General features: G+C 39.1%; 2 protein-coding genes across 3 annotated transcripts; one reads left to right on the top strand and one right to left on the bottom strand.

Moving 5' to 3' along the window:
* Positions 1 to 88872: 88872 nt before the first annotated feature.
* TAC1 (tachykinin precursor 1) lies at positions 88873 to 101514 on the top strand (the record flags this gene model as incomplete). The annotated part of the gene is made up of 6 exons (XM_081345460.1): positions 88873 to 89001; positions 89291 to 89422; positions 93082 to 93178; positions 94850 to 94873; positions 99130 to 99183; positions 101465 to 101514. The coding sequence occupies 6 exons, from the start codon at positions 88873 to 88875 to the stop codon at positions 101512 to 101514; spliced, it is 486 nt and encodes a 161-aa protein (XP_081201586.1).
* Positions 101515 to 122746: 21232 nt separating this feature from the next.
* ASNS (asparagine synthetase (glutamine-hydrolyzing)) lies at positions 122747 to 141739 on the bottom strand. Of its 2 annotated transcripts, none has more exons than XM_081346525.1 (12): positions 141341 to 141739; positions 137997 to 138266; positions 136564 to 136801; positions 134856 to 135041; positions 133791 to 133892; positions 132791 to 132918; positions 131404 to 131530; positions 130032 to 130138; positions 128155 to 128255; positions 124826 to 124907; positions 124287 to 124442; positions 122747 to 123981 (listed from the first exon to the last, which is right to left on the bottom strand). In XM_081346525.1, exons 2-12 carry the CDS (start codon positions 138243 to 138245, stop codon positions 123772 to 123774), a joined length of 1686 nt encoding a protein of 561 aa, XP_081202651.1. In that variant the 5' UTR covers positions 138246 to 138266; positions 141341 to 141739; the 3' UTR covers positions 122747 to 123771. The 2 variants fall into 2 exon arrangements, with proteins under 2 accessions (XP_081202651.1, XP_081202652.1); XM_081346526.1 differs by having other exon boundaries at positions 137997 to 138263.
* Positions 141740 to 144179: the final 2440 nt, after the last annotated feature.

The raw sequence follows: 144179 nt of genomic DNA, 5'->3' as shown, positions 1-144179 counted from the left end.
AGATAAAATTTATTCCAAATTTTGTAGTAACCTGATTGGTCTTTATTTTTAATTTCCAAAGTTAATATATCCATTTCTGCGCATTCCCAAATTTTCCTTATTACCTCGTTTTCTACTGGAATTTCACTCCTTTTCCAATTCTGGGCAAATGACATTCTTGCTGCTGTAATAATGTGAATCATCAGGTACAACTCATCTTTGGGGTATTTCTCTTTTGTTATACCCAATAGGAAAAATTCTGGACTGAACTTAACTTCTTGTCTTAATATTTCTTTTAACCATGTCCAAATCATTTTCCAAAATCTTTGTGACTTGTTACAGGACCACCACGTATGAAAATATGTACCTAATTCTTCGGAGCATTTCCAACATTTGGGAGATACTGTCTTATACATTTTGGCTAAACGTGCTGGAGGAAGATGCCATCAATAGAACATTTTGAATAGGTTTTCTTTGTAAGATGAAGCCAGTGTTATTCTTTTATTTCTGTCCCAGAAATGCACATATTCTTCTACAGAATAAAGTAACAGAGTTGGAAGGGACTTTGGAGGTCTTTTAGTCCAACTCCCTGCTCAGGCAGGAAACTCTATCATTTCAGAAAAATGGTTGTCCAGTCTCCTCTTAAAAACCTCCAGTGTTGGAGCACCCATAACTTCAGTATAGCTCATATTAAGTTTGTACAATGCTAGTGTCATAAACAATTAATTCACTAAGTAAATGAGAGACCTAATAGCAATAGCAACAGCATTTAGACTTATATACCTCTTCACAGTGCTTTATAGCCCTCTCTAAGCAGTTTACAGAGTCAGCATATTGCTCTCAATAATCTGGGTCCTCGTTTTACCAATCTTGGAAGGATTGAAGGCTGAGTCAATCTTAAGCCAGTGAGATCAGACTCACAGTCAGCAGACGTAGCCTGCAATACTGCATTCTAGGCACTGAGACACCACATCTAATAACATCACACCCATTATCATCATAGATAAGATATCATGGTAGGTACAGGAAAAGAGGTGATGGAAATTAAGACAATCAGTATAAGCACTCAAATAATAAGAATTATCATTTGGGTTTCATAGATGCAATTTACCTCACAATAAATCTGAAATAAATTATGACATTTTTATGTCAAAAAACTCTACCATGGTTAGGTAATTATTTGACTGCAAGGAACAATTAAGAAATAGGCTTTTATAAATGGAGACTTTATTTATCAGCCAAAAGACTGTATGGTTGGAAGATGTTACCATGGAACCCATAAGAAAATAATGGGTTAATATTCAAGAAATTCTACCCTTGGAGGAATAACACCAGCATTAGACATATAAAGCATATGTTGATGGTTCAATAGAATCTATTTTTATACTTTCAGACTGAACTGGTGCATTTGTAAATACAGCATCATCCTTTTATTGAGACTAAACCACATCCAAGAGTACATATATTCAGGCTGTGATTGGCATTATTAGCAACCAGGCTCTATGTAACACAAATGCAAAAGTGGTTGCTAGAGAAGCTTTATTTTAGCCTCGCTCAGAATTGCAATTGAGGATAGTAGTGTCTCAGGGCAAATTAATATGCATACCATAAATAATACTGCTAGACCAATACTATACCTGGTGAATGAATATAAGGGGAATAGCTAGCTTTTTTTAAGAGTAAGCATGTTGGCCAGCACACATCAATCAAGTGAACTGGTAAGTGATGCAAAGACTAGTACTATAACGACTGTGGACAACTTCCTTTGACTCCCTTGTGGCTCAAAGAATCCTTGAAGATATAAAATAGCTGTTGTAAAGATTAACCAGATTACCCAGTATAACATAGGATTGTACAGTACATGAAACATTGCAGTTTTACTACTTGACAATCAAATTTGACATTGCAGTCTGGCCAACCAGTCAGGTAACTTTGGGCATCAGTCTGCCAGACTTGGGCCATAGATGGAACAAAGTAAATAAAATCTTTTAGTGAAAAGATTGGTAAATTTGTAAAATAAGTAATGATTACATAATAAATAAATCTGTATTGTTAGCCAGACAATTACAAACTATTTTATAAATGTACATCATAAGATTATTCAACAGTGGAAAAACTGAATTGTATATTGGTTAAACTGTATTTCCTTCCTATATTTTTATACCACAACAGAATTTAGATAGAACATAAATATTTTTCATCTTAATTGGGAAAATAATTATGTTAAAATTATCTCTCTTTAATGGAAAAGAATGTAGGGTTTATAAAGAGCAGGGGGATATATAGTCTTTATATACATCATGAGACTAGAATGCTGTCAGATGGCAGAAAAATTGCTTTCTTGAACCTTTCAGTATGAACAAATGATATTCCATCCATAATACCATTTAGCCTCTTGCTAAATGGTATTATGCTTTTGCAGCGTGTAGTAATGTTTAATAAACAAACATTAAAATGAATGAGGGTAATATTGCACACATCCTCCTTTTTTTCCTATTACTTCAAATATCAAAATTTGCTACTACACAATTCATGTAATTCATGTTCACATAAAACTTATTTCTTAAAAATAAATGTACATGAATGGGACACAAAGACACTATTTATGACAAAATATAAATGAAATTAACCTGTAATAACTTTGCCTTTCTCTTAGAATTGTAAATTGTTTTGTTGCTGAACTAATCAGATTGATAATTGTTGTTGGTTATGAGACTCAGAGGAAAACCTTGATTATACCGAGAAAAGAAGGTATGTGCATGTTTAGTTATAACATGGCAGCTAATGCAGATCAACTTCCACATTTATAAGGAATTTAAAATTTATTATTATTTATAGATAGTATTCTAACTGTATATCTATTACTGTATTACTTTAAATATTAAGCAAATTATTCATAATAACTGTGTCAGGAGATACAACTATATTATTTTGAGTATATTTCAATACACTGCTGGTAACCTCTAATTTGTGGGATCCTGGCAGAAGGATGCTAGCTTGCAAGATAGTCTCCAGACAGAGATCCTAGTTTGCATAGAATAGCAGGAGTATGCTTGAGGCAAAAGCTAGTTTTGATTTTATGTAGTGGCCAAGGAACCAAGTTTAAATTGTCCAGTATTTCCTTCAGAATTATTAAGAAATACTGCAGGTGTCATGGGTATATCAAGTTGCAGTCTAGTCTATATCACTTTTTGTACTAAAAAGCTTTATGTAAAAAAAACCCTTGATTGACCAAAGCTATGATGAATCTCAAGGACCAATATCTGAATTCCTATAAGGTGATGATAATGCTTTTTGGAAGATTGCAACTAGAAGGATAAATAGACATGACTTAGAGAATAAAATAAAATAAAGAAAAATAGAAAATGTCATAACTGAAACTAAGAAAGGGAAAGGATGCAATAGATCTGAATGAAGATGACCTGGTCCTATTGTATGAAAGTTTATGATGAAAGTTTAATTATGAATGAAAGCACTAAATTATGGATCAGAAAGCATGAATCTAAGTTGTGAATATATGTGAAAGTAGGAATCCTTGGGTGAGTGATAGTTGCATTTTGCACACTCCTGAATTATGATAATGTCAATGCTGCAAACATTGATATGTTTTTGCACTGACAGGCAGACTTTTGCTTTAACTCTTTGGCTTTGAATCACTAAAGCGCAGGAGAAATTCAACCCGGATGTTTTGAGAAGATAAGGAATAGCGCGCTTCAGAAGGGAAGTGAAACTTCATGTGTTAAACTAATTGGTGAATGTGATTCATGATGTGTAATTAAGGGAGGTAATTCTATATGATATGATGTGTTAAGGGGAGGAGAATTTAGATTCTGGCATCCATCCATGAGTGCCAATGCTTCGTTCTCATTATTATAGACTTTTTTAGAATAAACAATCATGCAATGTTCTTTGATCTGTCTCATTAGTCAGAACCATGACATCATGCCAGAATCTACTTTCTTTCAAACAACCTGGGAGTCCTGAGCCCCCACCACTGTCTCTAGTAAAGGAGAGAAGCTGGCAAAGATTCAGGGATGAATCTTCATCTTGGGAAGACGAAGCCTGCTTGGAGACAATAACCTGGCTGCTGATGAAACCTCAGAGGAGGGAGTAATAGACGGCTTTCTCTGGGAAAATGAGTTTTTGCAGGACTCCCAGTTGGAGGCAGAACGCAAGCAGTTAGGAGGGCTTATCTGGTCGTCAGGCTGGAACCACTCCAGCGGAGACTACAGATGCCTCGAGACTGCCCTGCCAGAGTCTTCAAAAGCAGAATGGTGGAGAGCTGCTAGACCATCTGCCACTGAGAATTTGGGTGAGTGGAAAATCCTGTCTGCAGACCGGACAGCCTGCCAGCCCCAGGAGTCCCCTGCCAGGCCCTCCAGACCCACAGAGACAGAGGATCCCAGCCTGGGGCCTCTACAGCAATGGGAGTTAGGGAACCCCCACAAGTGAAAGGCCAACAACCTCTGAGCTTGCCACAGCTAATAGAGGCCTTGCAACAGCTGGGGGTGGTGCAGAAACCAGGAGATAAGAAGCTGGTGGGAGGACAACAACAGCAAGGGTGGCAGCAGCAGGGCCCAAACGTTCAACCCTGAACATATAGCAGGACCAGTGGGGCCAGCAGCAGTGGGGGCCCCAACAATAAATGATGGCCCTACCCTTCAGAGCAAACTTCGATGGGAACCCAGAGAAACTGATTTTTTCCCCTAAACCAAGTACACTCTCATTTGAATTGCTGGGCCTATCTCTACCCAGACCCAGGTCCTATGGTTGATGTGATTGCATCCAGCCTAGAGGGAGAAACATCCAAATGGTTAAACAATTTATATAATGAGCAAGCCCCTAAATTGGAGGACCCCCACCTCTTCCTCCTAGGGCTGAGAGAGAGATTTGAGGACCCATCCATTGCCCTCAAAGCAGAAGAACAAATCCACAAGATAAAACAAGCTGCCCTGGAGTATGTGCGGGAGTTTCGCAAAATAGCTGGTTGGATAGCAATGCTACCCAGCCCCTAGCCTGCTCAAAGTAGGCAGGGCCATGTGCTGGCCACTTCCAGGTGATGGTGCATTTCTTCATTCCTCACAAAGGGTGATACCTCCCCAGCATGCGCCCAGGGGGCAGTGCTGATGCGGCAGGGACCAGTTCCTTGCTATTTCCAGACGGCCTTGTGGAGCTAAGACTGAATGTATTTCAGCATAGATGACCATCATGAAATTGTACATTGGCTCCTGGCCAGCCTGGGCCAGGGCCAAGGCAGAGGGGGCCATTCCCTCACTGTTACCAGGGTGGCTTCGCAGGTCACATGAAACCACTTCATGGGCCGGATCTGGCCCCCAGGCCTTGTGTTTGACATGTCTGCTCTAGAGGCAAAGGTACATGTATTTTTCATTAATATAATAGAAAATGTAAATGTTTATTTCAATACGAGGAAGATAGCAGGACAATTTCCAAATTTATTACAATTAATTTTGCAGGGGAAAGTTCCTTGTGCTGCCACCACGTGGCTGTTCTTGGGAAATTACCAATATGCTAATTGGGTCTGCCAGTACCTTCCCCCTTTGTGATGTATTTCCTATCCTGCTCATGATGGTGTACTAGGATCCACCCCTTCTGGGTTGGACTTCCTCCTTCTCCTTGCTCCCTTGTGTTCCATCCTCCATTGTAACATCTGAACACAAGCCATGCGGACAGTAATCCTGTTACTGTCTTTTGACCTTAAAGCTCCGGCTAGATTCACCTGACCACACCTTCTCTGCTGTAACCACCTTCTACATGCAAAATAAAGGTATTTCAGATGAACCAGGTGCTTTATGAGTTCACTGTCTGGAAAGGGCCGTTAAATGTGACTAAATTCGCTTAAACAGACCAACGTGTCTTAACAAGGAATTATATTCGCAATACGACTGCCTGTCCCAGAACAGTCAGAAGTCAGTGTGCCTGCTCCATCATCATCATTATCAAGGTATGATAATAACACAGCTAAACACAGTGACGCACATAGAGCTGTGTTTACAAGAAAGACGGACATCTCGCCTCCTGTACCATCTCCTCCTAAATGGAGGGATTCAGGTGGTGACATCTCACATTCTGCACCATTTCCTCCTCAATGGAGTGATTCAGGTGGTGGGAATGATGATCCTAATCGTCAGTGTCCTATTCATAAAAAACCACACCTTCTCAGGAAATGTTGTCAGCTTAGAGCAATGACTGTACAAGAGTGGAAAGAGGTCCTCCAAAAACTTCGAATATGCTACAGGTGCTGTGCCTCATATGACCATTTTGCTAAAAATTGTAAAGCCTTCATCAAGTGCACAGAATGTGGCAGTGACAACCACGATATGGCTATGCATCCTGCTCCACTTCTAGGCAATACACAGCAACCACCTGTATCCAACCCTGCTTCAAATTATGGCGGGGAGCAGCATGGCGGGGAGCATCAAAGTCACGCTCCAGTCACAAACGTCTCATCTTAACTCCGATCTTCAAGTTAGAGACCTTGTTCTGTTCAACGTCCAATGAGCTCAAGACTCGAAAGACACCAAAACTTTCACCAGACCATCGCAGAACTTCTCCTGCCTTTGCCTCTTGAAGACTGAACTCGCCTTCCTTCTTGAATCTTGCCTTCTAGAAGAAAAGTGCCTTCAACCTGATCCAGACTATTGAAGCCTGAAAAGGCAATTGTTATTGTTGCAATATATATGCATGTTCTTTTATATCTTTCAGGTCTTGAACGCAACAAGCAAAACCTCAGCCTGAAATGGCAGTTTTATTATTGCAATATATATGCATGTTCTTTTATATCTTTCAGGTCTTGAACGCAACAACGCAAAACCTCAGCCTGAAATGGCAGTTTTATTATTGCAATATGTATGGATGTTTATTTTATATATCTCAGGTTTTTATGTCCTATATGGATGCATGTTTACCTCTTATATCTCTCAGGTTTTTATGCCTCATATATCATGTTTATTTTTTGTATATCCCTCAAGTTTACATTTATATGTATGCATGTTTTTTATATATTTTTCTCAGATGTATTACTTATATTTCTTAGGTGTTTTCTGACAACAACAAACCACAAACGTGTTTGCATTTGCATAACTACCGTTATGGGATTTATATAGTGGTATTATGAAATACCAGACGGGGAGTGTGCTGCCACCACGTGGCTGTTCTTGGGAAATTACCAATATGCTAATTGGGTCTGCCAGTACCTTCCCCCTTTGTGATGTATTTCCTATCCTGCTCATGATGCTGTACTAGGATCCACCCCTTCTGGGTTGGACTTCCTCCTTCTCCTTGCTCCCTTGTGTTCCATCCTCCATTGTAACATCTGAACACAAGCCATGCGGACAGTAATCCTGTTACTGTCTTTTGACCTTAAAGCTCCGGCCAGATTCACCTGACCACACCTTCTCTGCTGTAACCACCTTCTACATGCAAAATAAAGGTATTTCAGATGAACCAAGTGCTTTATGAGTTCACTGTCTGGAAAGGGCCGTTAAATGTGACTAAATTCGCTTAAACAAACCAACGTGTCTTAACAAGGAATTATATTCGCAATACGACTGCCTGTCCCAGAACATTCCTACTTATCTTTCAGTATTGCTCCAAGTTATATTATGCATTGAGCCTAAACCCTTTATGATTACCCATAATATCTCCAACTGTAGATTGAGTACATTGTGGGAGATGAAAAGCTTAAACTTAACACTTTATCCATAATTTCAGAAATAAATAGAAAGTCTAGACTCTGTTCAAATGCATGAAATGATTCTTCCCTCTCACTCCACTGCCTTTCTAACTGAAGTCCTTGTCCCCACCAAAATCATTAAATATGGCCTCCATGCCACAAAAATTAACCTTCTCTTATATTAATTCATGCAGAAATATGCATGAAATATATCTGAAATTGTAATATGAGACTACTCCCACATGTGATAAAACAGCTTATAGATAAAAGCTGTTCTTACTGTTTTTTTCCCACAACAAAAAGGCAAGAAGGCAGGCAGAGAACAGAGACTGGCAAGTTGGAAGAGCAAATGAATATCAATCAACCCATTTATATTCAGAACCTAAGCATTCATGTCAGGGTCCAATTAAAATCAAAGCTCAAATGTTAATCAAAAATGCCTAGAAGTCTTTTAACAGTCTCCTATACTATCAAATTTGCAAAGGAAATGTTTAAAAGAAGATTAATACAGCCTCCCCACTTTAGATTCATGAATCACCCAAGTTTGTGAGTGATGAGCAATCTGATGGGAAGAGTGTTCATCCAAGTAAGCAGCAAATTTCTTGCATCTAGGGCAGGATACATTTATTAGAAAGTAAAAACAGAATAAAATCAGATACATAATACTTTCTTGTTAAAAGAAGTGAAAATAATAGCATCATTGGACCTATAAGATCTAACTCCAATATTCTATGAAAATTATATGTCAGGTGGGAGAGAGCACAGAGCTTGCTTTACCTGGCTTGATGAAGGAATTTGAAGCTGAATAATTAGTCTTAATAGCTTGGCTGCAGGAGCACTTGAAAAGCCCTTTCTTTGGGTAGGTCTTTCTGCTACTTTGCCCTTCAGAAAAACAACTGCCAATAATTTTCCTTCCTGCATATGGGTTTTCCAACACACACACACACACACACATACACACACACAGAGACATTGGGAAAGGAGTGAAAACAAGCAAACAAACAAAAACCTTAAAAAAATATCCAAGCCAACACCTTTGATATGTCACCTTTAATTTAAATGTAATTATATTTGATATAGCTAATATTATTATTTTTTTAATCCCATTTATATCCCGCCCTTCTCTGAAGACTCAGGGCGGCTTACAATCTAAGCACAATCAATGTGCTTAGCAATATTATTATTATTCTCTAGTGCTGAATTTTATATTTTCCCTTTCTGTTATATTTAACCTTATGACCTAATAACACTCTTTAGGGATCTCCAGGAAGACTGAATGAAGTGCCAGGACCTCTGGCTGAAGCAAAATCAATTAGCATTCCCAAAGGGAAGGACAATCTTTTCATAGCTGAAATGCTTCCAGAGTCTCCTAATTCAACACATTTCGTTCGTTCTGCATTTTAACTTTTCTTCACCCTTTCTAAATACGCAGAAGTTATTACTTCATGATTCCATCTAACTTTTTTTAGTCTTCAGTGATGCCTTGGAGCATGAATACTTCCTAATGGAATATTATGACAAAAATAATAAATGAGCATCTCCTACCCTGCCCTGAAAGACCGAAGGGGGAAAAAAGACAATAAAGTGCTTTTTAGAAGTCTAAACTTTTAAAGGCATCTTACTTGTGAAACAAAAGAAACTCTGGTGATACATTAGAAAGAGAGGGGGAGACAGAGAGAGAAAGAGAGAGAGAGAGAGAGAGAGAGAGAGAGAGAGAGAGAGAGAGAGAGAGAGAGAGAGAGAGAGAGAGAGAGAGCCAATCTAATTATTTTTAATCATTTCTAAAACATTTTTCTGTAAAATTTATGTAATTATTACCAGTGCAATTGAAAAGATCATGGCCCCTGCTGAGTCCATTAAATGCAAGCTTGAAAATCCATAAATTCATGCATATGTGAGATAGCCTCATCAGAGCTTTGCCACCTTATACTATACATGAATGTATAAATGTTCCCTTTTATTAAAAATATAACAAATCAAAAATTAACTCAAACCTTTCAGAGAAGGCACTCCTATTCACTTTTTAAAACTGGATCAATCCCTTAATAACAATAATTTAGTAAATTATTACATACCACCTGGCTCCAAGCATCTTACTTTAAAAAAAAAATTAAATACAAGGAAACAACACAAAACAATACAATCAAAGAAACAAAGATAGCAAATCAATCCTGGATGGGAATATGAAAAAGAAAAAGGAGCATCTCACCCTTGGGAAGGCCTGAGCAAAGAGCCACTTCTTCAGGGCCTTTTGAAATACTAGTGGGTGGGAACCATTCACATGCGCACTTTCTCTTTGGTCCATCCCCAGTAAGGAGGCGTTGCTGCTTCCTGAGAGCAGGAATGGATGATATCATCCTCCTCCTGCTTTGTAGCCTCACTAGGTAGACTAAACAGGGAAAATGACTAGATAAGCTGATTCTACTTTATCCTAAAGTTATATTAAGAGAATCTTGCAAGTCTGAAGATACAATTCTCCAGTAACTGTGTTCATAATCTGAGAACTTAATATGAGCTTCTGGTTCCACCCACCATGCAGCTGCAGGCTATGCTGTCTCTTTATTTAGGTCATTCGTAAATATTATTACATATTTCTAGCTGATTGCAAAATGCACTCTATATTCATATTTTCAATTTGATGTTTTTCAATCCCTTCAGAGATGATGATCTCCAGTACCTTCTTTCATTCTAGTAGTTGTCTGATTGGCTGCAATGCCTGACATGCCTCCTGTTGCCAAGAGCTGATTACTGGCCTGTGTAGTCATTTTGTCCCAGTCTGTCGGGTGGTTCTCTGCTGGCAGGCAATTGTTGGATTTTTTTTTAATAAACATGTGATTGATCCAGTGATGATCCATTACGTCAATTAACCATCCTCAATCCCTGAAGCTCCATTCAATCTTCACATTTACCTTTGGGCACAATTTCAGTTTCTGTCCTGGCTGAGTGAAATGTGCCGCCCATGGTTTCCCACCCCTGCCCACAGTACAACAAAGTTTTTCTTCTTTCTTTGATTCTGAATTTTTTTTTAAAGTCACAATGTTGAAATATGAAATTGAACTATCTTATCTTCCTAGCTACAAAATTTCCAGTGTAGGGATGAAATTTGTGTGTGTGTATGTGTGTGTGTGTGTGTGTAAAAGAAGAAGCTTTATGATGATTTGCTTAACAACTATTGCAAAATCAGACACTCACATAAGAACCACCTTGCCTAGCAACAGAAATTCTGGTTCCAATTGTAGTTATAAATTGAGGACTGCCTCTATGGCATGTAGCTTTTTTAGATTTTAATGTACAGACTACCTTATGACTTTTAAAGGCTCCAATTAGATAAACTCTATCTCTCTAACTGGAGTTCAGGTGTGCCAATTTCAGGTGTGCCAAGATTTCTTTAAGGGTCTTTTCTTACAGCTAAAAAATTACCAAAAGACAATTACCTAGCTTCAATATTATAGTACCTTGCTTTCATTCATAAATGTTCTGATTATACACCAAACTGGGACATATTTGTGGACATATATTAGGAAAACAGAACAAGTTTTCACTAACAGAAGAATTTCTATTAGAGATGGATTCCATTTATTAGAGGAAATTCCCCAAGAGCTACTTATGAACTGGTTTCAAAGTTATGGCCATTATTCACCTTACAATAGACCACAGAGACACTGCAGCAGGGCCCACTACCGATCTTCACCACCCATCCTATTGGCCTGATCCCAATGCAGCCACTCAGCTACCAAGGGAGCCTAATGCTGGGCAGCAGAAGCTACAGGCATGTGGGAGGTTGTTATGGCCCGTAGGCCTCGGCCTTTCCATCCAGGCACAGAAGGGCCTCCTCCACCCAGGGCACCCATGCTCTGATTAACAACCCATGCATTCATCTAATGCCTACGTAAGAAAGCCTGGGCAGTAATGGGAAGACTCTACTATGGTTGTAAAGTGAAGACTATCTGTATATCTCCTCTGCATAAGCCCAGAATTGGTTCCTATAAGAGGCTACATATTTTGTGCCAATAAATTCTTGGAATTGTAATTTCAATTGGGGAGTATTGTGGTCCCATCAGATTTGTAAAGTAAAATATGAATTAGTGACTTCTTCACAATGTACATTGTACTAGTCCTGAATTATATATTATGTTTCTTTTTACTAAATTTACAGACATTTCTAAAATTCCATTTTCACTTTGTCATTATAGGATAATGAGTGTAGATTAATGAGAAAAAAATGATTTTCGATAACTGTAGAATCAGACTGCAGCATAACAAAATTGACAAAAGTGAGGGGGGGCTGAATACTTTCTGAATGCACTGTAAATGCAGCAAAGATTTAAACATATTCAGCTTCTCTAACAGATTACTTACCCTTTTAACAGGCAACAAATGACTCTGTTGATTCACCTTATAGAGTTCTTCTGGGTAAGACATGAGATGGAATTGCAACTCAGCAATTGCTTTGTATCTATCCAGCAGATTAATGCCTTTGAATGACATTTAAAAAGAGCAGTAGATCCAGAAAGCAAAAAACTAGTTTATCGAATAGTATTCACATAATAAGAACACTCATATTTTACCTGTCCTAAAATAATCATTGTCATTACAGTCATCACTAAAATTGCCTCCATCAAATATGAATTTAAGATGCTAGCTCACAAAGGTCTTACTGAGCTGGATACTCTAATAATCCATTTTGAAGGTCTTCATTCACTATTAAATATTAAGCCTAGGATAATGGCTTATCTTTGGTTGTTCCCCAGCTGTAAAGTGAACTCCTCAGGAAAGTATGTTGAATATTCTCTCTTAAATTTTTAGATATATTTAAGAAAGAATTGTATGCGTTTAGGTTTTTCATAAATGTTAATGCTTGTATCCTAGTATTAATTTGCTTTTGCTACACTTTTGAAAATTTTTAAAAAGAAGATATACACATTGCCTTATAAATCTGTTATAAATTTATTTTTATTTTATTTTAATTCCATTTATATCCCGCCCTTCTCCAAAGACTCAGGGCATCTTACAAGCTTAGCAGTAAGCTAAGCTAATAAATTAAAACAGAAAATATTTCATTATTTATGTTGTTCTCAAAAGTGTCCATTCAGAATCTAGAAAATCCATTAAAATATAGTTTTAAAAGAACACAGCTGTTGTCAAATTTCCATTTCTTCAGAAATGGAAAATAAAATTCAGATCAAGATAAGTAACTTTATTTTTCTCAGATGTGTTATACTTGCATTCATTGTTCCTGGTTGGTTTTATTAATTTCCTACCTATTTTTTAGCAACCCTCTGTGAAAGAAATACATCTCTGTTGTCCAGTAATAAATAAAGACTTAAATATCTAATAATGCAAAGTGAAATATTTTAATTGTTTACCCAAATGAATGTGACATTAAGACTAGTTATTTCCCTACCAGATGGGGTCTGTCCACATTCATCTGAAAGAACAAATTTACTTGTCACCAAACAAAGGGAACATGGATTGCTATTTTTGCTGATGATTAGAGTGCAACAGCATAGTAGACCCATAAGGGAGATGTTATTACACAACTGTATATCCTCAGTAGTTCCAATGAAGAAGGCTAAATAAGATTAGCAGGAGAGGGGAATGGGGAAGGTAAAGGGCAGGGGCTAAAAGTTTATTAAGAATAAGAAAAAAATCTCCATAACATTTGATATCTATCACTGAACATCTGATCTGAATGTTAATTTCCAACATTGACAATTGGCCCTTATGACATGTTTGGTCTCAATACCCCAAAATTATCATATATGATATACTGTACATTTGCAAATCCTCACACTTATCCATCCTATCCTAATACACGTTTCAATTTGGAAATAGGCAATAAATTGTATCCCAGGTTCTTTTTTAAATCTTCAGACTCCCCCAAGATCATGTAGTTAAATCACTAGTAGATTGACAGTTTTCAAAAGAATAATTTTTGTTTTGGAAAAACTCTAAATATAACATCTTCTATATATATAATAAAGGACTGAACATTTTGCTGTCTTTTCTTTGGCGACATCACTACACTGTCCCTTGAAGTCCCTGGCCAGAGAAACATTGCCTTTGATTTGAGGGATTTCTGGCTCAAAATTTATAAAATATAGTCCAGGTGAGAAAAAGAAGGACAATCCACTACAGCTTTTTAAAAAATCATGTCTGTTGAAAATGCAAGGATTCTCTTTGCCATTAGTGTTTTAGATGGCTGTGGAATTCTGGAGGTGGAGGCTATGTTCTTAAAATTGCCAGGTTTGAAAAACACTGATTTTAGTATTGTCATGATAAATTGTAAACTTGTCATAGACAGATATATCCATGTTGGAAATGATAACATCTTTGAAATTTATTTGGGAACACAATTTAGCCTCATAAGAAATCTATACAATTAGACTGCCACTTTCATGTTTTATTATCCCAATAGTTTTTAAAAAACAAAAAAACAAAACAAAACACAAAGCGATACTTTTATTCAGCCTTTCTGCATTTGTATTGAATCCCTACACAAAAATGCCCCAATAACTTCTTTGTTCAACTCTATCCTCATGATGGTATCTTCATTTCATCTAAAACACTGAAGCAGCTTAAAATCATTCTTAGTTGTCCTGTTAAAGCAGAATTGGACAAATTAGATCATCTGTTTCAGAAAAACCAAATAAAGATTGTCATATTTTCTTATCTTTTCTGTCCTTTGTTAGAAGCCAGAGTGATATCATGCACCTTGCTCTCATTGTACAATTGACACTTGTTTATGCAATGAAATTATGCATACATCACCACTGTCCTCCCACTGCTATGGCCCTGTCTGTGAACACAATATGTCCCTTGAATATATAGGGTTTTCATTCCCAGGCACAGTGCAAGCGCTTTAGGCAAGGAATTATGAGCAATCATTTGAGGATGAGGATTTCCATCCTAGGATCCAAAGAAATTTAGAATTGCAAGGAAGCCAGCTACAATCTCAATAGCAGTTCTCCAAGGAGAAAGAGAACAGGAGAGATATTAATGTTTGTGTATAAAATTTTGCAAGTGCTTCTTGTTCCAGAGATGGCTCCTATGAACAGTCAAGCATGTTTTAATTGATAAGTCTTTTCACATTATCAAGAATATTTCATTGTGTCTTGCATGCTCTATAAGCAGGTGTTTCTGAGTTCTGGGATTATCCTAGTTATAATTACATATCATGCAGCAGACATAATGTTGGCAATAGGGTTGGGAAGAGCACAATGAATGGGGAAGAACTTGGCATGATTTACTATCATTTCTCTGCTTCAAAATCATTATGAACAATAATTAATTATTCTTTCTAGGCCAATTTTTTAAAAATGAGATGCTAATATTGGGAAGAAAATGCCACCATTTTAGATCCAATGCCTTACTTGTAGCTGTTCCAAGCTATCAGAGAATTTACCTCCATATAAATAGACTGGCGCAACTGACAGCCTTTGATAAGCTGTCAGCTGAGTTTGTCCAAAACTCCATGCTTAAGTGCCCTGATTTTAAAACATAAAATGCCTTTTCTGCAAAGACAGGTCTTTCTGAGGGCAGGACAGGAAAACAGAATTGGATTGAGAGAATGAGGTTCTTCACAGTGTTCTTGTCTCCTCCTCCAAATCTGAAAACATTTATTTTTCTCTAAGACTTAATAGACAAAGACTGCAATCCACCTGCTAGAGTGAAACTAGGGTTAGATTCTGATCTTTCTTTTTTATATATACTGTAGATATTTTATTGGTTTTTAACAATCTCCAATGCCTGGTGTACAGCGTGCTGTCTTGATTTATATTTTAATAAGAAAAAAAGGACAGTAATAATTAATTAACAGTCAATAATGATTAAATTTGATAAATCCATAATTAATATATTAATTAATAATACATTACTTTGATCTTCCCTTCTCCCATTTGTATTTTCCTTCTTCAGCCTTAGCCAAAATATAATTCTTAATATTTTCAATATATAAATGATTAGGTTTAGGCATTTTATATACTTATACAAATAATAATAATCTCTCTATATAACATTTTTTTCAGCTTATACTATTCTCATAACCATCATCTCATTAGTTCAGCATACTCCTCTTTTATTAATTTTTGTTCGCTTAGATTTCCTTATATTCAATCCAATATGAAATCAGTCATAATTTCTTCATATTAGTCAATTCACTGTCTAAATTTTCACATTTAGGTACATCATCCCAATATTTTATGTCATGCATTATAAAAATACTATATTTTTATCTGTCTTATAGTATCTAGATATAACATTCTTTGAAATCAGTTTATATTTTACTTATATATTAATAAAAGTTACATTAACCTACTATTTTAACATGTAATATATTATAAAACATATTATATTACTTAAATCTCATTATCCTTCTTGTTATAAGGCCCCTTTATGTTCAAACTTCTCTGTTCTTTTAGCCATATTCAAACAAATGTTTATTCACGTAACAGTCCATCTGGTAGGGCGAGTCAAATCTCTTGTATCCGTCTCTGATCTTCTTCTTTTGCCAAGTAATTTTCCAAGTTGATGTAATCCGCTTACCCAACAGTTCCTGTATTTTTACAACTGTTGTTGGGAACACAAAAGATGAAGTAAGTAAGATAAACTCTTTCTGTTCCCCAAACTTTAATAGTTCTCCTAATAATTCCATTTGTTGTATCAGAACCTTGTAGATTTTTTCCTGTTTGTGTCAAATTGTAATTCTTTTCCTTTGTTATTTCATCAATTTGATCATAAGCTTCTAGTTTGTAATCTGCTGTCTGATTTGTTTGTTCCTTTGTTGTTATTTCTTGGGTATTTTTAAATTGTTGATTTAGATTGGAAACATGCTTATTTAAATCCTCAACGTTGTTTCGAATTTTGTCGTGGTTTGTATCTATTGTCATTTGTATTTGTCCTAACATTACATATATTTCCTCTGGGAAAGTATTTATCTTGCCTTGAAGAATTGCTTCTGGAGGCCCTTGATTTTCCATGCTAAGTCATTCAGGGAAAAATATTGAATATGGTATCCTGTCATTTTTTGATACTTATGTGATATCCATGTTATCTCCCCCCTTCAAATAATCTTTCATCAATGTTTTAATTCAAAAGTCAATTTATCAATCAATCAAAATTACAGATACAGTATATTAAGGGACTTTAAATCCTGCAAATTCTCCTCTAAAAGATTAGCCAAAAAGCCAAAGGTTTTTTTTTTCATAAACAGTTCTTAGGTTTAAGCAACAGTCCAGGTTTTGTTTTCTTTCAAACACTTTTTAATCTTATAGCTGGCTCTTCCTTTGTTCCCAGCTGTCTTCAAGGTTATTTGCAATTCAAAGGAACAACTTTTTCTTTGTTTCTGGGCATTCTGCCAATTTCGGACTCCTTATTGTTGGTGTTCTATTCTTTGATTCTCCACTAGATGTCAGCAGTTATTTCTTTTTTCAGTTTTTCTTTCCATCAAAAAGTTATTTTTGTTATATATTTTTATAATTCCATCAAAATTATTATTATTATTATTATTATTATTATTATTATTATTATTATTATTTTATTTATATACCACCCTTCTCCCAAAGGACTCAGGGCGGTGAACAGGGCAAATGTATAAAATACAAAAAATACAAAAGTTAAAAGGAATTAAACATAATGCCCAAGGTAAAAAACAATAAATACAAATATTAAGAACAATAAAAAACCCAAATAAGTTATAATCTTGACAGTTTTTTAGTACCTAGATTTGTCCAGACTGAAATATTTTAAATCAAATTTTAGTATATCTCTTTATGTTAATTTGCCACTTCCATCTGTAAGGGAATGGGGATATAATCCCCTCCCTTCACTTCTGGAGGTTTTCTTGGTTTGGGGATCTTTTCAAGGATTTAAATAGAAGATAGAAGAAAGAATATCAGTACTCTCACCAACTCCAAGCAGGCTGTTCACCGATAGTTAAGTTTGTGCTCTGGGGCTTCGGCTGCAAGCAGCTTGGACTAGACACTGATCTCATGCTAGCCTTTCTCCTGTTGGGTTTGGAGGGCTTTCCCTGGATCAAACAAAGTGATTGCTGTCACTTTGTGATCGACAGGGCACCCCTCCTTCACAATGACCTCTCCGGGGCAACTTTGGACCCAACTTTTGGACCCAACTTTGGAGCCAAGCAGGAAGAAAGTAGCCATGGGGGGCAGAGGTCCGCTTTCACATGGCCATGTGCTGCAGATGCAAAAATTGGAAGTCCAGATTCTGATATTTCTAAATATATTTCATCTCAGCTTATATATCTACATGTATGTTGATCCATTTTTACAGCTGCAAACAATGTTACTACATTTACAAAATCAGACAGATAAAAGAGTGAGCTTGCCATGAGAGAGAAGCTAACAATCACTCAGGGAGGAGTATTAAGTGAAGTACCATAGTTTTCTGAGATCTTGCAGGACCTTGTCCTACATATACCAGCCAGGATATTCTGCATCTTCCTAAACTGACTGATTTCTGAAAAAGATTATTAATCCCTCATCTGTAGTGAATTTCAACCCATACACCAGTCAGATTCTATGCAAGAAATTGAAGAGACAGCCCATTCTTAGGTCTTGAGCCAGCTTAAAGTAGATGCCAATTAACCAACATCTCTTGGACATTTTAGAAGGACATTTTATGTACATTTCTCAGACAAAATCCTGAATGATTTTGATCTGTTAACAATAGTATCCTTCTCTGCTGTTATTTCTCTAGTTATAAATTCTAATAATCCTGCTGTAAATAGAAATACTACATTTCTCTGGGAAGAAATTTCACTGAACAGCATGTGAAAATACTTCAAAACAGAATTCCAAAATGTTTGCTCTCAGTACCTTTACCTGAAATTTTAAAAGCATCTTGTAGATTTATTCATAAAATAACAACGCACAGCCTACCACTCTCTTGAATCTTATCAGTTGAATTTTATTCTTTTAAGGAAAGCTAGCATTCTTTTAACACAATTTTCCCTTTTTAATACAAACAGGGCATTTCTAAGACCACTATTGGGCATCCTTACATATGGACAATGCTGGAAGCCAGAATTTTGTTTCGCAGTGTGCCGGTGTATTCATTTCATAAATTAAAATACAAATCAAAATTAAGAGGGCCAAGGGAGGCTCCCATGAGTAGAGATTATTCCCCTGTATAAGTTTATTATTTGGGTATTTCTTCTTTTATTTAAAATCAATGCAGTGTGGATATTACAGCTTTAATTCTCAGTAGCATTAAAACCATATTGCAAAGGGAAAAAATAGCAAAAGGGAGTTAGATGGAATCATATAAAAAGAAGATTAAAGACTATCTGGAGAAAGCAAATAAAATCCTCAGCAAGCCAGAAAGATCCAGTAGTTCTAGAATAAAAAGTGCTCTCAAAATAAGCAACAATTTACAAATAGTTTTATGTTTTTCAGATATCAAAAAATACTTCTGCCTATTTCATCCCTTGTGTTATTTTCTTTCATACTGGAAAACATTATGGCATAAATAGCTGTAGAGGAGGGAGAAAAACCCTACTCTATGTATAGCTACAATAATAAAGATAAGGTTAACAGAAAACTGCCATGTACTAATGCTGCCTGTTGCAGTGGTACATCTCTACAAGGCTTAAAATATCCAACTCACCACTTATATTTATTCAATATTAGCTCTGTTGTGTAGCTGGTTCTTTGCAGGCATTGAGCGAGACGGAAGGTTCAAAACAGCAACAGGCTTTATTGAAGGTCAGAACATAACAGAAGCAACATAGGAGCTGCTGTGCAGTTATTTATATGGTTGGCTGATAGGCGGCGACCAATAGGTTTAAAACAGTGGTTTCCCGCCAAAGAACAACTTAGCTGGCTGGAGACAACCAGTCTGGGCCGGCCCCGCAACCATTACAAACATACACGTAAACTAAGCACTTAGAAGTTGAACTAAGCAATTAGCAAGCAGTATCACATAAGCAAACACTTACAGCATGTAAAAAGGCCAATACATTACAAGCTCCACCTCCCAGATTGGACCCAGGACACCCTGGGAACATCATAATTTTACAGCATGATTCCTGCATTCCTCAGGAGGCCCAGAGTCACTGCAGACCGGGGTGTAGGGCCAAAAAATGTCACCATTCCTTTTATATTGCTGTAGGAAGGGTCCATTGAATTCCCTCAGTTTTTCTTTTCACCACCACACCCTCAGAAGGTAAAATATAGCATAGAATGAAGGATCTGAATTTCAGTAGGGAGAGATAAGAATTAAGAAATTGGCTAGAGGGATAAGGAAAGGTATTTACTACTGAGAAACTGCCCACCCATCAGTTTCAGTCCAATTTTCCTTTCCAGAATTTTGACCCAGGACAACTAGTAAAGGAACTCTGTTGTAGCCATAGATTAAAGCCATTTAAAAGTGTTGAGTGCTTTCTGACAAAAAGAGTATTGAGTATGTCTACCCTTTAAAATTTAAAGTCAGCAACCTTCATTTCCATAGCTTAATAGAAACAGTCTGAGAAAACTTGTCCATTTCCCAAATGCTCCTGCCCGCCCTGGGAAGCCACAGCTCCTAACTTGGTGTTCATACTGTGTTTCCCCGAAAGTAAGACCTACCCCAAAAATAAGCCTTAGCTTGATTTTTGGGGGTGAGCCTAATATAAGTCCTACCCCAAAACTAAGTCCTAGTTTTGTGGCAAGGCACACCTAAAAATCAAGCTTGGGCAGAGGTGGCAGGGTGGAAATGCCCCACATGCCCTGCACCCACTTACCTGGCAGCCTGGCCTCTCCTTGCCAGCCCACTTCTTCTGAGACATCCCCAGGCTTGCATTTCACAGTAAGGCCTTTCCGGAAGGCCACTGCAGCCAAGAACCGAGCTATGGATTGAATCCATAGCTCGGTTCATGGCTGCATAGACCTTTGGGAAAATCCTCTGACTGAGAAATGCAGGCCAGAGCTCCATTCTCAGCTGCAGAATGAAGTTGCTCCTTCTGGTGCAGAAGAAGTGGGCTGGCTAGGTGGGGCTATCAGTGCTGGAGGTGAGTGGAAAAGACACATACACACCCAAAATAAGACCTGGTTCCTCTTTTAGAAGCAAATAATAATAATAAGACCCAGTCTTATTTTCAGTGAAACGGTAATTTCAGCACAAACCCTGCACTGTCCCTGCACTGTCCACCATCCAGACTGGTGCTGGAACTGAACCAGAGATAAATTGGCTCTGCTATAGAATAGCTCTTGAATATCATAAGCTTATGGAAACCAGAGGGCATTGTCCTGCTCCTGTATTGTTCAACTTCAAGCCATGAATAGTTTGAGTTGAAATATACTGTGGTAGTGAAACCTCATATACCATGTAAGCTGCATTCACTATCATACCTGTGAGATGTTGTTCCCCCCATGCGCACCTAAACAAGTCACTAAGTTTTCTTGGCAAGGCATTTTGGAAGAGGTTTACCATTGCCTTCTTTTTAGGGTTGAGGATACCTTGAACTGGCCCAAGGTCACCCATCTGACTTTATTCCTAATATGCTGGTACCTTAACCAACAGACTGGCTGTCAGTCTGCTACTATAAGGTTATTTTTAATAAGAACGGAGTTATTCTAAATAAATAAACTGCAGATGTTAATAGGACAACATGATTAACTTTTCTGCTTAATAATTTCTCTTTTGCAGTCTCTTTTTCCCCAATAGAGTTAAACTTAAAACATGCAGCTGATTTTTTAAAAAAAACATGATTAAAGCAGGAAATATGTTAATACCATGGTTTTCATATTATCCCAACATATACACATGTTTATCCTATCTTAAGAATAGAGTTTTCAGTTATTTTATTTATTTTTCCAGTCTCCAAGTATTCCTCTTATTCTTGTAAGAGCAATAATTGAAATTACATTCCTTTGCAACCTCACATGAAAAGAGCAATTCTCACATGAAAAGAATGATTATGAGGTAATTTTTTTTCTTCCTGAATTATGTTTTCTTATATTGTTTTCTTCTAAACTATAATGTTCCAAAATGAGTATATATATATATGTATTTGTCTTTAATCACATTAAAAATATGAATCCCTAGCATATCCTTGGTGAGCCTTGGTGGAGCAGTGGGCTAATGCCTCCTTAAGTAACACCAGCTGCCTGCAATTAGTGCAGGTTCGCGTCCCACCAGGCTCAAGGTTGACTCAGCCTTCCATCCTTCCGAGGTAGGTAAAATGAGGACCCAGATTGTTGGGGGCAATTAAGCTGACTTTGTAATAATGCCGCTTGGGGGTGTGTGTGAAAGCCCTAATAAGCAGGCATATACATAGAATGAAGGCTACTGCTAAGCTTGTAAGCCGCCCTGAGTCTTCGGAGAAGGGCGGGATATAAATGGAATTAAAATTAAATTAAAAAATTAAATATCCATGTTATGAAAGAAATAGTCGAACACCGGGATAAATAAACCAACTGTTTAATGAACTTAGCTTTTGTTGGCTAGCTGCCAACATCGTCAGAGTAAAATGCTGGAGGTTTGGAAGCTTGCTTTTTGTTTTTGTGCTCTGCTCATTGATCGAGTTACCGGTCTACCCACACCAATTGGCCATATTACTTCTAGTTGTCTCACATCCATCCATGTGTTCCTGGATTCGGGAATCGTCGCCTCTCTCATTGTCACTCTCCTTGCCTGTCTCGTCCATGTTGAATGCACGTTACCATAGGCTGGTCCCCTAATGCCTCTTGTTCTATGGTTAGCCCCCCCCTGCTGTATATGTGCCTGGCCCCTAGTCTTTGATTCTTGCACAGGACACATTGGGAATTTTTCCCCATCAGCAGTCGCAGTTCTTTGTTGTCGCATGGGTCCGTGGTTCAGACCTTGCATTGGAGGTGCTCATTGCACTCATTGTAAGTTGTTACATTGTTCCTCCCACTTCCTTAGTGCCTGATAGGCAGGCAGTAAATCTATGTGGCAATTAATCAAGTGTCCGTCTGATAGCCAAGCCTCCTTCAGCAGTCAGCCGCCCTTGGTGGTATCCTGGGCAATGGTCTCTGCCCCAGCAAGATCAAACATGTGGTTATTGCTACCCACACCTGTGATTTCTGTTCTCGCCACCTGATGGCCAGCTCATGTCCGTGAATCTTGGTTCTGAGCCATTTAGTCATCTCCCCAATGTAGTTGCAGTAACAGTCCTTACATTTCATTTCATTTCATTTCATTCATATATCACCAATGATCTTTCTTCGTTGGGAAGCGGTTCCTTGGAGTGCATTATTCTGGCATGTAGGGTTTGTCTTGGTTTGTAGGCAATACTGATGTTATATGGAGCTAATATCCGCACTGTTGTCTCTGACACGCCATTGATATATGGCAGTGTTGTCCATGCCATAGGCATGCCTATATTTTGAGTCCCATGGGACTCATATGGTCTGCTATATCGTCTGATGAAGTCCACTGGATAGCCATTCCACCTGCAGACATGATATATGTGACTCTTCTCCTAAGCTCTTGCCCTGTCAGTGTTGCAGTGAATATTGACACGCTTAAACAGTGTCCTGATACAGCTGATTTTATGCAACACAGGGTGGTTGCTCCTGTAATGTGAAATTCTACTGGTGTGTGTGGGTTTGCAGTGGATGGTGGTATGGAGGGTGCAGTCTGACTGGCGGCTGACAAGCACATCCAGAAATGCAAGTGTGCCAAATGGATGTCTGGTAGACTGAATTTATTTCCCTCATTAACCTGGTGCTGTCTTGCCTCTTGACGACCAGAAATGTGTCATCCACGTATCTTTCCCAAAACTTGGGGCAATGCATGGACATTATTTTGGCTTCAAGTTGCTACAGGACCACCTCTGCGATAATTCCTGAAATCAGGAAACCCATCGGTGTGCCTTTCACTTGTTCATAGATAGTACCCTGGAACATGAAGTATGTTCTAAGGCACAGGTTTATGAGTTGAATGAGGTCTTCGGTGCGGAGTGAGTCCAGGAACACATGGATGGATACAAGACAACTAGAAGTAATACAGCCCATCAGGGCGGGTAGACTGATAACTCGCTCAATGAGCAGAGTGCAAAAACAACCAGTCTTATAAGCAAGCTTCCAAACCTCAGGCATTTTACTCTGATGACGTTGGCAGTTAGTCGACGAAAGCTAAGTTCATTAAACAGTTGGTTTATATTTATCCTGGTGTTTGACTATTTCTTTACATATATTACATATGTGTGTGTGTGTGTGTGTGCATGTGTGTGTATACTCAAAATATAATTATTAACCTTTGAAAATTCTCAATAGAAAAAAGCATTGAATAATTTGACCCTAGTCATAACATTATTCTCGTGCCTTCCTTGGCAACTACTAACCTTGGCAATGACTAATAATGTGGTTCAGTGGGTTAGGACGCTGAGCTTGTCGATCTAATGGTCGGCAGTTTGGCGGGTCGAATCTCGAGTGCCGCGTAACAGAGTGAGCGCCTGTTACTTGTCCCAGCTTCTGCCAACCTAGCAGTTCAAAAGCACGTAAAAATGCAAGTAGAAAAATAGGGACCACTACGGTGGGAAGGTAACAGCATTCCGTGCGCCTTTGGTGTCTAGTCATGCCGGCCACATGACCACGGAGACGTCCCCGGACAAGCGCTGGCTCTTCGGCTTTGAAACGGAGAAGAGCACCGGCCCCTAGAGTCGGAAACGACTAGCACGCATGTGCGGGGGAACCTTTACCTTTTTACCTATAGTGTATTTTTGCTTTTTGTATTTATTAACTGAATGCAAAAATAACTAACACTCCCCAAATGAGAAATTATTCAGCAGACTAAATTATAAAGAAAGAAAACTTTAAAAAGAAAAACATTTGGGTATATATTCCCAGATACATACAGTATATAAACATTCTGCATGAGAATTTCAATATAGTGGTTTTATTTCATTTTAATATTTAAAGTGATTAAATATGTATAATCATAAAGTGATTAATTTGCACAATATTTTTAATATACTTTGTAAAAGAGGAAACAGCAAGGACTATTGCAGAAAGCACAGAGAAATATTTATATTCTGAATAGTTTTATGCTGGATAAACAATATAGTATGCAATATAAATAATTGTGCAAGTTCTTCTTAAGCAATAGTCACAACCTGTATTTGATAGAGAAATATAGTTTGTTATAAAAATACTTTGCTAGACAAATTGTTTCTCCACTTTCCAGTCAAGATGTCAATCATTTATAAGAGAGATTGCATAAAAACAGAGTATCTCATTCAGTAAAAGACTCAGATTTCTACTAAAGGATTTTGTTTATTTGCTTTTAAAAATGCAACTTTTTCTTGTGAATAAAATTATGCTTCTTTACCCTTACATTCAGGGTATGTAATTAAGTATAGTACCCCTCTGCATTATGCTGAGCCAATACAATGAGCTCTGAAATTAACGGTTCCTTTTTTCAGTACTCATTTGATCCATATAAGAAAAAAGTGTATTAGGCTAGTTGTATTTAAGTAATGGATATTAGGGGAACTGGGTATAGAAAGCATAAAACATAGATAATTATGTAAGTTGCAAACAGGGGACATAAATTAGTGGTAATTATACAAGTGGGGTATAAACATGGCTGTTTTAAGGAAATATAGGTAAAATTCTACATGGGATGTAGATTAAATGTAAAATACCTGAAATGTAATAACTTGTGGGAATATTTGTAGCACTAATGCAAACCATCACATACCATCACATTTTTGGCAAAACTATGATAAGAGACCACATTAGAGCTGTTGTAGATCAGGAATACTATGAGATATTAAAATGATGACTGTATTCAGAAAAAAAGATTAAGAGTAGTCAAATTAAGAATTGCCAGTGGGAGTGCTGAATTTAGATAAATTATAGAAAATATGTACATTTTTAAAGTGTCCAATCTTCAGAAAACATAATTGGCTCAATGCATGTTTTGTAATAGCAATGTGGAGGTGGGAAAACCTGCATTTTTCTGCTACTTCTCATTTGTTCTGATGAATAAGAATATAAATTTAATGAGTCTGAAGTGGCCAAGGAGTTTGCATGAACATTCCCTCTTTCATAGGCAATCACTTTGAAATTGTTCTGAACTTAGTTATTTCCTTTGTATCACACAATTAGGTAATTTTAACAGTGCCAACAGTGTAGTATTTGCCCCCTGTTTATATATAGTTGCTTCTAGTGTTGGGGAGAGTGCAGTTTTATCTGATAGAATCTTGATTATAGCATTTTTTTTCTTTTATAGTTCCTGGATTAGGGCATTGTTTCCTGTTTTATTGTTTGTCTGGTGTTAATCTCGCTGCGGAAGAGGAATTGCATTGGTCTTTTTATTGTATCTTTTGAATAGTGTGTAAATATGTTTTATTTCTATGTGTTTATTGATAGCTGATTTATCTGAATAACAAGCTTGCAGGAATTCCTGTTTTTTGTTTATAAATATTTAATTAATTTTCTAGTTTTACAATCAAATACTTAATAGACAATGTGTTTTGTGGTAATTCAGTGGTATATATTAACTTCTTCACTCTAGATCCAATATTATACCACCAAATGTTTCCTCTCTTCTTCCAGTAGTACCTGTTTTCCCACACTAGGCAAATACAATTATTATTGTTATTAATAAATATACAATTGAATATCAACATCTTTGTTACATTTTTCTCATAATATCAATGTCAGCTTTAGATAACTTTTCTAACCAAAACGTATCCTAATTGCATTTGCACTTAATATCCATATGTTCAATCAGTATCCTGTTTTTGCTTATTTTTAAAAAATAATAATTTCCCATCAGTGTTCAGAATGTCTCTGTTGTTTATAATTTCAAAGTAAGTTGTATTTTGGTAACCAAATGCTTTCCTTATTAAAACTTCTTAGCATTTTCCTGTTTCCCTTCTCATACCAAAACCTAATATTCTAATTACAAATCTTATCTTTTTAGTTGTTATGTATGGGGATAATAAAATATAGTAGCAGTTCATTGTGACCATCAGGTGGTGCTGTACTATAACTAGATTGGCTGGTAAGCGCTTGGCGGGAAAACCCAAATAAGGGATTGGCTGTCAGTGCACCTGGCCAAGTATATAAGGGGGTACAGGTAACCCCTTTGTTCGCTTCGGTACTACCACCAATAAAGAGCTGCCATGCTGATTCCTTTGTCTGTTGTCTGACCATGGGGCCAAGAAGCCACTACATAATACTAGTTATAATAGTACTTCTATTTCTAGCAATTATCTATTCTCCACCATATACAAACATGTAGTTAGTATTATAATATCCCATCTAATGAATCAAAACTATTAATGGATCAGTCTTACTCTAGCTTTCTTCCTTTGCCAACTAACTTTCCAAGCAAGTGCATTTGAATCACCAAGTAATTTTTTTCTTTGTTTTTGTGTATACTGTTTGGAATAAGAAAGACTATTTCATTAAAGTATTTTTGGAAGAACGAACCCACTGATATTCATTAAACAGCCTCCTTCCTTCTCCAATTGCCCAAAGTTCTCCTAACAGCTCTATCTTCCATTCAATCAGTTCTTCCTTTTCCTCAAGTGTGTCCTGAATTCTTGATTGGTAGGATGACTTTTTTATTTCTGATATTATCGCTCTGTCTTCTAGTTCTTCAGTTGTCTGAATCTGTTGTTTAGTTCCTTACTTTAGGTCCTCCATCTTTGGATCTGGTTCCTCTAGTTTTCCTTTTATTTTCTGGGTTGCTACTCCCTTCTTTGCAGTCATGTTCTGGGTTTGTAAATTTAGATTAGAAAATTGTTCTTTTATGTTCTTTGTGTTATTTCTAGTCTCATCACGAGCTAAAGCAATAGTCTCTTGAATTGATTTCAACATGGAAAGAATTTCTTTCTGATCTTCATCTATATTTTGTTGGTGATATATCAAACTGAAGACTTTGGGGACAGGTGTTAGAGATGGTTTTTTACTATTTAAAGATGAGTATGGGACATCCATTTCAATTTTTTTGTAGGTGGTCTTTATAATAAAAATGTTCATCAATCAAAGATTTGTAATCCAAAATATTCCATCATCTCAAGCAATGAAGTGTGTTTCTCCTGCAGGGAAATAGTTCCACAACACAGCTTTGAAAGTCAGTTAATATTTATATTTGTAGTTCAGGCAGGCCAGTTTCAAAATAGTTCATCTCTGCCACACCAATAAGCAGCCCAAAAGTTTTTTCCTCCTTTTCGCAGCTGCAGTCTTTAAAGGTGAAAGTTTCCAAGGACAGACAGCAAGAGTTATCTAAATCTGGGCTTCAAGCAATGTTTCTTTTAGGCTTAACAAATTATAGTGCTGTAATTTGCCACTAGATGTCATTAGCGCCATTTTCCAGCTTTTAAAATCCAAACTTATATTACAAGCTTTACAAATCTTTTTTTTTTTCAAAAAAGTCTCAAAAACACTTTTACTCCCCAAATTTCAAAACCATATATGTGTATTAATTCCAAATTAATCTTGTAATTTTCTCTGTTTCCCCCAAGTAATTAGTTCACCGCTTTTCCTGAAGGTATGGGGTGGAATTCCCCTTCCCTCTCTCATCAGGGAGGGTGCTTTGGGCAGTTTTTTTCCAGGAAGAAGTCTTAGAGTCATAAAGAGAGGATAGAGTCTCACCCAGTTTCATCCATGTTGATGAAAGATTGCTTGTTAGCACTTATTGTCTTACATTGTCAGCAGCTTCTGACTAGCTACACGAATGTAGTCAGTCTTTCCCTCCCCAGTTTGGAGGGATTTCTCAGATCAAAAAGAAGGGCCACTGCCCTCCCGCGATCAACAAGGGTCTCCTCCTTGCTTGTTGCCTCAACAGGGTGACTTTTGACCCTTTCCAGGGTCCCCATCAGGGCGAAATCAAATGCAAAAGATGGGGCCCCATCTTCCTGCACCCGTTCTACCATGACAGCAAAACAGGAAGCCAGGAATTCCTGTTTTTTTTTTCATTTAGCTTGATTGAGGAGGCTAACAATTTTCCAGTGAAAGTATGGTTAAGTCTTTCCATGGGTTGTAAAATTAAAGTTTCCATCATGTCTTCTTACTGCTAATTAGTGTTCATAAATGTGTTCCGTTAGCCTTCTACCTCTCTGCCTTACATAGTGACTTTTATAGTCCTTCTATATGTTGTAGATATAGCGATTATTCCTGATTTTTCTTCTTGGGCTACTGGGTTTTTAGTTTACTTAAGAAAGTTTTGTTTTGTTTTTTTAACACTGGAAATAACTGATCAGGCATAACTGGGTATTCATGGACATGGTAGGTTAACTGTTTGATATCTGAGTGTAAATATACCCAAAAGAACCTTCAAAATCATGTCATTAGGCTCTGTCCTTAACCTTTGTGGAAGCATATTTAATAAACTGCTTACATAGAGGAGGTACTATATAATCTTCCAGATATTGTTGAATTATAACATACATCTTCCTTCATGATTGGCCATGTTTGTTGTGAAAGTTATGTATAATTTAGCAACATCTGCTAAGTGAAGATCCTTGGCTTAGACTATTAATTAGGGCAGGAGAAGGATTTCATCGAGGTTGAATAGGCCCCTCATATAATGTGATAAACTGGAGGAGTAAATGAGGAAATGCAAAAAGACCAGAACTATCAGAACGTCTCCTGGAGAAAATCTATGTGGTCACTACTTAATGGCACATAATGAATTAATCCATCAAATAACTTATATTGCTACTGCTTGAATCCATCTCTATAGCTGCAGGCTTATGTTCTGAGACAGTACTTCCATGGCTGGGCTGGAGCATTATAGATGCAAGTATTGTACTGTGTGAATCATAATTTAGGATATGTGTCAGGCCTTGTTCATAGAGTTTTTAAAAGCTGGTTGAGAGTTCCCTGGGGACAGCTGCCAAGATTAAAAAAATGTTTAGCAATTCCAATCAGCATGCAGGATATGTGGGCCTCTTTGAGTCAAAGCCTAAGAGCAGGATTGATTGAAAGATGATTAAGAAGTACCAGCCAAATCATCATCTGATTTATTTGATGGGCAGGTTAAAATGAAATGTCCCAGTGTAATGAGCTCAATGTTCTGCCAACAAAATTCCAGGCATCCTGGAAAGTTATTGCATGCAAATGCTGGCGCAAGTTAAGGAGTAGTTCAAGGATATGTTGAAAAAGAAGGAGGTAGGAGTAGTGAAGTAACTAGATATCTCCATAAGTCATGCAAGCTGGAATTGCTGTAGTTCAGCAACATCTGGAAAGATACACGTTCCGAGATACATTTCAGCAGATACAGCTTTCTTCTACCACTACTTAATATTAGTGTACCAAGGTGCAGTCTTCATTACAAGCATGTTGTATCTACTTTAAGACATTATTCTCTGTTTTCAAATAATCAAGTTGGTCTCCTGATCCTTATTTCAAATTTAGCATTAGAGCAATACTGCAAGCCCATGAAATAATAACTATTCCCATAATCATCCAGTAAGATTGGTGACTTAGTGGAGATAGGAATCTGGGTTCAGCAAGTTTTGTGGGGGTGGGATCAGAATCAGCAAGATGGTAGATGTAGTATCATGATATCAACACTGTACACATGGTTCAAAGGGGACAAGGCTTGCATACAGCACATCATCTGTCATCTTGCTGATTTTAACCATCCCATTCTCTTTCAGATCCTGCTTTCTGGATTTATTTCTGCCCACTACCCACATAGACTACTTTTTATCTGATTTTTCCAGATATAAGAAATCAGGATCCAGGATAGAATTCAAAATTACTACAAGTTTTATTTCATGCTACCTATACACAATATCTGAACTACTAATGGTCAAGACTAATTGGTGCCAGATAAGAGTCAATGGCCTTAAAAGGGAGGTGAGTGGACTTTGGACTCTGATGGAGGCATACAAATTGCAAATTGATGATGCATTATTTGATTCTGCCCTCAGGCTTAGCCTGGTCATCTCCTAGTCAAAGGGAATTTCTCTACTTTAGGGGCCTGTTCTCCTTTTTCTTGGATTTTTGCAGTAGCATTTGCATTACATCTATGTGGACAAAGGATTCCCACATCTTCTTTCCAGGGACAATGATTTGGAATATATCACAGCTAACTAGGACGCTGTTTTTTTAGGTAAAGATATGACAAATTTGATCATAAATGCAATAAAAGTCAAATGCACTAGCTAAGGGGACAGAAAAACTATGAATTGTATATGGAAAAAATATCAGTATTGCCAGACAAAGATTACAAATAATTTATTTTACAAAAAGTTTAAAAGAGCTAATACTGCAATGCACGCAAATATTAGCAATTCAGTATGAGATTGTATGCTATTTATATTTGCTCTATTTGCATGCAGAACATTGCCAGTAGAGGACAAACTTGAAAGCAGATGGCCAGCCTGCTGGGTTATGTAAACAGCTTTGATGAGTTTATTTTCCTAATTGATTTTACTAATTTTTAAAAAATATTTCTCTCACATGTATATAATACCAAATACAAATTTTTGTTGATGATGTTTCTGGTCTTATGATGTTTTGGAGCACATTGATATAATTTTATTGACAACAGAGTTTAAGATAATTAAGAAAGGTTATATGATAGAGGCACTGACAGCTACAGTAAAAAGAAAACAACTGCAGAGAAATCACTGCTTAAGAGGGAGACAGATCTGGTTTTGATTCTGTGCTGAGGTGGAAAGATGCACCTCCTACGGCCTGCTTTACTGTGTCAGGACTGCACAGCAAACATCCATGAAAGGAAACATCTCTAACTGGGACAGTTTCATTGGAATCACTCCTAATACAAATAGATATAGATATTTAAAGGCAAGGTGTAGAAATTTAGTAAAATCTGAAAGGGAACCTGAAGAAAACCAAGCTTTTTGCTATGAACAGAATCCACATGAAAACATGCATAGTACATACATTCTGCTGCAGTGTTAATTAACCTTGGCACCTTGAAAACCTGTGTGAAAATATGTGGATTCTCCAGCATGATACATGGAGAAACCACAAATGGGTTAACTCAGTCTTCCTGCCCAATTAGATTAAGTCTGTCAAACTTGCCACCCTCTCCTGGGCCAGGATACCTCCCAGTCACAACTTAGTCTGTGCCCAGAATAGACGTGATAATTTTGGCTCCCAGTTTGCAAAATAAATTCATTGAGCAGGCTATATGGTTCTTTACTTTCCATTCATGAATTCTCCATTTCCCTCTCTGCACTGGGATCAGCGCAGCTCCTAACCACTCAGCGGATTTTCCTCTCCTTTTGGAGCTTCAAACTCCAGGAAGCATTTGGCTTCCCAGCCACTGCAGAAGGCCCTCTCCACAGGCCTCAGCCTACATTCCTTTTTCATCTCTCTAGCTGTGCTGGGATCAGCACAGCGCCATAATGGGTAAAGGTGTCCTTCTTACTCTGTAGTCTTCAGGAAGCCCCAGGCCGCCATCCCTTGTTGTGGCGCGTGCGTTGCAGGAGCCATTTTGGAAGCCGCATGGGGAGGTTTTCTTTGGAAATCCTCTGCTGCCTTTCAAGCATGCCTGTAACAGCTTTCCTTACCGGCTCTCCCTATCATCAGCCTAACCCTCCTGAGAGCTTTCCTCAGTAGCGGCCGCCATTTTAGGTGCCGCTATCACTCCAGGTGTGGCTTGTCTCTGCCAGCCACAGGGGGGTGGAGTTCATTCTTCTTTCAGCTAGAGGAATTAAAGCATATTGCCACCCACTGCTTGACTTCATAGGTAAAGCAGGCTCAGGGGTTCTTTTATACTTCTTCTCTTCCAGCCACTGCAGAAGGCTCTGGGACCAGAGCTCTTCTTTTGACCATGACATCAAGGCCGTAGAGCGATAATATTGCAGGCCACACATTTGAGGTTACAGTGGCCATCAGTTCCGGCTGTTCCTACAACATCAGGTCCAATCATCTTTACCTTGCCTCCCTACTACTTCCTATTATCTGGACAAGCCTCTCAGAAGTGGATGGTCAATTACAGGAGGCAACAGTTATAGCCCTAGGACCCAGCCTAGGTGTTTCCTCATCCACTCCAACAGACAATGTGTGCTGGCCGTGCCATTCTTGGCCTTGCCGCCACTAACTAGGACTAGTGAGCTGGCCATTATCACTGAAGTGATCTTGCTGCCACTAAGTGAGCTACATGTGAGCTGGCTGTTATCACTGAGATGATCTTGCCACCACAGTAGACCTGTCCAGTGCACCAAAGGTGCTTTCAACTGGTATTACGGCCATCAGAAACATTGCAGGTGTGCCAGTGTCCATTAAGTTGGTCCTGCAGCCACCATTGCCCTAGAGTACTTGCTGATCCCTGTGAGGTGGCATGCAGCTGCAGGTCAGTACTCTGCTCCTCTACTTGAGATCCCTCTCAGCATACCACTGAGATATCTCCCATTGTGATGGCAGACAACATGGCACCTCAGTCTTCACATGGTGTCCCCAACACTTCTGGGCAGCCAAAGCTGAAGTCCTCCACCTTGGAGGCCGCTGGGAAACTCAAGGCCAAGGCCAAGGCCATTTCTGGCAAAAGGCCCTCCAAAGTGGCAGAGAAAGAAGCCAGCAGGAGACACCAGGCCTTAGAGAAACAGTTTTCCAAAGCCCAGAGACAAGGCACGATGGGTTCTGACCATGTCTCCTCTTCTCTCACAGAGGACTCAGGATTTGGCCCACAACTCACTCCTCCCACCTCATCTGCCCAAAGGGCCTGGTTTCCGGAAGGGGACCCTGGCCTATCCTACTTTCCCAGGGCTGAACAGGAGGAGATGATTCCCTTCACCCAGGGACCCAACCTTTGACTGGCTCCTCCTATCCCCAGAGTAACACAGTCAAGACCTGAGGCCACCTTTATGCCCACAGCAGCTGGTCTTCGACCCTCAGAAGCGCAGGGAGTGTGGTCACCAGAGCAATTACAGGCCCTGATCTCCCAGGCAGTCACCCAGGGGTTGGCCTCAACATGCCAACAAAGGTCTGAACCTGATTCGGTGGCCTCAATGACCCTGTCTTATCTCTCCCACTCAGGAGCTCCAGACTTTTCCAATCTTATTTTTCCTGCCCGGTCTCCTCGCAGCAGAGTATCGTTCTCTGAGGAGTACGACCCAATGGACCTGCTGCTCTCAGAAGATGAGGATCTTGCTCCAGACCCTCCTCCCTTTGTGGGCCTATTCAATCCAGTGCTCTTCAAATCATTGTTCCATAAGGCCAGCGCTACTGCTAATATTGGTCCTGACCAAGTTCCCCAACCTGATCCATCTACCAGCCAAGACACAAGTCCAGTATTTTCTGAGCCTATTGTCACTGAACACCACATCCCCTGTCCCCCTCTCTTTCTCAACACAGTGTAGAAACAATGGGGAATGCCTGGCACCTTTACCTCACTGGGAGGGATGGACAAGAGACTGTTTAACGTGGCCCTGGCCTTGTCGGAAGTGCTAGAGGTTCCTACTGTGGTTGAACCTCTAACCCCACTTTCTCTTCGTCCACAGTGTCAGGGGATATGGCTGAAACCTTGAAGGTGGAGGACAGAAAATCTGAACCCTTCTTCCGCAGGACACACCAAGCTTCAGCATGGGCGGTAAGGGCAGCCACATCCACCTCCTTCTTTGCCAGAACCTCCCTTCTCTGGCTCTGCCAACTTCAGGCCAGAGTACCCCTGGAAGAAGTCTGAATGCACTAGGACTTAGGCAAGTTAGTGGCTGTTTTGGAGTACATGGCGGATGTGTCACTACATGCCGCCAGATTCTTGTCTCGAGCCATAGCCTCCAATGTCACTCCTCGCAGGCTCAAATACTGGTGAGCGGATGTTAAATCTAAGTGGTCCTTGGCTGCCCCGTACTGTGGTGGTCAGCTGTTTGGAGAGGACTTGACACCTTATTTGGTGGAAAACAAGGACAAACGTAAGGTGATGTCTCACCTCCTTAGATGGGCAGATAGATGGCCTACCCAGTATGCCTGTGGACAGTCTTTCCAATCAGGGTCAGGATCGGAGTTTGTTCTGCCCTCCCACTCCTTTCCTCCCAGGTCAGACCATCAGGTTGACTGATCTGGGACCAGAGATAGACCCAATTTCAGGCCAAATGGCCCTTTCAACGTACAGGGGGCCATCCCTTCAGAAGATCCAAATGACTTCAGGGAGCCCCCCCCAATTGGTGGCAGATTGACTGCTCAAAAATGGGAGACCATTTCCTGGGTCCTCAACACAATCAGGTGCAGCCTATCTCTAGAATTTATATCCAACCCCCCAGAGCGCTTCATTTATTGTCCACTGTCAAAAAATCCAGTCAGGAGGGCTCTCATGACAGAGCTATTTGGCACCTCTTGGAAATAAGGGCCATAAAACCAGTACCAGCTGGACAGCTAGGAAGGGGGTTCTATTCCATCCTCTTCGTCGTTCTGAAGGCTTCGGGAGGATGGAGGGCAATTCTAAAGGGGCTAAACTCTTATCTTGCATACAAGAAATTCAAAATGCAAATGCTACAGTCCATCTTGGCCAGCATCAGGAGGGGAGACTTCCTGACGTCTATCAAGCTCACGGAAGCATACCTCCATATCCCCATCCTCCCCGACCATCGGAAGTTCTTCAGGTTCTGTTACACAAACCACCATTATCAATACAGAGCCTTACCATTCGGTCTCTCATCATCTCCAAGAGTATTTACAAAGATCTTGGCAGCACTGGCCGCAGACTTGAGGTCAGTTCCAGTATGCATTCAGTGCTACCTGGATGACATCCTCACCCAGTCCCTTTCTGTTCAGACGGCTCAATCGGACCTGGCCTTGTCTATCAAGACCCTCCAAGACCACGGGTTCTCGGTGAACTTTCAAAAGAGCCAGACAGTTCCCTCAACCTGCCTTCTTCACCTGGGCATGGTCATAGACACAAAACTATGCAGAGTCTATCTATCTCGGGAATGTCAGGATAGCATCCAAGCCCTGGTCCTCCAGGTCCAAAGGGAGCATATAGTTACACTGGCCATTCTCTCTTAATTGTTAGGGAAGATAGTTTCCTGCATGGCGATAGTGCCATGGGCTAGACTACACTCCAGGAACCTGCAGTGGTTTTTGCTCCCATTTCAGAGACTGGGCACCAGCTCCTCCAATGAAAGGGTAAGGGTTCTTTCTCAGACCCTAAGATCCCTCCAGTGGTGGACCTTCCCAGCGGTAGCCAGAGGCTCATTATTCAAGGAGCCCATTTGGCTCACCCTAACTATGGATGCCAGTTTTTTTGGCTAGGGAACACACCTAGGGTCACAGCTGGCTCAGGGCCAGTGGTCCCAGTGAGACCTGAAGGACAACATAAACTGGTTGGAGCTCAGAGCCATACATCTGGCCCTATGCCACTTCCGCAACAGGGTGGCAAGACAACATGTCCTGGTCCTCACGGACAACGTGGCGGCAAAAGCCCATGTGAACCGGCAAGGGGGTACCCATTCCAGGTCCCTTATGGCCGAGGACCAGTTGTTGGGATCCTGGGCAGAGACCAACCTCTCCTTCCTCAGGGCTGAGCACATCTCGGGAGAGGAAAGCAGCAGGCAGATTTTCTGAGCAGGTCGACAGTGGATCACTCCGAGTGGCGCTTGCATCCCGATCTCTTCGGGGAGATATCGGAGAGGTTTGGTCATTTGTTCGCTTCTCCAGTGAACTCCCAGCTTCTGAGGGTTTTTCCCCGGTTCGCCTCTCCAGGGGCAGAGAGAATGGATGCCCTCCGCAGACCATGGCCTGGGGGCTTGCTATATACATTCCCGCCTCTCCCTCTGATTCCGGCGGTCATCCACAAGATACTGCAAGAACAGGCAGAGGTGATATTTGTTGCATCACACTGGCCAAGACACTGGCAGCTCTCTCTATCAGAGAGGACTTATGCATCTTTCATGATGACAGGGTGGTCCTTTGATTGGATCCCTCCTTTATTCCAAAAGTCAGTACCTTGTTTCACAGGATGCAAGAGGTAATTTTGCCAGATTTTTGTCCTCATCCATCTCATGACTTGGAATGTCAGTGGCATGCCCTGGACATTTTCAGGGCCTTACACCACTACTTTAAGCAGACAGTGTCCTTTTGCAAGTCAGAAGCCCTCTTTGTTTCCTTTCAACCTTCTACTATGGGGCAGAAGGTTTCTGCCTCCAGTATAGACAGGTGGATCAGGACTTGTATTGCAGGGGTGTACCAATCACATTCACTGTCATTTCCAAGTCATATCACTGCTCACTCCACTCACAGTGCTGCAACTTCCACGGCATGGGCTACACAGGTGTCCATTGGGGACATTTGTACGGCGGCGACATGGTCTTCACCTTCCCCCTTCGTGAGGCATTATAAACTGGATAGGTTTGCCTCCGCAGATGCCTCATTCAGTCGGAGAGTGCTACAACAAGTAGTGCCACAGGGTGGGACACAGGCCCAGACTGATTCCCTCCCATAGGGACAGGGCAGCTTTGGTATGTCCTATTCATGGATTCTCCATCTATCATGCTGGAGAATGGGCATTGTCTTGCCTGAACGCCTTTACTCAGCATGTGATGGAGAATCCACACCCACCCTTTAGTGTCCATCAGGTCCTGTGTCAGAAGTATGGGAGCCAACACATCGGACTGTCGTCAATAGCTTCACCTTAGTCGTGACTAGGAGGTATCCTGGCCCAGGAGAGGCGTGGAAAGTTTGACAGACTTAGTCTAATTGGGCAGGAAGACAGAGTTAACCCCTCTGTGGATTCTCCATCATCATGCTGAGAAAAGGCGTTCAGGTAAGACAACGCCCCTTTCAACTCTCAGAATTCCCCAGTCAGTTGAGAAACACCATTTGACTGTAACATAGAACTCGATCCTTCCAAACTCCCTTTTATCCTAGGATTTAGCCATGCCCAACATAAATGGTCCTAATGGACTGGGTGTCACAGGCTGTTGCTGACTGATATCTGTATGCGTACACATATCTGTTTTGATTTGCTGATGATTCCAAAAAAGAGGTGGGCACAAAGCATGAGGCCATTGGCAGGCAACTGGAACAGCCTACAAAGAAGCTGTGGAAATCTTATGAAGGACATGGCTCCTTTCATGTTTTAAGAAAGGACGCCTCTCTTGTCCCAATGTTCACATTACTGAATAGATACCCATCTCCCAACAACTCTGGACAGTTTGCAATTGTTAAAACATTTAAAACTAAAGAAAAATAGGAAAATACACACATACAGAGAAATAGCACATGATGGGGAAAAACAATAGCAAAGAAAATAAAGCAGTTAGGGGAACAGAGAGGAACATAGGGCATAAGTCATCCTCTCCAAAGGCCTGGGTGAAGAACCAGGTCTCTAAGACTCTTCAAAACACTAGCATGCTGGACCATTCTAATTTGGGGATGGGGGTCGGATCACATTCCAGAGGGCAGGAACTGTTACAGAGAAGGCCATATATCTGATAGGAGGGATAGTTTAATCAATGAAACTCTGATTGGGTTGACTCAGCGATTAAACTGATTGGGTACATGCTCTGAGCCTCTCAGTAACAAACCCTATGTTACATAAGACTTATAGTCAGTGACTGGACACTGAATTGCATCTGGAAACCAGTGTACCTCACAAACCAAGTGTTACATGGCCATACTAAGGCATGATCATCATTACCCACACTGCTACATTTTGCACTACGTGAAATTTTTTGTGGTGTGTTGCAGTAGTCAAGCTGCGAGGTGAAGAAGGCATGAGTGACTAAGAGAGTTCCTTCTCCAATCAATTTTTACAGCCCTATTTAACCTAATTGAAGAGACCAAAATAGTGAAGGATATTTACATTTTTGTTAATATGCCACATCTTGCATTTGTTTTAAAAATTCTAATTAGAAACAAAATGAAGGCAGTTAACAATATATTGCAAGTTTTATTTTCAACCATAAGGTTTTTTTCAATTCAGTCCTAAAAGACAATGAATACATGAACCCAAAGCAAATCCCTATATATGTTTTGTGGACTTCATTTAGAGCAAAAATGTGAGTTCTACTAATAATGATTCTGTTCTATGGGTAAAATATGGATTTCATTACCCTTATTTTTTCCAAGCTCAAAAAATACTTTTAAAACAGGATATATTGGAAAAAATAGACAAAAATGCTCATTTTAGAGAAAGCATGACATACAAAAGCATATATTAGAGGCATTAAAAGTAGCATTTATTAAAAAAAGATGTATACAAAACTGTACTTGTATGCAAAACTTTCAGCATTGCATGGTTGTTCCAAGAAATCCTTAAATAAAAAGGATTTCTTTATAATTCTGCATGATATAAAGTTAAATGCAATGTCTTTCTACAGATCTGAATATATACTTTCTATTTATATGCAGTTGTTTATATATTAAAAGTAAGAAAACATTGAAGATGGCAGGATACAATATTGAATATCCAATTGAATCTCTGCTAGTTTCTTTTAAAATTATTAATATGTCTCCAAAAGATATTGCCTTGTTAGGCCTATTATTAGCCAGATGAACAATATTTTGACCCTTCTAACTTCTCAAAGTGTGATTGTAGTTGTGACTTGCTTAGATCAGGCCACTGATTGTAGTTGTGACTACAACTACAATCAGTGGCCTGATCTAAGCAAGTGTCTAAGCATTTGAAAATGAAAATTATTCACTTCTAGCAACCAAAAAAAGGTTACAAAAATCCTATTTCAACTATGGGAAACATTCTTAAAAAATTGAAGACACACAGAACTGTTGAAATAAAGGCAAGATCTAGAAGACCAAGGAAACTCTTTAGCAGAACTGCTTGAAAATCATATATGTATATTCTTTGATTTACTATCATTTTTAGTGACTCAAAGTTACAATGACACTGAAAAAATATTTTATGATTCTCTTTCACAATTATGACCATTGCAACATCCCCATGGTCACATGGTCAAAATTCAAATGCTTTGCAGTTGGCATGTATTTATGATGGCTACAGTGATCCAGGGTCATATGATCACCTTTTGCAATATTCTGACAAGCAAAGGTTATATTAGTAACCGTGTTAATATAACAACTGCAGTGATTTTACTTAACAACTGTGGGAAGAAAAGTGGTAAAATGGGGCAAAACTCAATAACTATCTTGCTTAGCAGTGAAAAGGTTGGATTGAACTGTGGTTGTAAAACAAGGACAATCTGTATGTTTACCAGAAATAAAAGAAACTCACTTAGAAGGAAAATTTCAAATTATAATGCATTTTCTTCTGCCTTCTATGCTACATTGAGTCAAACATATTGACAAGGTAATTATTTAGAAGCTAACCAGCTTGTATAATGTAAGATGAATGATGCAATGTTAGGAATGATTCAGCAGGGGTCTGTATCCCTTTAAAAGCTTGATTAAAAAAGGGAAGGCCTTGCTGGAGTCTTCCTCTCTCATCCGTTTTCTGCTGTAATTGCTGTGTACTGGAGTTTGCTGTTTCACCGCATGTATGTATCTTTTTTCTAGTGTATATTTGTAGATAGTATAATATAAAACCACCATTTAATACAAATCATTGTTTACTGTATTTACTCCTGGGTTATCTCAGCACAATAAGACTGTGTGTGCTCTGACATATATTTATTATTTTATATTTAGAAATATTAGTTTTTACCTTTAAAAAATGCAAAAAAACAGAATAGCAGAATTGGAAGAGATTTTTGAGGTCTTCTAGTCCAACCACTTGTTCAAGAAGGCAATCATATTATTCTAGACAAATGGGTGTCCAATATCTTTTAAAAATCTCCAGTGATGAAGCATCCACAACTTCTGGAGGCAAGCTATTCCACTAATTAATTGTTCTCACTGTCAGAAAATTTCTCCTTAGTTCTAGGTTGGTTCTCTCCTTTATTAATTTCCGTCCATTGCTTCTTGTCTTTTCTTCAAGTCTTTGGGGAATAGGTTGACCCTCCTCTTCTTTGTGACAGCCCCTTAGATATTGGAACACTGCTATCACATCACCCTAGTTCTTCTTTTCATTAAAATATACATGCCCAATACTTGCAACCATTCTTCATATGTTTTAGTCTCCAGCCCCCTAATCAACTTTGTTGCTTTCTCTACATTCTTTTTAATAATCTCAACATCTTTTTTGTATCATGTTGACCAAAACTGGATGCAATATTGCAAGTGTGGTCTTACCAAGGCATTATAAAGTGGCACTAATGCAGCCTAGGACTGCTTCGGCTTTTTTGGCAGCTGCAGCACACTGTTATTATTATTATTATTATTATTAATTTTATTTGTATACCGCCCTTCTCCCGAAGGACTCAGGGCGGTGAACAGGGCAATACATATTAAAAAAAAACAAGATACAAAAATTAAAAACGATTAAACAAAATGCCCACGAATAAGTTAAAACACATTAAAAAGTAGGTTAAAACCCAACCCCATCCCATCAGGCCAGGCCAGCTTGTTCAAAAAGGTAGGTTTTGAGATCGCGCCGGAAGGAGCGGAGGTCAGGCGCCATCCGGAGCTCGACCGGAAGATGGTTCCATAAATCTGGCACGCCCACAGAGAACGCCCTCCCCCTGGGGGCCACCAGTCGACATTCTTTGACCGGTGGCACCCTGAGGAGGCCCTCTCTGTGGGAGCGTACTGTGTGGAAGGAAGTTGACGCCGGCCGCAGGTGCTCCCCAAGGTATTCCGGACCCATGCCATGTAGGGCTTTGTAGGTCATTACCAACACCTTGAATCTCACCCGGAAGACAACTGGAAACCAATGCAGCTCGCGGAGCAGAGGTGTAACATGGGAGTGTCGGGAAACTCCCAACACAACTCTCACGGCTGCATTCTGTACCAGCTGGAGCCTCCGAGTGGTCTTCAAGGGTAGCCCCATGTAGAGAGTGTTGCAGTAGTCCAGACGAGAGGTCACGAGGGCGTGAGTGACCGTACGTAAGGCATCCCGGTCTAGATAGGGCCGCAACTGGCGCACCAGGTGAACCTGGGCGAAGGCCCCCCTAGTCACAGCTACTATATGGTCTTCTAGAGAAAGCTGTGAATCTAGGAGGACTCCCAAGTTGCGAGCCCTATCTATGGGGGGTAATAACTCACCCCCCATAGAGAGAGATGGAATATCCTGAATATCCCGAGATGCCAGTCACTCGGTCTTGTCAGGGTTGTGTCGAAGCCTGTTCCTCCCCATCCAGACCCGAACCGCCTCCAGGCAGCGGGACATCATGTCGAGGGCATCACTGGGGTGGTTTGGGGTCGAAATGAAAAGCTGGGTATCATCAGCATACTGATGATACCCAACTCCAAAACCACGAATGATCTCACCCAGCAGTTTCATATAGATGTTGAACAGGAGAGGCGAGAGGACCGACCCCTGAGGGACTCCACAAGCGAGAGGCCTCGAGGCCTCTGCCCCCCTGCCAACACTGACTGCGAGCGTCCCAGGAGATAGGAGGAGAACCACTGAAGGACCGTGCCTCCCACTCCCAATCCCCTGAGACGCCGCAGCAAGATACCATGGTCGATGGTATCGAAAGCCGCTGAGAGGTCTAATAGGACTAGGACAGAGGAATATCCCCTGTCCCGAGCCCTCCAGAGATCATTCACCAGAGCGACCAATGCCGTCTCCGTGCTGTACCCGGGCCTGAAGCCCGATTGGTATGGGTCTAGATCACAGGTCGGCAACCTGCGGCTCCGGAGCCGCATGCGGCTCTTTGAGCCGTCTCTTGCGGCTCCCAGCCGCCCGGTGCGCGCGCACCTCTTCCAACGGGCAGTGGTGCGCGCACACCTCTCCAAATGGAGAGTGGCACCGCCCGTTTGGAGAGGTGCACGCGCACCTCCCCGAATGGGCAGAGGTGCGCGCGCACCTCCCCAAACCTTTGGAGAGGTGCGCGCGTACCTCCGCGCGAATGGGCAGCGGTGCCGCTCTTTGAGGAAGCTGCCGCGGCCCGTCTGTGAAGCTGCCGAAAGCGGCAGCTTAGCAGACGGGCCGCGGCAGCTTCCTCAAAGAGCGGCGCCCCTGCCCATTCCGAGAGGTGCGCGCGCACCTCTCCGAACGACCGGAGTTGCGCGCGCACCTCCCCAAACCTTTGGGGAGGTGCGCGCGCACCTCCGCGTGAATGGGCAGCGGTGCCGCTCTTTGAGGAAGCTGCCGCTTTCGGCAGCTTCCTCAAAGAGCGGCGCCGCTGCCCCTTCGCACGGAGGTACGCGCGCACCTCCCCAAAGGTTTGGGGAGGTGCGCGCGCAACTCCGGTCGTTCGGAGAGGTGCGCGCGCACCTCTCGGAATGGGCAGGGGCGCCTCTCTTTTTGAGGAAGCTGCCACGGCCCGTCTGCGAAGCTGCCGAAAGCGGCAGCTTCACAGACGGGCCGCGGCAGCTTCCTCAAAGAGCGGCACCGCTGCCCATTCGCGCGGAGGTATGCGCGCACCTCCGGTCGTTCGGAGAGGTGCGCGCGCACCTCTCGGAATGGGCAGGGGCGCCGCTCTTTGAGGAAGCTGCCACGGCCCATCTGCAAAGCTGCCGGCAGCTTTGCAGACGGGCCGTCGCCGTCGGGCAACCGGGAACCGGTTCCATCTCATTTTTAAAAAAATGGCAGCCGCATGCGTCCACGCACGCGCAAAAAACCTTTTTGCGCATGCGCGTGCATGGACACACGCACGCGGCTCCCTCTTTTTTTAATTTGTGATGGAACCGGTTCCCAGTGGCTCTTTTTCTTTTTTAGGTTGCCGACCCCTGGTCTAGATAATCCGCTTCATCCAGAACCAGAGGGAGCTGATGCGCCACCACACTCTCAACAACCTTCGCAAGAAAGCGAAGGTTGGAGACCGGATGAAAGTTAACACAGCTGGGTCCAAGGCAGGCTTCTTGAGGAGAGGTCTCACCACCGCCTCCTTCAAGGCGGTGGGGAAGCTACCCTCACTCAAAGAGGCAGATATAACCGCCTGGAACCAGCCTCGTGTCCCCTCCCGGGCTGCATAAACCAGCCAGGAAGGGCACAGGTCCAATAAACATGTGGTGGAGCTCACCCTCCCCATAATCCTGTCCACTTCCTCCGGAGTTACAGGATCGAACTCCTCCCAGATCACATTGACAAGATCACCCATGTCCTGATCGTCCGACTCTGCCCAGTCGGAGTCCAAACCGGTCCGAATCCGAGCGATATTGTCCAACAGATGTTGACTAAACTCCTCAGCATGCCCCTGCAAGGGTTCCTCACTCACCTCCTGATTGAGGAGGGAGCGGGTCACCCTAAACAGGGCGGCCGGGCGATTATCTGTGGACGTATTAAGGGTAGCGAAGTAATTAGACCTCGCCACCCTTATCGCTGTGAGATAAGACCTAGTATGGGTTCTTAGTCGCAATTGGTCGGATTCAGATCGGCTGGACCTCCAACCGCTCTCTAGGCCCGTCTCCGACGCTTCATCTCCCGGAGCTCTGCGGAGAACCATGGAGCCCACTGGGATCTGCGCCGGGTCAGGGGCCACAAGGGTACAACTCGGTCAAGTGCCTCCGTGGCCGTCCTTTCCCAGGCTTCCACTAAGGCATCTGCCGAGCTGTGAGCAGAGGAGGCAGGTGGGGACCCCAGCGCTGCCTGGAACCTCTCAGGGTCCATTAAGCGCCTGGGGTGGAACCATCTAGTTGGCTCAACACACCCACGGTGGGGAGTGGCAAAACGGAAGACCAGCCGCAGGAGATGATGATCGGTCCATGACAGGGGCATAACAATTGGGGAGCCCCCACCAAGATCATCTAACCACCGTCCAGATAGAAAAACCAAATCCAGGGTGTGACCTCCCACATGAGTCGGTCCATGAATTACTTGCATCAGGTCCATGGCCATCATGGAAGCCATGAACTCCCGAGCTAACTCAGATGATCCTCCCAGGGATGGTAGATTGAAGTCACCCAAAACCATGAGTTGGCTCATATATAATGTTGGCTCATATATAATGATTATCCACTAGGAGTCCTAGGTGCCTCTTGCAATTACTGCTGTTGAGTCAGGTATCACCTATTCTATATCTGAGCCTAAGTGGAAAACCTTATTTTCTCACATTTCATTTTGTTAGATAGGGCCCAGCATCCTTCTGGATTTTAAGCCTATCTTTTGGGATATTGGAAAATTTGAGGATCCTGCCTGTACTTCTGGTAGTTCTCGATCCACATACTGCTGGAGTCTAGTTTGTAGGATTTTAAGCATAATTTTACAAGCATGTGAAATGAGTGCAATGGTGCGATAGTTTGAACATTTTTTGGCACTGCCTTTCTTTGGAATTGGAATGTAAACTGATCTTTGCAATCCTGTGGCCACTGTTGAGTTTTCCAAATTTGCTGGCAAATTGAGTGTAGCACTTTGACTGCATCGTCTTTTAAGATTTTGAATAGCTCACCTGGAATACTGTCACCTCCACTAGCTTTGTTGTTGCTCAGCTTTTCTAAGGCCCACTTCACTTCACATTCAAGGATGTCTGGCTCGAGGTCAGTGACCACCTCATTGTGGTTATCAGGGACATTAAGCTCATTCTTGTATAGTTCTTCTGTGTAATTTTGCCACCTCTTCTTAATCTCTTCTGCCTCTGTTAGGTCCCATTTATCATGCCCATTTTTGCATGAAACATTCCCTTCATCTCTCCAATTTTCTTGAAGAGATCTCTGGTCTTCCCTATTATATTGTTTTCTTCTATTTCTTTGCACTGTTCATTTAAGGAGGCATTCTTATCTCTTCTAGCTATTCTCTGGAATTCTGCATTCAATTGGGTGTATCTTTCTTTTTCTCCCTTGCCTTTCGCTTCCCTCCTTTCCTCAGCTATTTGCAAAGCTTCCTCAGACAGCCATTTTGCTTTCTTGCATTTTTTTTCTTTGGGATGATTTTAGTTGCAGCCTCTTGTACAATGTTGTGAACCTCCATCCATAGTTCTTCAGGCACTCTGTCTATCAGATCTAATTCCTTAAATCTATTTGTCACCTCTATTGTATATTCAACAGGGATATGATTTAATTCATACTTGAGTGGCCTAGTGCTTTTCCCTACTTTCTTAAGTATAAGCCTAAACTTTGCAATGAGAAGCTCCTGGTCTGAGCCACAGTCAGCTCCTCCTGTTTTTACTGACTGTATAGAGCTTCTCCATCTTTGGCTGCAGAGCACATAGTCAATCTGATTTCTGTGTTGACCGTCTGGTGATGTCCATATGTAGAGCCGTCTCTGGAGTTGTTGGAAAAGAGTGCATGCTATGACCATTGTATTCTCTTGACAAAATTCTATCAGCCTGTGCCCTGCTTCATTTTGTACTATTGTAGCTATTTCATAAGTTAAACTTGTGTATTGCTTTAAGACTTGTGTATTGTTTTAGTTTAAAATTGGTGGGAGGGAAGAGTAGGAATGCACTTTGAAGGCCATTTGTCTCTCTAGAGAAGATAAGACTTTGGTGGTTCTTCTAATGGAAAGGAAGCTGATTCTTTAAATTAATTGGAGAATATGATTAATGACAAAGTTAGAAAGGTGGAGAATTGTGTTTTAATATATTGTGCAAGGGGGTGGAGATTTCAGATTCCAGCTTCCTTCGAGCAAGCATTTGCAGGTGTATTAGGCTAATAAAGGACTTTTAAGGTAAACAATGCCTCAGAGTCACTTGAAAAGCCCATACGTCAGAAACCTGACACAGGGCTTCATAGAACCAGTCAATTTCATCCTCTTCAGCACCGGTGGTTGGGGCATAGACTTGGACTGCTGTGATATTGAATAGTTTGCCTTGGATTCGAACTGAGATCATTCTGTCATTTTGGGGATTGTATCCCAGTATTGCTTTTCCTACTCTTTTATTGACTATGAAGGCTACTCCATTTCTTATGAGGGATTCTTGCCTGCAGTAATATATCTGATGGTCATCTGAATTAAATTCACCCATTCCTGTCCATTTTAGTTCACTGATTCCTAAGATGTCGATGTTCAGTCTTGTCATCTCTTGTTTGACCACATCCAGCTTTCCTTGATTCATGGATCTTACATTCCAGGTTCCTATGGAGAAAAATCTTTACAGCATCGGACTTTCCTTTCACCACCAGACACATCCACAGCTGACCGTCCTTTCAGCTTTGGCCCAGTCACTTCATTCTTTCTGGCGCTACTAGTACTAGCCCTTTGCTCTTCCCCAGTAGCATATTGGACGCCTTCCAACCTGAGGGGCTCATCTTCCAGCATCATATCTTTTTGCCTTTTGGTACTGTGCATAGGGTTTTAATGGCAAAGATACTGGAGTGGGTTGCCATTTCCTTCTCCAGTGGATCATGTTTTGTCAGAACTCTCTGCTATGACCTGTCCGTCTTGAGTGGCCCTGCACGGCAAAGCTCATAGCTTCATTGAATTACACAAGCCCCTTCGCCACGACAAGGCAGTAATCCATGAAGGGGAATCATGGTCATATAGCAGCCTTAAATGCAGGCCAGTTACAAAGAGCCCAAAGTTTGAACATGTGATTGAGGAGGTCATTGGAACTTTGAAACCAGATTTTAAGTTGCTCTTGGGGGATCTGTCATAATTTCAAACAGTGCTAAGCTACATTTGTAAGTTGAGAACTACCTGTACATTATTCCAGAATTATAGCCCTATTCTGGTTACAGCATTATATGCATTTGTGTTTCTATAGCAGATAGTTATATTTACAATTGTTACTCTTCTGAATTTGTTTCTTTTCAGCAAGCCCCGTTTAGAGACATGATGGTTCAGTGCAGTGGTGGATTCAAATATGTGAACAACTGGTTCTCTGTGTGGATGCCACTTCTAGAAGTCCATTCTGGGCCTGGACAACAACAAAAAAATAACTAGCTGTTCTGCCAAAGTCTTGCGAACTGGCTGAATCGCACCATTAGTTCAGTGGCTTAACAATGCTGGAGATAGTTTCTGTTGCAGCAGTTTGAGTCCTAGCACTGCATGTTGGGATGAGCTCCCATTACTCACCTCAGCTTCTGTCCACCTAAAAGTTCAAACACATGTATGGTGGTGGCGCAGTTGTTAGAATGCAGTATTGCAGGCTAATGCTGCTGACTGCCAGAGGTTTGATCCTCACCGGCTCAAGGTTGGCTCAGCCTTCCATCCTTTGAATGTCAGTAAAATGAGGAGCCAGATTGTTGGGGGCAATATGCTAACTCTGTAAATCACTTAGAGAGGGCTGTGAAGCATTGTGAAGTGGTATATAAGTCTAAGTGCTATTGCTATTTGAGTAAATAAAATAGGTACATAGAAAAACAATGAAATCCTATGAGAAATCAGTGGAAAACCTGTAACTCTTCTGTACCACTGATGGAAGAAATTTGCCTGGAATGACTAGAATCTCTATAACTTATACAGTGCAATTCCCATTGATTTACAGAGAATTAAATGGAATGTCCAAGGAATAATTACTTTGAAATCGTCCTTTATTCTCTGCCTTCCATCTCAATTCAGTTTTCAAATGAAAACACTCCAAAAACAAAGTATTGGTTTTACTAGAGATCTATTAAAATCACCAGGACAGTTTCATAATATTTAATTGACGACCCATTAATTTTATTAATTTACCTTAATATAACTATTTTTTTATCTGAGCCATGTGTTTCAAGCCATTGCTATGCTGCTTAATTAGAATGAAAACATCACTGGGATGTTGTGTGAACAATCCCCTAGTTCATTGCAATAAAGGGTAAAATTAGAGAACAAAAATATAATTTACATTTGTTATCATTGTATTTGGTGGCTTTCCATAGTGATAAAGTTTTTTTATAGCACAGCATCCAAAAGGATTCCCTAAAGCATGATTGCAAGGCTGTGAATTATGTAATTTCCTATATTTTATTCATCCTTGTGAGCATTCAATTTGTCACAAAATGCAGTGTGTAGTTTATTGTAGCTGAAGTTTGCTAGTCTGAGAGATTCATTCAGAATGGCCTAATCATATGGGATATTTTTTCAGAAAATAAAAGTAACATTTCCTTGTGTGGCAGTTTGTCATTTTCTTTCTGAAAATTGCCATCCATTTTGATGTAAAAGCATCTCACTGTAATTAACTGAAAGTTAAACAAGAGGATTGGGCTGTTGACTAAAGACAGCATCCAAAAGGAAAATAATATTCGGTGATGAGAGCTTCTAATGGTAGCCCACTAAAGCCTCATAAAAGGAGTCATTTAAAAATTAGAAAATGAAAGCAGAGACCCATGAGGAACTTATAACAAGGAAAATAAACTGAGAAAAGAGAAGAAGGTTTTTCTCTTTTTCTCTTTCATCTCAGTGTTCTCCAACATTATTCACTCTGTCTCCTGTCACATAGCACACTGAACCTAGTTTTTACCTGGACCATGTGATCAGAAGGCATTTATTATTATTTAGCATATGTCAATTTTCCACTACACTATAGTGCAGACATGTCAAACACAAGGCCCGGGGGCCAGATCCGGCCCGCAAAGTGGTTTCATGTGGCCCGTGAAGCCATCCTGGAAACAGTGAGGGAACGGCCCCCACTGCCTTGGCCCTGGCCCAGAGACCCTTTTTCTGCCAGAGACCCTCAGATCTGTCACACTCCTGCCCAGGCCCCCATAGGCACCCTTGATGCGAATGATGTAGAGCTGGCCATGCCCGCCCAGTAGGCCATACGCACTCTAGCCACGCCCACCCAGGCCACACCCACCCGCCCCCTTGAGGGCCACCGCAATGCTGATGTGGCCCTCAATGAAATTGAGCTTGACACCCCTGCTATAGTGCTATTACAAAGTTCTTTGTTTGGATTGCCAGTCCATTCTGTTCACACTCATGTGCTATCCAGAGTGGATATAGTGGGTGGACTAGCTCCACACTCATAAGACTTGAAGGTGTTCTGCAGTGTCACCCAGGACTTTTCCTTCCATTAATGTCATCTTGCATTTGGACACTGCATTCTGGCAGGTTCGGCTCTGGTTGAATTCATACTGCCACTCGAAGCACTGTTTTTTCCCATTGAAGTGGTACCTATTTATCTACTTGTATTGCATGCTTTTGAACTGCTAGGTTGGTAAAAGCTGAGGCAAGTGATGGGTACTCACCCCATCACACAGTGCTAGAGCTTGAACTGCCAGAATATAGACCTTCTCCAGCATCATTAAGTCACTGAGTCAATGCACTTCTCATCAGAAATCACTGCATCATGTTAACATAGAAAAAGGCCACCTGAATAAATCAATATATAGATCATATAATATTTAACTAATGTTCTTTCAATAGCTAAATCATGGATAAATCCTTCAAGAATAACTTGTGTCACACAAGCATAGCACATTTCTCACAAGAATGTATTGTTTATACAGATAGTCCTTGACTTATGAGCAATATTGAGTCCAAAATTTCTGTTGCTAAGCAAGGCACTTATTAAATGAACTTTGCCTCATTTTATGAACTTTTTTGCAACACTTGTTAAGTGAATAATGTGGTTGTTAAGCAAACTGGCTTGACCCATTGACTTTGCTTGTCAGAATCTGGCTGGGAAGGTCACCAATGATGAGCACATGACCCCAGGTGAGTGCACCTGTCATAAATACATGATAGTTGTCAAGTACTCAAATTTTGATCACATGATCCTGGGGAATGCTGCGATGGTCATAGTGTAAAAATTGATAATAAGTTTCAGTGTTGTTAAAACTTCAAACAGTTATTAAATGAATATTGTTGGTCCAGAACTAGTTGTATATGGTCTCACATTTGTGCAGTTTCCAAATCATAAATCTGCACTCATACATTGGCTTGTATATCATGCTTGTGCCTGTATATACATCTACATGCATGTATATCTATACACACATATATAGACATCTGTCTATATATCAATAGATAGATATGGATATATAAATATAGATAAATGGAGATTTATCGACCTATCAATCTCCATCTCTCTTTCTCTCTCCCCCCATCCCTATCCCTATCCCAATAACAACAAAAATAACAATAACAATAGAGTTGGAAGGGACCTTGGAGGTCTTCTAGTCCAACCCCTTGCTCAGGCAGGAAACCCTATACCACTTCTGACAAATTGTACAATCTCTTCTTAAAAACTTCCAGTGTTGGAGCATCACAATTTCTGGAGGCAGGTTGTTCCACTGATTAATTGTTTTAATTGTCAGGAATTTTTTCCTTAGTTCTAGGTTGCTTCTCTCTTTGATTAGTTTCCATCCATTGCTTCTTGTCTTTCCTTCAGGTGCTTTGGAAAATAGCTTGACTCCCTCTTCTTTGTGGCAACCCCTGAGATCATGCCACCCCTCGCCCTTGTCTTCATTAAACTAGACATACCCAATTCCAGCAACTATTCCTCATATGTTTTAGTCTCCAGATGTCTAATCATCTTTGTTGCTCTTCTCTGTACTCTTTCTATAGTCTCAACATCTTTTTTACATCGTGGTGACCAAAACTGGATGCAGTATTCCAAGTATGGCCTTATCAAGGCATTGTAAAGTGATATTAAAACTTCATATGATCTTGATTCTATTTCTCTGTTAATGCAGCCTAACACTGTGTTGGCTTTTTTGGCAGCTGCAGCACACTGCTGTCTCATATTTAAGTGATTGTCCACTAGGACTCCAAGATCCCTCTCACAGTTACTACTATTGAGCAAAGTACCACCTATACTGTACCTGTGTATTTGGTTTTCCTTGCCTAAATGTAGAACCTTAGTTTTTTCACCATTGAATTTCATTTTGTTAGATAGCACCCAATGTTCACACCTCCACCCACAGACCACACCCCTTCTGGCAGTTTAAAAAAGAAGAAAAAACAGCCACTACCACACACTTCTCCCAGAAGAACGAAGCTGAAGCCACCAGCCTGAGGATGACGGATGGGATTTCGTCGAAATGTTGCCCTGATACCTCCAAATCTACGTGGGGAAAAACCCGAATGACCAAAGATCTACATATATATATATATATATATATATATATATATATATATATATATATATATATATATATATATATATATATATATATATATATATATATATATATATACAACAATCAAGTGATTAATTAATTTGCTATTTAATTATTTCAATTCTATTAATTTATCCAATTATAGCAATCAACAATCACAGCAATATTGTTATTTCACGAATATAGCAAGCAGTCAGTCTATATATTTATATTTATGTGTGTCTTTTTATCTATATTTATATATCACCTTTATATTCCTGTCCCATCAAAGTCACTTTCCTTTTTGATTATAAATTTCCAACTCTGGATTTGTAGCTCCTTTTGTATCTTCTTCTTCAGCCAATGGCGAGCAATTATCTCACTATCCGAACTCCAGTCCTAAAGTCGCTGTGTCACTTTCTCCATCTTGGATCCGTTATACTCCCGTGGCTTATAAATCAAAAGTTCAAAGTCTGTCAAAACTATTCATTTTCCTTCTGCTTATAGTCCACACTCGTTTTCTCAAAAGTTCAGTCTCCAAGACTCAAAAACTTATCTTTTCCTGTTACCTTTCTATCCGTTCGCCTGATCCCATGGCTAGTTTATGATCTTCTAACTTCCTGGCTTCCTCTTCTTGTCGGTTTTGCCTACCGCCCTATCTCTTGTCGCTTCTCTCTCCGCTCACTCCCTCTCAGTAAGACACCCTCTTCTAGCCAATGTCTATTTCAAAATTGCTCCCTTTCACTTTTTAAATGTAAAATCTTGGAATTACTTTTCATCAGATCCAATACACTGTTGTTCCAATAAGTCGATGCTAGTTCCATCCCTCTGTCAGATCTTTGTGTCGGCCATTACTGGCCTCCTTCTCCCCAGTCCGCTTGCATCGGGTTTTTCTCCAAATATCCAACACGAGCCACCGCTCATGTAGGTTCTCTGGGATGCCCACAACTTAGGCTGTCCCTCCAGGACCTCCTATGGCTCCGAGGAGCACCCACAGACACTGGGTGAGAGGCTGTGCGATACAGACAAGCCCATTCACACAGCTGCCCGCTCTGACAGCTGGCTCCGCCCCCCCCCCCCAAGATGCTTTTTTCAAAAGGCATCTGGACTTTCTTGGTTTTTTCCTTGAAAAACTGAATTGAAGAAACTTCTTGGATTAGAAGTGAAATGTTTTCAAGGAAAATAACTAAGAAAGTTCACTTGCCTTTTGAAAACTGGGACTAATAAAGATAATAACAATAATCAATATCTCTTTCCAAGTTCTCCTTGACTTACAAGCATTTGTTTAAGGACAATTCAAAGTTATGAATTGAAAAAAGTGATTTATGATACACCCTCAGTTACAATCATTGTACCACTTCTGTGGTGCAAATTTCCAACAAGCAAAGTCAATTGGAGAAACCAGATTTGCTTAACAATCATGTGATGTTAACAACTATGCTGATTCACTGAACAACTGTGGTAAAAAATGACCATAAAAATGATAACTTCTTTAATGACTACATTGCTTAGTGACTGAAATTCCAGTCCCAATTGTGGTTGTAAGTCAGGAACTCTCTATAGTGGTCCAATTGGTCTAAGATTGATTTCATTTTTTTAAATAATTTTTAATCTATAAATGCAGGTTATTATATTTAAATGACAATATTAATTTAAAATACACAAAACACCTTTACACAAACAAGAAGAAATTAAGGATGACACAATGAGCAGCATCTCTCCTAATGGGACCTTTGTGTGTTGATATTGAAAACATGATGCTGCTCTTATTTGCTTTTCTCCATGTGATTTCCAGCCTTATGGTATTAAATGGGAATAGGTGGGATTGGACTAGTGTTGGACTCCACCCTGAGGATAAACTTGAACTTCCCCATTTATAAATATTGATTAAACACAACTCACTGTTCTTAGATACTCCATTACTGGAGCTTCCCAGAAGTAGAGCCAATTATAATCTGAGATTCTGGCAACCTGTCCGAAAAATAGGAGAGAGCATATTTTCTGACCCCTTTGAGATTAACTTTGCTGCTATTTACTGCTTACAATTCATTTTCTCTATGTACATTTAAATATAAGGAAACTAAAAGTAGAAATTTCAAAATAATGTTTACATGCAGTCTGAATGATTATTCTTTCTTGCAGAATAATGCTCTTTTATTTTTAGACGGGAAGATCAAAAAGTTTCCTGTAGCAAGTCACTATTCCTTTCATCTGTAACCAGGGATAGATGAGTACCATAAACAAAAGGTAAGGTATTATTTTTTTAAAAAAAACAGAGGTGTTTATTGGTAGAAAAATATTTCTTTACCAAATCTTATAAAAAAATGTGAAATACCTTCCCCATAATCCTCATGTATTATGTCCCTTCTGACATATTTCTCCACTAGCTATTTATTATTCTCTTTATGCCGAATAATAAGGGAACACTTGATACCATCAATTTAAAAAACTTCTTTATAAAAAAAATACCCTGCTTGTTTAAAACAAGAGCTTGCATTTTAGAGTTGGCTGCAAACAGAATTAAGGACCAATGTGCTCAGCAGGACTTAATCTTACGAAATAACGTGTAGGATTGCAGTCATGGCCCATAAATCTAAGTGTGAAATTTGATTAGTGGACTGTTTGCTTACTGTAAATGTCTGTGTTTTATGAGGAAGTTATTAACCAGGGTGAAAGTTCACTTGAATAAAAATTGCAGGGGGTGGTAAGGAAATATAACTATATTATCCTGCTGTGATTATGAATTTGTCTTGGTGATAGGGCTACATGAACATAACAGTATTTTTTTATAACTCATTGCTATGTTACTGGAAAATATTTATGATCTAGATCAAATGAGCACAAATTAAATGAACTTGATTCAAACACTACTTTTGCAAGGGCAAAAATATTCCTTTCACTTTATCAAAGTTATTTCTCCCTCTTTGCTATGTTTCCCCCCCCCAAAAAAAAATAGTTTCTGTTTCCACCTCCAAAATCAAGATTAAAATTTTCTAACATTCTAAGCTCTCTCTTTTTTTGGCTTGAAAATGTCCCAGAATCAGATTTAAGCATCTCTTATGTGCTTTTCAGATTTATGCTGTAACATTCATTAAGAAGGTTTCTAGTCCTAGTTCCTTTTTCTTATTTTTTTCATGAATATTCAGCTTCAATGAAATGCCATACAATTAAATTACAGTTTTCAATTGCAACTGAATTGGAACTAGAAAACTGAGATTTATTCTATCTGTAAAAACATTTTTAGTACCTTAATGAAAGAATTAGAGCACATTTCCATAGTTTGGATGCTCAAAGAAAATGTGGTGTTTAACCCAGCCATGCCATTTGAGCTAATATCTAGCAAAGGAAGGAAGGAAGGAAGGAAGGAAGGAAGGAAGGAAGGAAGGAAGGAAGGAAGGAAGGAAGGAAGGAAGGAAGGAAGGAAGGAAGGAAGGAAGGAAGGAAGGGAATGAAAGGCACAAGGAATGTTTCTTATTCATGCATCGTGACTGTTTCCTTAAGTATAACTCAGATGGATAATTAATATCCCAACTCAATACAGTTGCAAACAGCTTCAACTAACAGTGTATTCTCAGAATTTGTGAGATGGGAGAGTCACAATAGAACTAGTATTTCCATACCATGAAAAGCAATTAATTTAACAAGAAGTAGATTTACCACTATTTATATATAGGAAGCTATATATATAAAAATAAAGAATTCTACAAATATTTCAGAGAATGGGCGAAGAGATGCATACAGTATCTTCTGGAGAACTTTACAATTTTCCTTCTAAAAAAAACATGCGGTAGAGACTTCTGCTTTTGGCTCCACATTAATTTAAACAATTCTGTGTTTAGGATTTCCTTTTAATTTTAAAAAAGAGATTTAAACATTTATAAATACTATGAAAAACTTCCCCCTTAGGAAATGATAAAATTATCATTTCACTGTTGCCTCACCATAAAACTGCACTGTTGCCTTGATGTCTCTGTGTGGGCACTTGATTATTTCCTAGATGAAATAATAAATTATTTCCTCTAAGTACAGAGGAAAAGATTAAAAAATGTTAGCCCCAGGCCATCAAATTCCCAAAACTTTGATTTTCACCTCATTCCTTTCTAAAGAGGAATAAAGTCATATCAGAACAGATTCTCAAGGCTGCATTTATGAACATAAAACTAAAAATCCTATAACCAGACGACTTTCTTCTGCTAAACAATATTAAATGTTAAAGACCCAAAAGGTGCTCAGGAATTCATTTGTGTGGAATTTTAAATCTCTGGGTTTTCTCTTCAGAGTCTAATTTTAGGAGAACATTGTGATAGCTTGAAAAGAATTATTTTTATTTATTTATTTATTTATTTATTTTTATTACATTTATATCCCGCCCTTCTCCGAAGACTCAGGGCGGCTTACAAGCTTAGCAGTAGCCTTCATTCTATGTATATGCCTGCTTGTTAGGGCTTTCACACACACCCCCAAGCGGCATTATTACAAAGTCAGCTTAATTGCCCCCAACAATCTGGGTCCTCATTTTACCTACCTCGGAAGGATGGAAGGCTGAGTCAACCTTGAGCCTGGTGGGATGCGAACCTGCACTAATTGCAGGCAGCTGGTGTTACTTAAGGAGGCATTAGCCCACTGCTCCACCAAGGCTCTTTATTTGATAAGGAGAAAATGTCAGATCAGAAACTTTTTTTTTTTGCAAAATGCACCAGGTCTTTGTAACTACCACTCCTAAAATAATAAAAAATTACATCCATAATATAAGGCAATAGTTATTTCCTGACCTCTCCTACTTAGCAATATTCATCTTTCCACAAAATCATTTTAAAAGCTTTTTAAAACCATACAGCAATGCTTGATTTCCTTTTGTTGAAATAATGACGCTGAAAGTTCTTGTTATTCTATCTTTATTTACTGAACACACCAAGCCTTTTTCATCTAATATAATGCATGTAGCTAAAAAAGCACTATAAATACACAGGAAGAACATTGGGGTTATTATTTGGGAAAATTGGCCCATCCACTTGAAAACAGACTTAAGAATACATAAGGAAAAATTATGGTATTATTTACTACTCAGACAAGAACACATGTATAATGCCTTCTTAGTGAATGAATCAAGTTTTCAAGAGGGCAGGCTATAACAATAACAGGAGACTTCAAGTGTGGGTAGGAAAACCCAGTTCATCAGCTAGGACTGAGAATACCAATAAATTTCTGATCTTTCTACTGATATTTAACTTTTCAGAAGATTAAAATAGTCTGAGCTAATCAGCTGTCCTGGACCTAATCATGATCAATATAGAACAGTGATCCCCAACCTTTCTAGCTCCACAACCCAGAGCAAGGGTTAGGGACCCCTAATGTAGAAGTACTGGTCAATAGACTGAAGATTTGAGGTATATTGTTGGGTATTGAGCATGTTATGTTGGAATTCAAAATAAATGGGAAATGGCAGGAAGCTGAGAAAATTGGTCATATCCTTTGGACTTCAGGTGACATCTTGATCAGTATACAATGGCATAAAATCCTACCAGATATATCAAAACCAGATTGGAAATACTAAAAAAAATGAAATACTGAAAACAAAGATACAAATGATTACAATTAGAAGAAAAATGAAGACCTAAATAAATTAATAGCAGATTGAGAAGTAAAAAGGAGATGCATAAGAAATAGAATGTTGATATAGTGTACCTTGATGTCAGTGTTGCATATGACAATCTCTCCTATTATCATGGAGAGTAGCCTGAATAGTTTTCCTATAATGTATTTACAAGAGAGGCTTGTTAAAATTTTGAAGAATTTTGTCAGACAGGACAAAGATCAAATAAAAGAAAACAAGTTCTATAATATTATTTGGACAAAAGATCAAGATTGTTAGAAGTTAAGCAAAGAATATAAAGTTGGTTTATTTAATTAAGGATAATATATATGTTGAATACATGGACTTTTGCTGATATCAGGACTGAAAGTTTTAAGGATATGGACAAAGATGGAATATGGGAAAAAGAGATCATTTGTCATATTTTAAAAGAAGCTAATAAACTACTGAAATTGTTTATATTTGTTCTGATGAAGACAAGTCATCTTGTGTTTTTTTTCTTTACTACAGTATATTCTTATCTTTCATTTCTTGCCTATTTTTCTTTCTTTTCCTCCCTTTTTCATTTTTGCAACTTCTGCTTTTACTTATATTTTACTTATATTCACTCCCCCCCTTTGCATTAGATTTTACTATTATAATTATAATCTTTAATAAAATTGCTATAGAAAATTAAAGGGTCCTTAGTTGTACATGAAGTTGAAATCTCATTTTCAGGCTAGTGTTATTCAACAATATTTACAACTAGTTCAGTAATGTAAAGGTGGTGATGGGGATGGGGATGATGATGATGACATTGATTCAGTAGAGTATGACTCTTGGCAATTCTATGGGCTGGGTCTTTCCACATTTGTCCAAATCTGCCAGGTTTTTCCTGAAGTCATAAATTCAGCCTAAGATTAAAAATAGACAGCATCCAGAGGACTAGTAAGAGAGAATATGAATCCACATTAAAACCAAGTCAATAGCAGAACTCACTGAAATGACAAAACTAATGAATTAGATTAGAGAAAAGAAAATGTCTACATTTATTGGTACTGGAAATGGCTTGGATGTTTTCACTGGAAACTTGTGAAGAAAAAATAAACTTCTTTTTTTATTGAAAAGTTTTACAATACATTTTTAACAAAGCAAAACCCCTCCCCACTCCCTCCCCTCTCCCCAACCCTCCTCAACACCTCCCTCCCTTCCCCCTCCCCCCTCCCCGACTTCCCAGAGCTCAATACAGGGTATAAAAATACAAACAATCATAATCTACCTTATGCAAACAACAATAAACTATTAAATCTATCGCACTTTAACTCTTATAAACTAACTACAAGCAATATAAATATCACATCAATACTTATTCAAATGCTAAGTGAAACTTTTTAGTCCCATATTTATTCTGGATATAATCAATCCATCTTCTCCACTCCACGATATATCTCTGTTGCGACTGGTCTTTCAAATACGCTGAGATCTTTGCCATTTCCGCCAGGTTGGAAACTTTTAAAGTCCATTCTTCTATAGTCGGCAGTTCTTCCTTCTTCCAATATTGCCCTACTAAAAGTCTTGCTGCCGTAATTAAATTCAAGATCAACTTAGTGTCCACAACAGTAGTATCCGTAATCATGCCCAGTAAAAACAGTTGCGGACAAAACCTTTTCTTAAATACCTTTTGCATATTCCACCAAATTTTAATCCAAAAAGCTTTAACCTTTTTACAGGTCCACCATACATGAAAATAAACTTCTGATTTATGGTTTTGATGATAGGATAGATTATAACTTGGTACAATATAACTTTAGAAAGAGAACTCAATTTATAATTGTAGTTATGATTTCTGTAAAGAGGTTTGAAAGCCATTCCTTTATATCTTTTTTCTTTCTTTTCTATTTTTCTGCTATTGTTTTCCTTTTTCCCTTTTTATTTTCCCTTTTCTTTTTTCCTTTCTTGCTCTACTTTAATTTACATTAGTTTTGTGCCTGTGCATGTGTGTATGTGTATTTTTTTAGAGACAGCTTTAGTACATATACTGTGAACCATCCCTTGTGATCATTTCCTAATATTGGAATCATTTATAACTTACAAAGTCAAGATGCTTTTCAAAGGTGTACAGTAAGCTTAGATTTCAATACTTTCAGAACACTGATTGCATCTCCACCCCAAACTGCAGAGAAGTCAGCTTATGGCACATGAAATACGTATCAAATGGAATTTAAATCAATCTGATGCCACCTTTCAAAGATGAACTATAATTTAGAGTTGGATGTGATTAAAAAAATATATTGAAAGATCTACAGGCCAGTTTCTCAAATCTTAGATCAAAACTCTAAAACCTAATTTAGCAGTATTTACTGTTTGTATCTCATAAAGCTATATAACATACACACATTTTAATATTTAAATAAAATATAGCACTTTTAACATCTCTACCACATATATATGTTTGAATGCATAAGATGGCTGGAATTCACCCAAGTAAAGTAAAGTAGGGTTATTTTTTTCTTGGATAACTGTGTATTTAGATAGGCAATTTCTCCCATGACTTGCTGAAGATATTTGCACAGAAAGGTGACACATATTAAACTGTATCCTGTGGGTCTGTCACTATTTAATGCCATGTTTCTTTAGATTGAATGACAGAAATATGATTGTATCAGTAGGATCCTGGAATTTCTTGTCATTGTAATTGCTTGAAGAATGCTATCCTAGAATGGACGTGCCTCCTTTTCATCTTTGGCTAGGATTTTTAAATACCTTTCAAATGTCCATTTTCCTACCCCTTTAATTTTAAATTCTTGACCCTATCTGATTGATTCACTAGCAGCAGCCAGATTATATAAGCAATAGCAGTGGCTTTTCCTGCTATTCCTCATTGACAGCTTTACAATTTTATAATGCCAACTTCATAACATAGAGGTTAGGAGTGGGAGTCCTAGTATGGAACAATCTTTTTCTAAATGTAGATCACAGACCGACATTTAGAGATTATGAGGCCGATCACCAGAGATCATATTCTTCACACTTCTTGCAAGTTTAATGTAGCACAAAAAGCAAAATAGTATGAAGGTGTATAGCTTTGTATGAAGCCTGGATGTTGTTTTTTTTTTATTTTTGAAACACACCATACTTACCTTTCAAAGAAGAAATAATCACCTCTGGATATACAAAGCTCCTGTGCAAAGTTTAGATTCTCATTCTGTAGATAGAATTAAATCAGAGAAAAGAGAAGAGCAAATAGGTGGAATGAAAAAAAACATTGCAAGAGACGGAATAATTTATAAACTAGACTAGGTGGGAAAGATAGGCTGTGATTGTCAGTGAAGTTATATATGCTGGGAGACAGTGAGTAAAAAAAAACATAGTCTGCCAATATGTTGAAAGCTGCAGCAGTTCAAGAGAATTTGCTTTAAGGCAAGAAAATACTTTTTTCTTTCACTTGGTTTCAATGAATAAGAGTGGCTAACTTCAAAATGAAACTCAGATTTCAAGAATTATGCCAATTAAGCATGATCAACACCCAACGTATTTTAGTTCTAGACACCTGGCACCACTTGGAAAACAGAAAAAGATGCTATGAAATTGTGGGCTCTCCACTAGATCTGCACAGTAATAATAGTTTTTTCAAATCAAGACAAATTGATCATTGTCCCTAAAATAGAATAATAAGTTTTGAATAATATCTAATGCCAAATTTGATTATTATATTCATCAATTGATGATACAGGTACCAGAATGAACCCTTTCCCTGATGCAAGCAGAAAATATGACAATTTGATGCATCATTGTGTCATATTATGTAAGACAACTTACCAGTAAGATACTGTGACATGACTTTTAAAATATTAAATAAATCTTATTCTTGATTTACTTGTTCATTTTCATTTCAAAGAGAATATTCTTCAGTTATAATATTCACTACCATAAATAATTTCAGCTTGAATGAATGATGATATCTCATTTCCAAAAGCATGCCAGAATACAGGATGATTTAAAAACATAAATTTAGAAGATTTAGACAATTTGAATAATAATCACTTCCTATTATCAATCACAGGGACGCGGTGGCTCAGTGGGTTAGGACGCTGAGCTTGTCGATCGGAAGGTCGGCAGTTTGGCGGGTCAAATCCCGAGTGCCGCGTAACAGAGTGAGCGCCTGTTCCTCGTCCCAGCTTCTGCCAACCTAGCAGTTCGAAAGCACGTAAAAATGCAAGTAGAAAAATAGGGACCACTACAGTGGGAAGGTAACAGTGTTCCGTGTGCCTTTGGCATCTAGTCATGCCGGCCACATGACCACGGAGATGTCCTCGGACAAGCTCTGGCTCTTCGGCTTTGAAACGGAGATGAGCACCGGCCCCTAGAGTCGGATACGACTAGCACGCATGTGCGGGGGAACCTTTACCTTTTACCTATTATCAATCACATCTTCAGATTAAAAAAAACAAAAGAATATTTCACTGATTTTAATATTTAAGATATTTTACTCATCTTTCTGTTGTTCTCACAATTTTCAGAGCATTTTTCAGTCGTCTAAAAAAATTAATTAAAGACTAAGTTTCATCAGTTCTGTTTGCTGCTGCAATCGAATTCATTCATAAATGAGGTTGAGAATTAGGTTTATTCACTTTCTGTATCCCATCTTCTTATTTCTTGACATTAAACATAAGTAATGAAATTCTGTGTTAATCTTGTTTTTCTGGTCATGCTCCACTGATGAGAACTTGACCCCATTTAGGAGATTCTGAGAAAATCGGGCCTCTCAAGGCACTCTATTTTCTTCGCTGTTTCAGTTTCCTGAGACACAGAGATGTACATGCATGACCCACACAAGTCATGAAAAGGGGGCAGAAATGGCTGGTGAAATGAAAACTGTGTCATTTAAGTGTTCCATTAAGAGAAAAAGAAAGTAGAAATGCCCCAAATGATAGAAAATAGGTAATGAAAATATGGAAGAACTGCAGACCATTTCTAGTCTTTTAGATGTGGCAGATGCCTGAAACGCAAAGAAAGGATTGACAACATGATTTGTTTTTGATTAGGTCACTAAACAGATAATTATTTAGTTGCTGTACCAGAACAAAAGGCAGAATAAGACTTTTTCTACCCATGGTTTTCTGTTGGACTTGCTTGTTCATAGAATTGCTACAAATAAGACAGTACTGTCCATTGCTATGAAGGAACTATTAAATCATGCCCATAATGAACAAAAGAAGTCAGCTACATACAATTGTGTTTGGGATTTGTTTGTGTGATAATTTGTTGTCTATAAATAAAACATGATAGAATAGCACACTGAGGGTTGTCCGTGGGGTTGCGATGGGTCGGACACGACTTGGCAACTAACAACAACAAATATTGCTGGTAGCTTGTTCTTAAGACTAGAACACAATTTGCATTGATTCCCAAAAAAGTATGGAAGTATATCTATAAAGTTGGATTGCTCGTTATGTAAAGGAACTTCTTTTTTACAGGTTTTACTTTGAGTTTTAGCAAACTGAAGCCACAGACTGTGATATTTAAACAGTGGAGGAAAAAGACAACTGTGCTTTGATAAAATTGATACTATTTGAAGTCCTCCTAACCTTCTATATGTAAGTCAAAAATCAACATTTATTCACCTGCGATATAAAGGTAGCTGGATGAATAGAAACTTCCATAAACTCAGGATTATGAATCTGCAAACATTTCAGATGCTCTTTTGAGATGCAGTTTGATTAATTTATCAAAAGGTGAAAGTTCTTGTCTTTCTAGAATTAATTCGTAGACTTTGTTTGCCCTTAGTTACATCTGTATGTCTGTCTTCTTGCTTGCTTATCATCTATCTATCTATCTATCTATCTATCTATCTATCTATCTATCTATCTATCCATCTATCTTTCCATTCATCCATCTTCATTCCATAATTACTATCTTTAACAGTAAAAAATAAACCATGAGAGAATAAGAATATAATGTTGCTGAAATAATATCAGCATGCACCAAATAAAAATCTGGGCCAGCTAGCTTATTGCTGGAAGAGATTCTGAAGGATCGATTCTTGATAGCCTCTTGATACCCTCTTCAAGCTGCAATTCAAACTTTGATTATTTTAATGTAATAATTGAATCTGTACCTAAAAAAAATAAAAGAGAGGAAGAGACATTACGTTGGTTAGTTCTTCTTCGTTATAAGCACTCAGGATCAAGAGGCACCTCATAGTTAAGAAGTAGCATGAATGCAAAATGTACTGTTAGACAAATCAATAAATATGTCTTTTATCTTGCATGAATGGAAAATAAATCAATAAATGTCTCAACCTCTCTGCTAGAATAATACCAGTTCCCCATTGGCATATTATGGTATCTGCCTCTGATCCTGACTGCTGATGATAAACATTGCAGCAAGTTAACATAAAAACCTTGCACTGCCTGAGAATAGTTGAGGTTTGGGGCAGGTTGAAAATAATTCAAATCCAATAGATAATATTGAATTGATAGTAACAGTCTAAATTTTCTTTAAGTTTTGTTACTTTTCATACTCCAAAGAAAATAAGGCATTGGGTGAAAATCTATATGAAAGTAATATAGAATTTATATAACTTTTATTGTTTTATCAATGTATAAAATACAAAGAAAAATAAATATAGGAAATTAAGGGAAGAAAAAAGAAAGGGGGAAAGAAGATACGAGGTACAAGGGAAGAAAGAAAAAGGCATTGACTTCCAACTCTTTTTAGTACAGTATAAGATAACATTACAACCTCAACTTTTTACATTTACAAATTAGTATATAACTAGCCACTTCTATAACAACAAATCTAATTGGAAAAATGAAAGTTAAAGTTTCATCTTTTTTTCTTTACAAGCACAAAATCCAGAAATAATATTCATATAAAAACATAAATATATTCTCCTCTCTGAATAGAACAACCAATTTAACCATTACTGCTTTATCTTCCTTGCTGTTAAAATATATATTTCTATTTGCACTTAATAATCTTTATAAACTATTACCATTTATATTAGCAAAATTCACTTTATTTTTTATATTCTTTAATCTTAATGGGAAAATGTTTTCATCCATTTTAAAACATTAAGGTTTTCTTTAAAAACATTTCTAAAATTAAAACATTCTAATGCATCTTTCTTTAAACTTCCTCTTAGTATATATACTTTAAAATTCACTTTCAGATCAATAAAATTCCAACTAACTCCAATTAACATTAAATTTAGATAACTCCCTCCAAGTTACTCTCATAGAATAATTTTTCTTCTTGTATACATTCTTTTTACAGGTCTAGCTTATTTAAGCTAATACGTCTTTATCTTTAACTTTCTTTTAACATATTTTCAAATACACTTTCAATAATATTTTACAAACTTTAGGAATAACAACAACAATAACAATAATGTTGGAAGGGACCTTGGAGGTCATCTAGTCCAACACCTTGCTCAGGCAGGAAATCCTATACAATTTCAGACAATTGGCTGGGCAGTCTCTTCTTAAAAACATCTAGTGTTAGAGCATTCACAGCTTCTGAAGGCAGGTTGTTCCACTTATTAATTGGTTAGTTTCCATGTGTTGCTTCTTGTCCTGCCTTCAGGCACTTTGGAGAATAGCTTGACTCCCTCTTCTTTGTGGTAGCCCCTGAGATATTGGAACACTGCTATCATGTCCCCCCTCATCCTTCTCTTCATTAAACTAGACATACCCAATTGCAGCAACTGTTCCTTATATGCTTTAGCCTCCAGTCCTCTAATCATCTTTGTTGCTCTTCTCTGTACTCTTTCTAAAGTCTCAACATCTTTTTTTATATTATGGTGACCAAATCTGGATGCAGTATTCCAAGTGTGGTCTTACCAATGTTTAAGAATTACTTAAACATTATATATAATGAAAAAATACATTTTCAAACTCTAGATTAAGACTTTCTTTCAATTATAAATATCAAACTGATGAAAATCCATCCTAATTCCATTTGACTCATTAAATTTAAGTTACTGCTTCCAGCTTGTCTTGATGGATTAAAATCCTTTTCTTTTCTGGAATGTTTGTCAGGTAATTATCTTTTTCTTGAGGATTTCTCAACCTTGTTAATATCCACGAGGAAAAAAATCCCAATTTATCCTGTTAAATGTTGCAAATTTTCTTGGAGCACTTCTTTCAATTCTGTTGGGAGTGTTTTATTTAAGCTAGCATAATAAAAATTGGTGTCAGGTTTACATTCCAAAATTACAGTTGACTCCTCTGCATTGTCAGCTACTTGTGAAATTGCCTCAATGGTTTGGTGATTTTCTACACATATTTGCATCTCTGAAGTAGTTTGAGTAGTCTTTTTAACAACTTTGGAGCATAGCTGATCCATAAATTGATGTATTTTATTTAAAGTTTGTTAAATTTATCTCTAATAATTTGCTCCACCATTTTGCTAACTGCCTCTTTAGTCAAAAAGTAGCTTTTTTGTAAGTCATTTAAGAATTACTGATCAATCAGAAATCATAAAAATTGGAAAGCAAATCAGACCAAGATACAAATTACTAAAAACAATAAACTAAAACCCAATTTTCTGCCCTTATATTTCCTCATCAAAAAATTTTCAAAAGATAATTCACTCTTCCTTATTTTAGCATGCCTTAGCAGCCTTCTTCCTTGTTGTTTAACAAGAAGAAATCCCCCAAAATGGCACAGATCTTCAAAAAGGAATAACAAACTATAGCTAAAGAGTGTCTCTTTTAGCTTAATAAAGTTTAATAGTTCTTCAAAATTATTAAGAAATGAAAGGACGTATTGTCTATTTGAAAAATAAAATGGTTGCTTCTTCAATCACAAACTGATTGCAGGTCCACCCCATAGCTTTCGGCACACAAGCTACTTCGAAGTGCAGCTTCTGAAGCTACTTGCAGACCTGCTGTTGTATTGGAGGTTCTTGAGGAATAACTTCTAATTCTTTCTCAAACCCAGGAGAGTCATATAAATTAAAGGAATGCCGGTTCTTTCTGTTGATAGTTGAAGAAGCTACATTACAAGGAAAAATACTCAGGGATTGTTTCCTGGCTGTGAATTCATTTGGCCATCTTCACCGAAAGTGAAGGTAGTATAGAATTTATACTATACTGATAATAAAATGGTATGATGTACTAAGCCCATTGGAAAGAAGTTGAGTTTAAGCCAATAAAAGCCATGCTCTGTCTTCAGCCCTAATTAGCCTGTATTCAGATACACCCTAAAAGAATTTTGTCTGAACCCTTTCTAGATTATTAAAGCTATAATGAGAACCATTTTAAGAATATATGGCATTTAGAATAGAACTTTACCCTCAAAACATTGATTGCCACTGAAATTTAATATCTATCTTTTGCCAGTGACAATATTTTTGGGTCCTCTATGAACTTATTGCATAAAAAATGATTTCCAAGCATTTTTAACTGGAGACCTAGCCTAATGTTCCCATCTATTTGTTTTGGAGCAATTGGGCTTTGGAACAAAAATTACCACTTTAGTCCTATTATAGTTAATGCATAGGTACTCCTTTCTGAATTAGCTAATCAAGACTCAGACACTCTTCTCATCCATTTAAAGATATGGGACAAGAGTACTTGGTGATCAGCATAAAGTAAGATAGCACTAAGTTTGCATTGGGGTTAAAATTCCAGCCTGTCAAGACAATCCACCAATGAATTAATGTTAAATTTAAGAAATTATATATATCATGATGACATTATTTCATTCATCATATGATCCTTCATAAGTTAGGGTCTTTCTGTCTTACTCACTCACCCACATGGATACACCAACACCAAGGTAACCCTAATAGACAGGGCTTTTTTTCTCATAGAACGCTCAGAACGGAGTTCCGGCACCTTTTTTAGATGGAACCTTGTAGGATAGGCAAGGTGGGTTGTATGACATGTGTGAGTTCCGGCACCTTTTTCATTTACAAAAAAAGCACTGCTAATAGATATGCTTTATTTGACCTCAATACAGTGTGACTGTATATAAAAGAAGATGGCTAAAAGAGAGAGAGAAAATTGAATCCACCACAATTTAAAAACAGGACAATTATTGCAGCCATATCCCGAGTGCCGCGTAACAAAGTGAGCGCCTGTTACTCATCCCAGCTTCTGCCAACCTAGCAGTTCGAAAGCACGTAAAAAATGCAAGTAGGAAAATAGGGACCACTACGGTGGGAAGGTAACAGCGTTCCGTGCGCCTTTGGCGTCCAGTCATGCCGGCCACATGACCACAGAGACGTCCTCGGACAAGCGCTGGCTCTTCGGCTTTGAAACAGAGATGAGCACCGGCCCCTAGAGTTGGAAACGACTAGCATGCATGTGCGGAGGAACCTTTACCTTTACTAATGAATAAGATAGCCAGTTTCTTAGCAGACATTTCCTTATTATATCTTTCTTTCTCTTTGTGTGTTTGTGTGCATGTGTGTGTTTTCTTAGTTTTGTTTTTAGTATGTTTTATTACTTAAAACTGTTTTGATATTAATACGTAAAGGGTAAAGGTTCCCCCGCACATGGGTGCTAGTCGTTTCCGACTCTAGGGGCCGGTGCTCATCTCCGTTTCAAAGCTGAAGAGCCAGCGCTTGTCTGAGGATGTCTCCGTGGTCATGTGGCCAGCATGACTAGACGCCAAAGGCACACTGAATGCTGTTACCTTCCCACCGTAGTGGTCCCTATTTTTCTACTTGCATTTTTACGTGCTTTCAAATTGCTAGGTTGGCAGAAGCTGGGACGAGTAACAGGCGCTCACTCTGCCACGCAGCACTAGGGATTTGACCCGCCAAACTGCCGACCTTCTGATCGACAAGCTCAGCGTTCTAACCCACTGAGCCACTGCGTCCCTTTGATATTAATAAGAAACACTTAAAAATAAAACAGATAAATAAAGATTTCAGGATCATATGCACAATTCCTCTAAAGATAGAATATTGGGAACAAAGAATAATAATCACCAGTTGTCAAGAGAATCCTGCTGCTTCTGAGTTAGATGGATTTTTGTATGATGATCAGAATAACCAAAGCACTTCTTAGATTCTTATGATTAAACAACAATACTAAAATTAACTATACTATAATTTTCATTATTAAAATACCATTTTGATATTTGATGATTGAGACACTGTGCTACTATAAAAACAATAAAGTTACACTGTAATTTTTCATTATTTCAGGTTTTATAAGGAAAAGATGTTTATCTAAGAAAAATTCTGAAAGGTGAATGAGAAAGCTACGTAAATTATAATAAAAAGGAATAAAATAAGAAAATAAGAAACATGCACTACGGCCATAGGCCTAAGATTTTCTTCTTTGATGTGATTTGTGATATAAGGTCCATATAAGTATTTACTATGAATATTTAGTATATAAAATCCTCATCTCATGAAAAGAACAACTTCATTTTATCAGCTTCTTACATTGTAGGACTCAGGGCTAGAATGTGAAAAAAATGAAGAAGTCAGTAAGAACCTCCTTCCATTTTAAAGTAAAAAAGTTTTAAATAAATGCCCCAACTATAGTTGGTTACCAAAGCTGAGTTTGACTTGATCAGGACATTCATATAAATCTCATTGTGTAAGTGTAAGATCCTATAGGACACACCTGATTAAAAAAGACTATTCAAAAGAAATCTTGAAATTATATTTTCTTTCAGTGGAAAGAATAAACATTATGGGATTTTTTTTATAGACAATGCTATTTTAAAGCCCTCTGTTTGATGTCAGAATATTATAGCATATTATAATTCATGTACGTTAATATATAAATGGTGTATACTGAAATAAGTCATACTTTATTAATAGCATACAGTAGCAATACCACACATCAACAATTGTCATTTAAATCCAACAATCCTCCCAGTGTTATACAGATGCTACTTTTGGTTTCTTTTTCCTTAGTATCAAAATCTATGTGACTGGCCATTTTAATACCCTCATAATGCTTCTAGGTTTGGCAGAGTGAGAGGATACTGTAGGCAAAAGATAAGGAATTTCCAACAACAACATCGAGTTGTGCCTTTGCGGCCTCTGAGCCAGCGCAGATTCTGGGTGGCCCCCTGGTTTACTGAGGGGCTCTGAGAGATGAAGCACCGGAAAAGATGCCTAGAGAGCTGTTGGAGGTCCAGCAGATCCGAATCTGATCGAACATGGCTAAGAACTTATCTTAAGTCTTACCTAGTGGCAATGGAAGCGGCAAAGCGTGCTTACTTTTCCGCTCTCATTGCGTCTGCAGATAACCACCCAGCCGCCCTGTTTAGAGTGACCCGCTTGCTGCTCAACCAGCGAGCGAGGGATGACCCCTTGCATGGTAGGGCTGAGGAATTTGTACAGTATCTGCAGGACAAAATCGCTCAGATCCAGACTGGTTTGGACTCCGACTGGGCGGAATCCAGTGGAGTGGAGAGGGCAGGTCTTGGTGATACTATTTGGGGTGAGTTTGACCCTGTGTCTTTGGATGATGTGGACAGGATTATGTGTAGACTGAGCGCTACAACTTGTCTATTGGACCCATGTCCCTCCTGGCTGGTTTCGGCCACCAGGGAGGTAACAGGGGGCTGGCTCCAGGCAGTTGTCAACGCTTCATTGATGGAGGTTGTCTTCCCCTCCGCCTTAAAAAAGGTGGTGGTGAGGCCCCTTCTCAAGAAGCCTGCTCTGGACCCGGCCTCCTTGAATAACTATCGTCCTGTCTCCAAACTTCGCTTTGTAGTGAAGGTTGTTGAGAGTGTTGTGGTGTGTCAGCTTCTGCAATTCCTGGATGAAGCGGACTATCCGGACCCAGACCAGTCCGGTTTCAGACCTGGTTACAGCACAGAAACGGCATTGGTCGCACTGGTAGATGATCTCTGGCAGGCCCGGGACAGGGGTTGCTCCTCTGTCCTGGTCCTACTTGACCTCTCAGCGGCTTTTGATACCATCGACCATGGTATCCTGCTGCGACGGCTCGAGGGGTTGGGAGTGGGAGGCACTGTTTTACAGTGCTTCTCCTCCTACCTCTTGGTTCGTTCGCAGTTCATATTGGCAGGGGGGCAGAGATCTACCCAGAGGCCCCTTTCTTGTGGGGTACCTCAGGGGTCGGTTCTCTCCCCCCTCCTGTTTAACATCTATATGAAGCTGCTGGGTGAGATCATCCATGGCTTTGGGGTGAGGTATCACTAATATGCCAATGATACCCAGTTGTTTATCTCCACCCCAAGCCAACCCAGTGATGCCCTTGACATGATGTCCTGGTGCCTGGGGGTGGTGCGGGTCTGGATGGGAAGGAACAGGCTCAGGGTGAACCCCTCCAAGACCGAGTGGCTGTGGATACCGGCATCTCGTATTGTCCAACATGTTCCATCTCTTTTGATAGGGGGAGCTATTGCCCTCCTCAGAAAGGGCCCACAACTTGGGTGGCCTCCTGGATTCACGGCTTAATTTGGAGGATCATCTAACTGCTGTGACCAGGGGGGCCTTTGCACAGGTTCACCTGGTGTACCAGTTGTGCCCCTTTTTGGACCGAGTTGCCCTATGCACGGTCACCCATGCCCTTGTCACTTCTTTCCTGGATTACTGCAATGCTCTCTACATGGGGCTGCCCTTGAGCTGCACCCGGAAGCTTCAACTGGTGCAAAATGTGGCCGCGCAGGTGCTTATGAGAGTATCTTGATACTCCCATGTTACACCACTCCTGCGCGAGCTGCATTGGCTTCCAGTTGCCCTCCAGATGCGATTCAAGGTGCTGGTAATTACCTTTAAAGCCCTACATGACTTAGACCCGGGGTACTTGCGAGACCACCTGCTGCCAATGTCAATCTCCCATCGTCCGGTTCGCTCCCACAGAGTCGGCCTCCTTAGGGTTCTGTCAGCCAGGCAATGCCGGCTGGCGACTCCCAGGGGGAGAGCCTTCTCTGTGGGCGTGCCGGCCCTCTGGAATGAACTGCCTCGGGAGCTGCGGACAGCCCCTGACCTTTGATCCTTCTGCCGTGACCTGAAGACATGGTTGTTTCCAACAAGTGGGCCTGGACTGATCATGGTTTTTAAATTTGGTTTTTATTGGCTTAAATTGTCCTCTATTTCTTTATTTATTGTTTAATTCTTTTTTAATATTTATATTCTATGTTTTTTAATTTTTATTATTGTGAGCCACCCTGAGTCCTTAGGGAGAAGGGTGGCATATAAATTTAATAAACAAACAAACAAACAAACAAACACTAAATCTTGTTTTCCACTACATCAATCTACTACTGATAGAACAAGATATGGCAAAATGTCCATCATACCAAGGAGATCCAACAACTCATGTTTTTTAGTGGGCATGTATTTAATTACTTTTTAACTTTTGTAATTCTGTGTTTTTATTCTTGCCCTGTACACCGCCCTGAGTCCTTCGGGAGAAGGGCGGTATAGAAATATTAATAAATTAAATTAAATTAAATTAATGCTGAGAATGTTGTTATATAGGAAAAGATGCAGTTACTTTAAGGAGTTACTAACAGGTACATAAGTACCTGCACTTGCTCTGAACCATCTTTTTCCTCTCCAAAATGTCACATGGCCCTGTGATATATTTTTCCAGAAGAGCAAGACCTATATCCGTGGTGGCGAACCTATGGCACGTGTGCCACAGGAGGCATGCAGAGCCTTCCCTGTGGGAACATGCGCCATTGCCACAGACAGAGGGATGCAGGGCCGGGCTCCTCCCCTCCTCCTCTCCACATATGCGGAGTCTGGAAATAGCTGCGAGAGCTGGGCAGGGTGAGGGAACCTATAAAAGGAGCAGTTTTGGCGGGACAGTGAGTGACAGGCCTTTGGAAGTGACCAGTGGTGAGGCTTCAAATCATTTAATAACCAGTTTTCTGCCTCACCTTCCCTCTGTGTTGGTCAGGCTGCTCGGGGGGTTGGTGGGGTGGGTGCAGGAGGGTGGAGGTCATCAGGTCCTGGCTGGGGAAGGTGAGCAGGTCTGGCTAGAAGGGGCAGGAGGGCTGGGACACCTCCACAGAGGAAAGCCACCTCCCCACTGGCCGAGCCCCTCATCCACACTGTGGTCATGTAGAATTGCATAGAAGGGGCATCAGGCAGAGGGCTGTGGGTGTGGCCAGCAGGGGGCAATCAGAGCTATCATCTTCCTTCCGGAGATTGGCATGGGCAAAGACAGCCTTGGGATGGCTGGAAAGGAGCCCTCACCTGGTGCAGGCCCTGTCTCCACTGTGGCTATGACGAGGGCAGAGACTGCTGTTCCTCCTGCTGCTCCAAGCCACTTGACTGACTAACCACATGGAAGCAGGAGGTGGTGGCGGTGATCCCTGCATCACCAAACCTGGCTGGCAGCAGATCTGGAAGCGAAGTGCATGCAGGACAATGTGGGGCAGCAGCAGCAAAGGGTGGCCACATCCCGGGGAGGTTTCCATCAAAGGGCTGCACTCCACCCACGCCACTGCCTCCACCATCGCAAATATGGTGACATAGCTTCACTTCCAGGTCTGCTGCCAGCCAGGCTTGGCAATGCAGGGATCACTGCCACCTCCTCTTGCTTCCCTGTGTGGTTAGCCGGTCAAGGGGCTCAAAACAGCAGGAGAAGCAGCAGCTGCCCCCATCAGAGCCACTGTGTTTACAGGGCCCGCACCTGGTGATGGCTCCTTTCCAGCCATCCTGGGGCCATTTCTGCCCTTGCCGATGGGGCTGCCATGATGCAGGCTGTGGCTGCTGACAGACACTGTTGCCCCCATGCACTCACTGGCCTCTGTGTGGAGGCCAATGGTGTCAGGCAGCAGCTGCTCCGGCCCCTGCCTCGCCTTGCCCCATGGCAATTGGCACACCCGCCCTGCCTTGCCTTGCCTCACCCCACAGGACAAGCCTCTGGCTCACCGCCCCACCAGCCAGAGACCCCCTGGATCTCCCCCCTGCCCAGCCCACACACACATTCCTCTCCACAAGCATCATCAAGGTGGCCACAACCACCTAGTCAGCCAGGACCACTGCAGCAATGCCCACCCAGTCGGCCACACCCATCCAGCACCTGGCAATAAATAAATAGGTTTTGGGTTGCAGTTTGGGCACTTGGTCTCTAAAAGGTTCGCCATTATTGACCTACAGGGAGTGCAGAATTATTAGGCAAGTTGTATTTTTGAGGATTAATTTTATTATTGAACAACAACCATGTTCTCAATGAACCCAAAAAACTCATTAATATCAAAGCTGAATATTTTTGGAAGTAGTTTTTAGTTTGTTTTTAGTTATAGCTATTTTAGGGGGATATCTGTGTGTGCAGGTGACTATTACTGTGCATAATTATTAGGCAACTTAACAAAAAACAAATATATACCCATTTTAATTATTTATTTTTACCAGTGAAACCAATATAACATCTCAACATTCACAAATATACATTTCTGACATTCAAAAACATAACAAAAACAAATCAGTGACCAATATAGCCACCTTTCTTTGCAAGGACACTCAAAAGCCTGCCATCCATGGATTCTGTCAGTGTTTTGATCTGTTCACCATCAACATTGCGTGCAGCAGCAACCACAGCTTCCCAGACACTGTTCAGAGAGGTGTACTGTTTTCCCTCCTTGTAAATCTCACATTTGATGATGGACCACAGGTTCTCAATGGGGTTCAGATCAGGTGAACAAGGAGGCCATGTCATTAGATTTCCTTCTTTTATACCCTTTCTTGCCAGCCACGCTGTGGAGTACTTGGACACGTGTGATGGAGCATTGTCCTGCATGAAAATCATGTTTTTCTTGAAGGATGCAGACTTCTTCCTGTACCACTGCTTGAAGAAGGTGTCTTCCAGAAACTGGCAGTAGGACTGGGAGTTGAGCTTGACTCCATCCTCAACCCGAAAAGGCCCCACAAGCTCATCTTTGATGATACCAGCCCAAACCAGTACTCCACCTCCACCTTGCTGGCGTCTGAGTCGGACTGGAGCTCTCTGCCCTTTACCAATCCAGCCACGGGCCCATCCATCTGGCCCATCAAGACTCACTCTCATTTCATCAGTCCATAAAACCTTAGAAAAATCAGTCTTGAGATATTTCTTGGCCCAGTCTTGACGTTTCAGCTTGTGTGTCTTGTTCAGTGGTGGTCGTCTTTCAGCCTTTCTTACCTTGGCCATGTCTCTGAGTATTGCACACCTTGTGCTTTTGGGCACTCCAGTGATGTTGCAGCTCTGAAATATGGCCAAACTGGTGGCAAGTGGCATCTTGGCAGCTGCACGCTTGACTTTTCTCAGTTCATGGGCAGTTATTTTGCGCCTTGGTTTCTCCACACGCTTCTTGCGACCCTGTTGACTATTTTGAATGAAACGCTTGATTGTTCGATGATCACGCTTCAGAAGCTTTGCAATTTTAAGAGTGCTGCATCCCTCTGCAAGATATCTCACTATTTTTGACTTTTCTGAGCCTGTCAAGTCCTTCTTTTGACCCATTTTGCCAAAGGAAAGGAAGTTGCCTAATAATTATGCACACCTGATACAGGGTGTTGATGTCATTAGACCACACCCCTTCTCATTACAGAGATGCACATAACCTAATATGCTTAATTGGTAGTAGGCTTTCGAGCCTATACAGCTTGGAGTAAGACAACATGCATAAAGAGGATGATGTGGTCAAAATACTCATTTGCCTAATAATTCTGCACTCCCTGTATATCTTCTTTCTGAGTCCATCAAACCCAGTTCTCCATTAATATAACAGTAAAGAAGCTTTTTAAAAATATTTTATTTCTTTAATAAACTTAATTCACTATATTTAATAAATATTTTTATTTTAATAAGTAAATTTCAATCTATTTCTTGATGCACATCATTAATAGTCTTGTTGCCAGTACAGAAAGAATGACAAATATTTCAAACATTGTAATGGTGCCACCCAAACCATATCAATAATGATAGTGTCCTTGTTTGATGTAGTTGATGCCTGAATGCAAGATTTTCTTCTGTGATGCAGAACATGCATCCTAGAAGCCATACCTAAAAGTTACTTAAATAATGGTATGATATGAAGAAGTTGCCAAATAATGTTCAAATTATCAGGTGTTCAAATCAAACGTCAAGCAATGCAATTGTGTTCAGGTTTGCTCAGAAATAAATCATAGTGAGCTCAGGGAGGCTTACTAGACACAGGTGCATAGGATTGAAGCCTTAAATAAAATGATGGAGAACTGCAGGCTAATTTGATGCTTCTTTACTCAGAAATTATGTTTCAATCGAGGTTATTTCCAGGTCAGTATAAGAAAGTTTTACCATTATACCAGTACACTGTTAATTATCATGTTGTACTCTCCTTGGGATTAGAAGATAAGGATCACTTTTTCCTTGTTTTCTGTGTATCGCTATGTATTTTTATTTATGTATTGGTGGAAGTATCTGAAGATATGAACATTTAGTTGTGTAACAGTTTATAGGTTAACCTACATAGAGTTCTTAAAAGTTGGTTTGAGGTTTCCACATTTTCCACAAATGATAAGGAAACTTCTGGACTTCTTTAATTTGCATAGACGACCAGGGTATTCACACATGTCATGATGTTATTATAGAAATGGTGCAAATTATATAATTTGCCTCTAATAGATATCTTCTATTCTAATAAATATCTCTGTGCTTTTTTTTGTAACCATATTTTTTCCACTTAATAGTTTATATTCAAGAAAGCAATCTAGTCTCTTTCTCTTACTCCTGGTTTATATAACTATTCCAATGGGAGAAAAAAAATCCCAAAATAAAATGTTTGCATTCCTTTAAAACAATTTGTTTAAACATTCTTATGTAATTAATTGCTTGGATTACTATGTAGGATTATACTATGGCAACTAAATTTAGCTTGGAAGATAAATAAAAAGAAGCATCTAATTGGAACTGCAGGATAATATTTTTAATTATATATAAATCTAAAGCAAATTAGGTTTTGTCCTGTCCCTGTATATTTTCATTAGGAGTTGGAAAAAGATGCTAGCCCATTTCCTTGAGATATATTTCATGCAGTAACAATTTGGGATTGATGTCTTTACCATTTTGATTTACCTTTTTTGGTCAAATATGATTATGTGAACAAGGACAATCCTGATAGTAAGAAGAGAAGAAAGTACTTACTTGACTGGTCTCTTATTTTTGTGTGAGCTAATTGTTGCATTTTGGAACCCCACCCCTGAAGACACATCAGAATGATGTATAATATCTAATGCGATGGCCATAAGTATGTCATATTTGCACTATCGTGCTTTATGTCAATTATAATTACTGTATATGTCAAATGAGATGGTCATAAGTATATCAAATTTGCACTATCATGCTTTATGTCAATTATAACATTATATATATTATAACTATATAACATTGTATTGTAGTATTATGACCTGAGATAGCTCCAATTTCCATAGCATCCTTAGGCAGAAATGGAAGATTATGAGCAGCTATGGCTGACTGGGGCTAATTCAGTCAATATATCCATGGAGGTTAACTTTCTAAAGGAAACAAAGAATAAATAAATAAATAAATTCAGGAGTCCAGTTGAAAAGCTTCTATATGTGTCAAGGATAAGTGGACACTGCCACAGCCCAGAGAATACCACAGTTTAAAAAGCATGTACTTAACCCACAACAACTGGAGTGCAATGAAGAAGCTGAGCAGATATCTCAATGGCACTATTGATGTAAAGCTGCCAGTAGTCAGGATCCCTGAACTAATTGAAAACATGGATGTAGGTTGGGTCAAAGATATTAGCAGTCTAAAAATGGGCACCTGCATTTTAATGTGGTACAGCAATCAGTTGGACTAACAGAAAGTAGGCTGTCATCTTCCACTGAGCTGACTACATTTCAGCTAGTGAAGTCAGTCATGTGAACTTACAAATTTGGAGACTATAGTGCATCTTTAACATGCAAAGCAGTTATCTCTTGATCAGTCAGTGAGTACAATCCCTCCAATTTCTTGTGAATTTATTTGCTTTCCATTTACTATTATGATATAATCCTTTAAACTATATCAAAAACAACAAGGAAATATTTATTTTTAAGATAAAAATATTGGAGCACTTGATAGAAAGTTGAATAGATATCAACCCAAGTTGTGCCTGAAAACATCTTTTTCAAATTTCAGTTCAGGAAGAGCATTATAGAAGAGAAATGGCAGATGAAGAATCTCAGTTCAGGAAGCATACTGTGATGGTCCCTTACACGCTAGCTTGGACAACAAGGAGTAGCTGGTTTGGGGAACCTCTGAGAGGGATGATGGGTAACACCAGGGGGACATGGAAAGTTCTGTGGCAGAATCAGAGCATCAAGATGAAACTGTGGTGGGAACATTGGGAGAATCCAAGAGAGAGCACCCAGATGCTCAGCTGCAGCTGAAGAGGTCAGACAAGGAGTTGCCATCCCCTTCCTAACCCAGGTCACACAGGTCACAAAGAGCTGAGCAGAAATAGGTACATTGGAAGTCTGTGAGGCTACTCACAAACAGGCAGTCTCATCTCTCTTAATGAGGTGCAATGATGGATGTCTACTTATCTCAGGTCTTGAAATCTGGTGGTATCAGATGCAACCATTCATAATCCATCCATCCAGGAATACTCATCACTCGTTGCCTTGAACTCAGTGAAACTGTTGCCACTCTTATGTCTTGCATACATTGAAGTCATGTTGCCTTCATTGTGCCTTGAACCCATAGAAATCAAGTTGCCTTCCCTGTGCCTGAGTCCATAGAGTCATGGTTGCTTTTGTTGAGCCTTGCTATCAGCAGTTATTGTCATCCTGCTTGGAGTTCTCCCTGCCTGAAGTCCCTTGACTCCTCTTGCTGTTGTCCTACCCAGAGTTCTTAGTTCACCTTGCTGGAGTTGCCTTTGTGCCTTAATTGCAGAAAATATTGTGGCTTGTCTTGCTTTCACTGCTTTATTATGTCCAGTTGCCATTTCCTGGAGAAGTTGCTTGAAACTGATTTTAATCACGGAGACACCAAATTAGGACCTATAGAATGACTATGGGGTTGGTTGTGTGCAATAAACATGCTTAACCCTTCTTGTGCTGTTTGTGCGTGTTTGTATGTGCACATGCTTGCATGCATGTGTGTGGACTCAGATAAGACACATATTAAGAGAAATGGTAGATAAAGAATAATTAGCTGATGTACGAGGACCTATTTGGAAAATTATCAAGAGGAATTTAAAACCAAATCAAGAGAACAATTAATAGGAGGAAACAGTTGTCAATGGGTCTTTCACTTGCACTCTTCTGAATGATTTGAAATAGATAAAAAGACTTATTGTATGGAACACAGTAAGTCAAAGATCTGAAATACAATTGTGTACTGATGATGAACGTGTAATTACTAAAATGTACAAAGAATTGTTGAAATTTAAAAAGGAGGAAGAACAGATTAAAGATAAAATGGGCTAAAATTGTAGTTATAGAGATGGATCAATGAGAAAATATGTGGTTAAAAGGATTGAAATTTACATTGTGTTATGATCTCAAAGAGAATTTTTACAAAATGAAGTATCATTGGCATATAACACCACAGAAATTATCTAGACTGTATAAAGGCACTTCAGATGTATAATTGGAATTATGAACAACACAAAGGGACATTATTATACTAGATGGACATGAAAAAAGCTACATACTCTGATGCAGATAATTTTAAAGATTAATATTCAATTGAAGCAAAAACTTTCTTTTAGGACTAATGGAAAAGCAGTTGGGGGAAAAAGCCATGGAAGTTATTTCAATGTATGATCATACAATCTCTGTTATGCATAGGGATGGAAAGATTCAACACTACCCACCATAAAAGGATGGTTGGTGGAAATTGACAGATTTTGCTGAAATGAATAAATTAACTTCTCTGATTAGAGAAAACATATTATCTACATTTATTGGTGACTAGAGATCTCTTATGGCCTTTTTGTGTGAAAATGAAAAAAAATGAATAGATGACATGATTTTGATGATTAGACAGGATAAATGATAGAAAGAAGAGTAACACGGTGTAAATTTAGAGAAAGAAGTTAAAATATATTTACAATTTATGTGGTGTGAAGAATATTGGAAGCCACTTTATAATTTTTTTTTATTTTTTCTAGTTTTATTATTTTTTTCTTTTCGTCTACTTTTAGCTTTCTCTTTCTGATTTCTTTCTTTTTCTTTTTCCCTGCTTTTAGTTTTTATGGTAGTTTTTAATCTACTGGTTCTAAAGTTTTAATAAACATTATTTAAGAAAAAATAATCATTGGAGCAGTTCTGTTGTGCAAACTGAGTACCAATTGCCACCATCCTTATTTGCACTAGTTGTACACTTCCTTTGAGTAATCCATTTCTCTTTCCTACAACGCATTGTTTTTAGGCTTAGCTCCATCTTCTCCTGCTTTTTCTTATCTTGGCTTTCCCTCCTTTTCTTGAGAGAAGAAACCTGCATCTCTCTTTCTCTACCTGCATCTTTGAAATCCTGGTCCGAGCTTTTGTGGACAAAGGCCTGCAAGTATGATCTGCTTTTCCTGATAAATTAGGATTTTTCTCTATCTTTGTTTAATGAAAGAGTATTTCCACTGAAGATTCCTTTTTATATATTGGGGAGTATTTCTGATTAAACTCAGACTTTTCTGAGGGATTATTGCCCACTTCAGCACAATATTTATTTGGATAGACATCAAAGGAAAGCAACTATATCAGGGGTGTCAAACTCAATTTCATTGAGGGCCGCATCAGCATTGCGGTTGCCCTCAAGGGGCCGGGTGGGCGTGGCCTACTGGGTGGGCGTGGCCTACTGGGTGGGCGTGGCTAGAGTGCATATGGCCTACTGGGTGGGCATGGCCAGCTCTACATCGTTTGCGTCAAGGGTGCCTATGGGGGCCTGGGCAGGAGTGGGACAGATCTGAGGGTCTCTGGCAGGAGGAGGGTCTCTGGGCCAGGGCCAAGGCAGTGGGGGCCGTTCCCTCACTGTTTCCAGGATGGCTTCGCGGGCCACATGAAACCACTTTGTGGGCCGGATCCGGCCCCCGGGCCTTGTGTTTGACATGTCTGAACTATATGATCATCTTGCTGTTCCATTCTGCTATTTTTAAGTAGCTCCCTTAGATCAAAGTTTTTATAAATACAGAATAAGAGAGTTAGAAGAGACCTTGGAGGTCTATTAGTCCAACCCACTATTCAAGTACCAATACCATTCCAGACAAATCTGTTGCAATCCTATCTGTTCTTGAAAATATCCAGTGATGGAGCATCCATAACTTCTGGAGGCAGGCAGTTCCACTGATTAATTGTTCTAACTATCTAACTTAATTCTAGGTTGGATCGCTCTTTGATGATCTTCCATATGTTCCTTCTTGTCCTGCCTTCAGGTGCTTTGAAGAATAGGTTGACCACCTCTTCTCTGTGATAGCCCATCAAATAGTGGAAGAGTGCTATCATGTCACCTTATCAATCCTAGTCCTTATCATTGTTGGACTAGATATACCCAGTTCCTATAATGGTTCATCGAAACATTTAACCTCCAATCACCTAATCATCTCTGTTGCTCTTCTCTGCACTCTTTCTAGAGTCTTGACATCTTTTTGTATCATGATAACCAGAAATGAATATTCTGGTCTTACCAGTGTAGTATAAAGCAGTACTAAAATGTCACATGATGTTGATACTGTCCCTCTGTTGATGCAGCCTTGGCTTTTTTTGGCAGTACCAGCTCACTGCTTGCTCACACTTACTGGCTTACATGATCTGAGATGCCTGGGTCATTGTGCATTCTTAAACAACACATTCTTTCCATTAGTCACACCACAGAACCTATAGTCTGATATGTTTTCTTTAATTTACCCCAAATCTTTTTCACATCTCTTAGTTCCCTGACATGGATAAATACAGTGCTACTTACATATCCATCCATACATACATAGGATTTCCAATTTTGTGCGTCCCAAGCTCTCCAAGTATATTTGTATTTCAAGAACTTGTCATAATCCAAGGATTTTAAAGATGTTTAAAAGAGGTCTGAGGCCCATTGCTTCTGCAGCTGCTTACCAAAGATTTTAAAAAATCCACAAAAAATCTAGCTGGGAATCTTGCCTGTCTACCCCTTCATTGCCAAATCTGTGTCCAAGCTTGGAAATTAATTTGTGTTCATTGGGTTCATTCTGTGTACAGCTGTTAAGGAATACTTGAAAACAAAAAAGCTCACTTCATTCTAAACCACATTTTGAAGAAAAGGAATCAAACAGAGTGATAAGTGGTTCCTTTCCTTTAAAAAAAGACAAATTTAATTACAAATAATTACATCAAATTACAAATTATATCACTCCTTTGCATTCTTCCAACAAAGTACACCCCACAGCAAAACAAAAGTTCCACATTGCCTGTTATTTGTCTTATTGAGGCAAAAGTTTATTACCCTACAGAACTAGCATCAATTTTGCTTTCTGATAAAATGTCCAGCAACTTATATTACAGCCTTCCAGTTTTTATACCCTGACCATCCACATAAAAGTCCAACCTTTTGCAGTAATTTTGCTTCAGTTTGATATTTGCGGACACCAATCATTTCAAATGATGCTTTTATTCCTTTTAGTAAGGAGATAGTTTTGCTAAGAGTAGAAAAGCTTTTTGCTTTGGGGAAAAGTTTTAATTGTAGAATGTTGTGGTCAAGTAATAAAGGCAGTGGGGAATCGGTTCGATTGGATTGGATTAATGTAATTTATTTGATACAAGATTACCATTCCAAATAGCTTCAATTAGTGCATCTGAAAACAATGTTAAGAGGGATATTATTGCATTCTTCATTTTAAGATATTTTATATCTTGTTCATTTATTTTATTCTAATATATAAAATACATTGAAATATTAACAATGTATATTGCACTTTACTTAGATCACTTCTCAAAAAGTGATCACATAATCCTGGGAACTGCAACTATCATAAACATAAACAAATCAAAAGAAATTTTGATCATGTCACATGTAGATGCTACAATAGTTGTAAGTATAAAAACCAATCATATGTCACTTTTTTCAGTGCTATTGTAACTTTGAACAATCACTAAAGCAACAGTTAAAGTCTAGCTGCACTGGAGATAAACTAAGCGAACACTGGGATGAAATGAGAAAAACTAAAACAGTTTTTATTGTTAAAAGATCAAGCTTTCGTTGGCTAACTGCCAACGTTGTCAGGATGGAAACACTGGGGTGGGGAGATCGCATTTATACTGTTGGTGTCTGCACTCCACTCATGGAGCGCGTCACCAGTCTGTTTGTTGAGGCTGGCCATATTCCTTTGAGTTGTTGCGCATCCGTTTTTGGGGGATGTAGTTGTCTCTGGGTGTCTGTTGTCAAAAGTGGATTGCTGACAGTTCCATGTGTTATAGCCATAGCTCTAGTCATTGACTGTGTTCTTATACCAGAGGTTCTAAATAGTTGTTTCTCTTCTTCCCTGCGTTCTACAATGCAGGGTGGTTGTATGTTTGTGCGATCTTGATTTTGATACAATGAGGCACTCTGTAAGTGCTTGTGCTGTTTGCCTCCATATCGTGCATGTCGTTCCTCTTCCCAATTCCTTAGTGCCTGGTATGCAGAGGAGAGGTCTATTTGCCGGTTGATAGAGGAGTGGTTTGAAAACCAAGCTTCCTTAAACAAGCAGCCGCCTTTAGTGTTGTCACTGGCAATTGCCTCAGTCCCTGTTAGATTAAAGACGTGGTTATGTGTAGCCATGTGTGCCCACACCTGTGAATGTTGTTCTTGTCTTCTAATAGCGAGCTTGTGTTTGTGCACTCTAGTCCTCAGTCGTTTTGCCATCTCCCCAATGTAATTGCAATTGCAATTTTGGCATGACATCTTGTACACAACCAAGGATTTTTCTTCATTGGGGAGTGGATCTTTAGGGTGCATGACACAAGCTCGTAAAGTCCGATCAGGTCTGTGGGCAACACCGACCTTGTGAGGGGCTAGTATGCATGTTGTGGCCTCAGATACACCATGGATATAAGGCAGTGTTATCCATGATGTTAAGGCATTTTCACATTGATGGCAGGTAGGTTCACCTGGCCTGCTGTATTGTCTAATGAAGTTAGGTGGATACCCGTTGTTTCTGCAGACACTATAAAGGTGGCGTCTTTCTTCCCTTTTTGCTTTATTCATGCTGCAATGTGTGTCTATACGTCTAAAGAGGGTCCTAATACAGCTGGCCTTATGGGTTGTGGGGTGCTTACTTTTGTAATGAAGTATCCTGTCTGTATGGGTGGATTTACCTCCCCCTGCGTACCAGGCACTAAGGAATTGGGAAGAGGAACAACGTGCGTGATATGGAGGCAATGTATATATATAACAAAGAAGACTAGAAATTCTCTCCCAGCCCCAGCATGATTTCATTGTTATTATCCATTCACATCACAAGTTTTGCCACTTGTAGTTAACCAGAACAGAAACAAGTCCTGTCATCTTGTTTTTCTGCTGTGAACACATTACTTTATGATTTTCTATGCTCTGTTAGTAGCATTTTTTATAATATGCTACACTAGCTGCAAGGTATATAAAATCTGTTACTTTTTTCACCATCCATTTCACCAAAAATAAAATCTGGGGACTAACAATAGAAAGAACCAGGATAGCACTTACTAGCCATTTCAAGCTGATATGAGCACATCCCATCTCCTTCAGTCCATGGTCAGCCTCATCTGTTGTCTTTCTGGAGCTGTTTCCCTAAATAGCTGAATACAGTAGTGCTATGTTGCTGGTCTATCAAAATTGTGAAATAACACTAGACGGCATAGACAGCATAACTATAAGTGCATAAATCTGAAATACTGAACAATAGTATGATGGGATACCTCTCCTATTGCATCCTAACAGAATGAGGAACCTCAAAGTTAGCATTTGTTGTCTGTATAAAGGAAAGAAAAAGGAAGGAAGAGCGAGCCCATGTCAAATAATTTTATTTGTTTGTGATTTACCTCTCTTCGTGATTCTTTGCTGCTGCTGCTGTTGTTACTGTTTTAATCTTATTCCGTTCATGTCTCAACAAAATAAAATATAGGAGAAAGACACATGAAAGATCTTAGAGAAAATCCTGCAACAATTTGGCAGACATGCTTTTCCTGCCAGCTAGTGACAAGATGAGGAAAAGCAATAAATCTAGAAGAAAAGAAGTAATTGCTCTAATATCACATGGTGTGCAGACAACACCAGCACAGTACTATTCAGCAATGAGTCAGAACACAGCAAAGACTGAACAGGTATTCACAATGACAGTAGTAAATTTAATGCTGTTTTTTTTCTGCCAAAAGGATGGGTGGATAGCACTTCAGTGCAGAAAGTAAGCCAGAGTAAAACAGAATGAAAAAGTTGGAATGGGCTACCAAGTCCAAATCCCCATTTAGTGCTAAAAACCAATGGTTTTCACCCAGGCTATTTACTTGGTCAGCCTGTGTTTTATGTTCCTATACTTTAAAATAGTTTCATGATTACATTTTTCTTTTTGCCATATTTTACAAAAAAAAAACCTTTACTGCTTGATCTTCTTTCTGTACCACACTAGCAGCTATTTGATGAAAAAGAAGAGGCCTACAAATTTTAAAATTAAGATTAAATCATAAATGGAAAGTATTTAATCATAAAAAGAAGATCACCTCTTAGTGTTATTGTGGGGAAAATAGGAAGGAGTGTTAGCTATGCTTGTTGCCTTGAGTTATTTATAAGAATAATAAAGGCAATGTAGAAAGAAACCAAATAAAAATTTTATATGAAAATTAAAGAGAAAAGAGGCATACTTGTTGTACGCTAACAGGGTATAAATAGTTTTAGTAAGATAGTGCCATTTAACTGTTTCATCAAAGCAAATGTGGAATAGGAACATAAAAAGCTGCTTTATGCTGACTTACAACCTTGATCCAACTGATTCCTCTCTGGAAGTAGCATCTTCCAGCAACTCTTCAAGATTTCAGGCAGCTTCTCCAGCATAAAATGCAAGAATGGAATCTGTTGCATTCAAAGCCCAAATGGTCTTTTCCTTGCAGCAAAAGGTGTTACAGCGTCACCTAGGTAGCCAGTGATAATTGTATCATTTGACACTGATAAATCCCAATGAGTAAAGAAATGCTCCTTAGGAGACCCAGGTAAACCCACTCCACTGGACATGTGTAATATCCTATACATGGGCAAATATCTTCATAAAGCTGCTAATACCAATAAATGATAGGAAATTATAGCTTATTTTCAATGAAACACTTCATAGGCACAAAGAGTAAATATGTAAGAAAGAATCTCTCAAACCTCACCTGTCAACGAAAAACTAAAAATCCTAAAACAAATAAAATTATTATAATAGAACTGATTCTGTGAGTAAGCATATAAAAAAGGGAAACTGGTTGAGATTATTTTCCCTTTGACTTAGAAGATGTGTATTTCCTAATTAGACTACTTTGTTGGTATAATCAATTTTTTGCTGCTAATCATATCCAGATGTATCAAGTGTAAATTACTGTCAATACCATTTTTTTAATTAGCTGTAAAAAAAGCAAGAGCGATCTACAAATACTAAAGGAGAGAAGGCCAACTCAGTTTTCCTCAAACTATCAGAAAATCTTTTGAACATGTGCTTCTAATGAGTAATTCACAGATTAAATCAAATTAATTTCTTTTCTGTCTATCACCAAAGGTGATGATGAAAGGTGTGAGGCACAAATATGCAGTTTTGCAAACTAACCACAATTTCCTGAGTCTGAGTGCCCATTAACTGTCAAGGAAATGGCTCACTCAGAAATGATAACAGCTTTTTATGTATTTGATTATGAGTGTGAAGATAAAAGTTTAAGCTTCCTGTAAAGACTTTTTTCTCTTCTTGTGTGATATAAGAGAATTTTAGATAAACCAACTGCCACTACACTATGCTATCAAATGTTGAGGTATCAATTGGCAGCTCTAGACGTAAGTCCATTAGGAACATGGATAGCTAATCTAATACCCTGCAATATCTACCTTTGACAGCACTTATCCTTGTCTTTGTTCATATGATCTACTATTTTACTCCTAAACACAGCTAGGGAAAGAATGGAAAAGAAATAACTTGCTGGGTTGGAAAAGGACTAGGTCCTATTTTTATGTCCCAAAATAAGTTCCATTTTGATAACCATGGGCTCAGAAATCCTTCCATCCACCTGTATGAAAATCATAATATTTTATATATTGTTGAATTCCAGTTCCTATTGTTGAATCTCAATGAACAGGACAATAAGTGTTTAGCATTCTTTGGAGAATCACTGATTTAAAGTCCCCGTTCATTATATAAATAGTTATGGACATTTACCTGAAATTTTTCCCTAGATAGTTCTAATAATGAAGCTTGGAATGATTATCTCTGTGTTTCATTTGATTTGAAATCAAATATCTGTGATGCTTTTGTAATCAATTGCAAGTCATATTCATACTAAAATTGCAAAAAATAAGAGAAAAGAAAACATAAATTAAAGAAGTATTATCTATATGTAAGCCACTTATGAATTTCTAGAGGCAGGTGGCTGATTTCTGTGAAAACAGGATGCTAGGTTTGTTAGTTTCTAAAAAGGGATTCAATATACTTCCAGTTCCAGTGTTATAGAAAACTCCTTATTACAATAGTCCTTATCTCTCTAAAGCAGGGGTGTCAAACTGCCAGCCTATGGGCTGGAAGCATCACGCCAAAACTGTGCCCACCCCATTGCTGGCAATAGGGAAAAAGTTGTGATATGTCGCGATACGTCACATGACATTGCGAGTTTGACACCCCTGCTCCAAAGAGTTGAAATTGACATTTTGCAATATGGTCAAGTGTTGCTCTTTGACCTAATGAACAATTTTATTCAATTCAAACCATGTCCTAGCACATCAACAGTACAATTGTATATATATTTAATTAAAGTAAATGAAATTGGGTTTCACAGTATTAACCAGTATTACTTCTTTGTTTTTGATGGTGGTATGTCTTCAGTACAGAAGAGAGTTCTTCATCCTATTTCATTTGGGGTACTTTTTCTCATCCGTGTGTAATATTCTGAAAAATACACTGTAGGAAATTCATTGTATTGTTGTACCTCTTTAGTTTCTAGTTATTCAAGTTTATATATTGACAGCTATCTTACTTAAAATACATGAACTCCAAACTTCTTCCTCAGAGTTGTTAGAAAAGAAATATCTGAATACCAGTTACATACTGATGCAATTGGATGATGCATACAAAAAATTACTTACAACATTCATCATTTAGGCAAGCTCATTTTCTATCTTTTCTTCTCAAATTTCAGCAAATATTCCATTGCTACTAGTAGCTTAGTATCCAAAATTGTTCTCCCTTCCTTTGTGGTGTAGAGTATTTTTCTATTAGTTGCTTTAGAACCTTTCTCTATGTGCATCAAATCATAGCCATGACAACTTATTTTTCTTACTTGTCTCTAGGATGTCTTCATTTTCTCTCCACCCTGTGGAAACTCATCCTTCCTTCTGCCAGTATTAAAACAGTCTTCTCATTCTGACTCCATCCAAGATCAGCTCCAAAATGTACCACATTTGTTAAGCTTTGTAATTTGGAAGGTGATCTGATGATTGCAGTAAGTGGGAACAGAAACAACAGAGCCAGGAATGGGGTCAGCATATATTATGATGATATAGTTTTCTGCCAAGTCAAAATGGATGCATGATACTGCAGCTTAGATGTGGAGAAAAGCTCCCATCATCTTCTAGAACAGGGGTGTCAAACTGCCAGCCTGCGGGCCAGACGCGTCACGACGAAACCGCACCCACCCCATTGCTGGCAATGGGGAAAAAGCTGTGATACGTCGCGCGATGTCACATGACGTCGCGAGTTTGACATGCCTGTTCTAGAACCACCCAACCAACAGTGTGCCTATATAACTTTACCTTAACAATCATAAAATGACTGCAGAAATGGTGATTGTTGTAGGGTGGAAATGGCCACTGAATTATAGCAAAAACCACAGTCTTTGTAGATTAATTTATTTTTCTTGTACACCCCAAATTTTATAGTTATCCACGAGGTTGATCCACTGTCTAGCAAATGAATGATTTTGCCTGTAGCTATGAAGTCTTGACTAAACCTAGTCAAGACTTCATAGCTACATTTTGAGATGTAACCTGGGGTTACATCTCAAAATGACAGCAGACCTGACATTCAAAATATTATATCAAAGTTGGTATAGATGAATCACTGGATCTCCTTTCATGATTCATCCCAGGGCTATAGGTACTCCAGTGGTCTTTGTGAGCTGGGAGATGCTGCCTGCAGGGGAAAATAAAGTTTTCACTTGGGGGCTTGTCCCAGTTTGCTGATAAAGAGATGAGGGGGAAAAATATTATTCATGGGGAGAGCACCTCTAAAGGACGTCTCATTCATTCAAGAACAGCCTGGTGGCAACTGCATACTGAACACATATGATCCTAATCTGGTGTGAGGGGAAGGGGGGCTGGTCAGGTGATTTACATGACAAATACCTGTAAGTCATTAGATTTAAGCCCTCCCCATCCTCTGGACTATAAAGCAGAGCAGATTCTTAGCGTGGCACTTGGTATTCCACCAACCAGCTACTGGGTCACCTTTCTCCGTAGCAGTAAGTGCTCGTGGTTCGTTGGCGCTGCCTGCCTGCCTGCCTGCCTGGATGTTGCTTTAATTCAATTTTATACATCCAGATAGATTACGGGGCGGGTGCTATGGGCCACGTAGATGTCTCCTTTGCCTCTCTGGTCTTCTCTAGCGGGACGGGGGGAGAACCTTCGCACCCATCCTTCACTTTTCCCCTTCTGTCGCTCCCTCTCTTACCACAGCTTCGGAGAACTTTGGAACAGGCGCAAAAGCGAGAAAGGCGCTCTCTCGCTTCTCTCGACGGCATCCCCGCCGCTGCTCTGCTAGGATTCTTCGGCTGCCCTTCGGCTGGAGAAGCTGGAAATGAAGAAAGTCGTGCTGCTTTTGGTCATGCTCTTCCTATCATCCGCGCGAGCCGTGGGGGAAGATCTGGACGACCAGCACGAGCTGAGCTACTGGGCGGATTGGTCCGACGGAGGCGAGCAGAACCAGGTGAGACAAAGCGACGAGTCTCCGCTCCACTTTGGGGGAGCTTCGCAACTTTAGGTTGCTCTTGAAAAACGGGCGAGCGCGAGGACTGCTGGATGGCGGGATGGGGCACACGGGGGCAAGGGAGCAGAGACCAGAGTGGGTTAGAGCTGACCGTGTGAACGCGCATTCCTGAAGCCGCCAGCTTTTGGCAGGTACGCCAAGGAATGTTGGCCGCTCCTGTTCCGCCGAGGCGAAGTCGGGGCGAATTATCCGCTCTATTCCGCCTCTCTGCATCCTCCTTTCGGCCCAGGCGAGTGCGCCGGATTGTGTTGACGGAGCACCAAGTTCTCCTTTCAAAACTGATGTCGCCGGTGAAAAAGAGCGATTGCTTCCTGGTATCGCTCGTTCCCGGGCGCTTTCTAGCAGTTGTTGCGTTCTTAGTGTGAGTAAACGCACAGGAGTTTTTAATCTTACTTCTTAATGTGCAATGACTGTCCTGCTTAGGATGGCATACCAGGCGGTCATTATTTTATTCTCATCACAGCAATCCCGGGGGGTAGGCTGGTTTTAGGGATAATCAGAATCTGGCCGCCCACGGATATGTTGTATCCACCAGGTCCTATCCTTGTGTCCATAGAACACGATTAATTTCAAATTGCTCTTTACCTCATTAAGCAGCAGAGGGTTACTTTTAAAGAGGACATAAGTACGTTTAGAGTATCATTATGAAAATGGATTTAGGAGCCAGATTGTGAAATATGCATATGACAGAGCAGAGTGTGGATAGCAAACTTCAGAGTTATTTGAACTCAAGCAAAACAAGATTTTTTTTTAAACTCTGGAACTGAAAGCCTGGGACTTTGGGAGGAGGTGGGCATGTTGGAGAAAAAAAATAAACAACTTCAAGTAGTCAATCATCAGAGTAACATGCTTTAAATGGTCCTCTACCTGTAGAAGCAAAGTCTTTTGTGGTTTGAAGGAAGCCAAGCAATACATATCACCATCAGAAAAAATGGTCCTCAACCAGAGTTGAGAATCTAAAATTATCCAATGTAGCATGACACTGATACATAACCGGATTGTGTTCCTATTTGAGAAAAGGTAGCATGAACCATCTTATCTGATCACAAGTCTCCTTCATCACTTTTCTTTACTGGCATCATCTTTTCTGAATTGCTTCTTCTGCAAAATGTAGGGAATGTCTACAACTGGCAGCTTAGCTAAATGGAAAGATATATTGAACTTTAGGGAAAGATATATCCCAGCTTCTGCCAACCTAGCAGTTGGAAAGCATGTAAAAATGCAAGTAGAAAAATAGGGACCACTACAGTGGGAAGGTAACAGCGTTCCGTGTGCCTTTGGCGTCTAGTCATGCCGGCCACATGACCACAGAGACGTCCTCGGACAAGCGCTGGCTCTTCGGCTTTGAAACAGAGCCCCTAGAGTTGGAAACGACTAGCATGCATGTGCGGGGGAACCTTTACCTTTACCTATATTAAATTCCATTATATTACTTACTTGTCCTTGTTTTCAGGAGAACAATAAAATTCTAAACAAATTTGCCTGCAAGATAGGTTAAAACCCCAAGCCTCTTCTTTTCATCTCTTCATGAGATTTCCTTTCCAGACCTGTACAACCAATACCATCAATTTCCCTTCCTTATAATGTTGGATGATTGTCAGAAGCTGATATGGAACCTTCTTTGGATGACACTGTATATGTCAAATCTTCAGTCAGTATACTGATCATTCCTTTAACCATAGTCTGCAATCTACAATTAGATAACTAATGATACTATATATACTTATATATACTTATGTGATCAGACTGCTGTGGTTTGTTCAATAAACTGTAGCTGACAATTTCTGAAGCAATACTTTTTCTGACATTTGCAGTAGATTTGCAGAAAGTGTTTAAATAACCTAAAATAACCCAATATCAGTGGGAAAAAATTTCCTTGCTACCATCTTCTAAGTCAACACCTGACAGAGAATCTCATGGTTTATTTATAAAAATAAAATCCTCAGGGACGACTCACACTCTGGTCAGCACTTCTTCACTCTCCTACCATTGGGTAGGAGATATAGAAGCATAGCCAGCCGCACCAACAGGCTGAAGAACAGTTTCTACCCATGGGCTGCCAAACTCCTGAATGGAAAATAACTCCATGTCAACACAGTATGATAGACTTGCGGGGCCAGCGCACTGTGCAATAAGCTCACATGGTGCAATAAGATTGTGCATTTGTTAGGATTCACTGGGTTAGGGATTTTCTTTTCTTTTGTCTTCACTGTGAATTGTGTTGGGGGGATGCATGAAAGGAGGCTCAGCCAATCTCATTGTACGCATGTTGTACTTTGACAATAAAGGTTAATTTGATTTGATTTCAAAAACAAATCCATAATTTACAGGTGATTAAACAAGTTCGTTATCTAGATACAAAAAATTAAGAATGAAAACAGATCACATTCTGAACCCACTATACTTCTTTTTAAAACTTTACTCAACCAGTCTATCAATTTGGAACCAAATCTTGACAATTTCCAGCTCTTAATTTTAAATGCCCTCTTGTGGCCTACATGTGCCTAAATGCAAAAAGCTTTTGATCCTAGATTAACATTTACATCAATTTGGTCATTTGAATTTAGAGGGGGGAAAAACCACTTTCCTTTGAGATCAGCTTGTGATGGCTTTTGAATGTATAAGACCAGAGAAAAGAAAAAGAAAACTCATAATTGATTGATTGATACCATCGACCATGGTATCTTACTGCGGCGTCTTCGGGGGTTGGGAGTGGGAGGCACCGTCTTACGGTGGTTCTCCTCCTACCTCCTGGGACGTTCGCAGTCGGTGTTGGCAGGAGGGCAGAGGTCGGCCTCGAGGCCTCTTGTTTGTGGAGTTCCTCAGGGGTCGGTCCTCTCGCCTCTCCTGTTCAACATCTATATGAAGCCGCTGGGTGAGATCATTCGTGGTTTTGGGGTTGGGTATCATCAATATGCTGATGATACCCAGCTTTTTATTTCTACCCCAAACCACTCCAGTGATGCCCTCAATGTGATGTCCCGTGCCTGGAGGCGGTCTGGGTCTGGATGGGGAGGAACAGGCTTCGGCTCAACCCTGACAAGACTGAGTGGCTGTGTGTGCCGGCGTCTCGGGAAATTCAGAATATTCCATCGTTAATTATGGGGGGGTGAGATATTACCCCCCGTAGATAGGGCTTGCAACTTGAGTGTCCTCCTAGATTCACAGCTCTCCTTGGAAGATCATATAGGAGCTGTGACTAGGGGGGCCTTCGCCCAGGTTCGCCTGGTGCGTCAGTTGCGGCCCTATCTAGACCGGGATGCCTTGTGCACAGTCACTCATGCACTCGTGACCTCCCGTTTGGACTACTGCAATGCTCTCTACATGGGGCTGCCCTTGAGGACTACTCAGAGGCTTCAGCTGGTGCAGAATGCAGCCACGCAAGTGGTGGTAGGGGCTTCCCGATACTCCCATGTAACACCTCTACTCCGTGAGCTGCATTGGCTTCCGGTTGCCCTCCGGGTAAGATTCAAGGTGCTGGTTATGACCTATAAAGCCCTAAATGGCATGGGTCCGGGTTACTTACGGAAGCACCTGCTGCCGGCATCAACTTCCCTTCGTCCAGTGCACTCCCACAGAGAGGGCCTCCTTAGGGTGCCGTCAGTCAAAGAGTGTTGACTGGCAGCCCCTAGGGGGAGGGCGTTCTCTGTAGGTGCGCCAGACCTTTGGAACCATTTACCAGTAAAGCTCCGGATGGCTCCCGACCTTCGCTCCTTCTGACGTGACCTAAAAACATATTTATTTGAACAAGCCAGCCTGGTCTGATGGGTTTAGGGGTATTTTAACGCTATTGTATTAATTTATTGAATTGGGCTGTAGTATTTAATATTGTTTAATTTTTATATATTGCATTTTATTGTATTGCCCTGTACACCGCCCTGAGTCCTATTTAAATAAATAAATAAATAAAATAATATGCAATCCTTCTAGGTTAAGTGTTTTTTGGTGTTGTTCAATGGGTGTCACAGTTTTATAAGTGAAGCTGAGCAGTTAAGTAGTCTTTTTATATTTCTGCTTTAGGAAAAGTTGCCTTTCCCTTTTGAACACTTTCTTCAGAGAATTGCCAGAAGACCCAGACCTCAACAATTCTATGGCTTAATGGGCAAACGGGATGCTGGTGAGAACCACTTCCTTTTCTTTTTTTTATGCTGTAATTTAGGTATGGCTAAAATTGATTCAAATTACAAATATTTAATAAAAGAAAACATTTATTCCCTTAATTTATTATTTATAATTAGTAAATTTATTATACATTTATTATTTATAAACATTTATTATTTAAAATATTTCTTTTGAATCCATTAAAAATGTTTCAGTAATATTCTTAACACCATGAATAGTATTTTACATATATTTAGTAGATACTGTAGAAAAACTCATGTGTAAAACAAGAATCCTTTCTTTCTATAAATAAATCATGAGTTTTGAAAGAAATGAAATTAAAATCCTGAATAAAATTAGGATTGGAGGTGTTTTTTTCTTCCTCGTGTTTGCCAGATTAGACAGACTGCAGCGAATCTATAGTTACTCTCCATACATCCATTTATCTTGTCCATCATGCTTCCTTTTGCCCTTTCTGATTTAAAGTTCTAGCCTTATAAAAATTGTCAGGAGATTGTTGGACTGGAAGGAATTTTCAATACTAGATTTTCCCTTCAATGTCTGTTTTTTGTTTGTTTTATGCTTAGAACTAGATGAATCTAACAGTTCTTGAAGCAGTCTACCATAGTCTATAGTAGTGTTTTGCACTAGGTGTGTGGACCAATACGCAAAATTCTCATTAATGGCCATATTGGCTGTGGAATGCTGGAATTGGAAGTCCACACATCCAGAAAAAGCCAAAGTTGGGAAAACCAAGTCTGCTAATCATCTGTCCAAGGATATTAGATATACACATTGGCTGGGCTCAAATATTGTGTTTAGCCATGTTATTGAAAAAGCTGCTTTACAATTTGATTTACACAACATGCTAAGCCACAAAAGGAAGTAAATCAAACTGTGGATTGAACTCAGAAAAACTAGTTTAGTTTTTCCATACTTGACCCAGGTCCTTAAGCATATCACAGCATAGAGTTTTCATCCCAAGTCTATCTGGAGTTCTGGAGAGGGTATCAGGGAAGTTTTCGTATCAAGAAGATACTTTTTTTGTTAAATGCTTCTTTCTGAATAATATTGCAGCTTTTAAAAAAAATGCACATGACAGTTTGAAATAAAAGACCAGAATGTATGGGAGACAGTCTTCATAATTTATTCTGTATTTAAAATATAATTCTATTGAAGATTAGGAATAATGTTTTATCTTTATGAGAAAGATCTGCATCTATGCTTTTAAAAGAAAACCATAAGCAGCTGCTGGCTACTTTTTCTAAAAATAAGTAGGAAAATATAGTTATATATTGAATGGTATATCTTTATATATGTTGTTTGTCTTTAAAAATATGCTGTATAAAAATACTTGAATACACTTTTCAAAACTAGGAAATCTCATGATTTATTTCATTGCTTTGAAATAACATGCATCAAATGGAATATCCTTCACAGAAAGAAAAATAAATGAGAATCATATAAAAGCATGTCCCATTTTATAATAGAGCATATACAGAAAACTCTCCTGGGATATTGGGCCTAGACTAAAAAGTGTTTTGCATCCATGAATTATTCAGAAAACAATTAAGGCATTAATTGCTATGCATCGATAATGTGGTTCTTTGAAATGTGTTCCTTCTTTTTATGACAATAATAAATAATGATATGCACTTGCTAATTATTTTGTTTTTTTTATTTCCAGGATATAGCCCTGTCTCACACAAAAGTAAGTTGGAATTGGTTTTATTTATGAATTTATATCCTGCCTTTCTTATTTTCATAAATACCTCAAGGAGATGAACACACACACAACATTCCTGACCCTTGTGAGGTGGGTTGGGCTGATAGAGAGTGACTTTCCTCTCATTTTCCTGTGCACCATTTATCAATTATTTCAATATGAGAAACATTCAGAATTGCAAGTATATATTTGAGTCTAGGGAAATTGTACCAAATCCAGCATTTCCAGTGAACTCACAGAAATGTTGGCATATATTCAAGGGCCCTGCATGAACAAGATATGTTCCAAATAATTATAACAGAATTGTCCATTCTTACCTTGTACTTTAGAAGAGGGTCATTTCAGAATAGGATGATTCATGAATACCATTTTTCCAGTCTAGCCTAATCCTGTGCATACCTACTTGAAAATGACACTGACAAAGTAGGCTTGCAAATACACATTTATAGCAATCACACTTTTAATTAAGATCAACGGTGCTTTTTCAGCAGTAAACCTCAGCAAGAAGTGGGACCAAAGTTTTCTATCCACGTGTCTAGCTCTCTCATTGGCTGTTTTAAAACATCCCTTAATGGCTGATTCACTGATTTTGAGCTGACCCTTGTGTATATTTTATAACTGTTTAAATTTTTATTTATGGTGGAATAATTTTTTAATGCTGCTATTGTGCTGTATATTTTACATACCTAGTTTCTGATCTTTAGTCATTTAGTGCAATTAACCATAGCATTACTTTGTTGGAATGACTTCAGCAGGATTCGGATTATGTTCCTTTTTTATTCTCCAGGAAATATTCCATTAAATTCAAGAGGCTAATATCTAAGCAGAAATATATAGTCACTTGTCTGTGATGGTATAGGTTCTCCTGCTTAAAGAGGAGGCTGGACTAGAAGACCTCCAAGGTCCCTTTCAGCTCTATTCTATTATTATTACTTATTAAACTCACAATATCCCTTGTTAACATTTAGCACAACCAGTAGCATTTACTTTCAATACAGCTTAAGTTTATAACTTTAATTTGACACAATTTGACAGTTAGTCAGAAAATGACAACTTTTAAAGCAATTTGGAAAAGTAAAACCAACATTTTTATTAGTGAAAGTTATTAATCAGCCTAAATAAGAAAAGTTTGGATGAATCAAGAATATCTCCAAAATTATTAACTGTCCACTGAAGGAATAGCTCATTTATACAAATTATTTCATTACTAAATGGAAGTGAGCTACCAGAATGACTGTTGATTACATAAAACATATCAGCAGAGTAATACTGATTAGGATATGTAAATATAGAAACAGAAGCTATAGAGAGAAATGACTTTTTGGTAACAGTCCATACCATATGGACAAATAGTGACAGGGGAAAATTTTTCAGCTTTAGCTTCTTTTTGATGTGTCAGTTTAAAGTAATCATCTTAGACAGAAACGGTCTTCATTTTGGGGACAGCCTACAATATAAAAAAAAAACAGGGAAGATTAATAGGATATATAATATGGAATTGCTAGGTCATGTTCTTTGAGGATGGTACCTCCTGGAAAGAAATAGAAAACAGGCTATATGATGGGTTTCCCCAGAAAGCTTGTTTGCATCCTTCCCTGAACTTCTAGGTTCTGTTTGTTGAATATATAAGTTATTACTTCTCAGTTTGCACATTGTTCTTAACAAGCAAAAGGTATGTGAATAAATCAGTTATGTATATCGTGTAAATAGCAATAGCATTTACATTTATATACTGTAGTGCTTTATAACCCCTCTCTAAGTAGTTTACAGAGTCAGCATATTGCCCCCAAACAATCTGAGTCCTCATTTTACTGACCTCAGAAGGATAGAAGGTTGAATCAACCATAGGCCAATCAGGATCAAACTCCTGGCTGTGGACAGATTCTGCAAAGCTACATTTTAACCACTGCACCACCATGCATAGATACTCTAAAGGGAAAAGAAAATGGATCCATTCAAGGCTATTCAATCTTCTATTGTTGTACCTATTTGTACCTCAGATAAGTCTCACTGATTCCTCATGCCTAAATCTTCTAGGGATAAGATTCTTTAAACAAAGCAAGGCTTACTTCTCAGCAAGATCATGCAGGCTGCACTATGAAATTTCAGTTTTATAACCACAGGGTACTATTTTATTATGAAACAATAAATCTGAGATTTTTCTCAAAGGACACTTTGTTGGTACAGTAAAGCTGCCACTTTACCAATTTAACATAAATTAATTCCAGTGTGGTTTCAATCCTTCTGCCATGCCCTGATCATGATATCAAAGTTCAGTAGCAAATCACCCACCAAACTGATTTGATTTAATATAGATTTCTATGGGAACCAAACTTTCTTGGAAAAACTTTTACAAATCTTTAAAAATACTACCTGTTTAATTCCACCTGGTATCATAGCTTTATCCCATTTCATAACTATTTTACTTACTGAAGTCCTTAGGGATGGAAAAAAACATTAAAAGAAAATGTACTCCATAGCTGCTAAAAAGCTGTCTGAAAGTTATTAAAGAAATGCCCCACTGAGAACATTGAGACTTATTCCCAAGTAAGTTTACAAATAGTAAACCTGTCTAAATGTCCCTTAACATATTGTCTCTGATCTCAGACCTGGTATTAGGGTGTATGTGGCGCTTGTGTCATCTTTTTTATAAATGATGAGAATGCTGTTTTACTCCAGGAAATCATCTTGTTTTAATTGTGTTTCTTATGTATGGGATGTATTGTAAGCTGCCCAGAATATTTTTAGGGTTGGTGAACCTTAACAATTCCAAACAGATAAGAAAGAGGTGGGATAGATGGCAGAAAGACAGACGGTCATTTTATTGATTCTTGTATAGTGTATATATTAAATGTACAGCACATTCATTGCAAGCCAGCTCAGGAAAATAGTTGATTTTTTTATCACCAGAAAAGAGAATTACAGAGATCTGTTAAGCAAGCTGATTTTTATTCCTTTCTTAAAACTGCTAAAGCTTTAGCCAAAACCCAGAAGCTTACATTAGAGGAAGATTAAAATAGCATATATTTTATTTTATTTTGCTGGGTTTTACAAAACATAAACTATTCTATCAAAGATTTGAAAATGTCTTTGGGGTTCCTGATTAAGTGTTGAATTAAATCTTGGGGGATCAAATCTGTTTGAATTACAGTTATTTCATCCAAAGCTTCTGTCCACTTATTCCACTATATTTATTGGCTGCTGTTAAAATTATGATCTGGTAAAGAAAAAAATCTCACAGTGCTTACAGATATTTCATATGTACATGGCATTCCAGACCATGAAAGCCTGGCCATTTATTTTGCATTGATCAATAATTTGAAGAGCTTCGGGGAAAAACTTTCCAAAGAGTAATTTGCAATAGGTTCAGATCATACCAAAGCAATTTTAAAATAGCTCAGTCTTTGTCAAAGAAAGTATTTATTCATTGCATTAATATTTTTTTGAAAAATGTTAACTGGGTACACAATAAAGAAATAATTATTACAGAAACAGAGAATTACACCACTGTAGAAGCAGAAGTAGACCCTATATATATAAAGGCTACATGCTGTACTTCTAGTCTGGAAACTTTCATAGTTTGAGTGGCAAGACTGATGTCAGAGCCCAGAGATATCACAGCAAAATCCAGTCAAGTTCAATCCTTTATTTCCTTACATTTACTGGACAGAAATCTTGGCAACCCAAAGCTATAACCTTCTAACCTGAGAAATTCTAGGTTCTGGCTACCCTGAATCTCTTCCCCGCTTCTACATCCAGCTTGGGAATGTGCAGTACCTTGATCCAGGCCTCTCTCTGGGAAATCTGTGTGTTGACAAATCTGTCCCTCTTTGCTCCTCCATGCCCAGGTCTGTAAACAAATAACCAAAAGCTCAAAGAGTGCCAGTGATTCCACATTCCAAAGTATGTTGAAGGAACTGCCTAGAAGCTATGGAAAGAGCTCACTTTTGGAAGTCATTTTTTATTATTAATCAGTCCTATTTTAAATGAATTAAGATGGGCAATTATTTCGTAAAGATCAGATTCTTCAGAAATAAGATTTTTTAAAATCTTTATTTGTACTAAAATTTCCCATAACTAAGGGTCAGATTTATTTAGCCTTGGGTTCAACTATATTTAGAGTCTGTTTTTACTGTGTATTTCAGTGTGAAAATGCATTCCCATTCCAAATTGGTTTTTTCCCCCAGAAAGAAATCTTTCAAATGTACTGTAATTAAACACCCCAAAAATATATTTTTCAGGATATAAAACAGACTCATTTGTTGGACTCATGGGCAAAAGATCTTTAAATTCTGGTATGTATAAACTACAAAATGAAAGCTAAATAAAAACCTACTTATCTAATCTTAATTTTTTAATTTTTAATTTTAATTTTGTAACATTTTGAATATACAGCCTTTTTTACAATATTTAAGACAAATGTAGATAACCTGAGTTCTCCAGAAGTTGCCAGGACTCACTTTTTATAAAAGTAGCATGAACAGTAAGGATGGTCTTTGGAATCAAAAATCTTTGAGAAAATACAGGTTCCTCTAGGAAATAAGGAGGCTGAACATTTTTCACCTTCCATCACTGTTCCTTCCTCCATGAATTGCTTTCTTCTTTACAGGCACAATGGTTATCCATTTACTTTTCTTGTATGATCCTCTCTGCCTCCAGTATCAATACACCTGTATAAAATCAAATCAAATTTTGTGTTATGCAGCATCAATTCCTAGTTTATTATGATTTCATTTATATATTTAAAATCTGTTTGTCTATCCAGGGAGTGTGTATTTTTGGTAACTTAATTTTTAAAAACCTTTTTTAAAACTACTGAAATATTTTAAAAGAAACAGTTTCTCTTATTTCTCTAAATAGATGACCGAGCTATATCATCTAATGGTTTTGCAATGCTTTAATGTGTATCCAGTAAACTATTTTCTGAAATTATAATTGTCAAGTGCTTTAAATTTCAATCTAGCAGTATTTAGAGCTGCAATATATCAAGGTCATATCTTACTTAGTTTTACAAATTACTATGAATCATGAACAATTAAGGGAATAATTTATCTGAGAAAGATATCCATTAAATGCTCTTGCATTTGTAAATACCAATTAACAGAGCTGAGTCGGAGCTGAAATTCAATTTGTATTGTGATCATATGTTTGAAAATATAAAATAATAAACGATGGGTTTTTAAAACTTATCTTTTCAAAATTGCTATAGAAAATAACATAGTTAGATCCCACTAAAGAATATAAGTTCTCACAGCACTATTACTGTGAACAATATTCTGCAGCTTCACTGTATTAACCAATATTTTAAATCAACATCCTGTACAAAGCCAATTGATGTATTTAACCAAGGTTCTTTATTGTACAAATTGCCCTAGTAAACCAAGTTTCAGTTAATTATGTGAACACAGTATGACCTAGATTGTGGCCTAGCTTTCAGGTTGTATGCCAGTATAGATATCAAAACATCTAAACTGCCATTACAAAGGAGCCTTGGAGACTAAATTTCTGAATATTTGAATCTCAAAAATTACATTGTAGAAATTGCTATCGTACAGATATCTGTATACAAATTCATCAGAATCAATGGGGATTATTTTCAGGAACATATCTATACACTAATGTTTTGCCAAAGGCAGGGGAATACATTCATACTTTATTTAACATGTGAATGTGTTTACAGTTTCAGTTACTAACAAATGCATCAGATAATACTACTGAATGTATTCAGTACGTTCATGTAAGCTTATTCAACTTAAAAATCTAAACTAGAAATGCATTATACTGGGAATTGAAAAAGTGTCTGTAAAAGTGATAAAATAATTACATCATAAAATGTCCCTTCCTTTATTTATAGTTATGGAGGCCAGAAGCATTTATGAAAACCAATAAAATGGAAGATCTAGCACTTGCCTCTCTAATTACCAGTATACTAACATAACCTTCCCCAGGCCAACATCTTCCAGATATATAAATATGAACTCCCAAAATTCTCAAGCTAGCATAGCCATTCTGAGAACTTTGGGAGCTAAATCCACACATTTAGAAATTATTCAGGTTGAGGAAGACTCTGCTAAATCAACAGTAATTACAGCTGTAAGGCAACTCTATGTTTTATTGTAAGTACTCTTCAACCTCCTGTTCACTGCAGGACATATAGTAGATGGTGAACAATACATTTGCCAGATGTCCTCAAATGAAAATTTGAGTGACACCTGATGATGCAAATAGTTCTTCAAACTTCCTCTTGTCATTCTGAGTGATAAAATTTTAAGAAAACTTCAGTTTTGTTTTCCTGAATGACATTGAAATGTTTTCATGATCAAAGACTTCCTAACTCAACACAATCAGAAGCTCTGCAGCAGGGTTAAATTACATGCCAATATTGGGGGGGGGGCTGTGAATCAAATTCATGTAACACTCGGAATTAGGAAGCAGCACTCCAGTTAAGGTCTGATTGGCACAGCTTACAATGGAAATTCATCACACTGAACCTTACTTTTGAGACAAGCTGATCAAGATATGTAATCATTTATTCATTACATTCAATTAATCTGCACTGTCTTGTTTCCCTGTTAGGATCTTCTGAATGGAGTGCCCTGCAAATGTTTGAAAGAAGACGCAAATGAGACAGTTTTTCCATTGTCCATTGAAATGTTCAAGTAGCCAGCTTAGTGTAATGAAAAATAGCCATTGTAAGGAATATTTATCTATTTATTTTTAAGATGAAATTTTCAATTACAATGATTTTTGTGGCATTATATAGACATGGCAAGCTTTACAGTAATATTTCTGAATGGAATATAGAAATCAGTGATGTTTCACAAGAAAACACATTATTCATTGTGTGAAAAAAATGTTCAACTTTAAAAAAAAGTGGTAAGAAATAATGTTAGTCTAGCATCTGCTAAACCACTGAATTGATTTGTGATCGCAACAACAAAAAAGAAACGAAAAGTCCTGTAATTTTTGCCCACATCAGATAAAAGTAACACTCTATTCTGAGGGATTGGGAACACATATTCTGTGTATGGATATCATTATTTAAAACAGGAGCACCAAATCACAAAATTTTTAAAAAGCAAAAGTAAGGATTGTGAATTTTATTAGAGAATGATTATTTGAGTATTATCTGTCAGTCAATCTTGCCAGAATTTCTAGCACTGGCATTTGTAATTTTGCAATTAGCAAGTTGAGGAAAGCTGGTCAAGCAGATTAAGAATGGTTCATGTTTGGTTACTATCTGGCCTAATCCATAAGCAAATCTGGTTGGGCATGTGGTAGGTTATAAGCAGTTTCTGAACTTTCTAAATTTCTAAAATTAATACAGTAAGACTTTAATATACACAACTAAAGACAAAGCAGCTGCAGAATTTTCTACCTTCCATGGGTTTCCTTGCTTGTTAAGTGTATAGCAGAAGCCCTGCCCCAAGAAAACACACTACAGTAGTAAAGCGATGGTGGGGATGAGAATCATAAGAATAAACTGCAGCATTTGAACACCATATACACCCCAATTGTATAGTCATATAATGACTAGATTTCAAAGCTCCAAATGACTAAACAGAGTTGGGAAGTCCTTTCTTTATTGCCCTCTAAAGCTCAATCTGGATTTTTGCAGCTAAAATTGGCTGATATGTAGCCTGGTCGTCTCTAATGTAATGGCAATCAGGTGAAGGAAATGCATCAATTTTAGGATTCTGCTATGTGAACAAACCAATATGAATTACAGAGAGTTTCTTACCACTTTTGGAACATATACAGTAAATCTTTACATCTTGCTTAGCCATGGTAGATCTTGTATGATTCACAGCTTCCCATGTTGTACCAAGTCAATCAACTGAGAGTAAGCAAATCATAATATGTGATATTACCTTTATATGAATGCACATTGAATATGAGCAGTGAACACTTTTTCAATCCTGAATCTACTGCCAGTCAATTACTACAGTGAACCAGAAGTTCTAGTATGATGAGAAATACAGTCTGAATTTCCTATTTTTTTGTGAAGGAATGGAGCCCTTCACAATAAGCAACTTTATAACATATTCTAACTTCCTCTTCGAAAACAGAGAAACCTGAAGTTGCATTTTGCAAGCAACTCAGTTTTATCGCTTGCTATTTTGATCCTACAAAAAGTCATATCCAGGTTTAGGGGTGAGCAATCTTAAAATGCTATTCTTTTAAAAAGTTTATATGCTTTATTTGGATTGCTATAAACTGTAGCATATACAGTAGTTTAGCTAAAAGCTAATAAAAAAGAACTTATCAATTAACCATTTGCATTTGTGTATCTTTGTCCCAGAAATGTCAATCTTTTATTTCTCTCTTAAAAATGCAACAGATTCCTAATCATGAAATCTGATCTAAACAACACAACAAATTTAATAAAAACTATAATTAAAAGGTAAGTAAGAATCTAACAAAAAAAGAAATAGGCAGCCCATTTTACAATTATTTTCATCTATAACTAGACATGTATTTCCTTAGAAAGTTAAGGAAATTAAAGCACACTTACATCATTTAGTTGTCTTAATATTATTTCTAAGCTATTCTTTTTTTTCCATGGAAAGCTGACTTATACAAACCCAATTCATTGCATACATTTGAGATTTCTATCTCCCCCACTACCTCTTATTCTGTTCTTGGCTTTCAGAGATTTCCCTATTCTCTTCAAAGTGAATTGTGTTTACTTAATCGATTTAACTAAAACCAACCCACGCAATGTAAGGCTAAAATGAATGGGGCAGTTTTATAGTTCAATGTGCCCAACAATGATTTCTTTAGTTCAGAGGAAGAAAACCTTGAATGGCTAGAGATTGGCGTTAAAGTTGCTTGGAAAGAAAAGACATGCAGTGTGGTGAATAAAATCCACCTGAGCTATGGGCAGAGCTATATTTTCCTTTTCTTTCCTTGAAGTTTAAGAAGTGGGGAGGGTCTTTACAAACTTAGCATAACTGCAGGTTTTATGTTTATTGTTTTCCTCAAAACTGTGGGAAACCAAACAACTGTGGTTGGAAGAGGCTTATTGTTGTGACTCAGGGCCAGCCTGTGGGTCCGGCAGCCGGCTCAGATGTCTCGGATGACTCAGATGAGGGGGAGGAGGAGGGTGTGGAAGACGAACTGGTTGATGATGGCTTGGAGGCTTCGCAGAGCCCCCAGCCGGGGCCCTCTTCTCAGCTGCGTGAGCCCGATAGTGCGGAGGATGATGACCCACAGCTGGCCCTGTTCAAGGACGCCCGACGCAGGAGGCAGTCGAGCAGGACCAAACAGAGAAAGGCTGTGGGACTCCTCGGAAGGAGGCACAGGGAGGCCACGCCCTGAACTCTAAATAAAAGGAGTGTTTGGGGAAGGGCTGGTTGCTGAAAGCAACCCTTCCGTTTGAGGATTCAAGTTCCAGTGTTTTTGTTTCTTGTTCTGTTGTTTGTGTAATAAATCTTGGCAGACGCTTTGCAGCCTCAGACGCTCTCCAGTCTCTACTGTTTGAACAGGGGTTTGCCTTATTGCAAGGCCGGTAGCAGGCTGGTTCAGAACACTTATGTAGCCAGAAAGAAGTTTGGGGACAGTAGGTAACCCTAGAACTAGATTTCTCACTTCTCCCTTAGTTGATCTCTTTGGTCAGCTAGGCCTTTTCCTCTTTCCCGCTCCTCCAGCACACCAAATTAGCATCCCAAAGGTGCTTCTTCGAGGGGCAACTGGACCTTCTTTGTTTTCTTTCAAGACATTTCACTTCTCATCCAAGAAGCTTCTTCAGTTTTAACTGAATGATGGAGAATGTTTCACTTGTCATCAGTTCTTGGATAAGAAGTGAACCGTCTTCAAATAAAAACAAACAAAGTCCAGTTGTCTCTTGAAAAAGCATCATGACCTGAATGACTGAGAATCTCCATAGACCCCAAACTGCCATCTTCTTCTACTATCTGCATAATCTCCTACTCACTGTCCCCATTCCTTCTTATCAAGAGTGCACCATCTGAAGCTCCAGGTTAAATGCAGTGACATTGTTTTCAATGGGCAAAACTTTTCGGATGATAATTTCCATCTGCATTATCCCATTTTCAGGAGGAAAAATCTTGGCTTGCAAGCTGAAAGCAGCTCTTCTTCCATGCTCACAGAGGGGGCCAAGTTCTTCTCCCACTTGACACCCAATCCTCCCCATCATCACTTGCCTCTTCTGTATGGTTCTTGCAGTTCTGAATACCTCTTCTTCATCTCCATACAGGTAGTCCCCACGGTACGAATCTAATGGAGCCTGGCCATTAGGCTCCTAAGTTAAAAAAAACTCATCAAATGAATTAGACACAATTTTACACATTTTTAAAATCAAATTCATTAATTAAATCAAATGGATTGTTAAATGAACGAAGATCTGACTTACTATTTCCTCCAATAGTTGCCATGTTAACTGAATTGGGAGGATTTACCATCAGCCGCCGATCAGCTGTTTCTGGTGAGCTGGCTCAGGAACTAAATTGCCTCCAAGAAGGGTTTGCAAGCCATCACAGTTATTTAAAAAAAAAAAAACAACTGCTGCTAGCCAGAGGGAGGAGGGCGTTGCTTTAATAAAAACCACTAGCTTAAGAGTTTCCAGCCAGTCACCCAGAGTGAGATGTGGGAGGGATTTGCAGAACTCTTAGCTTGCAATAGTAACAGAGATGGAAGGGAGATCAGCTAGTGTAACCCACTGTTCTCACAAGAGAGGATTTGTTATAAATGCCTATCCTAGTCTCTTCTTAAAAGCTTCCAGTGACGGGGCACCCACAACTTCTGGAGGCAATTTAAATTTAAAACCTACAAACTACTGTAATATATGCTAATTTCCAAAATAAAAGGTCAATAGTTTGCAAAGAAAGGGTTCGCAAAGTACAGTACTTAAAAAGCAGAGCAGTTCCCAAACTGCTTACAAACTAACAGTTTGCAAGTAGTTTGGGAACTGCTCTGCTTTTTAAGTACTGTACTTTGCAAACTATTGTGTTTGCAAACTATAGAATAACAAAAAAATATTTTAATATACTTACAGAAGTAATTGTAGCACTCAAGCAGGGGTGTCAAACTCGCAACATCACGTGACATGTCATGACGTATCGCAACTTTTTTTCCATTGCCGGCAATGGGGTGGGTGTGGTTTTGCCATGACGCATCCGGCCCGTGGGTTGGCAGTTTGACACCCCTGCAGTAGGAGATTGCAGCAAAAGCAAAAACTGATGCCAGCTCGGTTCTTGTTTTGACTTGTAACCAGGGACAAAAAAACAACCTTCCAGCTTCTCATAGCTCCAAATGGCCCAGGCAAGTCACAGAGACAAAAATGGCCACTGCTGCAGTAGAGACTGAAATCAAGTCACATGGCTACAGTTTTGGTCACAGTTTTGAATTTCTAATGTAAGCACCCTTTCTGAATTAATTCATTTTTGTGAAAACTCGCTCGTACCTGGGGGATTAATAGTAGTTGGGCCTACTATTTTAACTTAAGAAAAAGAAGAGGTAGAAGTAGACCAGTTCTGATGTGCATCACCTCTATAATGCATAGAGGCAGGGCAAGAGAACAGCAGGCTATCTGCATTTTAAATCCCATTGAATGACAGCTAGAGTTCCACTCCTGAATAGGAAGAGAGCCACTTGGTTATCACAGCAATAAAGCAGCGGTCCCCAACCTTTCTGGCTTGGTGGCCCACCTGGGTGGGAGGAGATGGAATTGTTCCTTGCGAGTAGCAGGGGGCCATTTGTGGAAGTGGTGGGCACATGAGTGCAAGTGGCCACTGCTTGTATGAGGAGAGCTTTGCATGTGACTGCAAGATGGGCACCACTCGCATGAGTGGAGCTTCACACACAAGTGCAAGCTGTCTCCTTGCATGAGGGGAGCTTTGCACACAAGCATGTGCTCACTTGCCACCTGCACAGCCCAGTTCCAAAGAGGTCAAAGCCCAGTAGTGGACCATGACCCGGGGTTGGGGGACCCTGCTCTAAAGGACTTTCAGCATTGCAAGCTCCTCAAAGAATCCAAGTACATTTTATGACTATAAAAGCTGCTCTGCCACCCTGGAAATAGTATACCTTCAGGCCTGTCTTTTCCAACTGACTTCCCCCAGTCTGACTGTTAAACATTATCATTTAACAATGGTTCACGTGAACAAGATCAAATCAGTTAGAATCCTCCCTTCTCTCCTTCAACCACCTGCAACCTCCCCCACTCAATGTTTTTTTCTAAAGTCTGCCAGCTAAAACACAGCCAGCTTATAACTCTTCCTCTCTTCCTCCCCTCTCATTCTTTCCTATCTATCTATCTATCTATCTATCTGTCTGTCTATCTGTCTGTCTGTCTATCATCTATCTATCTATCTATCTATCTATCCATTTATCTCTCTGCCTATCTAATTTATGTAGCCTCAATCTGGGGAAAAATTATGTATGGAATAAAAACTTTGTAAATTTTATTTCTTTGTTTATTCATTTATCTGTAAAATTTACTAGCACCCATCTTTCCACACAGTAACTCTGGGTTGCCTACAATACTACAATATATATAAATTAAGATAAAACTGTATAATTTAGAATAATAAATTATAATACTATAAAAAAATTAATAATACTATAAAATCAACCTAGCTAAAAAGATGGGGGGATATGATGAGGGTGAAGGGGGTTTGATCCGTTGTTAATCTATCAGCCACCTGCAACATGAAGTCTCTTTGTTGAAGTCCCAAGCCAGCTAGCAGGAACCACAATATAACAAAGATGTTGAGATTCTAAAAAGAGTGCAGAGAAGAATAACAAAAATGATAGAGGCCTGAAGGCTGAAACATATGAAGTATGAATGGTTGCAGGAATGTCTAGTTGAATGAAGAGAAGGACTAGGGGTGACACGATAGCAGTGTTCCAATATCTAAGCTGCTACCATAAAGAAAAGGGGCTCAACCTATTCTCTAAAGCACCTGAAGGCAGTAATGGATGGAAACAAGAAGAGAATCAACCTAGAACTAAGGAGAAATTTCCTGACAGAACAATTAATCGGTGGAACAACTTGCCTCCAAAAGCTGTAGGTATTCCAGTACTGGAGGTTTTAAGAAGAGATTAGAGAATCATTTGTCTGAAATGGTATAGGATTCCCTGCTTAAGCAGGGGGTTGAACTTGAAAACCTCCAAGGTCCCTTCCAACTCTATTATTCTGTCATTCTGTTAAGCTCTTACAGAAAGTCAGGATGGTTGGAGCTGATGTCACTTTGAGGATGGCGGGGAAGTAAGATGTTTCACAGAGCAAGTGCAACAGAAGACCAGCACTTCTCCTGGATCCCACCAGCTGAAATACAGGTTATCCCCAAGTTACTAGCATTCCCTTAATGAATGTTCAAAGTTACATGATAAGCACCTCCTAGTGTTTATGAAAAAGTCCCGAAATTACAAATGCAGTGGCATTACAACATTTACTCTGACTATTCCCTCCCTCCCCCCCACCCCTAGGCACTAGGCCTTGGATACTCACCTTGTGAAGATTTTGGGCTGCTTCAATAGAGAGTCTGGAGAGGAGACAGATCTTCACAAGGTAGGAAGTAGGAAGGTTGGAGGGAAAGAGGAGGAGAAGGGAGAAACGGGAGGGGAGTGGTGAGGGAAAGAGGAGAGGAGAGGAAGAAGAGGGAAGTAGGAAAGAAAGGAGAAAGGGAGAAAGAAAGTAGAGAAGAGGGAAGAGAGAGAAGGAGGGTGGATACAGTGAAAGGGGAAATGGACGAGCAGCATCCAAACTTACGTGTATGTATTTATGTATGGCGATATATAATACCTACAGCATTACTGATTTAACAAATGTTAAATACTTGAAAAAATGTTTATATTTCATTGGTTAGTTTGTGGTATATTAAAGGAACTGTGAAAAATAAAATAAATAAATAAATAAATAAAAAAGATCTTCCCAAGGTAGGTAACCACGTGCGGCAGGATTGGGCGGGGGAGCAATTGTGGGGACTCAAGGGGAAGGAGCATGAGGTATCATGAGGCATCATCAGTGGGGGAGGGGGCTTGAGTGGTCTGAAGCAGATGGCCTGTTCCATCACTAGGTCCCCCATGGCCTTCCCCACCCTGAGATATCTCAGGTTCACTTAATGAACTGCTCATTCGTCCACGCATAAAATTAGCAAATGAATGGGTGAAAGCTGGGAGTGAATCACATTCAATGTATGAGATTCAGTCCTACAAATCCAGGTTTCATATGTAATAGGTAGGCTCCATTACATTCATAACTTGAGGACTACCTGTATCCTGACTGATGGCGCCTGCAGCATGACTCTTCTATCAGCATGGGTCGGGTGGGCCAATCCCAATGAGATAAGACGGTAGCCTGGACTCATGCCATGCAGGGCTTTGAAGATAATTACCAATACCTTGAATTGCACCCAGAAGCAAACCAGCAGCTAGTGCAGCTCAGGGAGCAGTGGTCATATTTATCCCAACTAAGTCTATTACTCAAAATATGTATATTTTTAGGACATTATAATCCATAATTATGCTTAACAATAAAGAAATTCAAATCAAGCCTGAGTGGACAATTATTTTGAAATAAATATGCTAGTTTGATCTCTGTACAATAAAGAGGTTTACAGTTCCATAGTAGAATTTTCTGATTGATTATGCTGTTTTTTATTTTTTTATTTTGTAGGCTTAAGTCCTGTCCTGGCATTTCTTTCATTTTTCTAAGAAATAAAAAAAATCTAAAAATCCCAATTAAAAGTAGCATTTCATATCTCTTTCAAACTGTTAATACTTGCAATTTTATTCCTCCCGAAACTCAGCTGCATTGGATTCAATTTAAGCTGCTAAATGCTTTGTTACACAAAAACACAGACCAGCTTCAGGGAAGAAATAGTGAAACACTAATTATCTCATTTCTTTCCCCAAGCATTGCATCAGAGCAGAAAACAGTGATAACAGCATGTGATGTGATGATAGGTCCCACTGTCTCCTGTTACAATTTGAACCTTTACATTTGAGCATTAATCTTTAAAATATTCAGCATTGTAGCAGGTTATTTTAAAACAAATTTGGAATTATATAGTTTTAAATTATTCATTCTTGCAAAATATCTTTGCAATTTTAAAAAATAAAAAATGATTTTAATCAATTTCCCACATTTATGATACTTTGTTCCACTATTTTTAGGAGCATTTTAATTTCGTATTCATTTTTATGCTACAGACAATTGCTAATGCTACAAGACCTGAGCTGCACTTACAACAGTTCATTTAGTGACTGTTAAAAGTTACAATGGCACTTCTGACCATTTTTCACACTTATGACCATTGCGGCATCCCCATGATCATGTGATCAAAATTCAGACACTTGGCAACTGACTTATATTTGTGATAATTGCAGTGTCCTTTTGCACCTTAAGGCAAACAAAGTTAGTGGGGAATCTAGATTCACTTAACAATTGTTACTAATTTAACAACTGCAGTGATTCACTTAACAACTATGACAAGAAAGGTTGTAAAATGGGGCAAAATTTGCTTCACAAATGTCTCACTTAACAGCAGAAATTTTGGGCACAGTTGTGGTTGTAAGTCAAAGACTACCTGAACTGGATGGCAGGATAGAGATACAGAAAAAAAAAATCAATATTTTGCTATCTAGTGGTTGTCTAAATGTTTGCAGACCAGTAATTTTTCTGAATAAAAAACATTTGAGACCTTCAAATTGTTAATAAAAATTCCTTCCTAATGGATAACATCTCTCTTTCCTTTTTTTCAAACAATGCTTTGCAAATGGGGGAGCTGGAAAGCTTGATGCTCCATTCCATTTTGGCCTCCACTATCATCTAGGGCAAGGGTGTCACTCACAACGTCACATGACGTGGTGTGATGTATCACAACTTTTTTGCCATTGCCGGCAATGGAGTGGGCGCAGTTTTGCTATGATGTATTGTAACATCAATTCCAGATGGGTCAATTCCCATCAGGAGGTATGCACCAAAAAAAAAAAAGAAGAATGCAGGCTTTTGAAGAGGTGCAAGATATTTCTGATTCCAGAACCGGGGCAAGGCTAATCAATTCAGAAGCCAAATGGTATAAATTAAATGAATGAACCACAAGAGGTTTCACTCATATCACCCCCTGGCTTCTGCAGTTTTGTTCACATGACATGGTCAATGCTTCTTAATTAAAATATGCAAGCATGTATGTATGTATGTGTGTGTGTGTGTGTGTGTGTGTGTGTGTGTGTGTGTGTTAAGTGTTTGTTAAGTATTTAGAATACCTTGCTAGGCCCCAAACACGGGACAAATCTAATTCCTGTTTCAGCGTAACCCAAGGCCATCCACAGGCAGTAGTTACAGCAATGACAGCTCATATTTGTGTAAATTATTTTTTGGATTACTAACAAAGAATTAAAGGGAGACTGATATGACCATTTCAAACTTATTTGTTCTCATCAGTCAGCCATACCCTTCTGAGATTCAAACTTGGGCCGATTGCACATTAGGCAATTTTTCTAACCTTTAGGCCACTGGCTCTTTCTCGCTTTGTTAGCTGAGAAGCAAGGGAGATATGTGTTAAGTGTTTGTTAAGCATTTAGAATACCTTGCTAGGCCCCAAACACGGGACAAATCTTATTTCCTGTTTCAGCCTATATATGGACGCGGTGGCTCAGTGGGTTAGGACGCTGAGCTTGTTGATCAGAAGGTCGGCAGTTTGGTGGGTCGAATCCCGAGTGCCGCATAACAGAGTGAGCGCCTGTTACTCTTCCCAGCTTCTGCCAACCTAGCAGTTCAAAAGCACGTAAAAATGCAAGTAGAAAAATAGGGACCACTACGGTGGGAAGGTAACAGTGTTCTGTGCGCCTTTGGCATCTAGTCATGCCGGCCACATGACCACGGAGACGTCCTCGGACAAGCGCTGGCTCTTCGGCTTTGAAACAGAGATGAGCACCAGCCCCTAGAGTCGGAAACGACTAGCACGAATGTTCAGGGGAACCTATATACATGTCACGACAGGAGGTTTGTGAACATGGATTCTTAAACCTCGTCTAGGCAGGGCTGCTTCCAGTTTTAGGGACAACTGCAGAGTGGTGGGTATGCATACGCTTGGAATTCTAATCTAGCCAGGCAGCTAGGTCCTGTGTTTGCACATTGTTAATAAGTGCACATAAAACCAATCAAATTAAGGCACACTGTCATTTCTTTATCAGCCTTCTGTGAATGGCTTGAGACTTTCTAAAGGGTAATTTGGCAGGGTTGTTTCCTCACTTCCTCTTCCTTAGAAAAATGCAGCCATAACTAATAGGTCCAAAACAATGTGGTTCCCCAGGGCATGGGGTCGGAGAGAGAAAAGAGGATAAAAGCAGGCTCTTAAAAACTTCCATTTCTTGTTGCCCTCAGTGTCACACTATCTGATGGGGTGGGGGAGGGGAGCCCTTTGCTTCTTTCAAAGTACAAAGCTATTTTACAAGATAGTGACTCAGCTGTTACTTAAGGGATTTCCAATGTATTTTCTATCAGTTATTACAGCCATAAAGCAAATGGTACAATGAATAAGCACCAATGTTACTTTGTGGTGTATCATTTATCTTCTACTGTGTTTGCATATCACTCAGAGTCTTTTGTGATAGGTGGGTAAAATATAAACAAAAGAAAATAAACTAGATTTTTAAAAATAATAATAATAAGTTAGCATGAGTTGCTCTTTTTTTGTATTGCTATGCAAACATTATTTAAGTAACAGGTTGAAACTTTGCTCTTTCCTTTCATTCTTTTTCCAGCTTCCTGCTTTTCTTCATCAGCCTTTTCAGTAATTCTAAGCAATGCACAGAAAATGCAGTTAGTAAAGCAATGGATTTTAAGCTTTACCATACCTTCAAATTTTAAATTATTTTTTCTTAATGAGCAACCAATGCAGTAATCAGAAGATCTCGTGCTTTTTTTTTTTTGCAAAATGCTTGTAGCAGAAAGCACAAATTGATGCCATCATTTTGTTCATATTGTTAACCGAAATCTATTTTTCTCTTAAAAACAGAATATTTATAATATTGTATTTCGAATTCTCAGTGCTGACCCTATAACCTAATTCATCAGAATAAAATATTAGTTAAAACATTTCTTTTTTAAAAAATTGACAATGAAGAAAGTAGTCTAGAAAATATAGGACGTAAGTAACATTGTACTGAGACAAGCAAAATATCTAGAACAGTTACTGCCACCTGCAGATGAAAATAAGGAAGTAAACAGAAATCATGTATACATACGTACACATATACACACACATACTGAAATACCATAATGGCTACCTGCATTGTACCATTTCTTGGAAACAAAATATAAGGTTTAGTACAAGTTGAGCAGAATTATTTTAAGTTTATACTGTGTATGTATGTATGTATGTATGTGTGTGTATGTATATATATATATATATATATATATATATATATATATATATATATATATATATATATATATATATATATATAGGTAAAGGTTCCCCCGCACATGTGTGCTAGTCGTTTCCGACTCTAGGGGCCGGTGCTCATCTCCGTTTCAAAGCCGAAGAGCCAGCGCTTGTCCGAGGACGTCTCCGTGGTCATGTGGCCGGCATGACTAGACGCCAAAGGCGCACGGAAGGCTGTTACCTTCCCACCGGAGTGGTCCCTATTTTTCTACTTGCATTTTTACGTGCTTTCGAACTGCTAGGTTGGCAGAAGCTGGGACGAGTAACAGGCGCTCACTCTGCTACGCGGCACTCGGGATTCGACCCGCCAAACTGCCGACCTTCTGATCGACAAGCTCAGCGTCCTAACCCACTGAGCCACCGCGTCCCTATTATATATATATATATATATATATATATATATATATATATATATATATATATACATACATACACATACATATATATAAATTAACAAACTTAGCGAACACTAGGATGGAATAAGAAAAACTAAAACAGTTTTTATTGTTAAAAGATCAAGTTTTCATTGGCTAACTGCCAACGTCATCAGGATGGAAACGCTGGGGTGGGGAGATCGCGTTTATACTGCTGATATCTGCACTCCGCTCATGGAGCGTGTCACCGGTCTGTTTGTTGAGGCCAGCCGTATTCCTTTGAGTTATTGTGCATCCATTTTTGGGGGATGTAGTTGTCTCTGAGTGTCTGTTGTCAAAAGTGGATTGCTGACAGTTCAGTGTGTTATAGCCATAGCTCTAGTCATTGACCGTGTTCTTATATATACCAGTGGTTCTAAATAGTTGTTTCTCTTCTTCCCTGGGTTCTACAATGCAGGGTGGTTGTATGTTTGTGCAATCTTGATTTTGATACAATGATGTGCTCTGTAAGTGCTTGTGCTGTTTGCCTCCATTTTGCGCATGTTGTTCCTCTTCCCAATTCCTTAGTGCCTGGTATGCAGGGGGGAGGTCTATGTGCTGGTTGATAGAGGAGTGGTTGTGCCTGGAATTTGCATTTTTAATCTCATCAAGGAATATATATATATATATATATATATATATATATATATATATATATATATATATATATATATATGTATATGTATATGTATACACACACACACACACACACACACACACACACATAATTTATAAAATCTAAAAATCGACTGTTTTAGCTTTTGCTGATCCAGGAAATTGGGCGGCATAACTTCAGCAAGGTATGCTTCACTACAATCACTGCGTATCATCAACAGGAAAGCCTGCAAAAGAAGCTATGTCCAGGTAATCCTTGACTGGCATCACAATTGAGCCCATTTCCACTGTTACCGTATTTTCCGGCGTATAAGACGACTGGGCATATAAGACGACCCCCTACATTTCCTGTTAAATTATAGGGTTTGGGCTATACTCGCCGTATAAGACTACCCCTCTTCCAACGCACACCAAATAAAAATTAAAAAACATCAGATTTGATTTTAATATGGTAATTTTAATTCAAATGCTTATGACATGCAGGTACTTAGTAGGAAAACTGTCACTTATAAACATAAGGCTGTTTGTCATCAAACATGTAAACATAGAACAGTGCAAGTGGATTAAACTTAATAATAATAATAATAATAATAATTAATAATAATAATAATAATAATAATAATAATAATAATAAGAAGAAGAAGAAGAAGAAGAAGAAGAAGAAGAAGAAGAAGAAGAAGAAGAAGAAGAAGAAGAAGAAGAAGAAGAAGAAGAAGAAGAAGAAGAAGAAGAAGTAGTTGGAAGGGACCTTGGAGGTCATCTAGTCCAACCCCCTGCTAAGGCAGGAAACCCTATACCATTTCAGACAAGTGGCTGGCAAGTCTCTTCTTAAAAACTTCCAGTGTTGGAGCATTCACCACTTCCACTGGTTAATTGTTCTAACTGTCAGGAAGTTTCTCCTTAGTTCTAGGTTGCTTCTCTCCTTGACTAGTTTCCATCCATTGCTTCTTGTCCTGCTTTCAGGTGCTTTGGAGAATAGCTTGGCTCCCTCTTCTTTGTGGCAGCCCCTGAGATATTGGATCACTACTATCATGTCACCCCTCACCCTTCTCTTCGTTAAACTACACATACCCAATTCCAGCAACCATTTCCTATTTTCCTAATTCACTTTTTCACTTTTCCTAATTCACTCTGAAGCTTTCCCTGCGCAGAGCCTTAAGTAACACCAGCTGTCTGTAATTAGTGCAGGTTCTCATCCCACCAGGCTCAAGGTTGAGTCAGACTTACATCCTTCCGAGGTAGGTAAAATGAGGACTCAGATTGTTGGGAGCAATAAGCTGACTTTGTAATAATGCTGCTTGTGGGGGGGGGGGTGAAAGCTCTAATAAGCAGGCATATACATAGAATGAAGGCTATTGCTAAGCACATTGATTTGCGCTTTAAATTGTAAGCCGCCCTGAGTCTTCGGAGAAGGGCGGGATATAAATGGGATTAAAAAAAAAGACCAAATGGGAGATCTGCTCCAGGTTTTCCAGCCAGCCCACCCAGTTCCTGAGTCAAATGTGTCCTTAGAGCTAAGCAGCTGCTCTGGCTACGGCATTCCCCACCTGCCTTTCAAGTTGCTCTTGCATTCCCCACCTGCCTACAGCTGCTCTTCAACTTTAGAAGGAAAGACGCCCAGACCCCAGCCTGTAAAAAATCACAGACTGCAGCTTCTACTCCATTTGGTCCTGCTTTCCTTGCGCAGACTAACTGGAAGATCCGCTCCAGGTTTTCCAGCCAGCCCTGTCCCTAAAGCAAACTCTGTTACATGCAGATGAATGCCAATCTGCTTATTTTTAGGCAATCAAATCTGCACTAGGTGTTTGTGCCTCTATGCACATGTGTGTGCAAGTTTTGGAAGAATACCAAACAATGGAGAAAAGAATAATGTCCCAATTATGGAAAAAACATGCCAGCCAGTGGACCCGGCAGCTGAGTCCGGGGAATCAAAGGAGGAGGAAGAGGGGCCTGGAGAGCCATCAGAGTCAGAGGAAGGCTCTGCTGAGCTCCAGGACTTACAATCTGACGAAGAGCCTGGCCTCTCCACTCGTGCTCAGGCTGAGACCCAACTGTGCTGGGAAGCTGAGTCAGACCCTGAGGACGCACAGCTGGAAGACATCATAGACACTCGCAATTGCCATCAGGCAACAAGAGGACAACAGAGGAAGGCAATGGGGTGGCTCCAAGGGATGAGGAGAAGGCATTGAGAAGCCACACCTTGGGGCTGCATAATAAAAAGGGAAGGTGTGGGCGGAGCTGGTTGCTGAAGGCAACTGTTTGCGAAGGACTCAAGTTTCATGGAATCATGTTCTGCTTGCCCTGCCTGTGAACAGTTCTCTGTTTGAATCGTGTTCTGTTTGCCTTTGGACATTTCTCTGTTTGAATCATCATTTGTTTGCCTTTGCTTTTGAGACATTTTGCAGGTCTGTAAATAATAATAAAAGGGTTTGTTTTTCCTGCATTTCCAGCCTATTTGTTAAAAGAGGGATTTGTCCTTGTGAGTTAACAAGGACTCATACAGGCTGGAACAGAACACATTCATGGAGGAAAGGAGTGAGGGTAAGAGAGAGTGTGAGAGAGGGAAAGAGAGGGAGAGAGAAAGAGAGAAACTGCGAGACTGAAAAGCACCTGCTTCCACTGTTTATTTGTATTCCGTTTTGCCAATCCCATTACTTTGCTGAAGAGCCATTTTAATCTGTAGTACACAGATTCAGTTGTTGCAAGCTTGTTTGCTGCTGCATTTACTTTTTCTAACAAGCTAAATCAGAGCTTAAAGAAAATGTCTGCTTATAATTACACGTTTATTATTTCAGTTACGTGCCATGCAAAGTAAGAGATTTTTTTAAAAAAATCTAGTTCACTTCCTCTGAGCATATTCTCTCTCTAAATCGATCTTCAAAAGCAGACAGAAATTTCTTTAGGAAGTTATATATTGAGAGAATTGATTTCTTCCCATAACAAGAATTAAGTCTGGAGAAGGATAAGAATGTTGTGAGACTCTACTCTTATCATTGCTAAACACTAGCCATCTCTGTTGAGTATGATTCTTGGTGATGTACAAGAATATAATTAAAATATATTAAGATGATTGCTTCGATGGTACTGTCGAAACTGCATTTTTTTTATGAGCATTGCACCAGAATTTATTTTTAGTGTATTGTGTGAGCTACCTTGTGGAAATATTGTACTATAAAGTAATTTATAGTTTTTGTAAATCAATCAATCAATTAATCCAATAGATGAGTATTTTTTTTAACCTCAGCAACTTTAAGATGATCCAAGATGGTGACTGCATAGGAAGCAGTATCAGATCACGGAGAGAGTAGTTTAGTTACTAAACTAAGTAGGAAGGTACAAGGAGAGGGGGGGAAAGGGAGGAAAAAGAAGCAAAAAGTTACATAAGGAAGATAGAAAGGATAAAGGAAAAGAAGAAATTGGGGTAAGGAGGAAAACACCAGCAAAACAGCAGCACAGTGAATGAATGGCTGCACGTGGAGTCGGAGGCACCCGGGAACAGAGAACGAGAGATCCAGCTCAGTAGCCCAACTAAACAGCCCAAAGCTGAAAAAGAGACAACTGAGAGCAGTGAAATGGCAGCTGAACAGCAGATGAGAAGTGAGGCTGTTGGAGGCAGCAAAACCGTGGGTCACAGTATATTCAGGAATAGCCTAAAGTCCCATACTCCAATCTAGGCACCCAGGTTTGAGGGGGCAGCCAAGGAAAAAAACAATTTTAGAAATAAACCATTGGCTAAAGGGTTGCTGTCGCAAAGAAAACTTTGGTTTCCTGGATCATGAATTGCATTTCCTATGCGAAGGATTCTTGGCAAGGGATGGGCTGCACCTCACAAAAATAAGCAAAAATGAACTCGGAAAAAGACTGGCCCAACTTATCAGGAGGGCTTTAAACTAAAATTAAGGGGGAAGAGTGACCAATCTTTACAATCTCTAGAACCCAAAAACAATCATAAATCCCAAGAAAACAAATCAAACAATGAGGTAGGCAGTAATGAGAAAAAAGAAAAACTCAAAAAACAATCAGGATAGTCAGGAGACATACCCACAGACAGGCATAAAAGTCTTAAATGCTTATATACAAATGCTCAAAGCTTAGGAAACAAGAATGAACTAGAAGCAATAGTATACGAGGATAGATCTGACATAGTTGGCATTAGAGAAACCTATGACTGGAACATACTGATGGATGGGTACAAATTGTTCAAACAAAACAGATCTACAAAAAGAAGAATGCACATGATCAAAGATAAAATCCCTCCAGAATCTATATGGGTCAATATAAAAGGAAAACAAAGTTACATTGCCATAGGTGTATATTACAGGCCACCCAACCAATCAGAAGAAATAGATGAATTCTTTGCCAACCAGTTAACAAATGTATGTACCGTGTTTCTCTGAAAATAAGACCAGGTCTTAATTTTATTTTTATTTTTTTGCCTCCAAGAGGCACCAGGTCTTATCTTTGGGGGATGTCTTACTCACCTCAGGCACCGACAGCCCCACCCAGCATGTCCACTTCTTCTGGGGCCAAAGGAACAGCTTCATTCTGCAGCTTCATTCCAGCCTTATTTTGCAGTCAGGCCTTTCCGGAAGGCCTATGCAGCCAAGTACTGAGCTATAGATTCAATCCATAGCTCGGTCCTTTAGCTCGGTCCTCAGCTACACAGGTCTTGCAGAACTGAGCTATGGATTAGATCCATAGCTCGCTCCTTGGCTGCAGAGGCATTTCGGAAAGGCCTGTGACTGAGAAATGCAGGCCTGGCTGCAGAAGACGTCGCAGAAGAAGTGAGCCAGCAAGGAGAGGCCTGGCTGCATGGTAAGTGGTATGGGGCATGTGGGGCAGATCCACACCCCTACCCCCACCCTAGCTTGATCTTTAGGTGTGTGCCTTGCCCCAAACTAGGGCTTATTTTGGGGGTAGGACTTATATTAGCCCCACCCCCAAAAATCAAGCTAGGACTTATTTTGGGGGTAGGTCTTACTTTTGGAGAAACACAGTAGGAAGCATACCACAATAGTAATGAGAGACTTCACCTATCTAGATATCAACTGGGAGACAAACTCTGCAGCAAGTGGGAGATTAAACAGATTCCTAACCAACCTAGCCAACAACTTTGTCATCCAAAAGGTGGAGAAGAGAACTAGAAGTAAAGCGATACTGGACCTAATTCTTACTAATAGAGAACAAATAATAGAGGGAGTTGAAGTTGCTGGAACCTTGGGTGAAAGTGACCACATCATACCTGAATTTAATATAATGCAAACACAAGCAATAGAAAATAATTCAACCAGTGTCTTAAACTTCAAAAGAGCTGATTTTAACAAACTCAGAAAGAACCTAGGAAAGATTCCATGGATGAAAATCCTAAAGGGGAAAACAACTCAAGAAGCATAGTAAACCCTAAAAAATATTATCATAAAAGCCCAGTCCAGCACAATTCCACTGAAAAAGAAAAACAAGAAATTCAAGAAGAAACAAGCATGGCTGCACAAAGATCTGACAAACTGAAAGAGAAAAAGGACAATTACAAAAAATGGAAAGAGGGACCCTTAACTATGGCTGATTATCAGCAGACAGCCAGAACATGCAAATATGAAGTTGGAAAGCAAAGGCTCAGAATGAACAAAGACTTGCAACAGAAATCAAGGACAATAAAAAAGTTTCTTTCAACATATAAATAACAAGAAAAAAGCCAAGGAAACTGTAGGTCCACTAAAGAGAGAAGATGGCAAGGAAGTACCGTATTTTCCGGCGTATAAGACGACTTTTTAACCCATGAAAATCATCTCAAAAGTTGGGGGGTCATCTTATACGCCCAGTCGTCTTATATGCCAGAAAATAGTACATAAATCAATCGAGTGCCCCCGTTCTTGCAAAGCAACTTCAAGCCTCCTTAGTCTAGTCCCCCCTCCAACGTGACTCTCCCTTCCCACCCCCAAGAGCCTCTCAGCCCCTTCCCCTCCCCCTTGCAAACGCCAGACCCCGGGAGCTCTTGCGTCTATTCCAAAGGGTGGGTGGAAGGAAAAGCCCCTTTCGGGTCTGGCTTGGCTGCAAGTCAGCGAGCCCGGGAAGGCACGCCCTCCCCTCTCATTGTGGAGGAAGCAGGGCAGGCTGGTGTCTGGCGGGAGCCGGCAGGGCAGTCCTGCGCACGCACGCGCTCCCCGGCTCCTAAGGAGTCCTCGGGGAGCCATGGCAGGCGCCTCACGCTCTTCCCTCTTGAAGCTAACAGCCGGGGAGCGCGCGCGTGCGCAGGACTGCCCTGCCAGCTCCCGCCCGATGCCGGACGGCTCCACCGATGCTGCTTCAAGAGGGAAGAGCGTGAGGCGCCTGCCATGGCTCCTCAAGGACTCCTTAGGAGCCGGGGAGCGCGCGCGTGCGCAGGACTGCCCTGCCGGCTCCCGCCAGACGCCAGCCTGCCCTGCTTCCTCCACAGTGAGAGGGGAGGGCGTGCCTTCCCGGGCTCGCTGATTTTTCCGGCGTATAAGATGAAAAATCTTGAAAATCATCTCAAAAGTTGGGGGGTCGTCTTATACGCCCAGTCGTCTTATACGCCGGAAAATACGGTAATAGGCAGTAGGGAGAAAGCAGAGCTGCTTAACTCATTCTTTGCATCAGTCTTCACACAAAAAGAAATTATAGCACAATATACCAAAAAACAACTGCAAAAGACAAACTAGAAACAAAAATTAAAATAAGCAAAAAAAATGGTCAAAGAACACCTATCTGACCTTGACAAATATAAATCACCTGGATCTGACAGATTGCATCCCAGAGTGCTGAAGGAGTTGGCAGATGTTATCTCAGAACCACTGCACTATATCTTTCAAAAAATCCTGGAGCACCAGGGAAGTATCTGAGGATTGGGAAAGGGCTGATGTGATTCCAATGTTCAAGAAAGGGGGGTGGGAAACATACCCAGTAAACTATGGACTAATCAGTGTAACATCAATACCTGGAAAGATCCTGGAAAAGATCATCAAAAAACAAATCTACAAACAACTAGAACAAAGTTATAACTAGTACCCAGCATGGGTTTGTTAAAAACAGGTCATGCCAAGCTTTATCATTCTTTGATAAAGTGACTAAATGCTATGGACATAGTATAAATAATGTGACCAGCAAAATGCTATGGACATAGTATACTTAGATTTCAGTAAGGCATTTGACAAAAGTAGACCACAACCTGCTGCTTAGTAAGCTAGAAAAAGATGGGATAGACATCACCACCATATGGATTTGTAGCTGGCTGGAAAACCATACTCAATGAGTAGTCCTCAATGGTACTACATCCACATGGAGAGAAGTAAGCAGTGGGGTGCCACAAGGCTCCATACTCTTCAATATCTTCATAAATGACTTAGATGAGGGAATGGATGGGGAACTCATCAAATCTGCAGATCACTAAACTGGCAGGTACTGCCAACACCCCAGAAGATAAGCTCATGATCCAAAAAGATCTTGACAAACTTGAACAATGGGACCTAACCAACAAAATGAATTTTAATGTGGAAAAGCAAAGTATTACATTTAGGCAGGAATAATCAAGTATAAGTACAGATTAGGCTAGACCTGGCTCAAAAACAGTAACTGTGAGAGGGACCTTGGAGTCCAAGTGGATGATTATTGGAATATGAGTCAGCAATGTGCAGCAGCAGCCAAAAAGCTAATACAATCCTGGGTTGTATAAACAGAGGCAAGAATCAAGATCACACAAAGTATTAGTACCGCTTTATAAAACCCTAGTAAGACCACACCTGGAATACTGAAACCAATTTTGGTCACCATACTACAAAAAAGATGTTGAGACTTTGGAAGAAGAGCAACTAAAATGATCAAAGACCTGGAGACTAAAACTTGGAAGAATCGCTGCAGGACTATGGTTTGGCTAGTCTAAAGAAAAGAAGAAACAGGGGGTGACTTGATAGCATTATTTCAGTATTTGAGGGGCTGCCATAAAGAAGAGTGTCCAAAGGACCAGAGGGCAAGACAAGAAACAATTGTTGGAAACTAATCAAGGAGACAAGCAAACTTGTCAAATTAAGAAGAAACTTCCTAACAGTGAGGACAAGTGGAACAGCTTGCCTTCAGAAATCGTGGGCACTCCATCACTGGAGGTTTTTAAGAAGAGGCTAGACAGTCACTTGTTTCAAATGGCGTAAGTACTCCTGCATGAGCTGGACTAGAAGATCGCCCCTTCCAGCTCTATTCCATTCCATTCCATTCTTGTATTCCCCTCCCCTCCATTCCATTCCATTAAGAAGCCCCTCCCTGCATGTTACTGAAGAATTCTATGAGTTGAAGTCCACACATCTTAAAAGCTGCCCAGGATAAATTCTATTCTTAAAATTTATCAGGAAGTTCTATGGCACCATCTAGTGGTTTCAAAATTGATTTTAAATAGGAAAAAAGTGACAAAAGTTTTATATCAACAAACCCAGTCATTTATTCAAGTATTAACTTTTTGGAATATGAACATTTTTCTGCCACATGATGTTATATATTGAAACTATTTTACCTTATTAAATAATCTCCTGCAGAGGTAGAATTAGAAAATATATTTTCTATATGAATTTGCTTGTAATAGCCCTCTCATTTTGGAAAATTAATTCTACAGGCATTACTGAAAAGGAAGATTTAATGCTTAATTGCAACTGTAGAATTGCATTAGTTGTGTAAAAAGGAGTCTGTTGAATGCACAATGTTATACTGGGATCCTATTAGAAAAGAAATGTGAAAACTCTTTTGCACAGCTTTAAACAGTGATGGACAAGTGAATGCATCATAATTTGTAATGTGGTTAAAAAGCTATGAATGGTGAATTGTCGAGGTCTGATCACAGGATCATGCAGGCTAAAAATGGCAATCACTCTAAGGCTCTGAAAGAGTCCAGAGTTCCCAGATACACACAGCTGCAAATAACTGGGAATCCATTATGAGGAGCTTAAACTTACAAAAACTAGAGTTAGTTTATTATCTTTTCCCTAGTAAAATAATTTAAACTAGCATTTACCACTTGAACCCAGACAAGCTTTTATTTTATTTATAAGACTATAAACATACTATTAAAAAAAACTCCAGCTCATTAATTGCAGAAAAAGTGCACTTAAACTACTATTATTTTTCTGTATACTTAGGTTGGTTAAGTGTCATTTGCCTTCAGTGTGAATTAAACTTTCTAAATAAAGACTTACAATCCTAGTTTTCATTTTACCAAGCTTGATTTCGGAGTATATCTGTTGTTGCATAGTGCAGTTTAAGGCTAAGAGAAATTCTTGTTACTGGCATGGTTGGAATCATCAACAACATTCTATTTTATCTAAATAAACTACGGAATTCATTTAATTAAAAAAACATTATTTTTTAAGTTCCCTTAGGCCAACAAGATTCATCTTGTTTAATAAGCTCTTTTCAGAAATTATTTCTCCAATACATATTAAAGCTATTCTTTTGTAGCTGATTTGTAATGCTTCAGTGTGCGAGCAGATGGATCAGTAGCCCTGATCCACCTTGGCATCCAATAGTGGGGGAGCCAAGTGGAATGCCCCAGGAAGTGCTTCTCAAAGATCTGACGGTAAAAATATCCTTCTTTTGTTTTAGGAGGATTGAATGGAAATTTCTCTTCAGCTTTCTCCAACAAAAGATCATCGACCTATGGGCAGATATAAAAGAATAACACATCAGGATTCCATCATAAGTGCTTAAATAGAGGTGTAATGTCCAATTTTGGCCCTCAAGCTACCCAACTCCTTCAGCCAAAACAGAAAAACTAAAAATCATCCTCGTCCACTCTGGGAGGCTCCATATGCAAAGCTGATAGCTTCATGTCATTCAGATTGCCCACTTTTGCCCTAGCTTAGGTCTTTCATGATGTACTTTCAATATACTCACACTAGCTCTATTAAATGAATTAAAGAGCATTTTAGTCAGACTAGCTTTAAAAATTCGACCTGTTACCTGAAGATCAATATAATCTTGTAGCATAGAGAACCAAGATTTTTTGATAGAAGTTAAGCCATCACTGAAAGCTTCCTTGGGTCTCCAAAGTATTTCTTTAGGCAATAAGTTAGAATCTTCAAAGGCTTCCCTTAAGAGGTGCTTTTCAATCCCATTCTGTGCAGAGATAACATAATCAAGAATCAATTAGAAATACATTCCTTAGGAATAAATACTTCAGAAATTATAAAAAAAAATTCAGAAACAGATCAGCACGACAATCCTAGATTCAGCACATTTTTAAGAATAACATATCCTATTAATTTCAAAGTCTTTGCCATGGTTTCTTGTCATAGAATTTAGGTTTGAATGCTAAATCTGTCAGTTGAATTGAGACCCATTTAAAGAAATCTATAGCAAGACAACTAATGATCACAACCTAAGGCTAAAAATCACAAGCATCCACAAGTGAGATAGCTTCAGAGAATAATCAGTGAAACTTAAATGTACAGTATAGCCTCATATGGTCATACTGTAATTTCCTCATTGGTCTAGTTTACCTTTGGGATTCTGAGTTCTGCTGGTAAAGAAAGGTAGTAAGCAGTAAACTGGTGATCCAAAAATGGAACTCTTAGTTCAAGACTGAAAACAGAAACAAATATTATTGGTGTACAAAATAAGCATAGAGATTTGAAAAATACACATTGTACAATTTATACATTAACAGAAAGTAAGCCATGATTAAATCACTATTTATTTAAAACCACTGTCTACTTTGCTTTGCAACATTAAGTTATGGAATAAGCCACACTTCACCAAAAATAACACAAAAGCATTATAGCTTATATGATAATGACACGTTTCTTTGACACGTTCCATCTTCCTTTGATTTAATAATGCCAACTATTGGGGCACTGGAAGTGGTCCTTCTCTGTGGCAATGCCCTCTGAAAGACCACCTGGGCCTCCTTGCTCTCTAGAATGAGGTTCCCCGGAAACCCAGGTGGCCTCTACCCTATTGGTCTTTCAGAGGGCATTGAAGACCTGCGCTGTAGCCCTTTTCCCAGGTCTTTAGCAAAAGTGACTGAAGCCCCCTTCTGAGAGGTGCAGTTTGCTTCTTGTTATCTAGTTATTGCCAAATTTTCTTTTTATTCTTTTATTGCTTTGTGGTTTTTAACTGTGAGCTGCCCAGAGTCATTGAGAATCTGGTGGCATAAAAAAGTAAATAATAAATGAAATAAATATGAGGAAAGGCCACAGTTCAAATGTAACCTTGATTATATAAATTCTCTATTAGCCTTCTCCCAAATCAGAGTTCTTTCAATATACTACACCTCCCCTCACATTCAGCTAGTATAGCTGCACAGGCAGAGATACATCTAATTTCCAATCAGGAAAGTTTTTCGACTCTCCTCCTCAAAACAGTAACTTGTTTTTTTGCATAATATTTCCAGAATGTTTCAAACTTGAGAATTATTTATTCGGTGTTAAATAATTTCAACTGAACTTTAATACATTACTCCTTTTGACGATTGACTCAACTAGTGCTAACAATTTTTTTCCTGTCTCATTATTACAAATTCCTTGTAGAGTAATACTAGTGGTCATCTGTTCTTTAAAATATATAAATATGGCAATGTACTTATTCTCAGTGGGAATATTCTATAGCTAAAAACAACATGTCTCAACTGGATATGCATTTATGCAGTGTTTCCTTTCTCACTTCAATTCTCCTTGGACTGATGCAACAGTCCAGGAACTCCTACCAAAGCAGATACAGTGGTATCTCAGTACTCATCATTAATTGATTCCAGGAGGCACAGTGAGTACCAAAAACGATGAGTACCAAACAAATTTTTCCCATACAGAATAATGTAGTTAATCACAAAGCAGCTGACACCAACACGTTCTAGCTTGTGCATTGAATACCAAACAAACAATGAGTACCAGGATAAAATTTTCACATCAAAATGTATTGAGTACCAAATTTGAGGAGTTTCAAAGCAGTTGAGTACCAAGGTACCATTGTATATGAGGATGGACAATATATATATACATGGGCATGACCATGTCATGAATTTTAGTCAAAGATAAGCAACCACTAATAAATTTATATAAACAAAAAAGGCTGACACACAGTGTGTAATAACAACTGGAAAAGTAGATGATCAGTCTTCAAATAGGGAATAAAGTTCAGAACATGTGTCAGTTCTTAGTATAGTGGAAATGATTCCTATTCCTTTATGAACTCCTTCAAAAATGGTCAGGCTGGAAAAGTGACATCAACTATCCTGAAACTGAAAATCACATTTTGGGAGAAGCCTAAATTAAATAAAGATATTTGTTCTAAATAAATGAATTAAGTCTCTTGTGACACAATCAGCCAAAGCTGTAGACCAAGCCTGATTGAGCTATTGTAGTGTTACAAGGATACATGATGATATCATGATTTCATTAGTCAAATATTTGGGAGGAATAGATTCAATCACTGACATCGCATCAGGGCTGATTATGCAAAACGTATGCGGAATGGTTCTATAACAAAATTGTATCCACTGGAGAGCAATCAGTGAGAGAGAGAATTGCTATTGATACTAAAGAGATGAAGGATCTTATACTTTGAGCTCCGGACGGCGCCCGACCTTCGCTCGTTCCGACGGGATCTTAAGACCTACTTGTTTGAACAAGCCGGCCTGGCCTGATGGGCTTTGGGTTTTATTACTGCTTTTAACATATTTTAACTTATTGTTTTAAGGTATTGGGCACTTTGTTTAATCTTTTCTTAATTTTTGTATTCTTGTATTAGTATTTATTGCCCTGTTCACCGCCCTGAGTCCTTCGGGAGAAGGGCGGTATACAAATAAAATTATTATTATTATTATTATTATTATTATTATTATTATTATTATTATTATTATTATTATTATTATTATTATTATTATTATTATTATTATTATTATTATTATTATTATTATTATTATTATTATCATCTATGAAGCTGTTCCAGAATGGTTTAGAATGATTTAATACTAAAAAGCAGTAGAGACAAGGTTAACTGGCAAGCATTTGTTAATTAAGTTAAAAAGATGGCCTAGGCACCAGTATTAATCAATATTCCTAAGGGTTTCAGAATTAATATCAGCATAATCTTCTGGGAAGATTCCTTTGAGGGAGGATTTATTCTCCTTGTTTTCTAACTCTGGGGAAATTAATAGACTGTAGGAGAGACCAGACTGGTACAAATGATAGAGGTTTCATCAGTATTGACAAAGTCTGGTAGTACTGACAACATCTAGGTAGATGTTGCCAGACGTCTTGAACAAATTAAGAGAGAACTAAGGTGGTTTCTTGAAGGAATCTATTTCCATTAAAACCCGATGAACTGAGGAGAAAATGAATTGAGATAGTTTTGTTTCATACATTTCTGGCAGTGGATGCAAGAATCAACCTTAGATCTCTACCTGGGTAAAACAAAGAAAATGGGCATCTAAGGGCATAAATTGCTGCCACAGTAAGAGCAAAACAGTGACTGGAGACCATAAACCTTGAATATGATTGCAAAGGCTTGAAGCCCAAAGATTTAATACCACAGATTCTCTCAATTGCATCTGTCCTCCTGTTTAAAAATATAAACATGCAGTAGAAAGAAAAAAGAAAAAAAATAGTGAAATGAAAGCTATATAGCAAAATATGGAAGACGTTCTCAACAGTAAGCCTGAAGAATGGAAAGTAAACTGCAGGGGTGAAACATGCTCTTCATAAAAAAAAAACCTTCTTCACTACAGAAAGTTCCTAAGAGGGTTTCGGTGCAAATGTAGAAGCCATATATACTGTAAGATCTACAAAGAGAGATCCATGGGGGAATTAGAGGATCTGCAGTGGAGCACTACCCATGGGCAGCAGTTGTCCTATCAGCACGGAGAACATCAAACAGGTAGAGCTCTCTGAGAAGTCTCTCACTTTCTTCAGCAGCTTCTTCAGCTGTTGGTGCCTAGAAGAGAGTATGGAGGTTATTTTCACGCAGTCAGATTTGGCTGCTGCTATGCATAGCTGTGTGCAGTTCATAAACAGCACTAAAGATAATTCTTTTGGTTCAAGAACAATAGGGTTGCCATGCCACAAACTTTCAGTGCTGAAGTAATGCTTGGACCCAGGAAAATTATGGACTTTTGCATTAGCAGAAAATACTTCTACTTACACGAGACTAAATAAGTACGTTCGCATGTTAACCCTCCCTACCCCTTCAAAAATCCAGAAAGACGGGCGGTAGATATTCTAAAACAGTAATTATACAGAGTATCTCACTCTATAGAAGCAGAAGTGCATTAACCTAGAAATACATCCAATATGGACCCATATCTGGCTCAGTGGGTTAGGACGCTGAGCTTGTCGATCAGAAGGTCGGCAGTTTGGCGGGTTGAATCCCGAGTGCCGCGTAACAGAGTGAGTGCCTGTTACTCGTCCCAGCTTCTGCCAACCTAGCAGTTCAAAAGCACGTCAAAATGCAAGTAGAAAAATAGGGACCACTACGGTGGGAAGGTAACAGCGTTCCATGCGCCTTTGGCATCTAATCATGCCAGCCACATGACCACGGAGACGTCCTCAGACAAGCGCTGGCTCTTCGGCTTTGAAACGGAGATGAGCACCGGCCCCTAGAGTCGGAAATGACTAGCACGCATGTGCGGGGGAACCTTTACCTTTACCTTTATCTTATTTAAAATGTCCCTTTTCTCCTACCATTTAAAGTGTACAGAAACTAGGGGCATTACTACACTTGTAAAAACTGTCTCGTATGTTTCAAAGAGGATCACAGAAATTCAGCACTCTGACATTTCAACAGGTTAATCATTAAAATAATGATGACAATAATAATTTTAAAAACAATAAGATCAGGTATATAGGGTAAATAAATTTTCCACTGGTATGCTTATTCCTGCCATGTTTGACCTTTTGCCACCGCAGCAGATAAAAGATTTCCTCAGATTACCATGACTGATTTGATCAACACTCCCTCTTTTTGATCCCAATCTACACAACTATGTCTGGTGAGAGAGGGACATCAGGGAAGACCTTCCCAACCACCTGGGATGCCTCCCTACCCTACAACTGATACCCCTCGGCCTATGACTTCTAATCCACTGCTGCTGGATTGGGGAGGGGGCAAATGTATGTATGTATAACCACTTCGGCATCTGTAACTGAATCTTAAATCAGATAATGGTTTTCATGTCCTTTTCAGTTCTTAACTTTGGGTGGGAAAGCATAGAATAGTTCGTTGCTCAGTTCTTCCTGTCTGCAAATAAAGTTCAGCCATATTTATAAATATTAAGGTAAAGGTAAAGGTTCCCCTGCACATGCGTGCTAGTCGTTTCTGACTCTAGGGGCCGGTGCTCATCTCTGTTTCAAAGCCGAAGAGCCAGCATTTGTCCAAGGACGTCTCCGTGGTCATGTGGCCAGCATGACTAGATGCCAAAGGTGCACGGAACACTGTTACTTTCCCACTGTAGTGGTCCCTGTTTTTCTACTTGCATTTTGACGTGCTTTCGAACTGCTAGGTTGGCAGAAGCTAGGATGAGTAACAGGCGCTCACTGTTACACGGCACTGAGGATTCGATCCACCAAACTGCCGACCTTCTGATCAACAAGCTCAGCATCTTAACCCACTGAGCCACCATGTCCCTTTTATAAATATTAGCATCTATAAAAATTACATTAAAAAGCATTCCATTATTATGGTGCTTGGCACAGGCAAGAAAGATTACACTACCTTATGAAAATAGATATATCCTTGGGTCAACTCATCTGATCCTTCTCCTGAGAAAATAACTACACTGTCTGTTTTCTTTCGGATGTATTTGGAGACCAGATACATGCCTAGAATGAGAAACAATTCTCGCTCAAAATTGTTTACCAATCTCACACAAGAAGACCTATGTGCAGTTGTATTTTTCACAGTAACTTGCATGACATTTCTTTTCATAGGCATTCAACAGAGATTATATAGAAATATATTCTTTTAACTTAGCAGAAGTTTAGATACTTTATTCAACAATAATTCCAGTTCAATGCACCATTTGGGCTAGTTGGAGGATACAAAGACACAAACAAATAAACACGAGAGTTTTGGTAGTATATAGATAATTACATAAGTAATACATCAAGCTTATGTGCATGTAATTGGGCTGGTGGGGGTAAACTTTCTCATCAAGTCCTTTTTATAATATTCTTCCCCTCTCTATCATCACCAATAGCATGATCAAGGTACCCTGATGAAGAAAATTAGGTAGAAGGCGCTCTAACTGAACATTGCAGATTCTCTCCAGTTTTCAGGGAACTTAGCTTTCTTTTACATTTAGTAATAGCAATAGCACTTAGACTTATATACCACTTCATAGTGCTTTATAGCCTTTTCTAAGCAGTTTACAGAGTCAGTATATCCCCCCCCAACAATCTGGGTCCTCATTTTAGTAACATCCACAAACCCAGCATTATTAGATAGCTGGTGGTCTGGCATTTTTTCCACAGACTTAAATTTGGATTCCACTCAATGGAATCAATATAGAGATGTATTAACTTATGTTAAGAACATAAATAATGAAAAGGAATCTGTAATTTCATCATGTAGATAACAATGATGTGGAAGGCCATAAGAGGCTACTTTAAACAGTAGCCCATAATACTCAATATTGTTTTCTCTGAGTGAAGACGTTGTTCGGCATTTTAAACAGGATTCTTACTCCCATAACTGGAAATGTCTGGCATAAAACTTGGGACCTTCTGTATGTCAAAATAAGGTCTACCAAGTAAATTGTAAATTTTTACAAGACCATCTATCTGATTTGGTATGGAAGGTATTATAACCATAAAGACAGGATAACCTAATAATTTTCAAAAAAGTACTTCTTTCCATTTTTCAGAAAATTTCTTTTCCCATCTTCTTTTAATCTTATGCTTTCCTCCCCCTCCCCCCATTATCAGTAAATACAATGCTAGGCAGAAAAAATACATGGATGCTGCCCTGCACAGGAAAGTATTGAAGGATTAAAATTCTATTTAATTTATGCTTGTATCCATCCTGCTTCAAAGCAGGGCTAACTGAGTAGGAAGGCAGACCAACTCCCATAATTTGCAAACCTTACCCACTGATGCTCGTATTGTTGTGATGTCATATGTTTCCAAGGAAAATATTACTTCTTCTAGTGACTGAATCCCTTCTTGAGAACTAAACATAACCTCATGATGTTCACTTCCAATGTGCGCTGCTACCTATTAAAAACAAACATTTATATTAAACTTGTTAAACTGAATTTTCATGCAGCATGCAATCAATAAAAGTTGGATTCTGGAATATATATTTTATAAATTAGTATGTTTTATTTTCCTCAATCCATGTTCTAATGGAGCAAGACCATGAGTTATCGAGTCCAGAAGCTTAAGCTGAAGGGTTGGTTATCTTATTCAGCATCCAATTTCCCCCACTGACCAATTGACATTTTATGAAAGTCACAATAAGGCGTGAATGTGCTAACCTTCCCTCCTTGTTGCTAGCCAACAGGATGTGTTGAATGGAATATTGCTCCCGAGACAGATCACAGAGAATTAATCTAACAATAACAATATACAAGGCCATCAATTTATCTTAGGCCAGAAAATGCTATAAAAATAATTATACAGTGCAGGACAAAGTATTCTCTTTGCTTGCTTTGAATCTACTAATAATCAATTTTACTGAATTGCAATAAAGTTGCTTTGATCTGTGAAATTTTCTTCAAATCTATCCATTCTATCTTAACAGCCTAGAACAGTGGTGGCGAACCTATGGCACGCGTGCCAGAGGCGGCACTCAGAGCCCTCTCTGTTGGCATGCGTTCCACCGCCACCAGCAGCAGTTCCATCAGGCCACCACCGCCACCACCCGGAGCAAGAGCCCTGCCCAGCACAAAGGAGGCGAAGTGGCCAATTAGCAAGCTCAAGTAGAGGTGGTAGAGCAGAGGTCACCAACCATTGTCAATTGATGGACTGGAAGAAAAGGGAGGGGGAAGCATTTTACATGCCTGCATGCAATGCACTGGGCCGTGAGCATGCATGCACTGCAAAAGGGGCAAGACTAGTGCCTGCATGATACTGCCTAGCCCTGCCCTGTTCTTGTGTGGTGCAGTGCCTTGTATCTGCACCCTGCGGCACAGCGGCAGCCATTTTTGCGCCTTGCAGCACAGTGGCCCATTTTTGCGCTCCTGGTTTTTGCATGCCAGAGGCAGCACTCAGAGGCGCCTCCCTCTGAGGGTCCCTGAGGGCACCACAATGCTGATGCAGCCCTGGCACTTTGTCATAAATAAGTGGGTTTTGGGTTGCAGTTTGGGCACTCGGTCTCTAAAAGGTTCTACATCACTGGCCTAGATCCTTGCTTAAATGCAAACATGAAAGCTAAATTTCTAGAAAGTACTTCTGGACCTCCTAACATTCTGCATATGGTGTTAAGAAAAAATGTTTTAATGACAAAACTGCTGACCAATAATACCACTGTACCTTTCTTGCAGCCAGTAGATCAGGACTATCTTCCATCCCAATAGAAAATGTTTGCAAGGGATAGGAAAAGTTTTGCTCTTTAATAAGTTTGATAAGTATGGAAGCCACCAAGCTAGAATCCAAGCCACCTAGTAAAACATGAATTGTTGCTGATATTGTGCTTATCTTTTTTTCTCATCATTTAGAAATTTTAAGCAACTCAAGATATTCTTCCTTCCTATTTAGAATCCTTTTTCAAAGGAATCAACTTTCCAATAATTTTTAGAGGATTCTGAAATTATTTGGAAATTTATCTGGCCCATAATGATTATTGCTATATCATCCTTTATTTTACAACTGGAAGACATTTTGCAGTTTAAGAATTGGAAGTCAACAGTTATAGAATTAACTAGAGCTTTCTATCTAATTCCATTAGTTAGAGCATATCAAAAAATTCTTCTGCACTGAATTAAGCCTTTATGGCTTCAAATAGACAAAATAAATTTATAAGGAAGAATAATCTTGCATCCTTTTTCTAAAAAAACACTGACCAGAGATGAGATTTCACTGATTTATCAACTGATATCAAGGCAGAAAACAGGCTATGGAAAATGTGTATCTATTATTATGCAACTACTTCTGTAAAATACTTAAAAGCAGTATCCATTAAACTTTTCCTAAATATAGAATTGTTGCTAAAAGAATAAAAACATCGCAAATACAGTGCAGTTGCATAAGATACATTAAGGTAATTTGTGCCATCAAGTCAGCATTGACTTAGTATTGATAAGTCCATGTATTTTTCTTGGCAACATTTTTAGAAGTGATGTGCCACTGCTTTCTTCCTTTGGGTGAATAATGCAAAACTGGCACAAAGTCATTCAACTGACTTCATGTTTGAGATGGGAGTAAAATTCACAAGTCTCTCAGTTTCTAATCTGGGTACCTTTTACCATTACACAAAGCTGCCTCTCTATCTGTTATATTAAAGGATTTGTTATGGTTGTGGTTCTTATTTTACCTGACAAGAGACAACCAATTCTTCTATGAGACATCAAACGTTTTCTAACAGCATTTTCAAACAAAAGTCGAATGTTGCTTTTCACAGTTTCAACATCAACACCTAGCAAGAAAATAGAATTTTCACTAAAATAGATGAAAAGGAAGGACAAAGTACTAATCCATTTTCAAATAACTGCTTACAAAACTTCAAGATATTATCTCCTTGGAATAACGTTAACAATAACCAATAAAGTTGTTTCTTGGTCCAAATTCTAGAACTCACCAATCAGTATTAGGTAAGATGTTTGGCAAGAAAGATCTGTCCTCTCTCCAGCAATGAAAGAATAGAATAGAATAGAATAGAATAGAATAGAATAGAATAGAATAGAATAGAATAGAATAGAATAGAATAGAATAGAATAGAATAGAATAGAATAGAATAGAATAGAATAGAATAGAATAGAATAGAATAGAATATAGAATAGAATATAGAATAGAATAGAATAGGAACAGGAATCAACTTTCCAATAATTGAATGGGACCTTGTAGGTCATTTAGACCAAACCCCTGCCCAAGCAGGAGTCCCTACACCATTTTTGACATATGGCAGTTCAGTCTCTTCTTGAAAGCCTCCAGTGATGAAGCACCAACAATGGGGGGTGAGGGGGAATAGAAAGTGACTGAAATACCTTCTCCTGATTGGGCTGAATCCATCCCTTTTGACTGTGGCCTCTTTCACCACAATCCACAGGCTGTCTTCCAAACATGTATGGCCGTGACAAAAGTCTCCCCTGACCCAAGAATATGAGATATGCTGACAGGAAGACACATATTACAATAAAGGAGAATATTTGTAGCTCAGAGTTGAAATGAGGGATGGTCTCTGAGCTTGGTTGTTTTTCTATAAATGTTTCATTACCCAAACTAGATACGATAGCTAGCACTGATGATGTTACCTAGTTTGGATAATGAAATGTCTGCCACAAAACAACCAAGTCAGGAAAGCACCAGACACATATTCACTGGAATGGAATGCAACCTGCCTGACACGTGAACCTGCCTGAAAACTGAACAATGCTGTTACCTGAGGGCAGATTTTGTATTGTACTGTAGGCAGCATGCAAAGGTTCCTCTCTAGGGCTGTGAAATTTGACCACTTCCACTGACGCAACTTTACCACTTAGTTTTAAATCCAATACTTCATAATGTCCAGGAAGAAAAGGCTCCACTTTGAGAGCACTGGACGTATTGTGTTTCAAGTTAATCAGACCTACAAATATAAGAAAGCACATAGATTGGGCAGTTGTTATTTTACACTTGGTCAGAAGAAAATGCCTGTCAAAATAACTTTTGAAAGTATAGGTTTCAGAACACCAGTTTTAACAGTGAAATGTGAATTATGAACAGAAGATTTATTTGTGTTATAAGCCTAATTCAAGTCACAATAGTTGCACTGTGCACATGCACATATATCCTCAAGGGACAAAACAGACTGTGATCCTTTTCGTATCCTATGACTAGGGGAAATTCACAAAGTCTGACTATTGTAGATCAGAGGAGAGTTCTGTGTATATTCCAATTCTTTGCCAGCCCTCTTTCCACATTTACCAAGTGAAAATTGTAACCACAGAAGATTGGACAGAAGGTTCATAGAAATTTGCAATTTTCATAACAGCTTTAAGAAAGGGGAGCAAAAACAAAGAAAAAAGATGTCACTGTTTTAAGAATTTAATTAATCTTAATTAATCAAAGTCTGTTTTTTATCATGACTATTTTATTTATTTTTATTTTAATTCCATTTATATCCCGCCCTTCTCCGAAGACTCAGGGCGGCTTACAAGCTTAGCAGTAGCCTTCATTCTATGTATATGCCTGCTTATTAGGGCTTTCATACACCCCCCAAGCGGCATTATTACAAAGTCAGCTTAATTGCCCCCAACAATCTGGGTCCTCATTTTACCTACCTCGGAAGGATGGAAGGCTGAGTCAACCTTGAGCCTGGTGGGATGCGAACCTGCACTAATTGCAGGCAGCTGATGTTACTTAAGGAGGCATTAGCCCACTGCTCCACCAAGGCTATTGATCTTTGTTTGAGATAGGAATTAACCAACTAGTTTGTTGCCTGGGCCTGATATTATAGGCTGAGAGAGGATGACTGGCCTAAAATCACCCAACTGGTTTTCATATCTAAGGTAGGACTAGAACTCACCATCTCCTAGTTTCTGGTCAGGTGCCTTAACCACAGACCAAATTGGTTCTCAATTAACTTTAAATAATCATATCTTTAAAGTTTGGGCATCTTTTCTATAGACTTCCATTGAAGCCTTAAAAAATAAGGTCTGATTTTAATTAAGCATGTCCATGCATTCTTGCTATGCTTATATTCATAAAAGTCTACAACATTTCTTTCTACTAATTTTTTTTAAAGTTTGCCACACATTGTCAGCATTTCACCCATGGAAATTATAGTTCAACAAGGACTTGTATTTCAAACATTTTTTTCACAATACCCCAAAACTAAAACAAAACTCATATTAAAGAAGATCACCCAATAATCCATATATTTTACTGCAAAACCAATGTCTTGTTTTCCTTTCATGGGTTTAATTCTCTGTGGAAAGGTGTCATATCTCATCATTAGGAAGTTTATGGTTCATTCTTACAAAGAGATTTTGTGGGATGAGGCACAATACTTTGAATATTAAACAGGGTAGCAATTTAGTTCTATTTGAGAGTTCATATTCAAGACTGTTATTAAAGGATAGTTCAGAAAGATACAGGATTTGAATTACCTTTTGCTTCAGAGCAAACACCCAGGAAGCCATCGTCAGTTAGGACCCTAAACAATGGTCTAACTCCATATGTATCTCTCCCCAGAAACACCTTTCTGTTTGCGCTGTCAAGCAAAATGAATGCAAATACACCATCGAGCATCGAGGCAGTTTCCTCTATTCCTCCTTTGTCATAAAGATGAAGAATTACCTCTCCATCTACTAAGGTCTGGTACTCAAATCCAAACTGTTTCTGTAGCTACGAGGAAAAGAAACATTTTAAAAGTAGTACATAATTAGAACACTGAAGAACAAACACAAAAAGCATATTGGTCACAGCCCACCACCAAAATAACTATATGTCAATAAGAGAAAAAAATTACAAAAGGGCATGCTTCCCTTTAGTGATCAGATCTCAGCTTCCTACCTATTCATTTTTTCTTAGATTATCTATTAGCTTGAAGAATTTACCTCTATTGATAGGGCACTGAAGACCGCCAGAAATGTTGCAACTTTTAGCCAATCTACTATTTCCCTATATATACAGATTTATATAGTTGTACAAAAAAAAAGCAGTGGAGGCAGACGGGAGTAACATATGACTGAGGCCCTAATTTCCTCCCGCCCTTGCATATGGCAGATGACCCTGTTGGGGACCATAAGAGGCCAATTAAACATATTATAAATGAGGTATTTTACATTGAAATACCCAACCAAGGGAATTTTACTTGTTGTGTACGTTGATCTTTGGGGCAAAGGTGTTTTTTAAAATTTCTTCTAGACATTTCAAGCACTGAATATTAGATTTTATTTGTTTCAAGATTCTCATTCTCTAATGGAGGCTTCCATTTCTGTGCTTATATTTATTATAGTCTTTGTTCTCTTAATTGAATACCATCCTAGGAACATATTGGGGGGAGAAATATAATAAATATTAAGGTATTTAAGTGTAATCTTAAACAGATAGGAGAATGATAAACAATGACAAATTTATTTGTAACTTGACAAAACATAAAAACACGTTTGCCTCTGCTAATCATTCAATATATTTTAGAGGACACTAATAAGTGTATAAGGATCTATTGAATGCTTAATCCTAAATTGCCCACATTTTCTATGGCAGGTTTTAGTCTGTTATCAAACAACTGCTTTGTTTACATTTTTCTGCCATGAATACCCAGTTACCCAATCCATTGGCCCAACTTTTTTGCAATTTCTCAAGCTGCCAGATTCAAGGGAAGAGTTTGTGTGTTAAAATTAGGATATGGACAATAGACTGCCCTTTTCCAATTTAAGGAATTTATATGCTGCTGTTCACTTTTCTCAACCTAGCTTATAAAAATATCTTGAGCCAATATACAGATATGTTAAACACATATAACAGTCTGCCCAGACACCAGATATTAGTGAATGCCACCAAAACCAGTAGAATGTAGTTCTTTTTATATTTGTACCTGTCTGAAATTGTAGATCTCTCCATTGTAACACAGCCACAAGTAGGGAAATTTTTTCACCCTTAAAGGTTGCATTCCATATAGCTGATCAACAATTGCTAGACGATGGAAGCCAAAGCAACAGTTGGTAAAGCCATTGACATTTTCAAACCGGAAAGCATCAGGTCCTCGATGGGCTATTTTCATAGCAGAGAGACACTGGGCAGAGAGGCATCCATCACTTCCGAAAAGGGCCCATATGCCACACATGGTGATGATGAATAAAGGCTACTGGGAAGAAAATGAACAAGGAAGAGTTTTTTAATGTTCTGAAATCCATATCCTTACACCATTCCAAGAAAATAAATGTGGCATGTAACTTGCCATAAAAACACATCACACACAAAATTTCAATATTTTATTTGAAATAGTTAAACTATAGTTCAAGGATCCATAAACTTGAGAACTTTAAGATTTGTGGACTTCAACTCCAGAATTCCTCAGACAGCATGACTGACAGAAGAATTCTGGAATCCATAATTCTTAAAGTTGTTAAGATTGGAAATCCCTGAAATATCCTCACCTATTAACTCAACATTTCAATTTTAATCTATGATGTCATGTTGGTTGTTTATTTTAGAGAACACTTTACCTTCCTCCTAATCGTGAATACAATAAAATCTGATGGCAATGAAGTAACAGCTGTCTACTTGGACAGCCGTTTGTCTGAAATGGTATAGGGTTTCCTGCCTGAGCAGAGGCTTGGACTAGATGATCTCCAAGATCCCTTCCAACATTATTATTATTACTTAGAGTAGACCACCACTAAGAGCCAGAAATAATGGATCAAGGGTATCAAACTTGCCACGTCACATGACGTGTTGCAACGTATCGGGACTCTTTTGCATTGTTGGCAATGGGGTGGGCATGGCTTCCGTATAACCGGCCTGTGGGCCGGCAGTTTGACATCCCCCTTGTAATAGATGAATAAATCCTACATATGATGGTCAACGAAGCACACAAAGATAACTCTTCACTTTCTGCTCACAACAACACATCTGTGACTGTGAGATAGTTTGGGCTATAAGAAAGTAGCTGGCCCAAAGGTACTCAATCACTTCTTTGGTCATGGATTTGATTTTCCCGTTCAAGTACTTAGCCACTTAACACACTGGCTTAAAATGTATCAGTTCTTCATGTGTCTTGTCTACTTTCACATTAATTTATGAATGTCTAAGATCTGCACATCAATCAACATTAATCAATCTTCATGCATGTTTTATTGTAAACAATTGATGCACATTTTCTATATAATGCTAAAAACTGCTTCCATGGAAGACCCATAGAAACCAAAGAAAAACTGTTGTAATCTGCATTTTAGCTTGGGCATTTGCATTACATCAGCTTTTTCCAGATACATATCTAACATTTTCAAGCAACCATATCCATAATTATAAAATCCTAAATAAACCATGTTGCCAGTGGAAAATAAAAATAAGGATCCAAAATAACTTTTATTTCTATGGTTGAATCCAATCTGCCGCTTAATAATATTCTCCCATTGATCCTGAGTCAGATAAAGTGTTTTCATTTTCTGTTTGAAGAAAAATAAATATTATTTGAAATTTGAGTCACTCTATTAATATGTCAGGGACGCGGTGGCTCAGTGGGTTAGGATGCTGAGCTTGTCGATCAGAAGGTCGGCAGTTTGGCAGGTTGAATCCTGAGAGCCGTGTAACAGAGTGAGCGCCTGTTACTTGTCCCAGCTTCTGCCAACCTAGCAGTTCGAAAGCACGTAAAAATGCAAGTAGAAAAATAGGGACCACTACGGTGGGAAGGTAACAGCGTTCCGTGTGCCTTTGGCGTCTAGTCATGCCGGCCACGTGACCACGGAGACGTCCTCGGACAAGCGCTGGCTCTTCGGCTTTGAAACAGAGATGAGCATCAGCCCCTAGAGTCAGAAACGACTAGCACGCATGTGTGAGGGAACCTTTACCTTTATTAATATGTCAGCCTCTCCGTAAGTATTTATGTAATATTTAAGTTAATCAGTTGCACAGTTTGTGGCAAGACTGCCTAATAAAGCAAAGAAAAATATGTATAAATTGTATCAAAACCTGGTGATTACAATAGAATAAAAATGGTAAGCAATTACAAAAATATATATGATATAAAAAATTAAAACCAACAAAAATGTTATCTCAAGCATAACAAAGAAGCAAATCAAATATTAACAGCAAGATAAAGCATAAAAGATTGTATTATGGAAAAAAGCCCTTAAAATTTATTACATTTCACATATCTTATACCCTATTAACTACTTTGTCAGTAACAAAACATTTTAAGATAACTCTCCAACTGTTCAATAACTTTATTATTTAGAAGACATTGGCTTGGATCAAATAGTCCTTCTGGCTGAATTAAATTAAACAAATTAGTGAACAAATTGCTGAATAGGCATATGGCAACACCTGACTGACCTTTCACTAGCCTGGAAGCCAAGTGTGGTCAGATCAAATTAACTCAGATGCCTGGATGAATCTGTGAGCTCAGAGAGCAAACCAGACTTCTTTTTTATAAGCACAGGTAGTCCTCGACTTATAACAGTTCATTTAGTGACCAAAGTTACAACATCATTGAAAAAAGGACTTATGACCATTTTTCACACTATATTCTGCTGTGGAAAAAAACTGGCTAAAGAGAAAAATAGCAAGGGTATGAAAGACAGTATCTGGAAGAGGTTTTAATGTTAAGAGAGACAACACAGTTGTGGAGTTGTAGAACACTGGGAAGTACATCCAAACACAACCACACTCCTGACTAACTAATTCACCTAATTGCATGGATTTGCTCACACACTAGCTGAATTCAGACAATACCCTTTGCCACAAATTTGCCAGCAGCTAGTTTTAAACTAGCCTGTTGTGCTAACCCCAACCCCCAACAGAACAGTTAACCTTCTCCTGCTCTTTTCCTCTTGCACAAGTGATACATAGATTGAACCAGCACTGGACATAATTATAAAGTAGCATTTTTAAAATCCATCAAACCAGATGTTTGTTTGTTTGCAAGAAGTCTGACAACCAGAAATCCTGCAGGTGCAGTTGTCTAGACTTTCTTTTGTTTGCATTCGTTACTTTTAAACAATTACGGTCACTTCCGATTCGTCCGTGAATAGTGTCCCGGCGGCCACCAGGAAGGCAAACCGTTGCAGCGGGTTTTTTCGAGGCAGCGGGATAACAGCTGCTACCTGAATTGCACCTTGTTCTGCAGCTCTGAATGGCGTAGGGGGAGTTCTGGACATAAATAGAGTGTATGGAAAACTAAGAAATCCCAGGTCCGTACAGATCCCCTCACCGGCTTACCCTTTCAACTTCAGTTCGGAATTTACACCGGGAAAAGCTGCTGTCACAAGATCAGTCACTAGCAGGCTCTGCAGCTGAACCGCGTGCCGTTTGGCCGAGCTCTACAGAAAGGAAAGCACAACACGGAAAACCAATTGCAACCCGCCGGGCTACTTCTTCTGTAAGATTGAGCCGGATTTCATCAGCCAGCGGTCCGCCCACCGCCCGTGCCTGGGACTTCCTAGTTCGGTTGCCTGCATCGCATTGGTTGGACCCTTTCCTACGCCGCCGGCTCCGGCTGGGACCAATTCCCGTTTTGCTTTCCGGAAGCTATTTTCCAGCGGATGAGAGAAAAGCCGTCTCGTTTTGAAGCACAATTCTGCTTGAAATTGGAACTACCTCGCTAGCGCAATTCGGCAGCTGTGTGCCCTTTTTAGACATGACCTAGTTCCGTTAAGGATGATGTCACTAAAAAAAAACTTCTATACTAGAGATGTGTGTACAAATTACTGTTCGGTTACTCCAGTATGTCATCTGAATGCGCGCGGGGAGGGTGAGGGGTGAGGGCATTTGGCCCAGACTTCAAGACAAAAGAAACACTTATTCTTTTATCTAACAAAGGGTCACGCTGTTTGGAGTGATGTGCCTTGTTTTGTTTTCATGGTAACCGGTTGTTTTTTTCATTTTTATTAAGACCAGACCCAGTCTCATGCAGGATATACTGTAGGCTGGCCTTTTATTCTCTGAAAGTTCTTGTGTATTAGAGCAGGATTTTAATTCCATAAATTTTCAAGAGGAAACTATCAGGTAGCATAGTATCTTAGAGCCCCTTTAAACCTTTTCAACTTATTCTTGGTTTGCCATTGTGAATTTAAGTAGCAGTAACTTGTAGGCATATAGCCTGCAACACTAGCTGTAACACTAAACACCCCAGCCAATAACCAACACCCTGGAAGACAAACTCAGGATCCAAAAAGATCCTGACAAACTTGAACAATAGGCCTTATCCAACAACATGAAATTTAATGTGGAGAAAAGCAAGGTTTTACACTTAGGCAGGAGAAACCAAAGGTACAAGTACAGATTAGGCGAAACCTGGCTTAAAAAACAGTAGTTGTGAGAAGGACCTTGGAGTCCTGGTGGACAATCACTTAAACATGAGCCAGCAGTGTGCAGCAGCAGCCAAAAAAGCTAATACAATCCTTGATTGTATAAACAGACATAGAAGCAAAATCATGTGAAGTATTAGTACCACTTTATAAATCCTTAGTAACGCTACACCTGGAATACTGTGTCCAGTTTTGGTCACCGCATGACAAAAAAGATTTTGAGACTTTGGCGGAAAAGTGCAAAAAAGAGCAACTAAAATGATTCTAAGCTGTGCTTACTTCATTGGGATCATCAGTCAGAACCTTGACACTGGAAGCACAAACATATGAAGAATGGTTGCAGGAACTGTATTGTGTTGTGGGTTCTGGAACGCAGGGAAGACGCCAGGCAGGGGAGTACAGCATGCAGCTCTTTATTGGTGGTAGCAACTGTACTAGGAAATCAGGTTTACCTGTGCCTCTTATATACCTAGCCAGGTACACATTCAACCAATCATTTCAAACCTCAGATTTCCCACCGAAAGCTGATCCCTGCCACAGCAGTTTCGGTACAGCGCCACCTGGTGGTATTGGTTGCGCAGCTGCTGCAATTGTTCCCATTTAACCCAACACATAACACCCCGGGTATGTTTAGTCTAGAGAAAAGAAGGACTAGGAGTGACTTGATAGCAGTATTCCAGTATATGAGGGCCTGCCACAAAGAAGGAATTAACTTATTTTCCAAAGCAAAGGCAAAACAAGAAACAAGGAATGGAAACTAATCAAGAGAGAAGTAACCTAGAACTAAGGAGAAACTTCCTAACAGTGAGGAAAATTAACCAGTGGAACAGCTTGCTTTTTGAAGTTGTGGGTGCTTCATCACTGGAGGTTTTTAAGAAAAGACTGGACAGCCACATATCTGAAAGGTTATAGGATTTCCTGCTTGATCAGGAATTGGACTAGTCCAGGGCTTTTCAACCTTTTCATCCATTGTACCACTTTTAGGATATGGCAATATCCAAGTACCACCAGTCGCCCAGCAAGGTGTCAAAAACGATGACCAAAAAAAAAGGAAAAAAGTGATAAAGTACAGGTAGTCCTCGACTTACAACACTTCGCTTAGTGACTGAAAAAGTGACTTATGACCATTTTTCACACTTATGACAGTTGCAGCATCCCCAGGATCTTGTGATTTACATTCAGATGCTTGGCATATTCAGATACTTGATTCATATTTATGAATTTATATTTATGAATTTATATTTATGATGGTCACAGTGTCTCAGGGTCACATGAAGTGGCCAAAACCTGCTGCAACCACCCAGCAGATGGAGGGGGGGAATAAAAACCAAACAGCCCCCCACTGCCAATTCTCAACAGAAATGCTCACGACAATGAAAACCTCGGACAGGAGGAAAAGCGCAGGCAGGCAGTCGTCTTGCTCGGCTGGCGGCTTTCGGTATAGGGAAAGGGGGCAGCTTTGCCCCCCAAAACGCTGCCCTCTCACGAAAGCAGGATGAAAACTCTGAAAAACGATCAGGAAAAATGGTTAAAATAGAAGAGTGTCTCTTCTGAACAACAGCAACAAAAAAAAGATCACATCCGCATCCAGCATAATTTTGCTCTTTTAAAAAGACTACCCCCCAACACCAGAAGCCACGCACCATCACCGTTTACCTGCTGTGCCCCCCACAGACCCAAATCCCTTCTTTCCCTTCCTTTGAAGCAAACAACCCCCCCCCCAATCCTCCCGTTCCTCCCTTCTCAATTAC

Source organism: Vipera berus (genome assembly GCF_964194415.1).
Source record: "Vipera berus genome assembly, chromosome: Z".
NCBI lineage: Eukaryota > Metazoa > Chordata > Lepidosauria > Squamata > Viperidae > Vipera > Vipera berus.
This window is presented reverse-complemented; position numbering and strand designations above follow the sequence as displayed.

Excerpts from the sequence above, each read along its gene's own strand:
- ASNS (XM_081346525.1), bottom strand. The coding sequence starts at position 138,245 with ATGTGTGGCATATGGGCCCTTTTCGGAAGTGATGGATGCCTCTCTGCC. Across the intron at positions 128,256-130,031 it reads GATATATCTATTTTCATAAG|GCACCAACAGCTGAAGAAGC; the intron begins GTAGTGTAATCT and ends ACTCTCTTCTAG. Across the intron at positions 124,443-124,825 it reads CAGAACTCAGAATCCCAAAG|AATGGGATTGAAAAGCACCT; the intron begins GTAAACTAGACC and ends ATCTCTGCACAG.